General features: G+C 34.7%; 1 protein-coding gene and 1 long non-coding RNA gene across 2 annotated transcripts; one reads left to right on the forward strand and one right to left on the reverse strand.

The window, feature by feature from the left end:
* Positions 1–24,452: 24,452 nt before the first annotated feature.
* Positions 24,453–110,908, forward strand: ANXA10 (annexin A10). Its single transcript, XM_087866571.1, has 12 exons — positions 24,453–24,605; positions 57,834–57,915; positions 63,286–63,380; positions 87,957–88,070; positions 89,557–89,647; positions 90,665–90,744; positions 100,930–100,983; positions 101,080–101,173; positions 101,868–101,963; positions 104,515–104,573; positions 108,323–108,445; positions 110,432–110,908. Exons 1-12 carry the CDS (start codon positions 24,588–24,590, stop codon positions 110,498–110,500), a joined length of 975 nt encoding a protein of 324 aa, XP_087722697.1. The 5' UTR covers positions 24,453–24,587; the 3' UTR covers positions 110,501–110,908.
* A 4,117-nt stretch (positions 110,909–115,025) lies between these two features.
* On the reverse strand, positions 115,026–119,032 carry LOC148109095 (uncharacterized). Its single transcript, XR_015726518.1, has 3 exons — positions 118,898–119,032; positions 116,376–116,509; positions 115,026–115,038 (listed from the first exon to the last, which is right to left on the reverse strand). It is a non-coding gene; the product is annotated as an uncharacterized LOC148109095 (long non-coding RNA).
* Between the last annotated feature and the right edge of the window lie 25,147 nt (positions 119,033–144,179).

The raw sequence follows: 144,179 nt of genomic DNA on the forward strand, positions 1-144,179 counted from the left end.
AGGAAATTATCAAATCTGAAACTAATCTTGTGGACAACATATGTTCTCTCTAACTTCACAATGGTGTGTATAAGTAATTGTAGGAATATAAATGGTATTTATAAGAGATATAAAATATAACAGGTAAACACAAGGTGAGGATGTGTTATTTACCTAACGGAATCAAAGTTGAGTTTCCCAGAAGAGACGAAAGCTAATTAGAAATTTGGTGAACAATGGAAAGGTCATTTCAAGCATATGGAATAGTATGCTAATAGACAATGGCAAGAAGGTGAGAAACAGTGTGTTTTGAAAAATGGACAGTAGCATATCACACATGCTAATAATCTGCTCATTTTTACATGAATATAATTATAAGTGGCTATATGTCTCAGTCTAGTGATATTAATTTTAGACTTCTAGCTTCCAGAACTGTGAGGGAATAAATTTCTGTTGTTTTAAGCCTTCGAGTCTGTAGTAATTGTTACAGTCACAGGAAATGATTAAAGAGTCTAAGAAACATATACAAGTCCTTGTCTGAAAACTGAACTGCACTGCATGAATGAAAATTCACAAGGTCAAGCAAAGAAAAGCTGTACACAAGCTATCAGCTGAAAAATTCCTAGAGGTCAGACAGGGACAGGAGATGATCAATTTCCAACCTGCCAAAGTAGAGAGAACTGGGTGAACATCTGGGTCATTTAGTAGATTCCTAATAGACTTACTCCCAGGATTGTCAAATTTGGCAAATAAAAATACAGGATACCCAGTCAATTTGAATTTCAGATAAAAAACATTTTTTATATAAATATGTCTCAAATATTGAAATTGAAGTTTCAGTTTATTTCATTTATAGTATTGCACAGGAATACTTATCCTGAAAAAAATGATTTATTGATTATCTGGATTTCAAATTGACTGGGTTTCCTACTTCCTAATCTGACAATTCTTCAGACCCATCTTAATAAGCTTAAGAAAAAGTCAGAAACAAACAGTTAAAATGCCTGCCAAATCAAGGCCCAAAATTCTCAGAGAAAAAGAAAATATGGATAGTCAACAAAATAATAAATACAATGCCAGTACCTAATGAAAAATTGTCATGTAATCCTTCTTGCCCCCCAAAAAATATATACAAACAAAATGTGATCTATAAACTGGATAAAAATCAGTTAATAAAAACAGACCAAAAAATGATAGAAATATTAGAATTAGCAGTCAAGTTCCTTAAAAAAGTTATTGCAAAAATATCCAGGAACTTAAAACTAGTAATAAAAAGGAAAAAGGTAGGGAAAAATATAAAACATATATACACAAACATACAGAAAAACAAACCTAAAAATTATGAAATAAAAAATTCACTGTTTGAGATGAAAAGCAAATTAAACACTGTAGAAAGAAATATCAGTGAACTTGAGGATGTAGTAATATCAACTATACAAATTGAAGCACACAAAGAAAAAATGGCAGTTAAAAATTAAAGTCTGAGTAGTTTATGGGATATCAACCCAACGGACATGTAATTAAAGTTTGAGAAAAGAGAAGGAAAAAGTCAAGAACTAGAAAAAATATTTGAAGAAAAGTGGCCAAAATTTTTCCAAATAACATAAAAATTACAAACCTACAGATTTAAAAAGTTCAACAAACCCTGAGCAAAATAAATATAAAGAAAGCATCAAGGCATCATCAAGTTGTTATGTCAGTAATAGCATATTACATAAAAACATTGCAAATACAATATTTACTATGTTTTTAAATATTTCAGACATATGACAGTTAAAAATGAAAGAAATCTAAAAGTCTATCTACAAGAAAAATTAAATACAAATTATGTATGAATAAAATTTTTCCCTACTGATGAAAGCATACCATAAATCAAGTGCTTTTCTTCATTATTTGTCCTTTTCTATTTATTTTAGGATAAGTAGTGATCAATCAACAACAAGAATGTCTTTTCCAGTTTGCAAAGTCAGTCTATAGCAATTGCAAATCATCAATTTATAATATCACAATAATATCACAAATTTCAGTCTGGGAAATATTCAACATTCAGAGTAATTGAGAAGCAACATGAGAGATTTTCATGCAGAGTGTGTGTAGAAAAGTAAACTACATTTTATCAAAATTGTGTTCTTGTTTTATTGATGTGTCCATTTAATTTCAACCAAATTAGTAAACAGTAAATGTTTTCCACATTTTCTCCAAAGTTCTGAATTTAATGTGATTGAAAGGACCATTTTTTACATTTTAAGTCTATATTTTAATAAATGAAGATGATTTAATAAATAATGAGGGAAAATATTAAATGTATACTTCAATAATGGAAATTCATTTTCCTAAGGAATTCCCAGAACAAAGGCTAAACCAAGGAGTAAATTAATAAGCAAAAAGTCAATTCAGGTTGATTACAATTCAAAGTGGCAGCCACATTATTTTCATGCAGAGAAAGATTGTTATTTTATTTCTTCCCTCAAATCAAAAAAAAATAGAATCCAAATTACACAACAGCCTCTTTTGTTTTCTTAAAAATGGCTACCCTTTATTTAATAGTAATAATAATTTTAAAACCCATGAGTTTATCTTCAGCGCAACCACATAGAGTGACTATGACAAGGCAGCTGCCAGCATGAAGTTGTCCCTGTGTTTATATCAGTGCAATTTTCATACAGATGCCTCTTAGTTTAACATACTCTTGCTCCATGGCCCAATGAAGAAAAACACATGGGAAAATGCTTTGCATGTAATAAGGTGCTATATGAAAACACATGTGGTAATAAAAAATGTTATATTAAAATCTAGCTTTATTTTCTAAATTCGCTCTACAATTTATGAAAGACTAAATAACACTATATGATTATTTAAATAAAACTAAAGAGCCCACAATAAATCAGCTAGACTGATGTTCAATAATACACCATAAAAAGATAACTAAATTGAGAGTTGTTATATTACTTGGATAACAGTGTGCCACCAGTAAGTGACTGGAATCATATAGGCCTCAGTGACAGGACTCTGATGAATAATAGTCTTGCTATTGATCACATCAAAGCCCTTCATGAAATGGCTGGGATGTCTGGGTGAAACTGCAAATCATATGAGTAATGTAAACCTCCTGTGATCCATTTGCCCCCTTTCCACAGGTCTCGGCCTGAGAGCAGAGGCAACTTTGTGAAAGCATAGCCAACTTCAAGCCTTCACTCTATTTTTTTCCTTTTCAGTTTTATTAAGACATAATTGACATATAAAATTATAAGATACTCAAAGTGTATATTGTGGTGATTTGATATTTCTATACATTGTGAAAGGATATACCCCATTTAATTAACACATATCACTTCACATATTTACCTTTTTTTTTTTTAAGATTTTATTTATTTATTTGACAGAGATAGAGACAGCCAGCGAGAGAGGGAACACAAGCAGGGGGAGTGGGAGAGGAAGAAGCAGGCTCACAGCAGAGGAGCCTGACGTGGGGCTCGATCCCACAACGCCGGGATCACGCCCTGAGCCGAAGGCAGATGCCCAACCGCTGTGCCACCCAGGCGCCCCCACATATTTACCTTTGTGTATGTGTGAATACTTACATTCTACTCTCTTAGAAATTTTCAGTGATAAAATACAGTGTTATAAACTAAAGTCAACATGTTATACATTAGATTCTCAGACCTTATTCATTTTATAGCTGAAAGTTTGTACATTTTGCAGAACTCTCCCTATTTTCCCTTACTCCTAGGTCCTGGCAACCACTTTTCTCCATTTCTGTGAGTTTGACTTATTTATTTCTTTTTTATCTTTTCCACATGTAAATGGTACATGCAGTATTTGTCTTTCTCTGTCTGCTTTATTTCACTTAGCATAATGCCCACAAGGTCCATCCACATTGTCTTCTCATGGCTGAATAATATTCCATTGTTTATATACCACACATCTTTATTCATTTACCCATTGGCAGACACTTAGATTGTTTCCGTATCTTGTCTATTTTCAATAATTTGCAATGAACATGCGAGTGCAGATATCTCTTTGAGATCTTCAGAGTTTTCTTTGTATATATGCATAGAAGTGAAATTGCTGAATCGTATGGTACTTCTATTTTTAATTTTTGGGGAAACCTTTATACTGTTTTCCATAGTGACTGAACCTATTTACATTCCCCAAACAGTGTACAAGGATTATCTTTTCTCCACATCTTCACCACATTTTTTATTCTCCACTCTTAGTTTATAATACTACACCTATCCCTCTTCACTCACCCCAAAACAAATTTGTCTTTGGCCCAACCTCTAGTTCTCAAAGTCAAAACACAACTTTGGTACCACCCTGTTATGACCAAGTTAAGCATGAGAAGAAGGCTATTAGGAAAGATTTGACATTTGGAGAATAGTAGAAATTGGAAACAAAGAGCGGATTCACTCAAATTATAAATCCTACTCCTTGACAATTTATGGGAAGAATAATCATCCTTTAAAGCTGTGATCTCTCAAACTAGTATTTATCAGAATATTTGCTTAAAACAGATTGCAGGTTTCTTCCTCAGAACTTCTGATTCAGTAGGTCTGGGGTAGGACCAAAAAATTTGTATTTCTTACAGTTTTCTGAGTGAAATATCCCTGCTGGTCTAACAACCACTTTGGGAGAACCATTGCTTTAACGTGATATTTACTTGTTAGTAATTTGTGTGCCTATGATGCATTTTTTAACAATTTAAATGTGCACTGGGCTAGAAATAAATGCATTATTCTTACCCTTGTGTGGCTGCTGTACATGTCCTACATTTTCTTATGAAGATAGCTTCCAACAGACTTAGAAATTATTGAGGAAATATATTTGACCATATATTCATATTAATAAAACTATTAATATTGTCCCTGTTGATCTACCTTAAGATAGCTTAATATCTTGACATCATTGGCCTTGTTTCATATTTTTATTTTTTTAAAGATTTTATTTATTTATTTGATAGAGAGAGAGAGAGCACAAGCAGGGAGAGCAGCAGGTGGAGGGAGAAGCAGGCTTCCTGCTGAGCAAGGATCCTGATGGGGGACTCAATCCCAGGACCCTGGGATCATGACCTGAGCTGAAGGCAGGGGCTTAATTGACTGAACCATCCAGGCACCCTTCATTGGCCTTGTTTTAAAAACATAAAGAACAATGGGGTGCTTAGTGGCTCAGTTGGTTAAACATCTGACTGATGGTTTTGGCTCAGGTCATGATATCAGGGTCATGAGATCAAGCCCCGTGTCAGGCTCTGTGCTGGGTGTGGGGCCTGCTGAAGACTCTCTCTCTCTCTGCCCCTCCAGCCCCACCCCCTGCTTGCAGTCTCTCTCTCAGAAAGAAAGAAAGAAAGAAAGAAAGAAAGAAAGAAAGAAAGAAAGAAAGAAAGAAAGAGAAAGAAAGAGCATTGCATTAAGCAAAACTTGCATAATAATGGATATAACCTCAAGAAGTTAATCAAATTATAGCAATTAACAATCATACATTTATATATCATCATATCAAAATAAATATATGAGAAAGTAATAATTTTATTGGGGAATAGAAGACAAAAATATTTTTTATTTTAACAATTTACATAAACTTGTAGTTAGTGACTGGACTATGTCTATACACGAGTGAAAGTAAAATGTAGTTAATAGGAGAGCTTTACATAAAATAAAAAACATGTCTAAAATCGAGAAATAATTGAGGTCTGGCTTATTGGGAGACTTGAACTGTCTAAGCCATTTTTCTGTGAATCCCTTTGAAGCACAGACAGCTACTTGCTGCTTCTGATGTACTGTACCCTGAAAGCAGTTGCAGGTAATGGTTCTAAGTGATCTACTTCAAGTAGCAGGTAGCTTCACTATGTCCTGTGCTGGGATTAACCCATAAACCTGGTTAAAAGTTAAACAACAGCACAGATCAATGGAGGTTTGCAAGACCCCACATCTTCCTTACTCCTCTTTCCTGTGAGTTCATTGAAAGCTGAAATCCCAATTCATTGTTTTAGAGCCTCTATACAACATTAAATCTCATTAATATACTTTTAAAAATTAAATAATCATTTACAGCAATTCAATTATTTACTAGTAGCTGTTGCTTTTGACGATTTTTGTCTTCCAACACTCTAAATGACTCTATAGTAATTACAAAATACTACAGAAATGTTTCCAAAGACTTAGGGCTTAGTGTAGGCCTGCTGAGCCAGGATGCTTGAGTTCAAATTCTTGTTCTATCCCCTATTAACTGAGTAAACTTTGGCCAGGCCTCCTGTGCCTCAGTAGGCTTGAGTAAAGGAGTTACGTTACAGCTGAAACAAGAACCTCTATGCTTATCTTTGGGGTCAACTGGAAGTCTGGAACTGACTCTTGATCAAAATAAGGGAAGCAAGTGTTATAACTAATAATGTATAACGTATTATTTAAAGTTCAAAAGTTCCTCCCTGGTAGCACCAAACTGGTGAAGTTATTTAGGGCTTACACTGGTATTTCCAGTTAGACACCTTTGATTAATTAAGTGATTAGGAGCATTAAAAATCCCACTGGAAACTTTTAGGGATGTCTCTCAAAACTAAGGTTTATCACACATATTATGATGGTTCAACCTGGACATGAAGCGTGTTCTGTGCAAATGAGAAAAGAGTTTGAGAAGCAGCACCTGGAAATCTCTCCTGGATTTTGGCACTTCCCCACACTCTTTCTACTGTTCTACTGCCTTTATTAAAACCTTTCAGGTGTATGTTCTATGGAATCTTTGGAGTCCTTTCAATTATGTGACCCATTGCAATCTGTGCAGATGGCATGGTTTATAATTTAAGTAATATTGAAACCTCTATTTGAGCAAATTAAAAAATAAAGAAGGGAAGGAAGACAGGAACCATTGTTACCAGATGACTTCCTACCCATTCCTGGCATGAGGTTGCACAAATGTTGCAATAATTTTTATGAGGAATGCCTGCCAATGGATGTTGGAGAAATGGATCCCTGGCTAGGGCAAAAAGCTAAATAAATTTATAGAAGAAATTCAAAAGGAGGGCAAGTCAACCAAGCACATTGTACCTTGGTTGCTTTTGTCTTTTCTAAAGAAAAGTATAGGAACAGAAACAGCTGGTGGCTTCTAGGGTCACAGAATTGCTGCATGTGATTCAGCCAATGATGCCCAATGAGAGTTTGGAAGGTGACATTTTTGTCAAAATACAGTCCCTATATGAACAAAAATCACTAAAAGTTTACAAATGTGGGAGAAAATCAAGAGACTACAGAAACACAGACATATTCAGTTCAATCATTAAGCTACTTCGTAGACTATTCCACACTCATTTCTGAACTTCTACTGAAATCAACCATTGTGCTTGGGAAATCAAAGAGCTATCTCCCTTGTATCAGATACTATTAAATGGACAAGCATGTTAGTTCTTACTCAGGACCCTCACTTACTGAAGCTTTTGCATAAATATAGGTGAGGGCAAACACCTAATTTGTTAAGCTCAATGAAGGTGAAAGTAAATAATACTTAAAAAGAATTGTCCAAACCTATCCTTAAATATTAAAGCACACTTCTTCTGAGGCCACTGAGATGTAGAGAGTATAAGTAAATTTGATTAGTTTTAATAATTCTAAAATTTCTCCTAACTCTGCACTTTTGGTCAAGACATCGTTCATGCTTTGATAGAGGAGGGGGGGCTCCAGCTGCTTGAACTCCCGACTAAATTGTTGTAGGGGCAAGATGAAATGAGGGGGACTATGGGGGAACCCCTTGCCCAGTTACTGTAAATCGAAACTAATGATGGAAAAATAATTATAGTTATTCAAAAGAAAGAAAATAAGAATAAAAGGAGTTTAAAAGAAACTCAAAAAGATTAAACTGAATGTTAAGTATTCAGAAGATTGATTTAAAATAGCACTAAAAAGAAGACAATAGAAGGTATAACTCTGAAATTTTAATGAATCACTATATAAAGATTAGGTGATCTGACTGCCCCACCAACTATTCAAACTATGAAAAGACTGTGACAGATTTGCTCAATTTGCCCTAGCCTTAATATTTTTTGAAAACTCTGATTACTATAAAATAATGAATTTATAATCCTTGAGTCAATGGCAATTAAAATTGAGTGGAACAAAAGTGGAGAATATGACTCTGGGTGACAAGAGGGCCAAAGTCACTTAGCTCAACACCTTAGCAAGGGATGCAAAGCTGTTAACATTAACTTGAGTAAAATACCCTGAGGGTGGTGAAGAAGCTTTAGATTGCTGGACACTGTTGCCCAATATAATGTAATACTAAAACCTGGTAAGGAAAAGTTAACAGGCAATATAAAACATCTGGGGAGATGTAATGAGCAACTGTAGAAGATACAGGTAAAATTATGGCTTAAAATATAGGAATTTATTAACAAATTTTTGTATGGTTGTCTTACCCTGACAGAACATATTATGGGAACAGATGTAATGTTCAAATGGAAGACTCTTACTTTACTCAAATTATTAGAGAAAAAAGTTGTCTCAAAAATCTGTGTTCATTCTCTTCTAATGGCACATCGTAGATGGAAACATTTAATATTATCTAAGCCCAGTCAAGTGGCTAATTTAAAACAATTAGAATGGACTAGGGTTGGATACCTGAGGTGCATAAAGAAATTTTGATTTAATTAAAGTTCTTTTAGATGCAGGTATATCAATACCCACAAATTCCTTATTTAATGACCTGTGAGAAAAGCTGATGAATCCTGGAGAGATTCACTGTATATTATAGAAATCTTAATAAATTACACTCCCATGCCATAAGTAGTACACAATATGATATTACATATTCAAACTGTGCAATAAGCTAAGGGAAACTCTAATTTTGTGATCAATTTAGCTAATGCTTTCTTTTCTATTTCTACTCATAAAGAAATTCAAGGCCAATTCGCATTCATGTGGCATGGATGGAAAAATATGCTTTTACTTGTGTTTTCAGAAAAATATTTAAATTCTTCTGCTATTCCTATACCTAATAAGATAAAAACTTTTTTTTCTGTACACTAAATCCCCAAAACTGACTCATCATATTGGAAATGTAAACCCTTTGACCAACATCTTTGCAGTTCCCCTACCTTACCCCAGCCCTAGTAATCACCATTTTACTCTCCGTTTCTATGACTTCAGCATAGAAGTCATATAAGTGAGATCATACAAGACAGTGTATTTGTTTTCCTCTGACTTATTTCACTGAGCATAATGCCCATAAGGGCCATTCAAATTGCCACAAATGGCACAATTTCCTTTTTTCTCATGGCTGAAAAATACTCCATTGTACATATAAAACACATCTTCTGTACCCATTAATACGCTGACAGACACTTATGTTGTTTCCATACTTTGGCAATTGTGAATAATCCTACAGTGAATATGGGAGTGCAGATAACTCTTCAATATCTTGTTTTCAATATCTTTCCCATGGGGCACCTGGGTGGTGCAGTTGTTAAGCGTCTGCCTTCAGCTCAGGGTGTGATCCCGGCGTTCCCGGATTGAGCCCCACATCAGGCTCCTCCGCTATGAGCCTGCTTCTTCCTCTCCCACTCCCCCTGCTGGTGTTCCCTCTCTTGCTGGCTGTCTCTATCTCTGTCAAATAAATAAATAAAATCTGTAAAAAAATATATCTTTCCCAGAAGTGGAATTGCTAGATAATATGGTAGCTCCATTTTTAGTTTTTTGAGGAAACTGCATATTGTTTTCTATACTGGCTGCACCAATTTACATTCCCACCAACAGCGAAGAATTCCCTTTCTCTACACCCTTCCCAAAAATTGTTATCGCCTGACTTTTTGATGAAAGCCATTCCAACAGGTTAGGTGATATCTCATGGTTTTGGTTTGCATTTCCCTGATGAATAGTGATATTGAGTACCTTTTCATGTACCTTGTGGTCATTTGTATAATAAATTTTCTTTGGAAAAATGTCTATTCTGTTCCAATACCCATTTTTAACTGGATTGTTTTATTTACTATTGAGTTGTATGTGTTCTTTATATATTGTGGGTATTAGAGATAAACTTGGACTTGATTCAATTGGAAAGTACAGTTACTTATTATACTAATGATATATTATTTATATATCAATCTGAACCTTAAGCTAAAACTTAATTATAAATGCTTATTAGTCATATGACCCCAGAGGATGGCTGATTAATCCAACTAAAGTACACAGTTCAACAAAAATGGTAAAATGCTTTGACATCTCTTGGACAGGGGTGACTAGGGCAGTCATCAGACAACCAAAAATAAGTTATTATTCCTGTCAATTCCAAAATCAAAGCAAAAGGTACTAAAATCGATTAAGTTATTCAGTTTCTATAGAAATCACATATAATCACCTGAAAAATTTCTTAGCCCCTATTCATAAAATTATAGGAAAGAAAGAAAGAAAGAAAGAAAGAAAGAAAGAAAGAAAGAAAGAAAGAAAGAAAGAAAGAAAGAAAAAAGAAAAGAAAGAAGGAAGGAAGGAAGGAAGGAAGGAAGGAAGGAAGGAAGGAAGGAAGGAAGGAGAAAGGAAGCAAGCAGGCTCTAAATTTGAGAAGGGCTTTGAGAAAAAGTAGGGTTGTTTTTTTTTTTTTTTCTTTCTTTGAGGTCTAAAAAACAGCACAATCAATCCCTTTATAAACTTATTACCCCACACTCATCTTAAAACTACCTTCTCTCCCCCCACACTCACTCAAATTATTTGGGAAATGTTCCTTAAAGGTCCATTATTGCCACCCAGAGGTAACTGTTGGTATTTTGGACTACAAAGTAACCTGCGGCAACTCAATGGGGGAATGGGATAGACTGGTGATGGGTAGTAAGGAGGGCACATATTGCATGGTGCACTGGGTGCTATACGCAACTAATGAATTATCGAACTTTACATCAAAAAAAATGCAATATGATCCAGAATGTGAGCCCAAGATAACCGGAAAAAGAAGGAACACCAGTGCTCTGTATTACAGAATTTGTCATTGAATCAGATGTGGGTGTCAAAATGCAGCATTTCTAAAATAACCCCCATATAACTCCCAGAATAACCTCAATAACTGTTATTACTGGTTAGTCAACCAGGCTTAGCTACATATACAGAGGGATGTTAAAGATCCCACCAGAAACTTTCAGCAAGTTCTTACAAAGCAAGATACATTGCACAACTGTTGGCTCAATATGGAGATGGACTATAACCTTGCAAACAAGAAGGACCTTGATAAGCAGGCTCCTACTCCTTGCCCGAACTCCTTTCTTCCTGCCATATTATGTCCTTACTTTTATTAAAAACCTACACAAAGATGCCATGTGGCATTAACTGAATCTAATTTTCAATCTATTCAATCCCCATCTATATTATGGAGCAATAACGCTTACTTCATAGGATTGTTTAGAGGAATAAATAAAATCATTTAAAGTGTTTACAACAAAGCTATAACAGTAGGTGCTTAAAAATATTCTTTTATCACTGGAACAATGGCATCATTAGCATACTTAAATAATAATCTCCCACGGTGAGGGCCATACATACTTGGATATATGAATTCTAATGTTTATTTTTTAATTATCTCATAGTCACACATCATAATAGAATCTGTTATTTTACCAAAAACATATTTATTTCAATGGATAAGATTAGCATATGCATATGTTGGAAACAGAATATTTTCATACTATGATATGAGTTTTATTTTCTACTTCAAGAAAAGTTAAATCAAGTTTAAGGCTCAACTTTGGCCACGTTTGCTCTATAAGAACATATGTTTCTCCCTATTACCAGGTTAAACATGTCAAAGATGAATAAGATGCATCATATGTTTTATTTCAAAACAAAAGAAAAAGCATTTATAAACTAAAAGCTAAGTATCATCCAGAAATATTTGATACTGCTTTTTAATATACTTTGCTTTAAATAATAATTTCAGATGAGACCAATTTAGCAGCACAAATATTTCTTCTTCATTAATGATAATGATTCTCTGACTTCTAATCTCTGTGAAATATATAAGAATTATTATTCCAGGAATATGAACTTTGTTTCAAATTAATATACATGACTAATGTGCTAGAATCTAATTTTCAAAGTGATGAAAATAATTTTATAGTATGTTACTTTTTTCCTCAACTTTTAATTAAATTTCTTCTATAAGGATTTGGAAATCTGATTTGAAAAATAATTAAAAATGGGTTATTTTTATTCATGAATTCTATTGCTATAAAATGGAAAGGGTCAGTGCAAATTTCCAATTAGAGTGAAATTTAAATGACTTTAGAATATCAGAATACGTCCAAAGTGCAGAGATAAAGGTAATTTTTAAAATCACATTTTGTTCACTTATCCATGACATGGATATATGTTATTAATTATATGTGAATTTGCTTGAAAAATTGTTTTAAATTTCAAAATCAATTACTTTGATCAATTTATAAAAATTGACATGGCATTTTGAGTATGACACGTATGGTATACTAAATAAAAATCTATTGTTAGAAGTGATAAGCAATATAATTCAGGAAAGATAATTTTTGCTATTTTGCATCAGAAAGAACCTTGAAGTAAATAAAAAGTGAGGCTATAGAGATTATTAGCTAAGATGACCAATAATCCTATTTTTGAAGTTCTAGGACAAATTTTTTTTTAAATAGTACATGGATTTGGGTGACACATGATTTTGGTATTTAAGCTAACAGATAATTTATATGTGTGTTAGAGATTAAGAGAACTGTCATAGAGGATGGCCACCAGGGAAAGTCTAATGGCCCCACCAACATGATTAATGATATTGCCCTCAGCTCTAAATTTTGAGAAAATCAAATTCATTCATTCAAAAACTATTTTTGGCATACTTTTTATATTTTATACACTTTTTATGTACTTTGTGTATGGTAGTAAGACCAAGAAATTGTCCTCATAGAGCTTAATTAGTGACAGAGCCATATTTTTTTTTAAATAAAGAGAAAAATGTCATTTTCATTACAGAGGAGATGAAGAAAGAAAACAAAGGTAGAAATAGTGTTGTAAGTGGAAGGATCTATTAAAAACATGTCAAGAAAGATATTTCTATGGAGGCAATATTTAAGCAAAGGTCTAGATAAGAGAAAGAGCCACTCTTGCCAAAACATGGAGACAGGGATCTGCATAAATGAAAAGGAAGTTAAATGTCAGTTGCTAAGGTTTTGAGTATGAGCCAAGCCTGGTGTCTGCAAGACATCATGAAGATGGCATTCAGTCAGTAGCAGAATGAGCCATTGGAGAAGAGGTTGGAGAAGAGGGCAGAAAGATAATCAGGGTTAGATCATGGAAGATCTTGTATGACTTGGGAAGATGTATGGATTTTACTTGAAGGGTTTCAGAAGTCACTGAAGGATTTTGAAAAGATGAGTAATATATCTAATTTACTCCGTTTCCTGTGTGGAGAATGGACTCTATATAGAAAAGCAAGTTGTCAAAGAAGCTCTGTGAGGACGATTTTGCAGTAGTCTCATCTTAGATTAAGACAGTTATGTTGGAAGGGATGAAAGTGAATGACCATATTCAAGATATATGATAAAGATAGCATCAATGCTGATGCTTCAGGATAGACAAAGGTAGTAAAAGATGAGACCTAGATTTTTGGCTTAAGCAACTCAGTGGATGGTAGTAGCGTTGAATCAATATTTTGGAGCTCAGAGACAAGACATGAAATTGATTCATAAATATATGGATGGTTTTAAGGTTCAGGGATTAAATTTGATAATAAAGGGCAAGTGTTTACATAAAAACAGAAAAAATATCAAAGACCATCCCTAGAAATTTTCTAAATGTGGAAATTGGTAAGAGGAATTTACAGCAAAGGAGATTGAGAAATTGCAACCAATGAAGTCAAAGTAAAACCAGAAGAGAGTGGTGTTCCAAAAGCCAAGTAAACAACATGTATCAAAAAGGAGAGATAAGACAACTATTCTAAATAAGATGAAAACAGAGAATAAGCCACTAGACTTACAAAGATTACCATCATTCAGGGCAAAAGCACTTTTAGGGGAGTAGGGGAAAACTTAACTGAAATGATATGAAGCATGAATTGTTAAAGTAGAAAGAGGAAGTATATGTAACTGCGTGAAGGACCTTTCCCTATGCAGAGAAAAAGAAAAACGGAGTTGTAGCTAGTGGAGAATAGAGTCAAAAGAATTTGTTCTCTGGTTAGTTGGTTGCTTGTTTTTTAAAATGACAGTTGCTATGACATAGTTGGGGGCTAATGGAAATATTAAAAAATAAAATGATGATAATGAGAATAAATGGGATGATTTCAAGCTTAAATACCTTGTATAAGTTAAGAGAGAATGCGTAAGTCAAGTGCTTGGACACAGATAGGAAAAGAGCCTAAGTTAGGAGCAATAACCATTATTACAAGATGTGAGGAAGAACATATTTGTACAGATGTGCATGATGGATGAAAATGTCATGACATATTAATGCATATTTCCTCAATGAAACAATAAAAGAGGCATCTACTATAAATTAGAAGTGTGGAAGAGTGTGGGGATTTGAGGTTTGGTGAAAATTAATATGTGAAATATTAATATGTGAAAAAGACCTTCAAGAGAGTGGAAAAGATGAGCAGGATTTTCAGATGCGGTTATCACAATGCTTGATATTTTCTGTCATATATTTAAGTTGTACTCAATCTAGTGTTTTTACTGTGGATATGTTCTCCTAATTCATTGTGATGTGACCATATATATATATACACCTCTACTTTCATAAACATTTTCACCACATACTTATTAGATTTAGATCGACCAACATAACACAAACATGAATTTTATAGTAAACAACTGACTTAGCAAGAATTATTAGTGTAATTTGTAAGCCCTGCACTTTTTAATGGTCCAATAGTTACTCACTTCATTAGTGTTAATGTCTGCAAAGTACACAAAATGCATTCTAAAAAGAACATCAACTTAACTATCGAATTAGGACAAAATATCCTTCACTCCAGTCCAGGACATAGGACTTTGGAAAATCATCATAATTTAAAATGAGAGTAATTACTTTTTCTCATATGTTTATTGCTGTTCTAACTCTGTTGAAGTCAAAAATATAGACTTAATTATTTTCAAACATGATATGAAATTATTAGTATATGTTCTGTCCATTTGCCAAGTCTTCTCAAGGGACCTAAAGATAATTAAACAATAAGAAAAAAATTAAACATTAGCATAAATATATTGGTCTTTGTTACCAGGTAAGAGAAAGTTTGACCAAAAATTTTCCTATTTATAGAGTTGCTCTTTCTCAGTTATGTTTAATTTTAACTATGACAACAAGATGTATCTAAGAAAAGAGTAAGAGCAAAATCAATAGTCATTTAAGAGGTCTTGCTTTTTGGTGTATTTAGTAGACATTGAAATGAATGACTATTATGACTGAATAGCAAATCCTTCTGAACCAAATATATTGGTCAACTAATAAACTGATAAATATTTTGATAATAAATTATAATGTTCAAATCACTCAGAGACTTACAGAACTGAGTTACATTTTTTTTAAGATTTGTTTATTTTAGAGAGACAAAGCACACAGAGGGGGAGAAGCAGAGTGAGAGGGAGAGAGAGAATCTCAGGCAGACTCCCCGCTGAGCACAGAGCCCAATGTGGGGCTGGATCTCTCAACCCTGAGATCATGACCGAATAAAAAATCAAGAGTTGGACGCCTAACAACTGAGCAACCCAGGTGCCCTGAGTTACCTTTTTTTTTTTTAGTTTTTGATGTAGTATTCAATGATTCATTAGTTGCATGTAATACCCAGTGCTCATCACATCATGTGCCCACCTTAATGCCCATCACCCAGTTACCCCATCCCCCTACCTACCTCCACTTCCACAGCCCTCAGTTTGTTTCCCAGAGTCAAGAGTCTGTCATGGTTTGTCTCCCTCTCTGATTTCTTTCCATTCAGTTTTCCCTCCCTTTCCCCATGATCCTCTGTGCTATTTCTTATGTTCCACATGTGAAGGAAACCTTATGATAATTGTCTTTCTCTGATTTACTTATTTCACTTACAATAATATCCTCCAGTTCCATCCATGTCAATGTAAACAGTAGGTATTCCAAGTTACATTCTTGTAGTGGTGGTGGTGGTTTTTTTGTTTTTGTTTTTGTTTTTAAGATTTTATATATTCATTTGACAGAGAGAGATAGGGAGAGGGAAAAGTAGGCTCTCTGCTGAGCAGGGAACCCAATGTGGGCCTTGATCCCAGGACCCTGGGATCATGACCTGAGCAGAAGGCAGATAGGCAGATGCTTACCCGACTGAGCCATGCAGGTGCCCCCAAGTTACATTCTTATAACAAAACTACCATTCCCATAAAGTACATATCTGAATACACTTCTCAGAGTTCACACCTATTAAAAAAGTAAAACTAGAATGTGTGTTATACTCTCTCTTATTCTGGCTGTCAGTAACATCCATCCCTGGATACATGTACTCATTGAGAAAGTAATTTATCCATTTCATTATATTATAATATATGTTAAAGACAGTTATGTTTTTAGCAAAATGCGCATCATTACTCTGAGGAAATCTATCAAGAAGAAACAGTTTTAACACTTGGAGCCTTATGTTCACAGGATTTTTTAAGATTTATTTATTTATTTTAGAGAGAGGGCACATAAGCGGGGGGGGGGGCAGAAGGAGACGGAGAGAATTCCAAGCAGGCTTCAACTCTCCATTGAGTACAGAGCCTGATTCAGGGCTCAACCTCACCACCTAAGATCATCACCTGAGCCGAAATCAAGAGTTGGCCACTTAACCGACTGAGCCACCTAGGTGCCCCAAATGTTCACAGGATTTTTTAAAATTAAATTTCAATGTATTAAGTAAGAACTTCCAGTAATGGTGTCCAAGTGAAGTAGTTGTGTATACTCAACCACTTTAGATAGATAATAATTATAATAAATGACAGTTATAACAACTGTATAAAATAAAAAGTCAACAATGTAAAGTCACTAGAAGTTGTCCAATATCAGACAGAAGCCATAGAAAATTTTACTCTCAAAAATCAGTTCTTAAAACAATAATAAATTTAAGTTTGAGACTTTGGGGCCTGAGTTTCTGGTTTTGGGATTACTAGTCCTCTCAAACCCCACAGCTACAATGATACAAACAGGCAGGAAAAAAACGATAGTCCTACATGGTCAGAGTACCAGAAGTGAGTTTAGGATTGCAAGAGGAGCTGACAACTTAAAGCAAAAATATTAGACATTCAAAGAAACAACCAAGTGTGACACATATCTAGTAGATTTTCAGTAGAAACTAATTCTAAGTGAGCCCACACATGGATTTAGGAGAAGACCTCAAAGCCCCTATCATAAATGTTTGAACATAAGAAGAAATGGAAATTTGAGTAGCTATCAACATTAAATCCATAATAGGAATAAACTTTACCAAGAAGAACTCCAGACAAGTTTGGCTTCACTAGTGAAACCAATCAAATGCTACAGAAAGAAATAATATTAATATTACACAAATCCTTTTAAAACTAAATGAAAAAGAAACACTTCATAACTAATTTTATGAGGTCACGATTCCTCTGATAACAAAACTAGACAAACCTATTATGAAAAAGAAAATACCAATACCATATCCTTTATGAATATTAGATGTAATTTTTAAAGAAAATATTAGCAAACCAAATTCAACAATATATTAAAAATATAATACATAATGGTCAAGCAATTTTTTCCAGGAATACAGGTTAACTTAACATTCAAAATAAATTAATATAACTCAACATATTGATAGAATAAAGGAAATAGTTCATTTAATTATCTTAACAGTTCCAGAAAAAGAAACTTTAAAAATCTAATCATTCATGATGAAAAAAAGAACCTCTTAGTAAACTACGAATAGAAGATGTCCTCAAACTGAAATATATCTTTTAAGGACCCATAATTAATAATGTAATAATTTAATGATGAAAAATTGAATACTCCCCTCTAAGATTTGTAAAAGGCTAGGATGCCTGCTCTCCCATTTATTCAAAATTACACCAAATTCCTAGCCAAGAAAATAAAGAAAAATACATTTTAAAAAATACAGATTGGAAAGTAAGGGGTAAAACTACCTTTTTTCTTCAAACTGGCTTATTTATGTGGAATATCCTAAAGATTTACAAAAGAGCTGCAAAAACTAACAAGTTAACTTAGCAAGGTCACAGAATACAATGTAAACATATACAAATCAATGCCATACCCATTTATTAGTATTAAATAACTATAATATAATAAAATAGCAAATACAATATGAATTTCAACGGAATCAGAAAATGTGAGGTATTTCAGATAAAATTTAACTCACTGAAAACAACAAAATATTCATGAAAAAAGTAGACTTCAATAAATTGAAAAATATACTATGTTTATAAATCATGAGATTAAATATTATATAGAGATCATTTCTTCTCAAAATGAACCTATAAATTTGGTACAATCCCAATTAAAAGAAATTGGAAAACTGTTTCAAAACTCAAAAAATAATGGAAATAACTCACTGGAGACAAAGAAATTAAAAAAGGAGGAGGTGGAGAAAGAGGAGCAGGAGCAGAAGGAAGAGAACATCAAGTCTGACAATTCACATTACTTGATTTTCACACTTATTATAAAGCTACAGTTATTAATTAAGACAGTGTAATATTGGGGCCCCTGGGTGGCTCAGTTGTTAAGCGTCTGCCTTCAGCTCAGGTCATGATCCTTGCATTCTGGGACCGAGCCCCGCATCAGGCTCCCTGCTCAGCAGGAAGCCTGCTTCTCTCTCTCCCACTTCCCCTGCTTGTGTTCCCTCTCTTGCTGCCTCTCTCTGTCAAATAAATAAATAAATAATCTTAAAAAAAATAAAAGTGTAATATTGGCAAAAGGAAAGACATTCAGATCAATGAAGTATAATGTACAGTCCACTAATAGACCCATACACATATGATACAATAATTTTTGACTCAAGTGCCAGGAGAAATTAATGGAGAAAAGAAAATCTTTTAAACAAATGGTGCTGTAAAATTGAGTTTTCCTATGGGGAAAAAAAATAAAGCACGACTCTTACTTTATACCATGTAAAATATGAGTATTGACCATATATCTTATAAAAGATGTAACTATAAACTTCTAAAAGAAACATTATGACAATGGAGCAGGCAAAAAGCTTTTAAAACACAAAGAGTAGGAAGCTAAAAATTATTAAGTGGACTTTGTCCAATTATCAATTAAAAATAAACAAAGAGGGGCGCCTGGGTGGCACAGCGGTTAAGCGTCTGCCTTCAGTTCAGGGCGTGATCCCAGCGTTATGGGATCGAGCCCCACATCAGGCTCCTCCGCTATGAGCCTGCTTCTTCCTCTCCCACTCCCCCTGCTTGTGTTCCCTCTCTGGATGGCTATTTCTATCTCTGTTGAATAAATAAATAAAATCTTTAAAAAAAATAAAAATAAAAATAAACAAAGAAAAGTTTCCCATTCATAAGACACCATTTCAAAAATGAAAAGACAAGGCACACACTGAAAGCATGCATTTGTGAATCAAAGATGATAAAGAATATGTGTCTAGAATGTACAAAGATCTCTTACAACTCAGTACTAAAACCATCAACTCAGTTGGAAAATGGATAAAAGACTTGAACAATTTATATAAGAAGATGTAAAAATGGCCGTTTAGTATATGAAAAGTTACTCTGTATTCTTAGTCATGAGGGAATTACAAATTAGAAGCATAATGTGATATAACCACAGTTATAAAACTAAAATTTTAAGAGGTGATAATGTCAAGGGTTGGCATAAAAGCATCCTTGCAACAACCAGGTGATCAACAGGTAAATGAATAAATAATATGTAATATATCCATACAATGGAATATTACTCAGCAATAAAAGGAATGAACTCTTGATACACACATGAATCAATCTCAAAAATATTCTACTAAAAAAATCCAGATAAAAAGAATACGTATCACATGATTCCATTTATATGAAATTCTAGATAAAGCAAACTAATTTTTAGTTGCAAAAAACAGATCAGTGGTTGCCTACGGCAAGACATGGATGGTGGGAGAAACTACAAAGGGATATGGGAACACCTTTGTGGGTGATGGAAATGTTTTGAATCTTAATTGTGTTTTCAGTTCACAGATGTATATACCTTCAAAAATCAGCAAATAATACACTTTAAATAGATTCCGTTAATTGTAGACAATTTAAAGTTGTTTATAAAAATAAGAAAGATAAGTGGAAAAGAACTAGTAGCTTACAGATTTCAATGACAACCTTTACAGGCAAGCTTAGAGAAAAAAATGTATACACATAATTTAACAAGATGACCTCTACAAAAGATATACAAATATAAATTACCTCATGATAAACATCTAAAAGGGAGGTAGAATGGAAATAGTAGTTTAGAGAGGCAGAGGAAGGACATAGAATAGTCAACTGTTAAATAAGAGCTTAGTATGTTTTTTAGATGATAGTGGGAATAGAATTGCTATGGTATTTGGATCTCAGTGGATGCTTTTAGAAGAGTAAAAAGATAAATTGCAACTATCTAATCTTGAATAAAAATATTTATGTGACACCTTTAAAAAGGATGAGGAGGTACATATTTCTTCAAAATTCATTAGGGAAGGGGTACTTGGCTGGCTCAGTCAGTTAACTGTCTGCCTTCGGCTTAGGTCAAGATCTCAGTGTCCTGGGATCCAGCCCCGCCTCAAGCTGGCCTTGAGTACCCACCCCTCTTGGGCTCCCTGTTCAGCAGGGAGTCTGTTTCTCCCTCTTGCTCTGCCCCTGCCCCTGCTCGTGCTCTCTCTTTCTCTCTCAAATAAATAAATAAGAATTTAAAAAAATATTCAGTAAGGAATACTGAGACAAAACCACTGTCTAACTGGAAATAAATTTGTTCTATTTATAGCTACTTTCTTACAATTATTGTTTTTAGGTATTTTGCAGAGCTCAAGGAAACAGTGTTATTATACAAGTATATAAAAATTTATATTAAACTTACATTAATACATTTTTGGAATCATGTATAAAATTAAAACTCCAAATTATTAATTAATAAATATAAGCACCACAAGACAGGAATCTTTGTCTTGTTCAGTGAAGTACCTTAAACCCCCAGCACATTTCCAGGCACATATTAGCTGCCTAATAAATATTTGCTAATAAATCGAATGTATAATAGAAAATTTGACTCCTAGGAGGATTAAATGTTTGTTTGGTATGGCATACTATACAGGAATTCAAATCTTACCTAGAAGATTGCCTGGTGAATAGTTTAAAAAAAAAAATCAGAAGGTTAATGTTGAATGGCTTCCAGCCAATAGCATGATAAATACTGCCCAAATTGGGATTGCCTTAGTTAGCTACTACAAATTTAAGAGGTTGTGGATTTCCTATGGCCTTCTTCCACTGGATTCTCATTTAAGCCTCTACCATTCTATCTTAGAATGGTGCCAGAGAGCAGAAGCAACAGAAAAGAGCAGCAGAAAATCTCCATGTATCTAAAAGCCTGTGCTCTGATATAACCTGGTCATATTCCATTGGTTATTAACCTGGTCATATTCCACTGGTTTAAGCAAGTCACATGACTAAACCCAAAATCAAAGGTACATAAAAGTATATACATATAACAGAAATGAAGAAAGTGAATCATCATGAACAATTACATAACCTACACCATGCCTGGTATTCAGGTCAATGAACCTCTAACTTAAACAATTATTAGTGGGTACTACCAATATTTGCCACATTTTTCTATGCTTTACTAACTAATCCACCCTCCTTTGGATTTATCCACATTTTTTTAAATTATTAACTTTGACAGGTTACAAACATGTCTTCTTGGCCTAGAAGTCATTCTGTCTTTTCCGACTATTTTAGCATATCTCCTCTCTTATCCAGTATGTGCTGATTTTATGTCAAGGGGATGATATTAATTCCAAGATACTGAATGCTGCTAATATTTCTCCTTTGTACCTATAATGTTGAATTTTTATTCAAATAAATGAAGCAGAAAAAATTTTATATAGGCCATATATAACTATTCAAAGTCAAATTTAGAATTAATACAATTTAAAGTACATACTTCAGACCTCCCACCTCCCTCCTCTATCCCTGAGTGTTTGTTTCTTGGTTTCTCTACTGGAAGACTCTTTCTGTACTTCCAAGCCACATTTCAAATGCTACTTCTTTCTTTATTTGCAGCCTATAGTAATTTGCTGCTTATGAAATTGTCCATAATATATTCTGTAACTTGCTTATGGTACTTACCATTCCTCATCTTGTATTCTACGAATTTTACCTACCTACCAAAATATAAATACCTTTGAATCAAGAAATATGCCTTTAATTTTAATCTATATCTTTGTTATCTTGTTTTATTTCTTAACAAAATACCTGCATAGCATAGAGACTGAGATTATAAGTTCTGATGTGGCCTACCTAGGCTCAAAGTTCCACTGAAGCACTTCTTAGGGTATGATTTTAGGAAGTTTTCTATGTATTACCTCAATATTCTCCTCATGAAAATATGGGTAATAGTACCTAGCCTATAGAGTTGTAAGAATTAAATTCACTTATGTGGGTAAATTTGCTTGAAACAGCTCCTAATATAGAGTAAAAGCTCAACTATTGTTAATATAGAGTAAACATTCAACTATACTTTCCATATATTAGATACTCAAATAATATTTAAATGAGTAAATAAGTTAAACTTTAAAAATTATTATGAAAATCTTCAAATACAAACAAAAATAGAATTATCTAATGGATTGCCATCTCTTCAACAACTTTCAAGATTTTGCCATACTGGATTAATATGTCCCACATCTTTTTTTCATGAAGTGTATAAAGCAAATCCCAGACATCATAGTTTTAATTGAGTCCATTTTTTAAAAAGCTAAGTTATAAAGTAATGATGAGTAAAAATAATCATTGTCTGGAAGGAAATAAGGAAATTTTTACCAAATCTCTTTTCTCTCAATTATCTGATAATATTAGAGAAAATATGTTTGCCTCAAATATTTTGAAAATTTTAATTTCACATTAACATACTCAGTCTATAATTAGAGCCACAAATCATACACCTTTTGAAAACAATCATAAGAAAGAAAATGGGAGAACCTGCGTGGATCAGTCAGTTAAGTGGCCGACTCTGGATTTCAGCTCAGGTCGTGATCCCAGGGGGTCCTGGGATTGAGCCCTGTGTCAGGCTCCATGCTCAGTGCAGAGTCTGCTTGAGGATTCTCTCCCTCTTCCCGTGCCCCTCCCCCTGCTAGTGCTCTCTCTCTCTCTAAAATAAATCTTTTTAAAAAAGAAAGAAAATGATACTTTTAGTTGAAAAACTCATTTTCCTTTGTTTTTAATTTTGAATCCTATACATACAAGTATACAGTTATTTAGTAATTACTATATGCTCTTTAAATATACACAAAGAAAACATTAGACAAATTCAGACACAAATACAGACACAGGCACAAATATACATACATACATGTGTATGCACATGTATGTAGAATGATTTACTGATTATAACTTCTTCAAAAGCAGTCGACTATAATGCTTCTTTACATGTTACATGGTACCAAGTATATATTAAGTTGATCAGCATCTTATGAATTGAATGTAGCACACATCAGATATTTTTCTGCTCAGTGTACACATTATATTAAGATATCCTGCTTAATGATTTTTATCCATATTTTAACATCAGATTGATTTTGGGCAAAGTAGTTATGGATGCTGATCCATTGATACTTATTGTAATTTTACGTTCTTTCAACCAAAAGTTATTTATCTGTAATTCATTTTCAAAATCATTTAAAATTTTTATAGACTAAATGAACACTGTGTTGTTCACCAATGGCAGTAAAATGATATAATACACATTTATTTTGTGATATCTGGAACAATGTATGAAATTTATGGGGACAGGTATTTCCTAACAATTTATTAGAATTTAAAGGTATTTTTTAAAATACTTCCTTAAAATGTAATAAAATTAAATATTAAAATGAAAATATATATGAAGTGTGAAAATGATAGTGAATATATATGGTTTCTGCAAAGACTTATTGTTGGGTATTCAATTCTGACTTAAATACTTTATTTTTAAATTTATGACCAGATACACAGTAGTTAAAAATACTACTGAATAGTATAGATGCACAAACAACTTAGCAATTTGAAACATGAAGCTAGGGGCCAGAGCACCTGAAAGAGTATCTAAAAATGATAAAGCAGAAAATAAATCATTAACTTTGTGGTTAATCAACTTACCTTTCCATAAGTCATCTGCTTTTTCTAAAGATTACACTTCTTTCATTGGTTGGCTAATGTATGTTTCTTAAATCAACACAGGACCAGCAGTTCTATTTATTTTATGCAATAATTCTACCTACGCACCTATGACTGATAGCTCAGTGTAAATACTGTATCTTGAGACATGCTGTATCCAGAATTGACCCTACGCTTTCTTTCCTGAGAAACTGAGGTGAACAGTAGACATATAAATTTGATTGAACAGTGAACTTCTATTCTTTCTAGCTATATAGGAAAACAAGCCTATGCAACTGATCACTTACTAAAACTCTTTCGTTGTACTCTGAAGTTAACCACTACCATCAAAATGTTCTGCGGAGACTATGTAAGTATAATGGCTATTTTTATAAAACTCTTCCAGTCTTTTGAGATTTGAACCTTATTTATAAAATTTCATGTGTGGTGCTTGACCTTTTCATCAGGAAATATTGATGTTTTAATTTATTTTCATTAAATTTTTAAGTAATAGATATTCAACGTAACAATCAAAGTTATATTATTAAATCTCAAACTTATGCTAATTTTGAATTTATTATTCCATAAAGGTAATTTAGATGCCATTACTTTCATAAGTAACCTGACTTTGAATTTTCACTAAAGTTATAAGATTTTTCCCCATATGTATTTCTATAAGAAACCAAAAATAGGGGCACCTGGGTGAATCAGTTGGTTGGGCATATGCCTTCAGCTCAAGCCCCACATTGGGCTCTCCACTCAGCGGGGAGCCTGCTTTTCCCTCTCCCTCTGCCTGCCGCTCTGCCTACTTGTGGCTCTCTCTTTCTGTCAAATAAATAAAATCTTAAAAAAAAAAAACTAACTAAAAATAAATGTGATTGTTAATTTTAATTTTGAATCTATGATCTCTTCAGAAAATAGTTTATTTTTGAGGGGCACCTGGGTGGCACAGCGGTTAAGCATTTGCCTTCGGCTCAGGGTGTGATCCCAGCGTTATGGGATCGAGCCCCACATCAGGCTCCTCTGCTGTGAGCCTGCTTCTTCCTCTCCCACTCCCTCTGCTTGTGTTCCCTCTCTCGCTGGCTGTCTCTATCTCTGTCGAATAAATAAATAAAATCTTTAAAAAAAAAAAGAAAATAGTTTATTTTTGAATGATTATTTGTTGAATTTAAGCAATATATAACTCAATTTAGTATTTTGTTTTCTTATCTGAATCATTTCAATCCAACTGCTCTAATAATAGTCCACAAACTTTTGAAGAGCTGACATAGACACTGAGTTATTTAAATATACATTTAAAAAAAGATATCCATTTCACAAGGTCTTAGAAATTATATGTAATTGTGTTCTGTGTTGATGACAATTTTTTGAATCTATATAATAAAAAATGCTTTCAGGAAGCTTTTTATTTTTACTGCAATTTTTTATGCAAAAAAAAATCACAACAATTATTTGGTTAACCTTTGGCACAAAAATATTATTATTTACTCATTTAAAAAGTATTAATTTCCAAGAAAATTTTATTTATTTTGTTTTTCAAATTAAATATCGAATGATGATCAGAAAAGGGGCCAATTTTCATCACTATTACCTTAAGAAGCTTAATTTCATCTTGGGATTCTAGGATCTCATTGGCAGTTGAAACTTATTACTGTTTTATTAATTGTGCAGCAGTTACATTTCACTACAGAGAAATGAGTCATGAGGTAATTCAGACCAGCTTGGTAAATGATTTAATTTGTAAAAAGCTACTGTTTTCTCCCTTCCTATTAATTCAAGTATAATTATTTGGAAATAATATTATATTCTATATGCTGTGTATGCCAATTTATCAAAGGAACATTCAGAAAATATTTAAGTTATATTTCAGGGAATATTAAAAATTATGATGATGACAAGATTTTTAAAAAATTGCAATGATTGGCTATGGTTCCAGAACTGATAAAGAATATTAGAGACTAAAAAATTGAATTTGAGCATGCTTAAATATTCATTTTAAGTATTTTTTATAATTTAAGAGATGTTAGGTTTGACATATTATCTCAGCACATTTTGATGATAAAATGGTTTTATATAATCAATGTCATTATATTTTAAGGCAATTATTTGTTATCTTGAAATATATGGCCCGAGTGATTAGAATTTGGTATTAAAAAGACCAACAGTTGAGGTTAAGTTCATCTGTTTAATCTCCATTTTGAGTCTGGTGTTCTCAAGCAAAAGACAAGCTCTTCCATAGGAAATAAAGCAGAAGTTCTCATATTAGGGTGTGGGTGATTATTGACTGGGTTGCTTCTTAAAAATATACTCATAGGTCCTCTACCGAGCAGTTTCTATTCAATATATGACATCTGAACTTATATGCTTGATATAAATATGTGACCATTTTTGAGAGCTGCTGAGGTAATTCATTAGTATCAATTAAAAAATAGAGAAAATTAAAATATAAGTCAAGCAAGAAGCAAGAGTCATAGAAAAGTTGTTGCATTTCTGCAAGAAATAATCATATGTAATCCTTTAAAATTACTTTCTATAATTTTGGAGGTAGATAGCCCTTAATGATTAAAGTAGTTTAAGTGGGTTAGTTACATTGAGAAGGTAAATTTATTTTTAAGGCAATAAGTGTATTTTACTTATGTGCTTGACCATAAGACTGTCTATCGAAAGCAAGATTTAATTAAATGATTACGGCAAGCCTGGAATTGTTTTATTAATTAGTCAGATATAAATCACCTTTTAGGAAGATGTTATTATAACATCCCTCCTAGACTAAGGGAAATTGCACTGTAGAATGTTAAATATATAAAAATATATATGTTTTCTGTAATGTATAAGTTATTAAATTTATTAATAGTATCAATCATACTTATAATTATTTAATTATATTTATATGATTAATTCTATATTAATAAATGTATTTATTTTGTTATTAAATACATAAATTATATGTGTGTGTGTGTATACATATATGTATACACACACACACACACACACACACACACACACACACATATTTGCCAAAGCCAGGATCCAAATCCAGTCATCCCTATGTTATTATAATTTGAGCTCTTACCACTATAATATACCGCCTCATCCAAATATATTGGCCTGATTCTTCTAGCGAAATTGTTAGCTGTTTTTGTCCTGTTTTGTCATTAACTGATCCCCTTTTTTTATATAGTAGCATTTTATTTACTATGGATTGATTTATTTGATTATACTCTTCCTTTCCGACTCAAAGTGAACGTTAATCCTCTTCTTTTTGCAATCCTTTTGACAACTTTATTTCTACCAATTTATTGATGGATAGAAAAATATTAATTGTAGGAGTATTACAAGCAACATAACATACTGATTTCATAGTCCATATCTGAATTAACATTATATATTATACCTGAAGTAAAGATACAATTATTAAAATTATCTGAATCTCTACTATATATTAGGAGCTTTGCACATTTTGTCTAATTTCACTGTCACAACAAATCTTTTCACAAAAATACCATTTAACAGGCAAAAGTTTTAAAACTCCTTTTGGAAACACCAGATATTCTGTTCAGTGGTTCTATAATATATTATTTGTAGTATTCAAACCTTCAAGGAAAGTATTCCCATTTTCCACAAGAATATACTGAGGCTTAGAGAAGGTCAGTACTTTCCTCCAAGTGAAAGACCAGGAAGTGGTGATGCAGGATCCTGTCTAACTCCAAAACCATTTCTAACACACAAAAAAGGTAAAAATACCTAAGTATGATAATCCTACATAATTACTGACTTCATGTTACAAAGCAAAAATAGGTCCTTTGGGAACCCAATTAAGAGGCAGAAAATTAGCTACATAACTTTACAAAGATGCTTTTACTCATAAATGTGTCCCTAGAATGGCTCCCCAAAGAGCACCAAAGCCAAACAACAGCAATTTAGGCAATGTCTAGTGTGGGCAACATGATGGCTTGCATTTTAGCCCAACTAATATGGAGTAAATGCATTGGTACTTATCAGTGAATTACATGTAATGAAGGAAGAGCACTCAGAAAACAGAAACAAATTCAGAGCATTTTATCCAAGAGTGATTGCAAGCTGAGAAGAACTCCCATGGGAGCAGAAGCTGTTGATTAGGCAAGATTATTTTTAAAGCAGACTTTTCCTATTGAAGGGTATTCCTGAGGGAAAAACTTCCATCCAAGAAATCTGACTTTGATTATTTATCTGCAATATGACTTACTGAACAAATATTAATAAAAGGTTATTCATACTTTAGATTGCTTTCTACTATCACAAGACTACATTGTCTGAACTTTACACACTTTGATTCAACAAAAGTTATGAATCATGCTGGTTATGCTTCAACTTTTACTGAAGCCTCTGTTGAATTGGACTAGAAAAATTAAATGTAGTAACTTTTTCTTTAAAGCGAATTATAAGCATACTGTTAACTTTTTTAAGCCCTTTATAATAGCTATAGATTGCTTTTAAATGTAAAGGCTGAGCAAATACAACTGTGGAATAGTATGAAACATAAAGTCAGAGCCAGCTTTACCCTATAAGATCCATAAGACTGAGAACAATTTACTTAATCTTTCTGCATCTCACTTTTCCTATCTGTGAAATGGATGTGATAATAGCACCTATGTCATAAGAACCTCTTAAGAATTAAGCGGCAGATAAAGCACTAAGAAGATGAAGCATAAACAGTACTCCAAACAGGTATGCTAGTATTTGTGTTTATTTAGTGGAGTTCCCACGCTTTAACCCTACTCTAACTTAAAAGCTCTGACCTTCAGGAACCCAGTGCACTACTTCTAGAGATGAAGTTAAGTGTGTTACCAAGTTTAAGTTTACATAGACACACATATATGTGTTCAATCATTCACATACATATATACACACAAACACACATATACACATATACAAACACACATACATGTATGCAACTATTCATAAAATTTATTAATAAATTTGAATAACATCAGAAGTTTCATGAATGGAAATATAGTCTCTTAAACTCATCATAATCTTTATTTGTCAATAGCTTCTACCATGCTAAAATTTTCATAATCCCACTCCCCTTCCTCCCCAGTTACTATGAGAATCTCCTTTTTATGGCAAAATTCCTCAAAAGTGTATTGCATTCATTATATTCAATTCCTCTCCTCCAATTCTCTGAATCCATTTTAACTCCGTTTTCACCCAAACCCACTTCACCTAAACTGTCCTTATGAAAATAAGCAGTGACCTCCATGTGCCTGAATCCCATGCCCAGGTCTCATTCTTCATTTTATATGTGAGTGTTGTTTGACGCAGTCTCCTTTGCCAAGAATGTTCCAGTTTTCAATTCTTGAAACTTTTCTTTTTCCTATTTTTAGCCACTCCTTTTGTCATTATATCCAATATAATGGTTTAACTGCAATGTATATACAGTCTTTCCTGAATTTGTATCTCAACCCAGCATCTATGCTTCAATCTCGGAGTCATATAACCAGTGCCTACTCAGTGAGTGGAAACTACATCATCTTAACAGCTCAAACCAAAAAAAAAAAAAAAAAAAAAAGTGAAAAAAATTGAAGTTATCTCTGACTCCTCTCTTTCTCTCATACCTTAAAAACAGCCTATTTATCAAAATCTTTTGGCTCTACGTTCACAATATATTCATTATCTGACCACCTCTCACCACTTCCACTACAACTACCCTGGTCCAAGCTAACACTATCATCACTTAACAACTTTATGAAATAGCTTCCTGCCTGGTCTCCCTACTTCCATTATCTGCACTCAATTCTAGGAACTAGGGATAGAACAGTGAACATGATTGTGAAAACCTCTGCATTATTGAAATCCGCATTCCACTGACGTATAGGAACCATCATTATTCCAGAATTAAACAAAGTCATGAAGTAGGAAGTAAAAACATTAAAGAGGAGATTGTGAGAAAGATTTTGGTCCTGGTTTACAATTTCTTAGAGCATTCACCATAATAGCAAGAACAATAATAAAACTTAAATTTGTAGAATCGTTTCCATTTTCAAAAGTGCTTTCAGTATACAGAACATAAGGCCTGTAGAAGATATGATACCACTTTTTCCTCGCTAGATCTGTTGATTTCTCTTAACTGCCAGAGTGTCTAGATGATTTAAAGTTATTCAGAAAGTTATTTTGACATTATATTTCTACTATTAACATTAATACTGTACACTCACTTAAATAAACATTAGGTTAAACCCAAACCCTCTTTAAGTATAAACAACACTGGAAGCTGTAAAAGCCACAACAGAAAAAATATGACTAACTATATTTTTATTTTTTCTAATTAATCAACCTATTCAACAAACAGCACAGGAAATAAGTCATCAGATTATCACAAATCACTTTTAAAAATTGTACTTCTCTTGTTAAATCACATGATTAAAGTCTTGAGAAATTATGTTTGAGCAAGAAGACTCAATAGTTATTTTAATAAGTCATATATTTCTGGGACTAAGTGGAATGGAGAAAGCAAACAGAAAGACACTATTTAGAGGGCATTACTTACTGATTTTTCCTTTTGTATTACCACCTCCCAGACCTACACCCAGCCCTCTATCTACCATAGATTTCTTCTATCAGCAGAAACTCCTTGTAATCAGGAAAAGCCTAGCTTGATTCACCAAAAAAGAATGGATTGGAGATTTTTTTAGAAAGTATTTCAGAGTTCATGCTATCAATCTCCCTGACTCAGCCTCTTTTGAATAGTCTCCAAAGATTCTTAAAACTCTGCTTATAATTTGTGGACATGCTTTTCTTTCAGGCATTTAAAAAACTGCCTCTTAAGACCAGTTTTCTTTGCCAACATCCCACCTTATCACAACACATAATTACAAATATATTCTTTCTAGATTTCCCTTCTATTTAGGTCCTTCAGACATTCTGGTAATTATGCTAGAAGGAACCAGAAAAAAAGTGATGTTAACAGTATGATAAGTATCAAGTATAAAACATAAAAATAATTATAGGCTATTTATACATAAGATGTGTTTCATGAACTATTATGGATAAAATGGAAATCAACTTTACTCAGAAGCTGCTTTGGATGGACTTTTCCTCTTTATTTTGGGGAAATTTATAATAAAGCAACAGGATGTCTTAATGTACTTTATCACCCTATTTCTTAATCACAACATTTGTGCTATTTTATTTTTAAATAAGCCAGAATTGAAAGCATTGTAGAAATATTTTTTCAAGTTAAAATAAAAGACACTTTAACCCCAGTAGACACACTGTTCTATGTAATGTGTATTAGTAATGGTTTAAAAAATATGTGAACCATTATATTTTATAGTTGGATGATTCTTGTGTTGATGCCATCACTACAACAGTAATCTTCTTGAATTACTGTTCAATTCTTTAGAGATGTTGAATATATATATATACATTCTTCTAGGCTGTTATTTAGCTGTCAGTCTCAAAATGTCAGTGTTTTAAAAGATAAATAAGAAAACAGACAAATGTGCTGCAAGATAGAGGCATTGGTGCCTGGAGGTACAAACACCCTCTGTATACTTTTCATCACCTGTTGTACTGACTGCTGTGTGTTTAATCATCTAGCTCGTATATAAAAAAGTAAATATTCATAGTGGGTGTAGTAGTCCCTTCAAAGCAAAAAAAAAGGTCAAATTTATGAACCCTCAAGATAGGTGAATTATTGGCTTTGAAATGAGGATTTTTTTGTGCAACCAAGTTCACAGCTGAACTTATTACAACTTAATGTCCACTAGAAACTCTTTGAGATCTCACTCCCCTACAGTTCTCATTTTGTTTCAGCCCAAATATTGTGAATACTAGGATGATTGTGTATGGATATGACACTTCTTCCTTCAAGATACTGTCTTCTAATTTTACAATTTGGTGGACTTGGTCTTTTTCTTATGTATAATACAGATTTGGGCTAATTTGAATGCTTCAGAGATGGAAATGGTTTTAGAAAATGTTATTTAACCTATTTAGAAGAGGGAAGTAAATGTTAAATAATATCTCTTCTCAGAATCACAGGGTTATATATAATTTGTCTGCCAATAGCAACCAAGAAACAGGTGAGTCAGCCTCCCTCTCAAATATTATGCTTCATCCCCTCTCCTAAAAAAAGTTGCAGGAGTGCAGCTTTATGATCTAGGTTTATTTCCTTTTATGTCCTTTTTTAATTATCTTTGTATATTTAGAAAGTATTCAAAAGCAAATACATGTAATCTTAAATTTGACATAGGAACTAATTGTTAGAATAAGTATAATGTGCGCTACTGTTTTAAATGGTCTACTGTACTTTTCCCTGCCCCAGCCTGGAATTAACCACTTCTCCAAGGAGCCCCAATTCCCTTAGTTGAATAATAATATTTCAAAACTAAGATCCGGATGCTGGGTGTGCTCATTTCTACTTCGGAATCACTGTTTATAAGCTCTTTAAAATGACAGGGCAATGAAATATGTGAAAATACTAACCCATATATCTGCACACATCTGTATTTATTTCTGTACATATGTATATATCTATCTACCTTTGCACCTATCTACCTATCTATCTGTCTATCCATCTACCTACTACCTATCTTTCTGTCTGTCTCTCTCTGGCTATTATCTATCTGCATACCGATAACTTCAATCTAACTCTGCACCAAAATTTTATCCTCCTCTGTTATCTATAACTTCTCACACAGTAAAGATCATGACTATCAATACCTAAAACGTGCTTATTTGTTCAACACTAGCATAAATACAGTTTAAAATGTGCTAAGCCACAGCCCTGTGAGAAACAATTTTGCCAAAAACAGGACATCGTTTGGGTTCTTTTCATCTTTAGCTTTACAATATCCAGTTAAACGCTATTTGCCAAAGTTAGGACATGTTCCTTCTCCCAACGCACTTTACTGTGGTTATCAGATTCATTTGTAATTTAGCTTTGTTTACTACAATCTGCATTCCTTGTTGGATTCCCTCTACATTATAGCTGATTGTGTTAAATTTAAATTTATGTGTGACAGAATATGTTCTTTGTGGTATGCAGATGAACGAGTTTTGAGTCATATATCCAATACTGCATTTCCTTATAGGAGACCTTCATCATCCAAAAATCCTTCCACAGTTTCCATTTATAGTCAACCACGTCCCCAAACCCTCAGATCTGGGCAAATACTCATCTGTTTTCCATTCCTTTAGTTCTACCTTTTCAAAGTGTCATATAAATAGAATCAAAGACTATGAAATCTTATGAATATAGCTTCTTTCACTTAGTAGAATGCATTTAACACTTACCCAAGTTTTGCCTGAATCAGTAGTTCTTTTTAATGCTGAATAGCAGTCTGTTGTACGAAGGTACCACAATTTGTTTATTCATTCAGTTTGAAGGACATCTGGGTTATTTCCAACCTTTACCAATTACAAATGAAGTTTTTATGGAAACTCAAGGTTTTTGTGTGAAGATAAATTTCCATTTCTCTTAGATAATTATCTAGGAGTGGGATTGCCAGGTTATATGGTAAGAGTATGTTTAACTTTATAAGAAACTGCTACATTGTTTCTCCAAAGTGGTTATACAATTTTGCATTCCAGCAACAATGTGTTGTAGTAGTACCTCATTGCAGTTTTACTTTGCATTTCTTTATGTATAATGGTATTAGTTTTTCATATGCTTATTTACCATACCTTCACTGGGAATATGTCTGCTTATAATGCGTACCTTTTTTTTAATTCAGTTTTTTTTATTTCTTATTGTCCTTTATATATTTTGAATAAAAGGTCTTCATGAGAAATGTGATTTACAAATATTTTCTCTGATTCTGTCACTTTTCTTATTCTTTTGACAGTGTTTTTCATAGATTAAAAGTTTTCAATTTTTACAAAGCCCAGTTTATTTTTTCTTTACAGATTATATTTATTATTATGTCTAAAAATTCCTTTACTAACCCAAAGTCATGCAGATTTTCTCCTATATTTTCTTCCAGATATTTTATACAATTACATTTCTATTTAGGGCTATGATCAATTTTAGGTTAATTTTTGTGTAAGTTGTGAGCTATAGTTCAAGCTTAATTTTTTTTTCATAGGGACATCCAGCTTTAAAGCTCCGTTTCTTGGAAAAACTATTCTTTTTCCATTGAATTGCTTTACAACTTTGTCAAAACCTATTTGTCTAGATTTATGCAGTTCTATTGCCAGATTCTCTATTCTATTCCATTGATCTATTTTGCTAGAACATTAATCAATAGCACACTATCATTATTATTGTCATTTCATAACAATTCTTAAAATCAGTTAGCATTATTCTTACAATTTTTTTTTTCAAATCTGTTTCAGTTGTTCTAGGTCCTTTGCATTTCCATGGGTATTTCAGAATTAAATTGTTCAAATCTACATAAAATGCTGCTGGGATTGTGTTAAATCCACAGATCAATTTGGGGAGAACTGACATCTTAAAAATATTAAGTTTTTCAGCCACAAAAATGGTATATATACCTCCATTAAGTTATGTCTTCTTTAATTATTGTTGACAGTGTTTTGTTTCTTCTCTTCCAATATATATGCCTTTTTAAATAATATTTTGATTCCATGGGGTGCCAGTCAAACACCTGATCTGATATTCATTCAGGTCATGATCTCAGGGTCCTGAGATTGAGCCCGTGATGGTTTCCCCACTCAGTGGAGTGTCTACTTCCCCTCTCCCTCTCCCCCTCTGCCCCTTCCCACCACTCATGCATTTTCTCTCTCTCTAAACTAAATAAATCTTGAAAAAATATTTTGACTTCAGTGTAGTTAACATAGTGTGTTACATTAGATTCAGGTGTACAATATGGTGATTTAACGATTCCATATATTACTCAGTGTTCATCAAGACAAGTGTACACTTAATCCGTTTACATATTTCACCAGTCCCTTCACCCACCTCCCCACTGGTAACCATCAGTTTGTTCCCTATAGTTAAAAGTTTGGTTTTTGGTTTGTCTTTTTTTTTTTCTTTTCTTGTGTTCATTTATTTTGTTTCTTAAATTCCAGATGTGAATGAAACCATATGGTATTTGTCTTTCTCTGGCTTATTTTGCTTAGCATTATATTCTCTAAATCCAACCATGTTGTTGAAAATAGCAAAATTTCATTCTTTTTTATGGCTGAATAATCATATGCCGCATCTTCTTTATCCATTTGTCTATTGATGGATATTTGAGCTGTTTCCATAATTTGGCTACTGTAAATAATGCTGCAATAAATATAGGGGGTGCTTATATCCCTTTGAATTAGTGTTTTTGTATTCTTTGGGTAAATATCCAATAGTTTTATTGCTGGATCATAGGGTAGTTCTATTTTTAATTTTCAAAGGAACCTTCATACTGTCTTCCACAGTAGCTGCACCAGTTTGCATCCCCACCAACATTTCATGAGGGTTCCTTTTTCTCCACATCCTGACCAACACTTGTTTCTTGTGTTACTGATTTAAGCAATCTGACAGGTGTGAGGTGATATCTCATATGGTTTTGATTTGTATTTTCCTGATGATGAGTGATGTTAAGTATCTTTTCATGTGTCTGCTGTTCACCTGGACATGTTCTTTGGTGAAATGTCTGTTCATGTCTTCTGCCCATTTTTTAACTGGATTATTTGCATTTTTTTTGGTGTTGACTTGTATAAGTTCTTTATATATTTTATATTCTAACCTTTTATTGGATACATCATTTGCAAATATCTTCTTTCATTCAGTAGGTTGTCTTTTGGTTTTGTTGACTGTTTCCTTTGCTGTGCAGAAGCTTTTTATTTTTTTGTAGCCGCAATACTTTATTTTTGCTTTTGTTTCCCTTGTCTCAGGAGACATATCTAAAAAGATACTGTTACAGCTGATGTCAGAGAAATTACTGCCTGTGCACTCTTCTGGAATTTTTATGGTTTCATTTCTCACATTTAGGTATTTTACCATTTTGAGTTTATTTGTGTGTATGGTTTCAAGAAGTGGTCCAGTTTCATTCTTTTGCATGTAGCTGTTCAGTTTTCCCAACACTATTTGTTAAAGAGACTTTTTCTCATTGCATATTCTTGCTTCCCTTGTCAAAGATTAACTTACTATAAAATCATGGGTTTATATCTGGGCTTTCTATTCTGTTCTCCTGATCTATGTGTCTATTTTTGTGCCAGTATCATACCGTTTTGATTACTCTATGCTTTGCAATATAACTTGAAATCTGGACTTGTGGTACCTCCAGTTTTGTTTTTCTTCCTTAAGATCGCTTTGACTATTTGGAGTCTTTCGTGGTTCCATACACATTTTAGGATTGTTCGTTCTATTTCTGTGATATATGCTGTTGGTATTTTGACAGGGATTGCATTAAATGTATAGATTGCTTTGGGTCATATGGACATTTTAATATTTGTTCCTCTAATGTATGAGCATGGGATATCTTTCCATTTGTTTGAGTTGTCTTCAATTTCTCTCATCGGTGTTTTATAGTTTTCACAGCTAATGATGAAAATTGAGTTTTTCCATTAAGGTCAGGAATAAGACAAGGATGTCCACTCTCACCACTTTTATTCAACATAGTACTGGAAGTCCTAGCCACAGCAATCAGACAAGAAAAAAGAAAGAAGGCATCCAAATTGATAAGAAGTAAAACTTTTACTGTTTGCAGATGACATGATAATATATATAGAAAACTCTAAAGACTCTACCAAAAAACTACTAGAACTAATAAATGAATTCAGTAAGGTTGCAGAATGCAAAATCAATGTACCAAAATCCAATGCATTTCTATACACTAATAATGAAGCAGCAGAAGGAGAAATTAAAATAATAATTTTAATAATAAAACCTAGGAATAAATTCAACCAAAGTGGTAAAAGACCTGTATAATATACATGCCTTTAATTTTTATGTTTTTAATTTTCTTATTGCACTGATTTTCAGTAGGATGTTGAAGAAGTGAAGAGAAAAGACATCCTTGCTTTGTTTCCAACATGGTCAGGGCAGTGATGGGGGCAAGTGGGTGAAGTACATTCGTATTTCACCATTAACTATAATGTTAGTTTACAAAGCTTTTGTAGATGTCTCTAATCAGATTAAAGAAGTTGCCTTCTAAAAAATACTAATAAAATAAATAAAAATAAATAAATTTAAAAAAATAAGTTGCTTTCTCTTTCAAGTCCGCTGAGATTTTTTAAACATGAATGAATGTTATACTTGAGTTTTTTACAGCATATTTTGATGATCATATGAGTTTTCTTCTTGGTTAACTAATATGATGAAATAAACTGATTAACTTTTAATGTAAAATCAGCTTTGCATACTTGGAATAAATCTCACTTAGTCATGCTACATTATTCTTTTTATATATTTTTGCACTGGATTTCCTTATATTAGGTTGTTTGTTTTTGCATCTTTGTCCATAAGGATTACTGTTCTATAAGTTTTGTTTCTTGTAATGTTGGTTTTGTTTTGGTATTAGCGTAATTATGGCTCCATAAAATGAGTTAGAATGTGTTATCTTCTATTTCTATAAGAGATTTGGTAACACTGGTTATTATTTATTCCTTGAATGGTTGGTAGACATCTCCAGTGAAACTATGTCCTTGAAGTTCTCTTTGTTGTCTATGAATTCAATGTCCTCAACAGATATTAAGCATTTCATGTTATTTGTTTTTCTTGAGTGAGTTTTGATAGTTTTTGTCTGTTAAGGAATTCAAATTGTCATATTTATGGACACAGAATTGTTCATAGCATTCCTTTTGGTAGTGATGTCCTCAGCTATTTTCATATTTACATTCTGTATTTTCTCTGTTTTCTTTGTTAGTCTGGCTAGAGTTTCATCAATTTTATAGTTGTTGAAAGAATAGGCTTATGATTTCATTTATTTTCTTTGTTTTTCTTTTTTCGGTTTTTTTTTTTACTCTTGTCTTTGTTACTTCCTACTTTCTGCCTGTTTTGAGTATAATTTTCTATTATTTTTCTAATTTCTTATGATAAAAACTTAAAATTTTTATTTGAAAACTTTCTTTTGTTTTAACATATGCATTTATGTTATAAATTTTTCTTTAAGTACTATAGACACCAAATTTGCATGATAAATGTAGATGGCTGACTTTGTTTCTCTTGTCTGTTTTTGATCACAAAAAGTCCATATAGTCTTAAAAGCTGCTAGGATCTGTAATCAACTTCTTAATGTTGCACAGTATAAACAATTTTAGATCAATATTTTAAATCATTTATTATGAATTTACAAATTTCTAAGATACATAAGAAATGGGAAAATATAAATATATATGTGGGTATCTAAAGGACTGCAAGCTTTAATTTTATAACTCAATTATTATTTCTAATTTTGTATCTAAATGATTTTTGAAAATGATATTGTCCCATGAAACTCTCATAAGAACAATTAAAATCTAAGTGGGATTATAAATTGAAGCTAATGATAATAAGGAAGAGGAAGAGGAGGAATAGGATTAATGAAAACTACTACCATCTGGAATATATATCCCATTAATCTCTAACAACCCAAGTGTACAAAGTATCTATGACTATAACTCCACAAAAGGTGCATCAGGAGAGTTTAGGTAAATTGCTACATTGTCCCACAAGGGATAATGATTATTTGAAACCAACCCAGGCTTATTCTAGTGAGATATATGTGTTTATCAAGGGAAATGAGAGAAGGCCCTAACTTTTACTGGCTACCTTTATTTTTTTACAATATCCAGAAAAGGTAATTATCAGATGTTTCCCAGCCATATGCTATATGATATTTGCTTTACTTTTTCTCTTATTTGAGAGATGCATGTTTCTCTTCATACCCTGCCTCCTCTACTCAGAAATATGATAAACCATAGAAAGTAAAGATGCATTAGATATAGAGATGGAGGTATTTAAATCAGTGGCATAAAGCATTGACAACTTCATGCAGTTCCTAGTATAGTTAACACTCCACATTAGGTGGGGTTTCTCGGAGAGTCATCAAAAGACCAAAATATACCATGAAATAATTGCCATATCAGTATACTTTTCACATGGACCCCACTGGCAATGGTATAAGCAGACCAATCAAAAAAAGACAGTGTGGATTTACTTGATTACAAATCAAAGATTGAATAATTCAATTTAAAATAAAAACAGGAAGGACAAAACTTTGTAATTTGTAGTCAAAATGGCTATTAATTGGTTCCACTTCTCACTGTTAAATATTTCTTTAGGAATGAAATAAATATAGACTGAGAAAGTCAATTAAGGGGGGTAATGGAGTGAAGCAGAACAAAGAATTTCAGTGAAAAATACAGAGCAATTTAAGCTTTAGAATTTTTTAAAATGAGTATCTCTGACACACTGTTAATTTAACCTTCTGATTACATAAATTAATGCACTATTACATTATTTATCTTTTATTTAACAGGTATTTTTGGAAAACAGCAAAATAATTTTTCAGGTAGTTAAGTTGGGGCTATTAATTAAAAACAAAAATATATGTGGCTTTTTTTGAATCTTACACTGTCCATTTAAACTCTATAGGGCTAGTTTCCAAGAGGTCCTGTCTTAGTCACCCCAGGTTGCTATTAGAAAATATAATAAATTGGGTAGCTTAACCAACAGACATTTATTTCTCACATTCTAAAGACTAGGAAGTTGAAGATGAAGGTGATAGTAGATTCAGTTTCTGGTGAGAGCCCTTCTTCCTGGTTTGAAGAAGGCTTTCTTCTCACTGGGTCTTGACATGGCAGAGACTCTGTTCTAGTCTGATCTTCTTACGAGGATACAAGGATATTAATCCTGTCATGGGGGATCCACACTTATTACCTTATCTAAATCTAATTACCTTTCAAAGCCTCCACCTCCAAATACCATTACATTTGGGAATTAGGGCTTCATTATATGAAATTGGGAGATACAAACATTCAGTTCTTTAGAGATATCATGACTTGATTACGCTTACTTAATTAAATATTAATAAGTCACTTCCACTCACAAAAATTTATAGAAGTTTAAAAATGTTTATGTTTGTGGAGGTAAAAATTTTGAACATTTCTTTTCAATTAAAGCTTCTCTCCCTCATCTGTTCCTGCCAGCTTCAGGCCAAACTCTTACGTTAGTAAAGAGGGCAAGATTGACTTTTTTAATCCTTCTTTGGGTCAGTCCTTCACACCTGAAAGCAGTCTGACAGGTTTTCAATACCTCCAGGATTAGGAAAGGGTGAGTATGTGGGGAAATGTTCAGGAATGATTTTGGTCTTATTTAATGGGTATTTTAGTCACATAGCACTGATGCTTTCTGGCCAAAGATGTTTGGAACCACAGATTTTGGGGGTACCTCTCATTGCCAGGAATCTTCTCAAGTTTATCAGTCTGTTCCTAGAGTTCCTATCAGTCCTTCTGAAAGAAGATTTGGAGCCAGATTCTTCAAAATGACTTATGACTATCTCTTCCTATTTTGTGGCTCTCAGTTGGCCTATGATAAACACTCAAGACATCCTATGTTCCAAAAATCCTAGGAGTGTGAGAAACTCTATATGTACATAAATTCTTGGGAGTTCAGTAACTCATTGTGAAGCCACCTCTCTTCACGTAAAGCAGCTAGTTATCCATGCAGTCTCACCTTTAGCCTTTCCCACTGTGAATCCACTGTGTTCCCCAAACTCCATGAACATGTATCAGGTTCTCTATGGGTCTCCTTGATGATGATGTTACCATCCTTCGGCTTTCACCTCACTCACCACAGCGCAGCAGAAAGGTCTCACAGAACACTAACATTTCTACCAAAATAAATCCCATTTATAGTTTTAAATAGAGCCTCTTCAATCCTCTAGGTTGGTAAGTGGCTAAGAGTTAGAAAACTGGTTTCTAGAATTTTCTTTGCAAGCCCCACCCAGATGGTTTGTCCTTCACTTTGGAATGTGGATGCACTTGGCAGCTACTGTTCTGCCAGCAGGTTAGAGCCTCAGTGAAAACTGAATTTGAAAGGGAGGAAAGTTGAAGTCCTGTTATAGTATTATATAAATGTGTTGACTTTTTGCCCTTTTTTTCTGGTGTCTGTCTATCAAATGAATATTTCTTTCAAACCTCATTTTCCACAAAGGAGATTAATGTATGTCTTATGTGGAGCAACCCATAACTGATTTCTATTCAACACACCATATTTATCTGGCAGAGATTTTCCCTTTAATGTAAGATACCATATGAACATTGATAAATTTTAGCATATGTTCTCAATTTTTGTAAATTATCTAAATACTAGTACTGCTTTAGATCTTACATTTAACTATTACATTTTTAAATAAAGAAAAGGAATGTAAAACATTCCAAATGCAATTTAGAGCAGAAAATGTAATAGAACTTTAATACATGTTAGAAAAATGTTAGGGTCATTACCAATGCTTTGAAGTATAAAAATAACCAATTGAGTATTATTTTTAAAAATAAAATAACAAGATTGTATTCCCCCTTTATGTGGATGACTATCATTTCCTGAATCGATCCTGGTATCATTGTGTGGCTTAGCAAATGGTTAACAGATTACTTCAAAAATTAAAAAAAAAAAAAAGTTGGGGGGCACCTTACCATATAATTTAGTGATCATCAATATTTCCCAAATCATCTTTTACTTCCTAAACATTTGATGACTTCTGAAATATATACTTCACAATGAAATCACTTACTGCTATTTATCAAAATATTGATGAACGTTTACAAGGAAAAGCATAATAAAATTTAAGTCCAATGTCCTTATAAAACCAGGTACCCTTGAGAAATTCAAAATTACATTCAAATACTTTTTAAAGAATTTTAGCTATTAATAAAATTAAGGTATCTCACTTATCTTAGATTCTTTACTATAATGCCATCAATGCATTTCGTTAAAGAAGTAGAAAGCCACGAACCAATTGACATAAAACCAATCCAGATATAATGTGCTCCTTTTGTCTCCTTCATCCCCAGAATAAATTATGGATAGATGTACAACTAATGTCTATAAAGAAAACTTCTAGTAATGAATGCTTTCCCCCTTTATTGTGGTACCTTTTTTTCTTCATTTTTCCTTTCTCTCTTTTTTCTTTCTTTCTTTCTTTCTTTTTTTTTTTTTTTATATTTGTACATCTTCACTCACCAAACATAATAAAATGCTATGTAGGACATTTATTTAAAACAGTTCAAAGCAAGTAAGTCAAGCAGAGAAAGACAATTATCATATGGTTTCACTCATATGTGGAACATAAGGAATAGCACAGAGGACCATAGCGGAAAGAAGGGAAACTAAAGAGGGAGAAATCAGAGAGGGAGACAAACTGAGAGACTCTGAACTCAGCGAAACAAACTAAGGGTTGCAGAGGGGAGGGGGGTGGGGGATAGGGTAACCGGGTGATGGGTATTAAGGAGGGCACGTGATGTGATGAGCACTGGCTGTTATATGCAACTAATGAATCATTGAACACTATGTCAAAAACTAATGATGTACTATATGTTGGCTAAGCAAACACAAAAAATAATAAAAGAAAAGAGAAAAAAGCAAATATTACCCTAAACAACTGACCATTACTTTAATTCTGCAATATATATTAGTCATATATGTATCAAGATTAATTCCAAAGTTCTAAAACTTGTTTGGGTTAAATTTTCTTTAACACAAAAATATTAAAGTTTCTTATTATATAAAAGTTCCTTATTATATAGGTAACCACCTTATTTATGGATTACCTAGCCAAGATTTTATTTAGCTGCAAACTGGCTTTTCTTTAAAATCATATTCTCTTGCTTTAGTTAATATCAACTCAGAGAAAGGAAAAAATGTTAAACCAGCTAAAAAAAGAATTATTATAAAGGTAAAATTGGGTGGAAATAGAACACCACATTTTCCATAGTTGTCTTACAGCGTCCTAAAAGGAAGTAAAATGGTAGGCAAAAGAGGCCATTCTTTTCTCATTACCATTTCAAAAACACACAGTTCAACAGAAAACAGTATCTTTGGTTTCTGTATTAAAAGCTAAAGAAATTTTCATTTTAGGAGACTGATTCTATTTATGAAATAGATCACTGTGCTTTTAGAGTACAGGTTACCAACCTCCCTAAAAATATCAAATTAGAGGAAAGTTGCTGAAATTTTAGAATCACTATTCATCTAAGAGTTGCAACATCATTTGATAGAAATTGTTTTAACAAATCTGTTAAACTCAATTCTTCACACATTAAATCTCAGCATAATCTCTGTCTTAAGTGGGAAATCCAAGACTGCATGTGTTCCATTAGCATGAGCCATCACTTAGAGCATATACTGAATGTGCTTCTCATTTAACCTTCCACAAATTTTAAGTTACTATATGTTTAACGCCCTCTGGGTTACATTATATGCATCAGAAAATTTAACCACTTTATCAGACATAAGCAAATATGAAAGCATCATTAATGTTTTGAAATATAAGAATAATAATCAACAAAGAATAAAAAATGAGTAGCATTGAAAGATAAGATATATTGGAAAAGCACTGGGTTTAAAGTCAGAACTCTATTATTCTGAGTTGCCAATTATGAAACCAATGGGTTTGTATCAATACTGAGTCATTTTTATACGTAATATAGAAATAAAAACACTTGCCAGATACAGCCTTGTCAATAACTTCAAATTAAATAAAGAAGATAAAAGTATTGTTTAATTTACAAAGTAACTATACAAATAATAAGAAGCAAAATGTCTCACCTCTAGAATGCTATGGTTTGCAAAAAACATTTACACATTATTTTATTTTGGGGGATGGATATGGACATTAGACTTAAATGTTATTTTAGTTCTTCTTAAATAATACATTATTAATGAAATTAAAAGAGTGTTATAAGAACTTAGTATTAATTAGACCATTCATAAGAAAGATTAAGTAGTATTTTAGATCTGCTCCATGATATTTTTATCTCCAAAGATAAAAAAAATCGCAGAATACACTTTAATACCTATGGAGTGGTACAAAATGAAAAGAAAAGACGGATTAGCACATGATATGTAACATATGATTCCATTTGGGAAAATGTAGCTATATGTAAAGATATGAAAAACATAAGAAGAGTATTTAGCAGATGTTTCTATTTATTACAACTATTAAAATATTTAACAATAATTTGTAGACAATAAGATCACAAACTATTTTTAGCCTTTTTTGGTCAGAGTTCCTTATTTGCTAAATCTATTATATTGAGTGTATGTTAATTATTTAATGATAAATATTTTCCATTTGTATTTCTTCTATATATGGAGTCTAGTCTAGCAATTAAGAACACAGTCTTTAAAATCAAACAGATCTGAAAACTATTATTTACTAACCATGTAACCTAGGAACAGAAATTAACCTCTCAAAATCTGTTTCTTTATCTGTGGCAATAGCATCAACCTCACTTGTTTGCATGTTTGTTTGTTTAATTCCTACGAGTTAAATAAGGTAATATAAATTATTTTACCACAATTCTTGGTATATATTGAAAATTCAATGAGAGTTGACAATTTTTGAATTGTGGTAGTAATATTATTAAACTACTTCTTTGTTCACTTACTGTGTTACATTGATTCAGATTTCACTGGATTAGAATCATTCTTGAGTATTATAAGGACATTTAGGACATTTATGGCCTACCCAGGTAATCCAGGATAATCTCTCTATCTCAAAATCATTAAACAAATTACACCCTCAAAGTCCCTTTTGCCAAATAAAGTAACATTCACAAGCACCAGGGATTAGGAATTAATTCCTAATCTTGAGCCTTAAAGAGTAAATAGTCATTCAATGCTATCAATTTTACTCTAATTAGGTTAACTTTAGTAGACTTCTATTATATATTATTAGGATAAAGTTAATACTATCTGTTACTAAGATAAGTTATTTTCAATCATATCTTCCTAGAAAATTGGTTTATAAAAAGTAAAGTCATGTTAATGAAGAAACTCTCAGATCTTAGTTACAAGAGGCTGTGTGGGTAAATTCAATTCTCTCTTTCTTAAACTCCTTGACATCTATTCACTAAATTGTTCAGACTTTACAATGACTAATTTAGTAAATGGCTCATATTTATAAATACTTCTGCATCAATTTGAAAAAATAATGTAACTAGGACTATTTCTTAATCTCACTATCTGTGTTAGTCATCTGATCAAGTTTTTGATTATATAATATCTACATATTTTCTTTGCAAGCATAACCCAGATGTAAACTGAAGTCATACTGTTCTTTAAGATTTGACTTAAAGACAGAGTCTTTAATAAATAAAGTACTGTGTAAATGTTTTTTGCAAACCATAGCATTCTAGAGGTGAAAGAGACATTTTGCTTCTTATTATTTGTATAGTCACTTTGTAATTTAAACAATACTTTTATTTTCTGTCTTCCTAAAAACGCTTGTCTGAGGCTAGAGGAATACAGTGAATAAAGATTAACAGGTCTCTCACTTCAAGCTGTGTTTCTATTTCTTTTTAATCTAGCCCATGCATGCTATCCCCTCTCTGTGGTTGGTAATCCAATCATGGACACAACCATAATTCATTCACTCTTTCACAAATACCATCAACAAAAAGCCATCCCAACCAACCTTTATTAAGGATTCATGATAACAGAGGGGTTATTATCGGGACTCTGCAAATACCTTGAAGTTAAATATTAGAAATTCTGTTCTTAAATACATTTTCGTGATCCAGCCAATGGGAATCTATTTTTGGCTTTTTCATATTCTCTCAATCCCTCCTAACACACACACACACACACACACACACACACACCTTTCTTTTTCTCTTAGAACTGACTTCAGAGTAAGAGCTTATGCTTTTAGAGTTTTGTTTTTACCTGCAAGATCCTTTGCAAATGGATTTTTTTTTCTTGCAAAGATGAAAAAAAAAAGGCCTCAATAGTACATGCTATTTTATTTTACATCAATTACAGCTATAATGGAAAGGGCACTAGCTATGAAGTTAAATTTGGATTTGAGTGTTGGATTCATGACACACTACCTGTATGGCTTTAAACAACTTACTCAGCCTCATAGTCTCATCATCTGTGAAATAAGATTAGTATTATCAGTCTCACAAGACTGCTGAGGTGATTACCAAGGAAGTGAAAGTGAAAATACATAGAGCGTAGCCTGCTTATATGAATAATGAATTTTAAAAACTACTGGGTAAACTAAAGATGTCACTGTGGTACATGTATTTTTATATTTTGTAAACATTCCAAGAGCCTATATTATATCTAAGGCACTGGCCTAAATGCTTTGCAAAGCAAGAAAAAAAAAAAAGGATACCTGTCCTCCAGAAGTTTAAAATTTAGAGGAAAAGATAAATGCAAAAACTGCAAGGCCATGTATAATAGAGATGTAAAGCAAATAATAAATAATACTTGATACAATCTGAAAAGACTTCACATAACAGGCAGAATTTGAGGTGACTCTAGTGTTTGGGTGGGATATAATCCATGTAGATGGAGCAAGTGGAGAACTTCGTGTTTTAAATCTAAGTCTAAGAAATATGTGGTCAATGAATATTAAACAGTCTACTGACAAGTATGAATGAAACCTAAAGACTGAGATTAGAGGTTGACTGGCTTGGAGATTTTGCACAAAATCATTATTCCAGTTTTCTTTCCTTTCATCTATCCCTCTGAGTACAAATTATATTTTCAGTTTCCCTCCAAGCCAATTATATTACACATGGTAAAAGGTCAGTGACCATTTACTTCAAAAAAGGAAGTTGTATGTTTACCACTACCTTCTCTAATACCAGAATAATAGAGCGAAAATAGAATTAGTATCTTCAGATACCCAAAAATAAAAGAAATAAAATAACTTTCTGTAACTAAAGATCAGATATGTCTGGGAGTAACTATAAATGAATAAAAGGAACTATTTTTACATTTCATATGTTTATTATATAGAGAAAAATTTATTGATTTGCAACTATAAGATATTCTAATAACTAAGAATATTTTTACATTTCATATGTTTATTATATAGAGAAAAATTTATTGATTTGCAACTATAAGATATTCTAATAACTAAGAAAAGATTCTATTACGATAAAATGGTAGTGTTAGAAATTTGTGTCATTCCTCCTAGAGGATGACTACTGACCAGGGCTCAGTAAGGCAAATATTTTTCCAGAATTTGGGATAGGTTTAAGCCAAATCTGTTCACATGTTTTAATCCATTCTTTTTGTGACCTATTAGCTAAGTGAAATTTTGTTTGTTGAAGCATAGGGTAATGAAACACTATGCAACTTATTATCAAAATTTTATTTTTTAATTTAATTTTAATAATTGCCTCCAGGTTCACTAATTTCACAGTGTATTTTTCACCAAAGGGAAAAAATGGGAAATTACCCAGCTATATTACTTTTCATATCATTAGTCCTGCCTTCAGCTAATTACAAACATCAAATCCATCATTAACTGATAAATATTCAAATAGCTCTAAAAGCAATACTGCAATAGTTGCCCCCATAAGCATATTTGAACAACTGTAATAACAGTGTGTACTCCAAAACAGCTTCTTTTAAAAACGTACCAGACTATTAAATAATAAATATATGTTGTATTCTTTCAGTTTGTAGCAGGAATAAATCATATCACTGCAGGTTTCTTGTAATCTTTGTCTTACCAGCTAAGTACTAAGCTTCTGGTGAACAAGGAACTCACCTACATGTAGCTCTGCCATTGTATTAAGGGTTGGGGAGTGTTGTAAAGCTGTAAAAGAAAAGGGGAAAATGCACATTTAGCCTTATTAGCATGGGACATTAAACAACAGAGCTTTCAAAAAGATCATAAAAAAACACAAGTTCCTCTCTTTCAGCTGAAATAGTTATGTAGAGTACCATCTGATGATCAGTTTCGCAGTGGTCCCAGCGATGTGTTTCTATTTTGGGGAGGAAGCTATTGTAACCCTGCAGATTCTTCTTATTCACTTTGATTTATGCTGTGCTCTCAGGTCCTGAAAAATCCTTTAGACCAAACTGAGGGTAAAGTGATTGTAATGTGATTGCTCTCTCAGAGCAGGAGGGATTTCATGACGGTACCGGTATTCTGTCTTTTCTAATAAGTCATACTAATGAGTGGGGAGTTGTTGCGTAAATTATTCAGAATCCTTCTGGTGTTTCACTCAGAGAAAGATATTAAGCCTTACAGATCATACTCTGATATAGAGAATTTCTCCCCCAAAACCATTTCATGATGTGGAAGGAGGTTTTCAGAGATTTGCTTAAAAGAAAGCAAGAAAACATGTATTAGGTGAGAAGAAAACAATTCTGACGATATTGTTGAAGTGCATAATGATACCTTAATGGTATATTCTATTATTTATTTAAAGAAAGAGATAATATCAAGAAATAAAAATGATTATTCATTTTTTTGTAATTCTCTAAATTTCATACTATTAATTCTAACTATCTGGCTAATACAGAATATTTGTGCAAACAATCAAAGATAAAAACTCTACTTAGTTGAATACGTTTGGTATCTATAATGTTTGTTTTTATATTTAATTATGAATACCTTTATTTTTACCTAATATTTTCCTTAGAAACATTATATATAATATAAATATATGGTAAGATGTATATTTTTTCCCTGATGTGTAAGAATATCTCATATGTCTTTTGTTCTTAGTTTCAAGCATTTAATATTGTTTATAATTGTGATGAGAAAATTAGACTAGAAATAATATGAAATAGCAAAAAATGAACAATGTCAGCCCATAAAACTATCTAAGGAAATGATGTATAACCTCATGAAAAAACATGAGACTTCCAAACAACACATTTCCACTTGTCAAAATCTAATCAAACATGAGATTTTTGCCTCAAAATTTCTTCAAAACTTCCCTTTATACTCTTCCCTATTTTCATAGATTATCTCTTTCCTCCAAATTCTATGGTATTTTATTAGATTTTTATGATATAAGTTATCATCTGCCTTGAATCTGTTGTATATATGCATTTCATTTACAGTAGTAAAACAAATGATAATATGTAGCACAATCTATTACACACGTTGTTTATTTTAACTTTCTTCAAACTAAGTAAATTCACAGGGGATATGATAAGCTATTACATGTAAAGCTAAAATAAATTAGTATTTAAAGTACCTTTAATTATGTAGTAAATAGCTGCATAAAAATAAATTATTTTACCTATGAACACAAAATAACTTATCAAATTATTCAATATATGACCTAGAATAAATTTTTAAGACTACAAGTATGAGCTACAATTATGTATACCAATATACACATTTCTTCAAGCTGTCTCATTCTATCTTATGATAATATCAAAGTTAACTCTAAAATTTGATTAAAAACACATTACTGATAAACTAAATACTTACAGTTAAAATTTGAGAATATTTGCTGTGCTACTCAACTAAATTCCAGGTTTAAGTCCTTTAGGATATTAAAGTTCACATTCTTATATTCTAGAGTATACACTAAAAATATTTTTATTTCCCATATAATTTCAATTTTCCCCTGGAATATGTTTTTTATACAGATTCATTCCCTTTTAGTTGCTCAACTTTTTTATCCTCCATTTTCACCCTCTGCTAATAAGACCCATTCTCTAAAGTCCATGTTAATTGCAGTCTCTTTGGATAAGTGACCTCTTAACCTTGTCTCCAAGCCTCCTAATCTCATTAGAAACAGAAAGGTAATAAGAGGAGGGAGAGGGTGCTTCTGACTGAGATAAGGTGATTAGCAAATAATTACCTTTTTAGTGGATTGCCTAGTAATTTTTTTCAAGTTTTATTTGTTTATTTTAGAGAGAGAGAGCAAGCAGGGAGGAGGAGGGAGAGAATCTAAAGCAGACTCCCCACTGAGCATAAAGCCCAATGAGGGGCTCAATCTCATGACCTTGAGATCATGACCTGAGCCAAAATCAAGACTCAGATGCTTAACTGCCTGAGCCACCCAGGAACCCTGCCTAGTAAGCAATTTAACTGGGAATTTGCACATAAACTTGAAGTCCGGTCCATCACATTACATAGTGTAGAACTAAATTCCAGTTGTGAATTTTAAATGCTGAAAGGCAACACTTAGAACTGATGTGAGTTATATCATATTTAGCCAAATTTTAAGTCAATTTGGTGAAATAAAAATTCTTACTCTATTGAAAACTTTGAAAAAGCTAAATCAGCAATGACATAAATCATATATTGTACCTCTAATAAAATAACATCATACAATCTATGTTTTGGGGGACTTAAAAGTCTTGAAAGAGCAGGAAGACACATAAGCCAGAGTCTGGGGGTGCCTGAGTGGCTCGGTCGTTAAGCGTCTGCCTCTGGCTCAGGGCGTGATCCCAGAGTCCTGGGATCAAGCCCCACATCAGGCTCCCTGCTCTTCTGGGAAGCCTGCTTCTTCCTCTCCCACCCACCCTGTTTGTGTTCCCTCTCTCACTGGCTGTCTCTCTCTCTCTGCCAAATAAATAAATAAAAATCTTTAAGAAAAAAAAAAAAAAAAGCCAGAGTCCGTGTGGAGGGTGTACACATGAGACTGCCTTAAATACTCTGATTATGTGACGTAAAGTCTAAAGACTTCACTAGGCTTCAAATTTTTAGCATCTTATGTTGTCAAGATTTTTTTTATATGAACCTGTACAGCAACACATTTCTTTTTACCCAGACTGAACCCAAATAACTCTCTTTTTCCCTAGTCTGAAAAAAAATCCATATACAATATCTTTTAACAAATATTAATGAAAATTTGTGAATATCAGGGAGAAATCAAAGAAAGTAATTCTGTCTCACTATCCGTTCCTATTATTTATCATATCTCTTCCCAAATTGTTTCCTGGAAATCCAAATATTCTTCCTTTATTCATGAGAACAGTTCAATCTCCAAATTTGCACATTCACATTAAGGTTCATTCTCAACAAAACAAAGGAAGTCCAGTTAATTTGACTTATTATTCTTAGAAACCTGGTAAAATTAGAAATGAATATTTTCTGCTGATATACTACTGGTGCTCTAACAGGATATACTACAGCTCTGGCATAGGATAAATTGTAGGCACCAGGGAAAGAGCAGGCAATTCTACTAGAAGCATCAGGAAGGGATCCCTGTGAAAGATAACACTGGAGCTAATGCTTGAAAGTTAAATCTTGAACAGATGTTTACCAGAATCATAAGATGGAGTCAAGAGATGAGTGTGTGTGTTGTGGGATGAAGGGGGAATATTCCACACATATAGAACAGAACAAACAATGATACAGATGTCCCTTTTAGCTGGAGTGTGTAGCTGTGTGTGTATGGTATGAAAGTTGAGAGGTTCAGGAGAGGGAAAATAAAACATCAACCCACACAGATAGTGAAGGACCAGTTCATAAAGAACGTTGTTTATTCTTTTAAAATATTTGAATTGAATCCCACAAGTCATCTATTCTTAGTCATAGAAATGAGGTGCAGTAAGCACTGAAAATAAATATTGCCATTAATACTAATAAGCCAAAGTATGAATGTATTTTTCTATTCCTTACAATTCATGTTTTGCCCTATGAGAGTCTCATTCAGCAGTACAATATACTCTGTTGAGTAGGCAAAACTAAAATGTCATTAAGGCTAGCATACTGGTATGTGTTCATAACCCTAGATGTTGCCAGGGATGTTTTTTTCATGTGAAAATCATCCATTCTGTGACCACAGTAGAAAACAAATATTGAGAAGCAATGCTTTGTGTATTAAGAATTTTAAGCATGGAAAGACAAATGATGTGTTTGATCTTTTAGTAACATATGGAAATAAACCCAAAAGAAAAGTGGTAAAGGCTAAGGTAGTAGTAACAGAAATTTTAAAAAGGGGAAACACACGAAAGCTATTGTGAGGTTAGGGCTGACAGGACTGGACTGAAGGGCAGATTAGTCAAGAAAGGGTAAGAGAGAGGAATAATATGTTTGTTAACCCATCTTTCAGTGTTGTGTTTAAAGTGACTGAAACCCCATCAGCACAACTCTTGTGAGATATGAGTCAGAGATTATGTGGGCTGAAGATCTTCAGGAGAGTTTAAGGCATTTGGGACTGAGCCAGTGGGGATCCAAGGACCAATGCCCCAAAGATGAATAAATGCCTGGTTCAAGGAAAGTGCTCTATGGAAAGGGAATCATAAGATTTCTGTAGATTTTCCTTTCACAGACCCAAAAATACTAAATATCACTGGAGATCTAGTCATCTCAACCATACCAGAACAAAGGTATTTCAATGACGCTGAATTATCCATTGAAACATGTACTCTGGGACACCTGGGTGGTTCAGTCAGTTAAGCATCTGCCTTTGGCTCAGGTCATGATCCCAGGGTCCTGGTACCCAGTCCCCATCCGGCTCCTTGCTCAGTGGGGAGGTCTGCTTCTCCCTCTGCCTTCTGTTCCCTCTGCTTGTGTTCTCTCTTTTTCTCTCTCTGACAAATAGATAAATAAAATCTTTTTTAAAAAAGAAAAAAGAAAAAAACCTGTACTCTAACAAACATCCAGTCAGTAAAACTGTCAACCTGCACGGCTAATATTTCAAAGTCTAAAAGTCTTGAGGCATTCAGATTCTCAATATGAGTATAACTCAAAAGCCACATGAGAAAAAGGATTAAAATGTGGGTAGCTTATGAGTGTCGACTTTGGAGGGATATGGTTTTATGGACCCTAGCCCCTGGATTATCTGTGAATAAATGAAATATGATAATCTTACTGATATACCTATTGATATGAGATGCTGTAAATAATTCTATCAACTTCATGAGCAAACTATATGTGGATTTTTTTTTCAGTTTGGTTTCAGTTCCAGAAAATAATTCAAAAATTTTTCTGTCAGTTAAAGAAATCTATTCATTATTTATTCAGGGTAGATTCTAGAACCAATTTTAAATCTACAAATTACTCATGCTCTTCTGCTTAGTGAGTTTATGAAGCAGTTTATTCTGTCTTTTAAAAAGGGAGTATTTGTATTCCTCTGTCAAAACCTAAATTCACAAATGACTAGAAGCAAAGATTATATTTTGATTACCTTGTGGTAAGAATTTAAATTGAAATGACAAGCATTAGAATTTATTTTGCCTTAGACAAGTGATACTATTTCTAAGTCTGTCAATTTTCAGAGCAAGAAAAATAAAATAATTTTACCATATGCACATTCTTTTTCATGTCACACCGGAAAGTGTCCCATTTTTCAAAATTTCCAATTTGCTCTAAGATGTGAAAAATTAGGAACATGTATATAAAAAAATAACATTGCTTTGAAAGATATATATGCTCAAAAACACCTGAAACAAAAGTCTCTGACTCTTTCAAAAGATTTAACTATTATTACTGTGTTAAGTTAAAATAAATCTTAAAAATTAGTAAGTTAAATAACATTCAGTTAACTAAGCAATTTATATTAAGAACATGTTATTTGTCTCAGTCCAGGGGTGCACTGAGTTTCAACTGGGTTTCCAAGTTAGCTACCTCTGCCACCTATATGACTTCTTTTTGTTTTATCCTTCACATTGCTATAGAGTGTTACTACTGGGACTCAAATCAAGATTACTTTACTCCTGAAGGAGAGTCTTGAGATACCGTGCTCCCATTTCCCAGATCACTTACTTGCTCATACATATGGCTGGGAAAAATTTTGCCCATCAAACTAGGAACATCTCCCTCCCCTGCACACTCTTGTCCAGGGTAATTCTTATGTGTCTGTCTCATTTATTTGTCTCTGCTCAGTTTCCCTAATACAAAGCAACAAATATGATAAATATAATGAATAAAAGAATCCACTTAATTCATGTATATTCTGTATTTGTAAAAAAAAAAAAAAAAAAAAGCTTTTTTATTGGGTATAAAGCCAGGTCATTCAGCCAAAAAAATCTCAATTTTTCAAAGAAATCATTTAACTTAAGTGATATCACCAGTAGATGAAAACATTCTAAAAAGAAGTCTCACTACATAGAAAATCATGGTATAGATTTGATATACCATAGTCAAGGGACATAAAATATAATTAGAGAGACAAGAAATGTAGCCAAAGAATAACTACCTGGTACAGCACTATGTTATAAAAACAACATGCACTATGGGGGGCCTGGGAGGCTCAGTCAGTTAGGCGGCTGCCTTCATCCCAGGGTTCTGGGATGGCATCCCGAATTGAATCCTGCTTCTCCCTTTGCCCCTCACCCTACTCATGCTCACTCATTCTCTCTCTCTCAAATAAATAAATAAAATCTTCATTAAAAAAAAAAACATGTACTATGTATTACATAGCGAAATTCCCAGTTTTAAGAATAGGTAGCAAATGGGAACACACAACGTACTGATTTTAAATAAAAATGCAGTAAGTTCTAGGGAATTAGTAAAAGAAGTGGTCAGAATAGATTCATTTTATCAGGGAGACTGGTGTTGGATATTAAGGAATGCATAGAGTATGGTTAAGCACAAATTTTGGTAAAAATATCCAAAGGAAAGATCAAATTACCTTAAAATAGATGAATATATACCTATAGGTATATCATAGTCATTTGAAAAAGTTTTATGCCCCAAAACCATCAATCAATCTTTTTTTTTTTCAAATAACTGTTTAATTCAGGGGACAAAATTAAAAACTGATAATTGACTGTTTCAATAAACTTAACTGATCAGTTTAGTCAAAATGATCATTAAAAGATTGATGATTGCCAGGGACTGGCAGGAGTGTGTGTGTGTGTGGTGGTGCAGGGGGATTGAGAGATGTTAGTAACAGAGTACAAACTTCTGGTTATAAGGAAAATAAGTTTGGGGATCTAATGTACAGCATGGTGATTTTAGTTAACAATACTACATTGTATACTTGAAAGTTTCTAAGAGTAGCTCTTAAATGTTTTCATCAGAAAAAAAAAGGCAACTGTGAGGTGATAGATGTGTTAATCAAACTTACTGTGGTAATCATTTCATAATATATACATACATTAAATCACGTTATACAACTTAAACTTACACAATGTTATATATCAATTACCTCTTAATAAAGCTGGAAAAATATTATCATTAAAAGACAAAATCAATATTCCAATGACAAAATAAGTAAAAGGAACATTAAGTATGCACCTTACATGCAATAATGTTGCTGACCTGAGCTTAAATGAAACATAATAATTGGCATAAAAATAAATATAATGGTTTACTATATAAATGAGCATAAATGACAAATGCTTACTAGAAAAATTGTTTTGTGAATTACTAAACATTTATAATTTTCTGTACTTTGTCTTGAAATTTTTTTCCAAAACATTTTTAGTGTATTATTTTAATGCCAGTTGATAAGGAAATAAGGATTGAAATGGCCAAGATGAGAAAAAAAGTAATTTTTACATTACATTACAAAAAATTTTGCACTAGTAATCTGTACAAGGACTAACCACAAAAACTCCAAAGGAAAAACTGGACTTTTTCCTTTCACCCACAGATTGTGTCTAATAAATCCCTATAAACATTTACAACCTCCTTTATCTATAACTTTTAGAGCTTTTTCTTCTTCCCTATAAAGGTATATGCTTTTATTTTATAGCACTTACTCCAATAGAAATTCTGGAAAATCCTAGTCTAGACAATAATGAAATGTTTTGTGGTAAACATCTGCATACCTGTGTTTTAAAACTGCCTAGATAACTTACACATATTTAACAATATGTCTTGTTATTTTTCAAAAACATTTTCTCTTTTATAGTTTATTTCTTTAAAGATTTTATTTATCTGAGAGAGAGAGAGAGAGAGGAGAACAGAGAGCACAATGTGGGGTTCCATCCCAGGACCCCAAGATCATGACCTGAGCTAAAGGGAAATGGTTACCCGACTGAACCACCTAGGCACCCCTCTTTTATAGCTTAAAACAGCCTTTTGGCTGATAGCATGACTGCTATCAAAATTAAGGTCACCAGGCAGAAAATGCTATTATCCACACAAGATTTGTCCAAACAAATCTTCCAAGTCCTAAAATAGGGGAAATAAAGTGTCTCTTTTTCCATGCCTCATAAAAAACTTTATTTTCCCAATGGGGGAAAAAATTGAGAAAGAGCTATGTAGACAAAAAGGCAGTGACAAATAGCAGAAAACAATTTTCACATTCAATATATGGTTGTCCTTTCAAAAGTTTAAAGCATTCATTTTTCTAGAAAAACAAGATTCAAAGGAAAGTGCTTCAGGTGAGGAGACCTCAACCTAGGAATTTACATTAGAACCTGCTATCTAAACTTAATTTAATAAATAAAAGAAGAACCAAAATGTATCTTCTTAATAGAGTCCCAGTGGAATAGGTTAGTGGATAAAGGAGATAACACTCATATTGTCTCCTAATATATAGCTCGCAGAATTGAGGATTGGTTCAAGAGAACTTAGTCTCTAGATCTTTTCCAAGAAACTTGAATATTATAAGCAAACTGCATGCACTTTAGCAATGTAAGATGCAGACCATATTCTTATTTTAATTACATACCTCTATCCACATAAGCATTTAAAAAGAATGTTTTATTAACATAGCTATACTTAAGAAAATTTGGCCATATCACAATTATTATATGGTTTCCAGTCTACTTCAAATAGACAACTTCATCATCGTTAATATTGATCAAATGAAATCCATACCAATTTTTTTAAATTTTAACTGAACAGTGTTCTTCGTCCCCCTAAACCTTTTCATAAATATTTTGGTATTCGTATACATGTATTTCTTGGACTAGATATTATGGTGCAATCTTCTTCTCATTAATCAATTTTCTACTGTTAGAAAATGGGCACTAGAAAATTTCATCTTCCACTAAGATACTATTTTTATAGAAGAGCTTGGTGAAAGTCTGTGTTCTCTAGGCCTAGTAGACCCATTTGCTATGGCAAGGCATTTTTTCCCAATGTTTCTGGGCACCCTGACAACAAAGAGGGGAGAGGTTCCATTCTTTATAAATTTTGATTGATCGTCCTCTTGTGCTGAGTATGATGATATGGTGCCTCATCCCGGCTGGCTCTGAAATAACAGACCATGTGGATTCAAAGCCTAACATAAATGTTCTGCCATTTTATTATTAGCAAGAAAGAAAATTTAAATGGAATGTCAGTCAGGTTTTTATGATTTCCTCTGTAGCTGCAAGCTTCAGCTAAAAAATCTCTGCCTTATCTATATCACCTAGATTTTTATGAATCTCATAATCCAAATTCAAATATTTCAATTTTCTCTAGTATGATTTTAGTGCCCCTGATGTGTAAAAAAGCTATGGTGGCAAGTGCCACTTCTGATCCATATAAATGTCATGAATTCCCCCAATTAAGTTCTCCTTTCGGTTTCTTTAAATAGTCACCAATTTCCAAGAAAATGTTTATGTTTTATTACAAATTTAAATATTTATTTGATTCTCCCATTTTCTACTATTGGTTCTAGTATCTCAAATTCCTAGATGAATAATAGAGCCAACATAATAGAGGCCACTGGATTAAAAAAAAAATTCAGCCAAATTTGCTCCATACAATTAACATACAATCAATACATTTGTTTAGTAGACTTATATGTATGTCTTAGAGTAGTTTAAACATATAGAATGTTTTTGTTTCCATTTATCTGAAAAAAAATTGTTGAAATCTTTCTTATAAAATACTGCAATCTCTTTCTCATTGACTATTCCTACCAGGTGCAAGGAACCATCTTCCCAGCTCCAAATTTCAATCCCATAATGGATGCCCAAATGCTAGGGGGAGCACTCCAAGGATTTGGTAAGCCTGATCATTTCTATCATCTTTTATTGTAATTTTTTTCACTGTAGCTTGTTTTAAGATTGTAATATGGGTATAAATAACTGATGTTTAGCAGAAGACAAGCACAGATTAAAACAAAAAGCTGGTCAAAGAGCTAGAATAAGATGAAAAATAATAGAAAAGGGCAATAATGGGGAACCAATTTGCTCTCTCAATCGCAAATCTGATCTTGACATGCTTTTGCCTTAAATCCTTAAATGTCTCATCACTAACTACATTAAATGAAAACCCAAACCAAAAATCATCCTAGGAAAAAACATCCTTCTTTGCCTTTGTTTGTTTACTAGTTTTTTTTGTTTGTTTTCTTTGTTTTTTTTTTTTCTACTTCCATTTCCAGCCAAATCAAACTTTCTGCTATTCCCCAAATTGAATCTGCTTTTCCGCATCTCTATAAACTAGTCCAATTATCCCCTGCCTGGAATGCTATTGTCTTGTCCTGTTATTTTGCATCCAAATTCTTTTCAAGATTCTCTTCAAATAATTCTTCCTCTTTGAATCATACTTTGGGCACTCCAAACTCAATCAGCCATGCAAACCCCCAGGGCACCCTCTTCTGCATTCCTGTGTCACTGATCTCATTTCCACTGTGCTTGCCTTTTGTGTCACTGCGGACTTCAGAGAGCTCCCAGAGAGTGGAGCCTGGCCCTCAGGTGCTTAATAAATGGATGTTCAATGAATGAAACCAGAGTTTAGAAAAGGAATGTAGAGATAAAGGAGGAAAACTGTTAAATACTTTTAAAAAAAAGATTTAATCTTTAAGAAATGAAATGGAGCTGGTAAACATCCATTTTCCTTACCTAAAACCTGTTTTAAGACTCCTGATGAGCATGAAGATAAACACTGAAATTTTGCATAAAACATAAAAAGCCTCTCTTAAGAAAGCAAGCTCTTAACTTTAAAGACAAGGTCGCCTTTATGAGAACTACGCTATGTGTGTGTGTGTGTGTGTGTGTGTGTGTGTGTGTGTGTGTGTGTGTGTGCGCGCGCGCGCGCGCATGTGTATGCGTACGTGAGCACGAACACATGCATGCATGCTCATTTTTGTGTTTTATTCACTAGCAGAATCTCACAGGAAAACAATAAAGGGCTTTAAATATGCTCTCTAAAGCCGACTTCAGGCGTTTGTGATGCTTTCATGCCTTTTAAAATATCAGTCACCACTAGAAAAATAGAGACAAGTTAACAAAAAGTGATGGATTAACTTTGTCTTCAGGAGAGTAATTTTTGCTTTAAAACTATAGATCAATCTATTCACTGAAAAAAAATTTCTTTGCTCCAGTTTCAATTCTTCTGTCATAGCAACTTTAGGGTCAGAATGTGGATTCATTTGGACCATTGTAATTTTTTGCTTGTCAGTGTTTTTGACTGAAGAATTCCAGGAGGTTTAGGGTTTGATTGCATACTGTCCACTCCAGCATGCCAGAGCAAGAACACATCTCAAAATGCTTTAAAGTTTATCCATTTAATTCAAATGGCAAAGTGTAATTTAAAAAGTGTAATTTAAAAAGGTAATTGTTAATGTTTTCCTCGGCTACTATGGGTTTTTTTTTCCAGTTTTCCTGAGATATAATGGATATCTAACATTGTATAAGTTTAAGATGTACAATGTGATGATCTGACAGGTGTGTGTGTGTGTGTGTGTGTGTGTGTGTGTGTATATATATGCCTATATATATACCTATATATATACGCCTATATATATACCTATATATATATAATATATATATTAATATATATATTATTAAAACAATAAGGCTAGTAACCTCTCTTTGCCTGACAAAATGATAATTGTTGTTATGGTGAGAACATTTAAGATTTATTCTCTTAGCAACACAGAATTGTTAACTATAGTCATGGTCATTAACAGACGCATGCAGAGAGGTGTAAACTTTTGAGTCACCAGACTGCATATTCCAGCTGAGATCAGACAAGATGATGCTTTGTCTTCTTGTTTTAGCTCTTATACTACTGACAAGTGTGCTTTTTGTGGTCTATTTAATGCTACCTCTTTTTTTGCATCTTTATGCTTTTTGTTGGTGATTGTGTTCTTTAAAATGCCCCCCAAATGTTGTCCTGAATGCTGTCAAGTGTTCCCAAGCACAAGAAGAAATATTAGGGAGAAATTACGTGTATCACATAAGCTTCATTCAGACATGAGTTCTAATGCTGTTGGCCATGAGATTAATGTTAATAAATCACTAATATAGTACATCCAGAAAAAAAGATAAAATTCACTGATCTATGCATGAAGCTTTCCAGAAAGACGCTAAAGTAACATCCGTCCTATGTTATAAAGCTATGGAAAAGCAGCTGAATTTGTGAGTTCTTGAGATAACAACTGATAATATAAGAAGTGTAGTGATCAGCTTTCTCTAGAAAGTAGTGATAGATGCCTTGCATGTTTCAAAAGATGATACAGCATAAAAACTGTCAAACTTTCAGTTGAACAAGTTTTGTAATCAGTAGGCTGTAGAAGAATACCTCCTTAAGATATTTTTTAAAAATACCTCCTAGGGGCGCCTGGGTGGCTCAGTCGTTAAGCGTCTGCCTTCGGATCAGGGCGTGATCCCGGGGTCCTGGGATGGAGCCCCACACTGGGCTCCACCACTGGGAGCCTGCTTCTTCCTTTCCCACTCCCCCTGCTTGTGTTCCCTCTCCCACTGGCTGTCTCTCTCTCTGTCAAATAAATAAATAAAATCTTAAAAAAAAAAAAAAAACTCCTAAATTTTACACAGGAAAGCATAGGGGGAAAGGAAGGATTTCAATGCTGATGAGACAGGCTTGTTTTTATAAGGACATTGGCAAACAAACATGTATGTTGTAAATGGCATTTCTGTTGACAAAAATACTGTGGGGGTTGTAGAACTCTAACGGTATGTTTCCCCTCAGAGCAATAGTTCAGCGTCTATTAATTCAGTGTTCATAACAACTTTGTAGAAAACTACCGTAAATACCAAGAATCAATTGTATATCATAGAAGCCTATAAAATTCCTGTGGTTTGTTATGCCAGGCTTTTCTGTTAAACCAGGAAATAAGAATTACCTAGAAATTCTTGTCAGAATGCAATAGGATAAGAAAGAAAAACTGAAAATAATTGTAAAGAAGAAATCAAAATTCTTATTATGTGTAGAGTATATTATTTGTATCTCAAAATCTAAGCTAATCAACTAAAAAGTTATTAAAATTATGAGAATTCAATAATATTTATGAATACAAGGTAATTTTATGTTTATAAATTTCAATATGTATTTAATTAAGCAATTATGTGTTAAGAAACAAATTAAAAACAAAGTAACTTTAAATGTCAACATAAATGCAAATATGAATATTTTTAAACAAAATAAAGTCTCTTGCCATTTACAAAACTCCACAAACCTTTATTAAGTCTTTTAGAAAAGAAAAATACCAAAATAATTTAGCAGATACAGTGACAAAAAGACAACTTTTCAAAATTGATTCCTAAATTTATAGTTATTTTAATTAAAAAATTTTAGTAGTTTTGAGATCCATATAAAATTAATCTGAAATATCCTGATAGAATAAATGAGCAAGAATTGTTGTGAACATTTTGAAAAATGGAGATTTAGTCACAGAGGTAGGTTGTAATCTCAACAGAACAACACAAAAGACAGAAGACTATAATAATTATATAAATGTGAAGACAGTAAAAATAACAATGGATATAACTCAAAAATCTTCTATTTAAAATTTGTTCCTTTTGGAATTCCCATCATGAAGTTAACAGACTCCTACAGAACTACTTAGTGTCCTTTGAGTCCAGGGCATTAACCAGCTAGCCCCAGGGCAATATGTTGCTCTATGCCTCTCACAAACCATAAATTTCAGGGTTTGGAGCAGATTCTATGCCTCTCTCCTTCCATTTTACACCTTCAGATCATTTCTCTCACCTGCATAAAACATCCTGCTCTTCCTATTGTTTCACAGGGCATAGTAATCTATGTAAATCCCAGTCACTAGCCTTTAATCACTGGATATTTCAGCACCTGACTCAGCTTTCCTAAGAACCGAAGGGCATCCAGGATGGCTTTAATTTCCGAATAGATGATCTATTTAACATCCTAGACTTTCAATTCCTTTTTCTCCTCTTCTCCATTAAATATCTACTTTCGTCAAAGAAAAACTGTACAACACAGAATTAAACAGGCAAGGAAGACTTTATTCAAGACTATTGCAACAGAAATCAAGACTTTAACAATAGAGGAAATAACTCAATTCCTCTGAAACAAATGGCAAGAGAGTTTTTAAGCACAGGGGGAGGTGGGGGACTAGTTGAAAAGTACTAGAGGACACTGAGAGTTCGGGGTGTTTATCAATGCGATTAGACCATCTGTGTTTGCTAATTAGTTCTTAAGAAAGTTAGGTTCCTACCCTCCCGCAGATACTAGGAGATAGGGATTCTATCTTTCTTGATGATTATATTTCAAAGAGATGGCTCCCAATCTTTTGGGAAAGCATTTCTAGATTGTAAAACTGGCAAGTGATTGGCAGATTTATATTTCAAAAGAGCAAAGAAAAATTTACAATTGCAAGTTTTCCAAATTAATGCTCTTAGAAAAGGGGAATCAAGGGCATACAATCAGAAAGAACCCTGTCTAAATTTTAGTCAAGCTGAGGGAAATGCTAAGGCCTTCTTGGTCACTCTACTATGACTATAATTAGAGTTAAATTTGTCTAAACTAGTTATGCATTCGGGTGTTATACCAGTACAGTGAGTTGGCATATAAGGAAACAAAGGCCTCATACAGCCCAGAAACAGCCTTGGTTATAACAGGATAAAGAGGCCATATTCCATGACAACCATAAGAGGTTCACACAGTCCCTCAGAAGGTTACACAGCCCTTGTACTTTCATACATCCCTTCTCCATTACTCTCCCTTCTTGAGGTTTTGAACTGTAGCTGTTATTTTTGTCTTAATGTATGTTCATTATAAATTATATCTCCTTAACTGTAAAATGAGAAAGATGTTGTACCCATTTAAATACTAATTAGCTTGAAGGTCAAGGAAAACTTTTATGGTGGGTAGGAGAGCTGGCTGAAGAAAGAGCATATTTTTTATTCCTCTGTATTTTTTAATTGGATCTTTTTAAAGGAAAATCTGTAAGCATAGCACCAAACCGAAAGATAGGAAGAACCTAGCTTTCATCAAGTGTTGCTCTGTGATTTCCAATTTTAGTTAAAATTGCTCACTGCTTTAAAGTACCATCAGGGATAATGCCTGCACCATAGTTTTTGATCCTTAGATAATGGGTTCTTCCAAACTACAGAGTAGCAACTTTACTAATCTTCAAATATTATTCTTTTCCAGGCTGTGACAAAGACATGCTGATCGACATTCTAACTCAACGCTGTAATGCACAAAGGCTGATGATTGCGGAGGCATACCAGAGCATGTATGGCAGGGTAGGGCTCTTCATCTTGACCTGTTTCTAGGGCAAACTCACAACCCTTTCAGAAAACAGACACTGTTACTCTTTTCAGTTTCCCAGATTACAAAGATCTCAGACTCCACTGTATGTCAGAAACAGTCCCTATGCCTCTAACATGTTTCAAGGAATGTAAGAAAGACGTATCTATGTGTGAGGCATGTTCAAACTTACAGTGACTCCATCAGTCCTTTCTCAAAAATCATTCAGCTTCATAAAATGAAAATTCTGATAGTCTTGCACTGCCAGTTGGTCCAATTAGGCTAAAAATGTTGCGCTGGGAACACCCCTGTGTCAAGCTTTAGGGAAGGCATAGAAAGGGCTAATGATCACTAGGTCAAAAAAATAAGATTTTTCCTGCAATTCTCCACAGGTCTTCACCTAACTCTCAACCAAAGTGAATTCTGTACTAGCTTTTCTTCTCACAGCATGCAGTTATAGAGACCATTAAAAAAGAATGGCAGTTAAAAATAGTTTAAGGCAATAAAACTATCCATAGTGCTTTAAAGTAATCACATTCTAATTTCAAAGCAAGTACCATTAAAGATTCCTTTCTTTTGTTATGCATTTAAACCACAGATTCAGAACAAAAACTCTTCAGGCCAAAAGGGCCTGAAATAGCAATTACTTTGTCAACTGAGCATTATTGATGAAACACTATCATAATACTTTCTCTATGGAGTTAGCTCTTATAAATTCACTCCATCTCTAAACCTCAGTCTTTGAACAGCTATAATACACGAAATAAAGGATAGCCCTCTGTTGTAGAATAAATTAATAATCAAAGAAGCTACCACTACTAGTTATATTAGTTGAATTTAGCCATAGAAGGAAACCAGTTATGCTTTTTTTTTTTTATTTTCCAGGTAAAATAGCTATTGTAGCTTATGTTCCTATGATACCAGTGCTAGTTTTCTCTTGAAAAAGAACATAAAACTATAAAAGTTGTAGCATCACTAATCTAATATTGTTTTAATATGCATACTGTTATAAGAGTGGTCATTTTTCATTATTTTTTAACCCAAAGGTTTGCATACATCTTTGCATTTTATACATGAGGTTAATTTAGGTTGAAGGCATTACTTCATTATATTCTACAAAATGACACCAAAACAGATTAAAACATTAAGAAATAAGGTACTTACACTCAAGGAATGTAAAATCCATTAAACAGTTTATACTCCCAAAGGTCTCAAAGTTTGTTAAACTCTTACCTTCTGCTGAACAATCCATATTGCGTGGAAAAGTTTGGCTAATAACACAATCGCACCAATGGGAGACAGTGAGTCATGCTGGCCCCTTTCCTCCAAAATACTCTTGTCATAAATCAGTTATCAAGCCTTGAAAATTATTTTTCTTCTCACATTTCTTTTTCCCTCACTTACACAGTTTTGATTCATTTGGTACCCAGACTAATGTGAAACTCCTAACTGGTATCTGCTACCTTTGGGCCTTCCCACTCTGGTCTATCCCCCACACTGAAGCCAGAATGATTCCAAATCTAGAGTTCTGCTTTCCTCATTTTGTCCCTGAACGTTTGTTTTATTTCTGCCTTACAAATATCCACAGGTCCATGGAATAAACCAATACCTTCCCAGCACATACAAAGCCTTGCTTTACTGTTTCTGTTCTCCACTTTATTCCCTTTCCCCCTTCTTCACATCAACTGCAACTACTTGTACTTCTACAAATGAACTGTGCCTGCTCCCTCACCTTTAATCAGGGTATTTCATCTACTTCAATGGCCTGACTCCCCACCTCCACAAGATGCACACTTGCTCATCTTCCCAGACATTGCACACTTCCTCACACCACTAACCCTAAACAGAGTGGAACGGACTCATGCTGCTACTGCATTCTTTACATTCCCCCTCAGTACATATTGACACATTATGAGCTTGTTTATATGTGTGTCCCTTTACCAGAGTCTAAATCCTCAAAAGTTGGAATGCACTTCATCCAGAAAGTTTAGCACAAATGTCCATCTAACATGTCAAGATTGCCTAATTATGTTTGTTGAATTACAATGTGAAGGCATAGTTTTGGCTGCTCTTGTAAACCTTTCTTACCTGTCACACTCACCCTCTGCCCTGTGCTAGATGCTTCCTGCCGGGGTCCCAGAATTCCCTGTGCATACTGCTACCATGGCCTTGCCACACTGGGTTGCGTTGGTTTACTTTTTTCTCTTGATGACTAGACTATAATCCCCTAGAAAATCAGGGACCAGGTTATTTGCTGCTATCCCTCCAGAGCTCAGCCCAGGGTCTAACATAGAAGATGAATTTCATTTACAGAAAAAGGGCATCTAAGAAAGTATATTTTGCCTATTTACATTTTTGTTTAAAAAAGAGAAGGGGACATCCCTGTATTATCCACTTTATACTTTTGCTATCTTTTGCTATCTTTCCCTTTCTGTGGTGAGAGTGTATAGATTTCCTGTATATTAGTCTTCAGTATTTTTATTTTTTATTAATATGGATAATTAAGATTTGACAGAATTATTTTTTTTTAGCTGCTGAGCAAAGTGCAAGTCTAGGCATGCTCCATAAATACTTATTACTTGATATTTTACATTAGTGAAGAGCGCCTGAATTTCATCAACATCTTTTCCTCACCCAAAGCACACTAATCCCTACACTCAAATGAAAAGTCTTTTGGAATGCCTCTGATTGACACATATATCAACATAATTAAAGAGGTCCCTCCTGATCCTCCACACCAAAGTAAGTACAATGCTATAGCCAGTGCAGTGAAACCAAGGAAACAACGAAACACCTCTGGGGCTAGGCAGAGAAACTACACATATCTGATAAGTTTAGCAATTAGACAGCGATTCCTGAAAGGGGTTCAAATTACCTTGCAGTAATTTATTCTCTCAGTTTTCATCTGAACCAGGAATAATCAGCTCTGAAATATCCTAACATCTAGAATTCATTAAAATTGTGGTGTTGGTTATATAATTTAGTGCAGAGGCTAAGTTGCCCTGAGCCACACAAAGTTAGAACTTAAACCAAGGTTATCGGACTCTAAATCATGTCTTTCAAAGTTTCTCAGTAATGCCTGTTGTTCTTAACTGAATAAACACCAGATTTAACAAGAGCAGATACTATACTGTTAACTCCCTCATATTCTTCAAGGCTTTGCACAATGTCAGCTACTCAAGAAGGCCTGTTTAAAACCGTCACCCACCCCAAAGCCTATGCCAGCTCCCCAGATCCCTTTCACCTGTTCTTTTGCTTTTTTCTATAACACTCACTGCCTTCTAACATACTACATAATTTATTTATACATAATTATTATTTATTGTTTGCCACCTCTCCCTAATTTAAGCCCCACAAGGAGAAGAATCTTTGTTTTGTTCACTAATGTGACCAAAGCACTTATGACAGTGGCAGACATGTAGTTGGTGTTAGACTCAACTGCAGCCCCTCAAAATTTAAATGTTGAAGCCCTAATCTCCCAAAGTAACTGTATTTGAAAATAGGGCATTTAAGGAGATGATTAAGGTTAAATGAGGTCATAAGGGTGGGGCCCTAATCCTAAAGGACTGGTGTTCTTAAAAGAAGAGAAAGAGATATTGGCACTGCATGCACAAAAGAAAGACCATGTGAGGAAACAACAAGAAGGCAGCCATCTGTAAGCCCAAAAAAGATGCCTCACTAGAAACCAGCCCTGCCAGTACCTTGATCTGGGACTGCCAGACTTCAGACTGTAAGAAAATTTCTTTGTTTAAATCATCCAGTCTATGGTAAGCTGTTAGGGCAACCTGAGCAGACTAATGCAGTTGATACTCAATACAGAGATGTGGGGAGAAGTTAAGATGACAGAAGATTAGGGGTACCCTAAGCTTGCCTCATCCCTCAAACAAAGCTAGTTAAATATCAAATCATTTTGAACATCAAAGAAATTGATCTGAGGACTAAGAGGGCAAAACTACACAACTAGAGATAGAAAATCAGCCACATTGTGGAAGGCAGAATCACTGGTGCTAAGAAGGAGAGAGAGCCCTGATCACAGAGAAGTGAGAGAGAAAAAGAGAGAGAGAGAGAGAGAGAGAGAGAGAGAGAGATAAAGCATGCACAGGGGATTGTACAAGAAAAATTCTTCCCTAAAACCACTGACTGGAAAAAGGAGAGGGACTATCTACTGAAGGTTTTATAAACAGTGGAGCACAAAGTCTTAAGTTTTGGTGGTCCACACCATCACCAGGGTCATGCCTGGTGGGCTTGGCAGTGCTCTGGTGGGAAAGGAAGGTGGAGACCTAGGAATGGGCAGCATGGTCGGAGGATACCCTGGGCCACACAGGGAGAAACAGTTCCCCTGCTTTGAATGCATTTGGGAGTGGTGGCATAGCCTCTCTAGGAACCAAAGAACTGGTGGTGCCAACATGCTGCCCTGTTCCCTAGCATAGGAACAAAAACACCGGCTGGGGACAGCAAACCTTGGTGCCAGCTTTTTGGCTGTGCTTTACCATAAACTTAGAATGGTTGAGGGGTGCCTGGGTGGCTCAGTCAGTTAAGCATCTGCCTTTGGCTCAGGTCACGATCCCAGCGTCCTGGGATCGAGCCCCACCTCAGGCTCCCTGCTCAATGGGGATTCTGTTTCTCCCTGTCCCTCTGCCCCTCCCCACCCCCACTCATGCTTGCTCTCTCTCTTTCTCTCTCAAATAAACAAATATTAAAAAAAAAACTTTGAATGGTTGCTGGTTGCACAACTGATTTCTGGGATAAACCGGCACCAGCTACAGTGCAGGGAGACCCTCCCTGAGGATCAGTATGGGTCCTTACCCCACAGATCTCTAAAATTTGGAGTTGTGAAACTCAGCTGTGTGCCTGAGATAAAACACAGAAGTACTGTGCCACCTGGCAGATGGACAGCTCTGATATAGGCAGAGTGAAGGCAGGGATTTGACAGAAGCTAGGGACACAAGAGAGGTGCTTATTTGCTCTTCTGTGAGGGCCTCCTGAAGAGTGGCAGATGTGACCTCCCTGCTCTTGGATAAGAGAGTGAGAGCAGGGCAACATCATTTCCCACCATCCCCCCAGCACTGACTGATTTCAGTGAGTAAAACAGTGCCATCCAATGGAGGCTGGAGCCACTTACATAAGCCCCGCCCCTGGGTGCCCTTCAGGTGTATATCCACTAGAGCAAGTCCACTTGAGAATCAGCACAACAGGCCCCACCCCCAGAAGACTAGCACAAACCCCTTGCAAGCATCAAGTCTACTGATCATAGAGTGCTACAAAACTTCAGCTCTAGGGGAAATAGAATCTAGCTTCCATTTTGGGGGGAGGGGGTGGGATCTAGCTTCTTTTGATAAGCAGACCAAAACACACCTAGGATCTAGTGTTTTTTTTGTTTTTGTTTTTGTTTTTGTTTTTGGTGGACCTCTTCTTCTTCTTAATATAGCCATTACTCTCAGGAGCAGGTATACAACAGGCTTTCCTAACAATCACACACACACACACACACACACACACACACACACACACAAAACAGTGACCCAGACAAAATGACAAGATGGAGGAATTTACCCCAAAAGAAAGAATAGGAAGTCATGGCCAGGATTTAAGCAATACAAATACAAGTAAGATGTCTGAACCAGAATTTAAAACAATAATTATAAGGATACTAGCTGGGCTTGAAGAAAGCAAAGTAGACCCTAGAGAATCCCTTATTGAAAAGATAAGAGAACTAAAAACTAGTCAGGCCAAAATAGAAAATGTTATAACCAAGATGCAAAACTGAATGGATGCAATGATGAGGAAGGATGAACCAGAGGAATGAGTCAGTGATAAGGAAGATAAAATTATGAAAAATAATGAAGCTGGGAAAAAAGGAAAGAAAGGTATTGGATCACAAATGTAGACTTAGGGAACTCAGTGACTCCTTAAAGCATAATAACAATCATATCATAGGAGTCCCAGAAGAAGAAGAGAATAAAAAAGGAGCATAGGTTTATTTTAAGCAAATTATAGCTGAAAACTTCCCTAATCCTGGGAAGGAAATAGACATCAAAATCCAAGAAGCAAAGAGAACTCCCATTAAATTCAACAAAAGCCAGCCATCACCAAGACGTATTATAGTCCAATTCACAAAATTCACAGACAAGGAAAGAATCCTGAAAACAGCAAGGGAAAAAAAGTCCTCAATCTACAATGGAAAACAAATCAGGTTTGCAGCAGATCTGTCCAAAGAAACTTGCAGGCCAGAAGAAAGTGGCTTGGTATATTTAATGTGGTGAATGGGAAAAATATACAGCCAAGAATACTTTATGGAGCAAGGCTGTCATTCAGAATACAGGGAAAGATAAAGTGTTTTCTAGACAAACAAAAACTAACGGCGTTCATGACCACTAAATCAGCCCTGCAAAAAATATTAAAGTAGACTCTTTGGGTTGGGGGCAGGGGAAGAAACAAAGACTAGAAAGAAACAGAGAATATCACCACAAACACCAACTTTACAGTTAACACAGTGTCACCAAATTCATATCTTTCAATATCACTCTGAATGTAAATAGACTAAATGCTTGAATCAAAAGACATAGAGTATCAGAATGGATAAAAAAAAAAACAAGACCCATTTATATGCTGCCTAGAAGAGACTCATTTCAGCCTGAAGACATCTGCTGATTGAAAGTGAGGGAATGGAGAACCATCTGTCATGCTAGTGGACACCAAAAGGAAGCCAGAGTAGACATACTTATATCAGACAAACTAGATTTTAAACCAAAGATAACAAGAGATGAAGAAGAAAATTATATCATAATTAAGGGGTCTTTCCATCAAGGAGCTCTAACAACTGTAAATATTTATGCCCCCAACTTGGGAGCACCCAAATATATAAATCAATTAATAGCAAACATAAAGAAACTCATTGAAAACAATACAATAATATTAGGGGACTTTAATACCCCACTCACAGCAATGGACAGATCAGCTAAGCAGAAAATCAACAAAGAAATATGGCTTTGAATGACACACTGGACCAGATGGACTTAACAGATCTAATTCAGAACACTTCATCCTAAAGCAGCAGAATACACATTTTTTTTTTCAGTGCACATGGAACATTCTCCAGAACAGATCACATACTGGGTCACAAATCAGTCCTCAACAAGCCCTTAAAAAGACTGAGATCATACCATGCATATTTTCAGAACTCAACGTTATGAAACTTGAAGTCAACCACAAGAAAAAATTTGGAAGGTCTAAAAATACATGGAGAGTAAAAAATATCCTACTGAAGAATGAATGGGTTAACCAGAAAATGAAAGAAGAAATTTAAAAATACACTGAAGCAAATGAAAATGAAAACATGACAGTCTAAAACCCATGGGATACAGCAAAAGCAGTCTTAAGAGGGAAATATATTGTAATACAGGCCTACCTTGAGAAGCAAGAAAAGTCTCAAATATACAACCTAACCTTATTCTTTAAGGAGCTAGAAAAGGAAGAGCAAACAGAGCCTAAATCCAGCAGAAGAAAGGAAATAATAAAGACTAGAGAAGAAATAAATATATAGAAACAAACAAGCAAACAAACAAAACAGTAGAACAGATCAATAAAACTAAGAGCTGGTTCTCTGAAAGAATTAATAAAATTGATAAATCCTAGCCAGACTTATCAAAAAATGTGAGACAGGAAACTATCAAAATACTAGGAGAACAGAGGCAGCAGTCTCTTTGACCTTGGCCATAGCAGCTTCTTACTAGACCCATCGCTGGAAGCAAGGAAAACAAAAACAAAATAAACTATTAGGACTCCATGAAGATAAAAAGTCTCTGCACAGTGAAAGAAACAATCAACAAAACTAAAAGGCAGTCTATGGAATGGAAGATATTTGCAAATAATATCTAATAAAGAGTTAGTATCCAAAATCTATAAAGAACTTATCAAACCCAACACCCAAAATACAAATAATCCAATTAAGAAATGGACAAAAGACATGAATAAACATTTTGCCAAAGAAGACATCCAGATGGCTAACAAACCCATGAAAAGATGCTCAACGTCACTCATCATCAGGGAAATAGAAATCAAAACCACAATGAGATCCCACCTCTCACATGTCAGAATGGCTAAAATTAACAACACAGGAAACAACAGATGTTGGTAAGGATGCAGAGAAAGGGGAATACTCTTGCACTTTTGGTGGGAATGCAAACTGGTTCAGACACAATGAAAAAAGTATGGAGGTTCCTCAAAAAGTTAAAAAATAGAACTACCCTATGATCCAGCAATTGTAATAGTAGGTATTTACCCAAAGGATATAAAAATAGAGATTCAAAGGAGTACATGCATCCCGAAGTTCATAGCAGCATTATCAGCAATAGCCAAACTATGGAAAGAGCCCAAGTGTCCACTGAGTGATTAATGGATAAAGTAGATGTGGTGTATGTACACAATGGAATATTACTCAGCCATCAAAAAGACTGAACTCTTGCCATTTGCAATAACATGGATGGAACTAGAGTGTATTATGCTAAGTGAAATAAGTCACTCAGAGAAAGAAAAATGCCATATCATTTCACTCATATATGATAAACAAAAGGAAGGGGAAAAGAGAGAGACATGATAGAGATGTTAGAGAACAAACTGAGGGCTGATGGAGGTAGGTGGATGGGGGGGTGGGCTAAATGGGTGATGAGTATTAAGGAGGGCACTTGTTATGATGAGCACTGGGGTGTTATATGTAAGTGATGAATCACTAAATTCTATTCCTGAAATCAATTATTACATTGTGTGCTAACTAACTAGGATTTAAATAAAATTTTGGCAAAAAAAACAGACATGTGAACATGTGAGGAGTTCAAGTTCACTCTTCAGACCCATCTTGTTCTCATAACACTTTTTTTCTTATTGTGTCTCAGCTTCATGGTTAAATCTACGATCTTGAACTATCAACATACTTAGGAAGTAGCTGGCTAGAAATTACCTTAGCTACTTTAGAGGTAGTATTATCATGTCACTAGCACCAGCAATATGTGTGGCATCTTTTCCTCTATCCTAACTTTTACTTGGGAAGTGAGGGATGGATGTAGTTTTAGCCTCAAAAGCTTAAATTCATTACACAATTTATCATAGATCAATTTTTATAAGCATGAATTAGGTAATTTAAAATGTACAACTACCTTATCTTTCAAATATATAATGGATTAGATATACTCCTTTTGGTGAAACTTAACTACCAGGAAAATAATTTATAATTGCAAGAAAATTTTTGATAAAATCAATTAAAAATTTAGAAGTTTAGAAACACCTCTGTATATGCTTGTCACAACCTGAGCAACTATTTGTCTTTAAAATAACATACAGTCTCTGCCAGGGAGGGGTGGAGGAACAGAGCTGGAGGGAGGAAAGAAGTGAGGAAAGGAGGGAAGGTGGGAGGGAGGGAAGTAAGAAGAAAGAAGAAAGAAAATTAGATACTCCTAAAGCCAGATCTAATTAGGCTTCAAAACACTCTCTAAAACAATCCTGTAAATTTGCACTCCCACCTGCAATAAATATATAATGTTTCCCATTTCTCTTAAATCTTCATAAAACTTCTGAAGTTGTGACCAATTTTATGGATATAAATGGGATCTCATTATGGTTTTAACTTGCCATTTTCCCTGATTAAGTGTAATGTTGAATCTTTTCATGTTTTTTTAACCTCCTGCTTTCTTCCTTTTAACCTTCTTTAAATTAACTCTATATTCTCTTATTTTTTTTTCAGTAGCTTGTCAGTTATTGATTTGTAGTTATTTACATAATTTGGACATTAAGGTATTTCTTCTGATGTAGACTATAAATATTTTCTCCAAATATATGGATTAATTTCTAATTATGTTGTACAATCTTCTGTTAAAAACTGTGAAAGGTAATGAGACTCTGATATACAAGATAGCAGGCTAACCAGCCAAGATAACATAGATACTAGTAGAAGACAGGAGACTCCTGGGTTTAAGACAAAATACAGTTTATCACTCACAGTCATAGTGGTTGCCAAAGCATCAGAATTTTTGCACCAGTTCACTAAGCCTCAATCTCAAAAGTCAAGGCAAAGATTACCAAGTAACACCTGCACATGCAGTGAGTTGCACTGCAGAAGAGAAACCATGAGATTAGAACCTTAAATCAGAATGCATGACTGCCCATTGCTCATAAGGGAAACACCATCTCTATCTTACGATGCTATTCACTATACAAACATCCTTGGAAAGCTAGTCTAGAACAAAGGGCTGTCAGTGCCTCACTCTGTGTAATATTCAGAAACATGAGACCTACAGAAATTTGTCTTCCAACAACATCACACCTCAGTTCATTTTACTACATGCCATTTTCATTATTGGCTGTTTTTCCTATGAGCAAATCAATCCCCAAGCCACTCCTATCATTCTGACTAACAAAGGCTGAGACTAAATCCATCAATTTGTCTCATACAGCATTTAATTATCAAAGGATTCCAAGCAGCAAGGGGAGGTCAATTGGCAGTATTGATTCCAACCATGCCCCCATAGGGGCCTGGACCCAATGAACTCAACAAATTCCATAAATAATCAAGGCCTATCTTAAAAAGCTGAGTGGTTTGTTCTTAAGTTTTAGTAATGACCTTTCTACTTGGTTTGAAGTTTTCTTTTAGATAAAGGAAGATCTATTAGCAATGGCAGAGAATTCACCTTTGCCCACAAGAAGGAAGTCTAGAATAAGTCTATCATCCATAACAATTTTGCCAGTGAGTTGAGGTTGTCCTAAATACTTTCTAGAACCAAAGTGGTGTGAGCAGGTATTCCTTCCCCAGGTGCCAAGGTTGTTGTTCCTGATCCACCATTAGAAAATTGTCACTTTTCCAGTAGTTGTAACTTCATCATTTTTCTTATTTTTTCCAACTCACACCCAGAACTTTCTTTTAGAAGGGTCAGATGCAGGAGGGACAAAGGTGTTTTTATAAAACTTTTAAAAAGCCATTACATCACACAAACAATGTACTCAACTAAATATCATTATCCTTATGATCTAGGACTATGACAGTCCAGAGATAATCTGGTGGCTGAACTAGAATAGTTTGAAATCCTGAGCCCAATTTTGCTCACACTGCCACCCACAGAGTAGACCAACCAGTACACCCTGAAGTTGACAATGTTAGGAGAAAGAAAAGAATCATCATGCCTAGAAATGGTCAGGATAGAATCCCAAATTTTCAAAATAGATCTACATAAGTACAGGAAAACTCCTGTTTCTCTCTCCATAATTTAACACTTCACTTCTGACACCAAATGTGCAGATTATTTTTCTCAAACTAAACAATTCTCATACTACCCAGTGTTACCATAGACCCTACAAGTTAGAGGCTGTCTCACAAAATTGTCTCCCACTTCAGATGTCCTAGATTGTCACCTGTACGTCTGACTGACTGGCTGTAATTGGAGGCTCCCACATCTTCCTCCTTGAGTTCCATAATTTGCCAGAATGGCTCACAGAGCTCAGAAAAGTGCTGTACTTATTATTACTAGTTATTGTAAAGGATACAACTCAGGAACAGCAAAATGGCAGAGATGTGTAGGGCAAGGTATGTGGGATGGGATGTGGGATTTCCATGCCCTCTATGGCAGGTCACTTCCCCAGAACCTTGATGTGTTCACCAACCTGAAAGCACTTCAAACCTCTTTAGAGTTCTTATACAGGCTTCACTATATAAGCACAATTAATTGAATCACTGGTCACTGGTGAATAAGTCAATCTCCAGCCCTTCTCTCTTCCCTAGAGATCAGTAGGGCTGAGGATTCCAACCCAATCCTCTGGCAATCAGCCCCCTTCCTCTAAGATCACCTTATTAGCATGAACTCAGAAATGACTGAAAGGGGGTTATTATGAAAAACAAAAGATTATCCTCTCACTCCTATCGGAAAAGTACAAGATTTTAGGAGCTCTGTGCCAGGCACGGGGGATGGAGGCCAAATACATTATATATATATATATATATATATATATATATAAATTTATATATATAAAATCAAGCAGTATATATATATATATATATATATATCTCAAAAGAGAGATCAAATATATATTTTTTATTATATCAAAATATCACGATAACCCTCTTCTCCACTTCATTATGATTATTATCCAGGAGGGAAAACTGCATTCAGTGATTAACTGCCCTACTAAGCTGTGTACATCAGAAAGAGGTATAGAAAACAGAGTCAGAAATTTTATTGAGTTAATCAATTATCACCAATTCCAGAAGCCTATGGATGGTAGGGACTATGCAAGATCCATCAAGTAGCTTAACTATCAGTCTATTGTTGAGTGACTTTTGTAATAAATACTGTACCATGGGGAAGACCCAAATTCAACCAACAGGTCCACATAGAATGCTGACTTGGCAGCTGTATCCAACACATTCATAAAAAAATTGAGTTCTTCCATTCCAAAGTCCCCCAGCATACTCAGACATTACGAATGTTTTAGTCCACAATGGGACAGGAAGACTTTGGTCCCACTCCTAATTATTTCTCTTCTGAAAGCAGTAGAGGCTGGGGTAGAAGGGAGGGAAGAAAGGGCACATGAGGAAATAAAGAGGATCTGCCTCAGTAAGCAAAATATTTATTTTCTGTGTGTCACCTGTGCTCACTTCAATCAAATGAACTTCAATGTCTTGGGCCCACACAAAATTCTACATCAAGTGGCAAATTCATCACGTCTGACACCATATTTCAACTTTGTGAGTTCTTGACTCAGTAGTCAGAGCCACATTTTGTTCTGGCCATAGGCAGTGTTTGGTCCTTTTGACTGATTTGGAGTTGGCTAACATTTGAGAAGGTTTTTAATGAGTTCATCTTTGAAATGGATTCTGTAGCAATGCTGCTGTGTCCTTGTGATAATACCTCGTGTTTGACCTAGTGCTGACATAAGAGCTAGGGAACTTTTCCAGGCAGGATACTATTATTGTTGAATGCTTTTATTCTACCTTGTTTTATACTACCCCAAATTAATCATTATTATGCTTTTGATAAGTTAATGCTTCTTAAGTTTTATTCATAATTTTCTATGTCTTTGTTCATTTTTCTTCTAATATCCAACTCCATGTTTCTGGTCTCAGTGCCATTTTTCCAAAGGACATTTCTTAGCATTTTTTCCAGAAATAACAAATGATTGTTAAATTACTTCAGTCTTCTCCTTAAGAATACTTTTATCTTTTTTTCTTCATTGTTGAATATTAGTTTAGAAGGCTATAGCATTCTTGGGGCTCCTGGGTGGCTCAGTCGTTAAGCGTCTGCCTTCGGCTCAGGGCGTGATCCCGGCGTTCTGGGATCGAGTCCCACATCAGGCTTCTCTGCTGGGAGCCTGCTTCTTCCTCTCCCACTCCCCCTGCCCGTGTTCCCTCTATCGCTGGCTGTCTCTCTCTGTCAAATAAATAAATAAAATCTTAAAAAAAAAGAAGAAGAAGAAGAAGAAGAAGGCTATAGCATTCTTGGCTGAATCCCAATTACTTTTCCTTAGGTCTTTGTAGATATAATTTTAATTTTTTTCTGGTCTTCATTGATAACTTTTGAGAAATCCCTTCTCTCATTTAGAGTTTTCCTTTATAGATTACCTTTTAGTCTCTGTTTGCTTTTAAGATTTTTTTTATCTTTGGTATTCTGCAGTTTCACAGGATAAGTCAATAGGTTTGTGTATTTTTATCTAAATAACTGAGGATTCACATACTATATACTATTTGAAATAGCATCTCCTTGGTATTGTCTACATTTTCTTCTGCTGTATATCCTATCCAACAAAAGTTTGTTCTTGCCATTCAGTTTTCCAAGTCTCTTAACCTTACATTCATATCATCTATTTCTGGTCTGTTTCTGTGAAACTTCTTATAATTTTTTTCAGGTAGTTTTCCAATTTATTAATTCCAATTCAGTTATTTATTAGCTACTCTTTAAAAGTATATATTGTGTTTTTAAATTTTAGAAGTTTTTCATTTCTAGAATTTTATTTGCTTTTTAAGTGTCATTTTTTTCATAGTGTTCTTTCCTATTTACATCAACTGTCTCAAAATGAGATTTTAATTCTGCTGTTTATAGAGTCTGGTGTCTATCCTCCAGGAAAAATTGGTTCTAAGTATATACCATATTTTTATTGTGAGCACTTTTAAAGTGATGCTCATTTTTTTTTTCAGTGAGATTTTTTTTTCCCCCTGGAGAGTCAGGGAATCTCTCTAGATTTGTTTGGCATTTGCTTCTTCCTGGTATCCCAGGAGAATCACCAGCCCTGGATCAATTTTCATGATGATTTCTCTTCATAGAGGTCTCAGTTCATGTGGGTAGAGTAGAATAAATTTAAAAGTCATGCCCAAGGGAGACACAGCTCTACTATTCTGAATTCTCAAGGAAAATATCCTTCTACTTAAAACCCAGACAATGAAAGGTGAGCTTTCTGCTCATCTCCAATGCTGAATGGTAGTTTTTTTTTTTTTTTTTCTAGTTCATACTTTTACTGAGGGTATAATCCTTTGAGGTTCCCAACCTCACAGAGGTTTCAGACTTAGTTCCTTATATTACACTGGCCCCATAAATGCTCTCTTGTCCTCATATAATGTCCCACACTGAGCATTGAAACCCAAAACAAATAGTTATCAAAACCAACCCCTACTCTCCCCAGTCACCTGCAAGGTCATCTCCAAGGTCAGCTCATTTGCTTATCCTCTGGCTTTCATTTATCCCCTGGTTTTTACACCCAAGGGTTTCTCTTTATTCTGAGATTAAATATATTTTTAAAAGACTGTTATTGTTACTGTAATGTATGGGGGGGGGGGGACTTTAGCTTTCATATACTATGTTTCTCCAGAAGACCAAAGTATTATCATCACTACCAGACAAAAATTAGCTCAAATTTCTACTGAAAACTGAATCATTAAGTAAACTGTGAAAACATCTATAAAGTGGAGCTGTTCAAAAGAATATTCCCTTACCACTGTGAGATGACAATGCAACTTGCACACATGTTTTTATGACAGAATATAAAATCATGTGAGTATTTATACAATGAATATTGGGGTAGGTACAATTAAGAGAAATTCTAAGGCACACTTTATATGGGCCTACATCATTGAGTGTTTAAAGAGCAAGTATCATTTTTTATGATAATAGGAAAAGTCATATAAGTTAAGAGTAGATAAAAATGTTCCCCTGAGCATATTCAGACAAGCATGTTAGTCATATGTTTACTTCTTGCCCCTGATTACACATAATTATATAAAGGTAAGAGGAACAAGGAAGATTTTACTTTCAGTTTAAACAAGGAAGATTTTACTTTCAGTTTAAATGGAGTGGTCAGAAGAGCTGCACCATGGGTAATCTACAGTTTCATCAGCAGCATAGAATAGCTCAATTTGAAAAGCAAGTACTCATTAGCTTAATGCAAGGCCAAGCTGTGATTCCCACAGAGTCCCTTTAGGGCAAATCTTTGACAAACAAGAAAGCAGAGGCAGTCAGGCTGGGGAAAGTAACACTCTAAAGGTTGCATCCACAAAGTTATTTATATAACTCCAAGTGAAAATTAAAGGCTTTAATTAGAGCACCTATTTGAAGGCTCCTCTTTGAACATGCAGAGTTCAGCTATTTAAACATATTATTCAATATTTATCCTCCCCACAGAAAGTAATATCTCCTTCCAGATGTCCTGATAATATCATACTATTTCTACTATGATAGCACTTAGCACATTTTGCATTGCAAGGTAATTATAATTCCTGTGTTTCTGCCCCCTCCACTAAATAAAACTGCTTGAGGATACAGACCTTCACTTGTTCATCTTTGAATAGCCAAGAATGACTCCAAACAAATAATTGTTGAATTATAAGTAGTCTTCATTCATTTATTTATTGTATATCAATTTTCTAAGGGCTCACTAGGTAGCAGGCACAGTCCTATGGGCTGGTGAAATGGCCATGAATAAAACAGACCAAAAACCCTGCCATGATGGAGCTTACATTCTACCTGGGTGAGGCAGATAAAAAAAAAAATTAGTAAAATGTGTCATGTTAGAAAGTAACAGTACTATGGAAAAAAAGACAAAGCCTGGTGAGAAACATAACGAGTATTAGGAAACCAGGTATAATTTAAAATAGTGTGACAAAGGCAAGCTTTATTAAGAAGACAGTGAGGGGTGATGCATGTGGATATCTAGAGAAAGAACACTCACAGAAGAGTGAAAGGCAAAAGCAAAGGCCCTGAGGTGGAAATACGTCTGCTATTCCAGGATCAATAAGAAGCTGGCTGTAGGTGGAATAGAGAAATCAGGAGCATGGAGAAGAATAGTAGGAGAGGAGGGCAGAGAAGTGACCAAGAACATATTGTGTAACTTGTGAGTCACTTTAAAGACATTGGCATTTGCATGAAATAAAACACCTGGTATGATTGCTTAATCTCGGATCAACTACACCAAAGCAGTTGTAGTTTATCCTGGAGTGTAGAGTGGGAAAGGACATTTCCAGCAGAGGAGTGACTGATCTGATTTTTATATCTACAGGATTGCACTGTCAGGGTGTGTTGAGGGGAGACTGTAAGGTGCAAAGACAGAAGGAAAACTCATTTGGAGGCTATTACATTAACATAGGGGAGTAATGATGATGCCTGGATGAGGGTTGTAGCAGAGAAAGTGGAAAGAAATCCTCAGTTTCTGGATATATTTCTAAGTTAGAGACAACAGAATATACCGACAATTGGATAGCATAAAAGTTGTGAGAAATACAATTTAATAGACAAAATTCTGATATGGAGAGATAGAGGAGAGAGAGGGAGACAGTCTTTTATTAGCCATTTTTGATCTGCAGCAAATTATTTAGTAGTTTTTGAGGAAAATAAAAAGACATTTTTGAGTACCTAATATGTGCCAGAAAATATTTTAAAAATTTCACTTGAGTTAAATATTTTTATACTTAGATCAACCAGTGAAGTAGATGTGCTGTTACGTTCACTTTACAGATAGAAAAGCAGATACAAAGAGGTTAAGTAACCTGCTTGAAATCACAGCTGCCACTTTACAGTCAGGATTCAAACCTAAATACTTTACCTCCAGAACCTGTACACTCTAATGGCATTAGCTGATATCTGATACTGCTTCTTTCACAGAAATTACATAATTTCATTGACATCTTTTATAAAATCCGTTTACCAAAGCCGTGTATACGCACACGCACGCACGTACACCTGAGTTACAAAACAAAGATATACCAGCGCCATCTAGTGGCATAGGAATCTCAGTGTGCAGTGGAATACATAGCTCTGTGTTCGGTATTACCATACATAGGACGGCATAATATGCAGAGTAACTGAAGATGTTGTTATAAACATTTGAGAGGAATGGTCATCACAGATATGTTAACTAAAGATAAATAAACGACTTACAATGTCAGCTTAAACACTGACTTTATCCTTTACATATAATCAGTAAAACAGGGTTTTTCTCGAAATGAATGAACATTCATTCAGTTGTTCTTGCGCTTATTTATATATTCATTTACAAATTATATATACTATATACTCTGCACATTCCATACTCAGCACTGTGCTAGAGATCAATGATGGATTTAGTAAAATTTATATGAAAGTCTGTGTCCTGACAGACTTTTGGGGGAAATAAATGCATATAATATAGTCATGAAAAATCTAGTATAATAAATGCAAAGATAGAGTAATAATGGCAAAGAAATAATCAACTTCACTTAGAGTTAGAGGAAGGCTCATAAGAAATGATAATTCTAATGTTTCTACCTTTCATCAACTGCCAGCTACCATTATCTTGTCCCAATAAAAGTATATTACATCGATCCATCTGCATTTAAACCTTCAGTGCACTGCCACTAGATTTAAAAGTTCATAAATACTACATTTGCCACATATATGTTATGTTCATCACCTTGCTGATATATCATGAGTGGCTTTCTATGGCATACATAACATGGAAAAAGAGACAAGAAGGTCAGAATCCCAGCTCCATCACTTACTTGGTTATTTACATGGAACTTGCTACTTAAGCTCTACGTGCCACAATTTTCTCACCTATATCATGGAATGTTTATAGTTCTGAGTTGTAATGAACTATTATGGTTATTCTAATATTCAGAATCCTGTCTAACATACAGTAAACATTAAATCTTAGTGGTTAATATAATCATCAAGCTCTTCTGCTTAAATCTCCACTATTAGGACCTTATCTCTCTGAACAAGAAAGGACATTGGAATTCAAACATTCAGCTTTCAAAACATTCAGAATTCCAAATCAATTCAATGTTTATTTAGAACTAGAGTTAACTGCGTATGTCCTGTTTTTCTCCATTTCAGTAAAGTTCAGTTGGAATGAAAGAACAAGCATACTACCTCCAAACAGGATATTATATTACTCATCTGAATAACTTTACAAACTCTTCCTCTCACCTAAGTTTCTCATATGCCCCACCCCACCCAGCCCAATTAAAGAATCATTGCTTTATGGCACCAGTGTATAATTCTAGTTTGGAAAAAAATGCTAAAAACTACTAAATTAGATGATAATTTGAAACTGGGTGTTAACTAGTACAGCACATAAATATGGTAAAGTAACTCTATTTGGAAGAGTTAAATAAATTGAAGCTTTAGAAAATATTCACTTTGTAGACGCCAAAATAACATGTTAAAATAAAACTTAAAATCCACAATATTGAGGTATAATTTATATAAAACATTCATTTCAGTACAACTTGATGAGTTTTCACAAATATGATAGTTCCAAACGATCCACATCCTTGCCAGTACCTGATATTATCAGTCTTTGCAATTTCAGCCACTCAAAAGAATATGTAGTGTTATCTCATTGTGGCCTTAATTCCTATTACTCTAGTGACTAATGTTAAGCATTTTGTGGGCTTATTTCCCATTTGCTTATTTTCTCAGGTTAACTTTCAGTTCAAATCCCTTGTCTGTATTTTTATCAGGTTGTTGTCTGATTATTGAGTTTTAAGAAATTTTTATATCTTCTGGGCACAAGTGTTTTGTCAGATATGTGAAATGACACCTGTGGTTTTCTTAGAAGAACTGAAGTTTTAATTTTGATAAAGTCAAATTCCTCATGTTTTTTTTTTTTTTCATTTATGGATTGTTACTTTTATGTACTATCCAAGAATTCTGTGCTACACTCAAAGATTTGTTCCTATGCTTTCTCCTACAAAATTTACAGTTTTGGCTTTTCTTTTTAGGTGTATACTTCTCACATAATGGTAAATACAAATAGTAAGAGCGATATCTTTGCCTTGTTCCCAATCTTAGGGCATGAATATTCACTTTTCACTACTAGGTATCAACTCAACTCTAAAGTTTTTATAAATGCCCTCTATCAACGTGAAGGAAATTCCTTCTATTCATTCTTTCCTAAGAGTTTTTACTATGTGTTAAGCTTTTTTAAATGCTTTTGCTATCTCTATTGATATCATGCAGCTTTTCTCCTTTACTGCTAAAATGAGGAATTGTATTTATTGATATTTCAAGTGTAAATTGACCCTGCGTTCCTGGTCATTACATGTCATTGTTTTGACATATATCCTATATTGATGGCTTTGATTTATAAATATTTGGACACACATTTTTTTGCATCTGCATTCATAAGGAATATCAACGTGCAATTTTCTTTGCATGTGAAGTTCTTTTGATTTTGTTATTAGGGCAATACTAGCCACATAAAATAGATTGAGAAGTCCTCTTTCATCTACAGTTTTCTACAAGATTTTGTATAGAGTTGATTTTATTTCTACCCTAAATGTTTGATGTTATCAATGATTTCACTGGGGTTTAGAGATTGGCAAGGTGGGGTTAATTATGAATTCAATTTCTTTAATTAATATAGGGCAATCCACATTGAGTGTAAAATTCTGCTTGAATTTTCTTCAATAATTTGTATCTTTCAACAAATTGGCCCATTTCAACTAAATTTTTAAAATTCAGTGGCATTAATGTGTTCATAATATTTTTTTCCTTTAATGTCTGTAGTATTTCTACATGCCACTCTTACATTTCCAATATTGATATTTTGTATTTTCTTTTTTCTTGATCAATCTAATTAGAATTTTATTAACATTACTGATCTTTTTAGAGAATCAGATTTTTACTTTATTGAAAGTTTCTAGTATTTATCAATTTTCTGTTTTATTTGTTTCTGATCCTGTTATTATTTTCTTCCTTCTTATCCTGAATTTAATTTAACTTCTAGTTTTTTTGATGTGGAACCTTAGGTCATTTATTTCATGTGTTTTTCTTTTAAATATTTAAAGTTAAAAATTTATCTTCAAACACTGTTTTAGCTGCATCCCACAAATTTTAACATGTTGTATTTTCACCTTCAGTAATTTGAAAGTATTTTCTGACTTCCTTATGACTTATTATTTGATCCTTGGATCATGCAGAAATACATTTTTTAACTTCCAACTACTTGGGATTCTCCACATATATTTTTAACTTCAGTTTTGAAGTTGATTGTATTATAGTAAGAAAGCAAATTTACAAAGAGCCACATTACAAGCCATATTGAAGGAAACATCTCAAACATGTGTTAGCCCAACTATGCTAGGACCTCACTACTGGGAAGGAGCTATACAGGTGGGCATGGGAGAGAGTGAATGGGCAGATGATTGAGAAAGCAAAGAAAGCCCAGTCAGGACAGCATAGCTGGGGAGTTAAGTCCTCTATTTACATGTCTAGGACACAAAGCATGATCCTAAGGGGAAAGCTGAAGTTTGAGTGTAGGTTGTCAAGAGTTAACCACCACACCTACTTGACTTCACCCTCAAAACACCTATGCAAGGTAGAATTGACTTAAAGATGAGGAAGAGTAAGGGTGATTAAAATTACTTTGTAATTTTTAAATAAAATGTAGTTATTAGGTCTATTGCAGACTCTGTTAGATTCCCTACATGAATATGTGATTCCTTTTAAAAAAGCATTTTCTTAAAATTTTATCTGGGAGAGACCATTAGGAAAAGAAGTCAGTATTGTATCCTAGATGTTTAAAACAACTTAATAATGGGAAAGTTTTTGTGGAAATAATTTCAAGGGCACAGGTTTGTTTGTTTTTACATAAAAGATATTACATTTTAAATTTTAAATAGTAGAAATTAAAGTTAAAGTAGCTAATATTAATCAAGATTCGTATCTCTTGCTAATGCATATTGAGAAAACAAATAATTATTTTGGGGGCGCCTCTGTGGTTCAGTCAGCTAAGCGTCTGCCTTCACCTCAGGTCATAATCGCAGGGTCCTGGGACGGAGTCCCACATCAGGCTCCTTGCTCAACAGGGAGCCTGTTTCTCCCTCTCTCTCTGCCCCTCCCCTCTGCTCATGCACACTCTCTCTCTCTTTCTCAAATAATTCAAAGCTTTTTTTAAAAAATCATCATTTTAAGTAGCATAATTATTCGGTGAATTAACGGAACACAGGCTTAGAGTTCCTTTGTCACCAAAAACCGCCCTGGTTCCTGAGTTCCCACAGGAGCAAAGATGCAATTATCACATAATCCTGTGCTGTAAGTCTAATTTAATACTCATCTTCTCCTCAAGTGGATCTTTCGGTCCCTTCAGATTGACTTATTCACACCGCATATGAAAACACACATACGCAGACCCAGGGATAACCCCCGGCTGCGCACTTCTCTTTTGCTGACTGACTTACCTTTTCGAACGGGCATTAGTCAGGGTTCTCCAGAGAAACAGAACCAACGTAATATGCATGTATGTGCACATTTGCTTGATAGGTGGTGTGAGCCAGACTCCTTACGGACAAGCCTGGCAAGACGGTCTCTGCACTTGTGGCACCCAAGTGTCTCTCACCACAGGAATCCCCTGAGGGCGCTGGGCTCCCGTGGAGGAGCTCCGAGATCCCGTGGAGGAGCTCCGAGATCCCGCGAGACCGAGACCGGGCTGCCTCTGGGGGGAGTGGTTCACCCGCGCAGGCCGCAGGCCTGGTTCAGCGGTCCTCTGAGCCACCTCTGACTCTCAGCACATCCCAGCCCATCCTGGCCTTGCCCCGCCATCCAGACCCACACCTCCTCCTCCTACGTATCAAATGAAAGAAAAAAAAAATCTCTCCCTCAAGCCCTCTCCCTCACTCGCTCTCTCCCTGTCCAAATCACGGAGGATCTTATAGCAAGGATATTATAAGGAGCTCAAAATTTCTTGTAAGAGCAATGGAAAGCAGTTCAAGGAGAGTGACATGTTCTATCCCTGTCCGTCTAGCTAGAGAGAGAGATTTTAAGGAGTTAGCTCACATGGTCGTGGTAACCGGCAAGCTCAAAACCCATAGGTAGGCCTGCGAACTGGAGACTCCCCAGGGAAGAGCAGCAGTTCAATTCCAAGGGTGGTCTGTTGGTAGAATTCTCGCTTCCTCAGGGAAGGTTAGCCTTTTCCTATTAAAGCTGTTAACTGGGTGAGGGCCACCCATATTTTGGAGAATAATGCTTTACTCAAAGCTTACTGATTCAAATGGTTACTGTGACCCAACCAAGTTGACACATAAATTTAATCATATTAATGGCTTCTCCATCTCCTGTCACAGTGCTACTTGTCCTTCCTGGTCTAAAAGCGACCTGTTTCCCTAATCCTATAAATCCATTATGATCTTTTATCTGAATTCTTCTAACCGTTTATTACTACTGCTTTAGGATCTTATGCTGTGAAAAATGATACTGAAAGCCTTAGAAAGTGTGTTAGCTCACATTTTTACTTATGTTATCTCTGGGTTTGTGGAATGTGAATCTCCTTGAAAACGGAGATTCTATTGCATTTCTCCGGCACCTACCACTAAGTCTTGGAAACAGTATTAAATCAAATAGTATTGAATGACTGTGATCTTTCATTCAAAAAAAAAAAATTGAGCTCCTATTTCACAAGCTTATATGTTTATATATGTATATAACACACACACACACACACACACACACACACACATATATATGTTTTAATCATTGATGTAGCCCCAGTACCTAGAAGAGTGTCTGGCTCATATCACCTGAACAACTATTTGGTAAAGAAATTAGAAATAGGGGCACCTGGGTGGCTCAGTCGTTAAGCGTCTGCCTTTGGCTCAGGGCGTGATCCTGGCGTTCTGGGATCGAGCCCCACATCAGGCTTCTCCGATGGGAGCCTGCTTCTTCCTCTCCCACTCCCCCTGCTTGTGTTCCCTCTCTCGCTGGCCGTCTCTATGTCTGTCAAATAAATAAATAAATAAATCTTTAAAAAAAAAAAGAAATTAGAAATAATCAATGCTGCATAGGAGGGAATTAAATAGAATATAAGTTCTATGGAAGAGGGGATCTTATGCTTCTTTTATCTACTCCAAGCACCTGACACAACTCTAGACATGTATTAATTGTTCATTAAATGAATTGCACTGACCCTAGCAAAAATTCAACAGATTCTCCATATTACCAGTTACCACCTTATGGAAAAATACTTTTGTTTGCCAAAAAGAAAATCCACAATACAGGAATGGTATTGTCAGATTATACTAAATAAAATAGAAATTATGACTATTTTATATTTATTATAATAAAGCTTATTGTGCCTCATTGGCATCTTTCACTTGAATTCTATTATTGAATCACCTCAGAACTAAAATATTGCATATTTTTAAAGTAAAACTAAATATACCATATATATTTTAACAAGAAATGTTGTTTTAAACATCTTTCAGGTATCTTTGTAACCTTACAAAAATACATCTAACCTATATTTTTTTAAGATTTTATTTATATATTTGAGAGAGAGAAAGCACAAGCAGGGAGGAGGTGGAGAGTGAGGGAGAAGTAGACCTCCCCACTGAGCAGGGAGCCCCACTCTAGGCTGGATCCCAGGTTCCATCCCAGGACCCCAGGATCATGACCTGAGCCGAAGGCAGATGCTTAACATTAAAATGATCAATTTCATATTTTTGTAATATGTATTCCAAGGACAAACATTCAGCATGCTGGTTTTTCTCCATAATTGTTTAACTTTCAAAATTAAAAAAAAAAAAGTTAAAGTGGCTATTTGATGAAAGTTCTTAGATTAGTCAATTCATTTACACAAGCTTTTTAGCAATAGTATAACCAGAAACTCCTGCTAAACAGACACTGTTGCAATTATAGAATAAAATGCATATTTTAGTTAAGGGTTAATGTTTCATTAATTCCACACAAGAAAACTAAGAACTCCCAACCACAATGTTTTTAGGTTTCAGTATTTAGTTATTTTCATAATGAGATCAACAGAGAATTTGGTGTTGGGATTAGGGAAAGAAAATCATTTTATATTTACACAACTAGAATGTCCATGTAGATGACGTCTAATGCAGAGATGTGGTTACATCAGTCATTTTCAAACCCTCAAGTCCATCATTCCTATAATCCATATATATAATATACATATATTTATATATATATATATCTCAAAGCCAGGCTTTTTACTACATGAAGTGACATAGAAAAGGAAATCCTAATAGAAGACTTTCTGTAATTATCCCATTTCTCTTGTAAAATTGGTAACTAATATAATAAAAGTATTTACTTTTTCATCCATAGGACTTAATTGGTGACCTGAAGGAGAAGCTTTCAGATCACTTCAAAGACGTCATGGTTGGCCTCATGTACCTACCACCATCTTACGATGCTCACGAACTCTGGCATGCCATGAAGGTAGAGGTCTGACACAAAAATCTACTGTAATGAGCACAAGGCAATATTTCAGTAGAGGGGGAACTGCCCTGTGATGTTGCTGTATGGGATGAGGGGTAGGGGAAGGAATATCTGAGCAAAAATAAAAGAATGAAAATGCTGTGTTTAGGAGAAGTGACCTTTTTAGGAAGAGGGGCCTCTAGACCCCAGTAGCTGGGATCAGCCTGTTCTTTTGCTGTACAAACTCAGATCCACTGCCCCAGCTCTATGCCAAACTACCAAAAGAAAGAACTAAATAACCTTCCAGGGCTGTTCATATTCGTCTCTCCCTAGTATGTACTCATATATTAAGCAAAAATGTTCTAAGTCATGTGAACCTTTTTGAATTATTTGTAAAAATTGGACTAAGTAAAAATAGGGTACTGAGTCAGAGACAAAATATAGATGACATCTTTGTTTATTTTTGTGACCTTAAGTTACTCCTTTACAAAAGCTATTGCTCAAATGTATAAAAATTTTACTTCTGAAGAATTAAAATAATTCTTCCTTACAGGAAAGTCATTTCCATAAAATAAATTGACTACAGATTTGTTAGAGACTCTGTTGGCTACGGAGGGGGTACAAAAGACTTTTTACATCTTTCCAAATACTGATACTAAACACCTGCAGAACTGTTGCAATCATTCCAAGACGATGCCTGCCAATGACCAGATTACTCAATCTGTGAACAATGTGTGACAGGAAAGAGGAAAGGGGAACCAATTAAGGGAACCTGGATTTTGGCCATCATATTTGCAGATGAGAATAGACATTGTATAAAATTTATATGTATTTCAACCAATCGCTTTTTTTTTAAGTTGCCTATGGCAATACCTACATCTTGCAAAATGATGTGACTAAAAACTATAAGAAGGAAGTCTTAGGCTACTGTTTAGATAAACTATTATATTTTTTCAGTATTACATGGAATGGTAAGGATTTATGAAACTTTCTGGAAGATGTGTTGTCTTTATAATCACTAGCACAGAAAAATAGATGCAGATAGCTATAGGAGACCATAGAAAGTACCCAGTCCAATGCTTAGACAAATGGCACAAAAATCCACATTTAGGGAAAGGCAGGGAGCAAGCCCTGAAACATCTTTAGGAAACTAGGGGACCCAGGTTCTAATTTCAGCTTTCCAAAGAACTGATATTCTAGCAGCAAAAAAAAATCAGTGTCATGAGCCTTATTCAAACATCTTTTTCCACATTATTTAGAAATGTCCAGGTTGTTTTATTCTAAATGAAGGAACAAGGTTTCAGAAAATAGTATCTTCCCAGGGTCAAGTGGCTAGTAAATAGCAGAGCCAGAACTGAATTGGGCCTATCTTTATCCAAAACACACTTTCTTTCTCCACTGCCACCTCTCAGAATACCAGGAATGTTGTAAATACTTACTATACATAAGATGCACTATTATTCCCAATACAAATGCCTTTATATTTCTCCCTTTCTCTGTATTACAGGGAGTAGGCACTGAAGAAAATTGCCTTATTGATATTTTAGCTTCAAGAACAAATGGAGAAATTTTCCAGATGCGAGAAGCCTACTGTTTGCGTAAGGAAATATACATATGTACATATATTTTACACACATATAAACTTTGTATTTTTCAAATAACACACAAAATATTCCAGTTTATGTGTTTTTAAAAATTTTCTAAGACATGTTTTTTTCAAAATATCACTCACTCAAGACCAATTAACTCACTAAGTAAAACTGATGATTAGGTTATCAAAACTGAACCGATTCTCTAGACAATCAAGTTAAGTAAAGTTTCCAGGAAAATAATTACGAGTTTCTATGAGGTGAGTGTTTCCATTATTGCAGGCAAGCGCCCAGCATCGAGCTTCAGGAGCATTTTATTTCTTGCCCAGGAGAGACCAGGTGTATAGACAAAATAGAGCCAATTAGCAAATTGTACAAATATGGTAACTACTTCATTTTACGTAAATCTCAAAATCACTCTGATCTGTCTCAAAATCAGATTTTTCCACATTTTTAAAATTAGAAAAGTAAACTATTTTCATTTTCAAAAAACTTTAATGCCTTAAGTTGCATTGCATCATGTATTACCTCTCACTGAATGTCAAGAAACTATTCTAGACAGTCAGCTCTGTTACATTTGAACAAGAACAATGGAAATTTCCCAAAGGGAATGAAGTAGGAACCTCACTTAAAATATTAAAAGGAGACAAAGCACTTGGAAAAAGTGCTGGGCTGGGTAGCAGTGTACGGAAATAGAATGCAGAATTCCGAATTTTGAGAATTAGAGAATGTGAAAGGACTCTCGGTGTTGTTTCTCGATTTTGGAATAAAGATAATAGCATTTTAAGAAAACAGACTTGTGCCTATGTTACTGTTAGGTGTCCACATTTCTTTGGTGGACTCTTTAGGAGATTGACTTCATCTGAGTAGAAGGCCATAGAAGACAAAGAAATGTCAACAGATTGATTATATTTACTGTACTTTCCACTCGAACTGGGGAAATAACATTAACTTATTCAAAGTATGTTGACATGTGGTTCTATAATAAATCACACCTTTTTTTAACATGGAATTTTTTTTTTCTAGAATACAGCAGCAACCTTCAAGAAGATATTTACTCAGAGACCTCAGGACACTTCAGAGATACACTCATGAACTTGGTCCAGGTATGAAATCCAAAAATTCACACCATTTTGCACTAGTAAAAAATATATATGTTTCGTTTTCAAAAACTAGGACAGAAAACTCCAGTTTAACAGTTAGTTCTGTATAATAATTTTACTGAATACCAGCTACATTCAAAGCACTATAATAGAAACATGGCTTGGATATAGGAACAAACAGATATTAATAATATACCATTTTTATTCTTAAAAAAATCTATATATGATTATGATTATAGACATATACATAAATAATTATATATTATGAGGAAGTTAAAAGATTAAATTCTTTTAAAAGATTAGAAATTAGGATTCTAATTCTATTTTTTAAAACTACTAAACAGGTTGGGTGCATACTAGCTTCTGAGATCCTAGTATGGCCTAGTACCGTGGGAGGAGAGAAGCATGTTTCTCACTTAAGAAAATACTGTAATATAAATATTCTTATAAGCATTAAAAAAAAAAAAGAGAGAGAGAGAGTTGGGGCACCTGGGTGGCTCAGTTGGTTAACTGTCTGCCTTCAGTTCAGGTCATGATGCCAGGGTCCTCGGATTGAGTCCTGCATCGGGCTGCATGGGGAGCCTGCTTCTCCCTCTCCCTCTGCCAGCTGCTCCCCTGTTTGTGCTCTCTCTTTCTCTCAAATAAATAAATAAATGAAATCTTCAAAACAAAACAAAACAAAAAAATGGGATGCTTGGGTGACTCAGTTGGTTAAGCGTCTGCCTTCAGCTCAGGTCATGATCCCAGAGTCCTGGGATAGAGTCCCATATTGGCCTCCCTGCTCAGCAGGGAGTCTGCTTCTCCCTCTCCCTCTGTCCTTCCCCCTGCTTGTGCACTCTCTCACTCTCTCTCTCAAATAAATAATTAAAATCTTAAAAAGAGAGAGAGATAGAATCAAAACTATTAGGTTCTAGCTCTCTGTCTAAAGAGCTAATAAGTAGAAATCCAGAATTTGAGTTGAATCCTATAGACTCCCAAGTGCCAGCATATGATCCTCGGCGCTGCCTCTGAAAATTCTGTGGTACCATACATCACCACAAAAGAACACTACTTTAAATTAAAATTTGACACTTGTTTTGTTTTTCTACACTGACAACCTGGTACGTAATTATTTCTATCCAATTAGTATTTCTTGAAAACATCCCACGTATTATCATTGTAATAATATTTTTAGATACAATTAACCTTTGTTTTATGAATATTCTTAAATATGCCTGTCATCCAATTCAGCAAAGGCATTCAGGAATGTAAAGAGAATCACTGTTCAGGTCTTTACTATCAAAAGAAAGTCTAGAAGTCAATAGCTGGGAAAAACGTCTTAGGAACCAGTATTTTGGTTTGGTTTTATGTTGTATGAGTGAGTGTGTGTGTGTGTGTGTGTGTGTGTGTGTGTGTGTGCATTTCTAAATCCCCCAAATTTGGGATGCCTGGGTGGCTCAGTCCGTTAAGCATCTGCCTTCGGCTCAGGTCATGGTCCCAGGGTTCTGGGATCGAGCCCCGTGTCAGGCTCTCTGCTCAGCGGGAAGTCTGCTTCTCCCTCTGCCTGCTGTTCCCCCTACTTGTGCTCTCTGTCTCTCTCCGATAAATAAAATCTTTTAAAAAAATAAATAGAAATCCCCCACACTTTTCTCTTTATGTCAAGAACATAACGAAGTAGTTGGTAGTTAGCACAAAATTTCACTAAGAACCTTAAGTAAGTAGAATTTTATACAGGGGAATGTAAAATTAAGAAAAGACTTCATTGCCTTTAAAGAAAAAAGAACAAATGATAGCCCTTTTAGAGAATAAAGGTGGAACAGTGATACCTAGAAAGGCAAAGAAAGACCAAGAAGGAGGGGACTAGAATGAGAATGCTGCCTGAGGACCTGGGGAGCCCAGGGTCCCACATGTTCAGGTGGGGAGTCCGAATCACCAGATGAAAACATGGAATGTTCTTTTTCCTTTTCTCTGAGCCACTCCTATACCAATTTCCTCAATGAGTTGCTGGATTTTTTTAGCCTAAACATTTCTATGGCCACTATTGCCAAACTCTGAGATGTTCTTGCTTGTCCTTTAACCTCTTCCAGTTTATCTAAAGTGGTACTGTGGAGTATATCCTCTGCGAGGGTGGTATCTCTTTCACAGCTTGATTTGGGCAAATTTAGAGATCTAGCAGTTTGTTTGCAGCTTGAGTAACCCACTTTTCTTTAATTTGGATTCATGATGTCCTTGAAAATATAAATACTTAGGAAACTTAGAAGAATTCTAATGTAATTGCTTCCAGGGAATACCATATACCACTTAGCCATACCCAAACTTCTCTTCTAGACATATTTCTTTGCATCCTTTCACTCTCCCCGACCATACCTCTTGTTTTTCACAACATAAAGCCAGTTCCTGTAAGTCCTCTCAGATAATAAATTTAGTCAGATACTTGCTGCAGGGGTGAGTATTAAAAAGTGTTTGCTTTTCAAATCTTCTTCAAGTCCCAGCTCACATTGCCTGGAATCAGCGGTTTCCCCTTTAAACTGTTAGAGACACTAAATATCTGGACTTGCTCTCTACTCTCTTTTATTTCTGCTTGCACACCAGCCAATTACTTACTGAGCTCATCTCTTTCTTGTAATACATGGCCAAAAAAAAAAAGTAAAAGTAAATGCCATTTCTCAAGCTCACATGGAGACCAGAAGAGGTGCTACTCATCAGATTGCAGCTTTCCTCCAAGAAGTGATTCAGAGACTCAGCCTCTTTCCATCTAGTGGCTAATCTATCTTTACACCTTCCCTCTAACTTCATCGTGCCTGTCCTCAATCTACAGAAGCAGAAAGACACTGGAGGATGGTTCGTGGGAATTTTTATGGGCCTCGCTGTGATGTCTATCACTTTTGGTCACATTTCATTGGCTAGACCTCCATCAGATAACTCCCCTTAATATCAAGGGTGGCTGTAAAATATAGTCCAGTTGTTTGTCCTCAAAGAAGATAAAACAAGTTTGGAGATCAGCTATCAATGTGAAAACAAGACTTGAAAAGCTGCAACCAAAACCGGCCAGTGAGCAACAGAAGGAAGAATGAAGACATTTATGGCAATAAGCAGGAAATCTATGAGGATGACTATTTTGGGCACAAAATAGAGAATGTCCCAAAAGATAGCAATGTATAAACGAAGAAAAAAATAAAATGTCCCGCATTATTTCTTAAAAATACTTTAAAATGTCTCTGCATTTTTATCCATGCTTTATGTTTTTGACATATCCTTATTGTGTCACCATTTTTAATAATCTTTAAAAGATGACTATATGAAAGTTGCTTGGCCCTACTTCTAATTTTACCTGTAGAATGATGATGTTCATCATGCTATATACTATACATATAATATACAATTTTAATCTGAATATATTAACTATATTTTAAATTTCTATACAACAAATCCTATCATGAATAATTAATTCATATGAGATGAACAAAAATCCAACTCCATTTTAATCTTTTATTTCTTCTGTTTTGGTTTTGGCCTTAATAAACTATGTATGTGTAAAAAAAATCAGTCCAACATTTACCTGTATTTGATTGATTGATTGCTGAGTTGTTCCAACAAGCACGTTTCAAAAATGCTAGTATGAAAGCCAGTATGGGAGTAATCAGCTCCCATCAGGCCTCTGATTGAACCGACACTTCAAAGCCTCCTTCGGCTCCATAGAAATTGCCCTCGTCCAAGCCTGTCTTACGTATCTCTATTCTACCTTACCATATAATGTGGGATGTGTTTACACATCTCCCAGTAGCTTCAGTTTCCCAATCATGAGAACTATGTCCTATCCAACTTTATAGTCTTAGAACAAGGGTCTATGTATAATACATGGAAAGCAAGTCAGATTTTTTGGAAATAAATGCTGCAAAGAACAAATTCTTAGAAAGTCTGAGTGAATAAAGTTCAGTGCTTGCTGAAGTCAGAGGCTTCATATACGATGGGTTTATACCAAGGTTCTGGAAAATGAGCATCATTTGCACACCTGGAGAGGAGGAGGGAAGGTGGTACAGGGTGAGTGGAAAGGTCCTGCACAAGCGTGCTGGCCGGCTCGAAGGACCCCTGCTGAAAAGAAAAATCTGTCTGATTAAATTGCTGGCTGAGATGCCAGGCTGACAAGGTTCCTGTAAGCAGTAGAGAACGACAGCGACATTTTTTGGCAGCATGTGAGATGACTGGGAAGATTTTACCTATTATCATCTCTGTGTAAGCAGGAAAAAAATTAAGTTGCACATGTCATGATAATTTACCACAACAAATAGAAAGAAACTTAGAGTGAGTGCCTCACTTGTGACTTAATTTAAGAGAATCTGACTTATTAAAAATAAAAACTAGTATCCCCTTCTTATCATCTTTAATTCTTAATTCCATTCTCTTTGAGTTCGTATTGATCAAATCAATCAGATGTACCCTGAATATATGCTGAAGTGAGACAAGAAACAATGAGAAGACTCAGCAGGAGGCAAGGGACATGTATTTAGGCAAGAAAAAGCTATTAACAATTCCTCTCTTTTGTTACTGGGATTGTCTTACTGGCCATCTTCCAGCAGGGAGAACAGTTAGAATTCTTGATGTTCCAGCTAAGACTAAAGAATAAAAGGAAACAAGGAAACATTCAGTTTAGGGAAAAAAATACAGCTATTCAGGAAAATAGACCCATAGCCATATGCTGATGTTTTTTCCCAAAATTACAAATGGAAATATTTACCTTATAGATATTTCTATTTTTTTTAATTCTACAAAGCTCTGTTTTTTAAAAAAACAAAGTTTTTTCAACATTTCTGAAGTTAAAGTATTGTATTACTAGACACAAGAAAGATAAAAATTAAGAATTGTTTCTACCTTGTCTAGAACCAGTCTGTATACAAAAATAAAGTGAGAGCATGACTATTATTAATGAATTTTTCCTCTAAGATATCAATGGCACTGAATTACTACTTCAATTTCCTTCTTTTCTTATTATGTTATTTTGCTGTCTTCCTCATTCCTGGTGGATTAACATGTCCAATCAAACACAGGTGGTACAGTTTCCCTTAATACATGTTTGTTGCGATTAAAAACCTCATGTTGTACTTCACACATATTTTGTATGATTGAATTCAAGAATTAATAAATATATTAGATCGGAACACTAACTCTCCATTCGTTGCCAGACAACACCGATTTTAATTCTTTTTTATCCTTTCTGTGCAGTATGGGGGTGTGTGCCCAAGTTATTCTCAGTTTTGAATTAGGAATAAAAATTTCTAAGGAAATCATTGCTGAGGAAGCCAAGTATTAACCGCACCAGATTAAGGAGAGATTGGTAATTTGGACTGATTGGATTTCTTCAAATTATTAACTTGAAAAAGGTGGTATAGTACTAAGCAAATCCACAGACTTTTCAGTTAAATTAAAAATTTTCAAAGGCTCCTGGAGGGCTCACTCGGTTAAGTGTTTGCCTTCAGCTTGGGTCATGGTCCCAGAGCCCTTGCGATGAGCACCCAATGTCTTATGGAAGAGTTAAATCATTGTGCTGTGTACCTGAAACTAATTTTATACTGTATATTAACTAACTGGAATTTAAGCAAAAACTTAAAAAAAATTCTCTCAATTTAAAAAGGCCATAACTTTTTAATTTTCAACTAATGATGCTACAAAATATAAATTAAAACAACAGTTTTGCTGTCAGAAATTCATATTGGCATAGGCAGTGCCCCTAATAAAGGAAAGCCAACAGTCCCGTTGTAAATACATGAGTTGCATCCAAATATCAAACAAGTCGTTATTTTCTTAATATCCAAATAGAAATTTATTTCAATTTATTGATGAAAAATATACATTCTCTGGTAGGAAATAAAATGTATTTTATTAGGATAACTTTGTATTCCATTAAAGCTATATCACAGTCCAGCTTCTGCTGCCAAATCCTGCTTCCTTCCTCTCCCTTCCATAAGTGTTTCTCCCAAGCACACTCCATAATAAACAAGACACGTGCTGATCTCCATCTCAGAGTCAGCTTTCCAAAGAACCCAAAGGCTCTATCCCATCCTTGTAGAGACAAGGAAACCCAGGCTTAGAGGGATTACCATTACACATCTACTGAACGAGAGGGACAATATGAAAACAGGCCTAAGTACACTATCATCCCATTGTTTAAATCTAATTTCTCTTACCTTCAATCCCATTTGACTCCACTCCCATTCTATTTGGTAAAATATCAACGGCCAATATTCAAATAACCTCTTAAAATCTCTGTACCTCTTGAATGGTTGAGCTATAAATCACTTAAAAGTACCAACATCTCAAAATCAGGATTGCAGTGGATTTATTTAAAGCAAAGATTCTTATATTCCAGAAAAAAGGAAAAAAAAAAACACACGGTTCTGAAAATTAAGCATGACAGAAAATAAGTCATGGGGGGGAATAATCAGTGAACAATGTTTTCTCAGGGTAATAGGGCAATCAATCTCATTCTTAATTGCAGTTCCTTTTCTGTGAAATTAAACAATAATGCTTTATTATTGATAAAGAGTATATGTGAGAGAATATTTGTATATATAGTAATATTATCTATATAGACATACATATTTTAAAACAACACACTAATTTGTGTCATCATGAGGTTTTACCTAATTTGGATTATGACTTTATAGTATAAGGTATTATTTATTAATTTTAATTTCTAGAGTTGGATCATTAAATTGTGTTTGTTTAACTTTGAAATAGCTTTTCAATGTAGTAAAGTTTTCCTTCCAATAGAGAATATCAAAAAGTGAGGGTGAATAGAGACATAGATTTTATAAGAAGCCAAGGAAAATGAATACAGTTTACTTGAAGATTCAATACTTATGAAGCTTCACAGTACATTTCTCTTAAAATGTAAAACACACTTTACAAGTACAAAATAATATGCATTTCATAGAAATTACCTAAATTACAACAGAAAATGGAAGTAAAAAAGAGGTATTTTAGTATAATCTCCTTTAATAATAGTCTTTTTGAAGATCATGTAATTCATACTGCTTATGTATAAATAATTATGTATAATTAAATGTATAATTTTTCTTAGATTTTTTAATATTTTGGAGATTTCCCATTGATTCCCAACTTCTACATTAGTGGCTTTTTGGTTTGGAGCTTCTGATTTACCATTTGGATTAGTAAATCTAGAAGGTTGGAAAAGATAAAAAGTGAATTAGGGAACTGAAAAGTTCATCACTTCCTCTGACCACCATCTGTGGTGTATACCACTTCAGAGAGAATCTCTCCAGACGTTCTACCAAAAGGAAATGGAATTCCTTCCTAAAGGTTGTGCACTTTAGACTGACGAGTTCTAACCAGATACCCGAGGGCTACTTCAGTGTAAACAGATTTCTTCTACCCTAAAGTTGGGATCACTGTTCTCTCTCTCAATCTCTCTCTGGCTCTCTCTCTCTGTCTGTCTGTCTCTGTCTTTCTCTCTCTTTCTCAATCTCCCTTTCTCTCTGTAGATAGATAGATAGATAGATAGATAGATAGATAGATAGATAGATAATAGATACATACACTCTGTGTAAAACCAGGTATATATCTATATCTTTTCCTCTTAGCCATATTATAAGTCAGTTGTATGTCCTTATATTTATTATCTTCTTGAGATTCAGATTAGAGAGATTTACTTTGTAAATCAAGGAATGTGAACCCATTCTTCTCTCAATTGCCTCCCAATACAAATATTCTAAAATTCAATTATTGTAATTACATCCACTACTTCCCTCTGCATTTTATTTGATTTTCAGAATCAAAGTAAAGACTGTCTGTAACTTTCATCTTTTTAACATCATGAAAATCAGGCACACCTCTTTTGTGAATTAATAGAGATTGAGGGAATTGGAGCATAGAAGCCTTAAGATATTCATGAAATGGAAAGTGGTGAAAATTATTGTCATATTTTCTGGGAGAGAAGATTTTTTACTTAATCTTTAAAGTATTTTACAAAAGGGATATTTCTACTAAGGAAATAACTCAGCCAGAACACCTTCTCCTTGAAAAGTAATGCCAATCATCAAATGGGCTTACAACACTTCATGCATGCTTTTATTTTTTTTTTAAGATTTTATTTATTTATTTGACAGAGACAGAGACAGCCAGCGAGAGAGGGAACACAAGCAGGGGGAGTGGGAGAGGAAGAAGCAGGCTCCCAGCGGAGGAGCCTGATGTGGGGCTCGATCCCATAATGCCGGGATCACGCCCTGAGCCGAAGGCAGACGCTTAACCGCTATGCCACCCAGGCGCCACTCGTGCATGCTTTTATTAACTAGATTTACAGGAGATCTAATTATCTGTCAAATAATAAAAAATTAATCACTTGGAGATTAATTAACCAGTATGTGCAAATCACACTGGAGATGATAAATGTTTTCACGGAAGGATTGGAAACAACCCATTTGGATGCTTACTCCTCATCTTAGCTGTTAGGCTTTTCCTTACAATGGTTTCTCAAACTTGTACAGTGAGACATGTTTGTTGTCCATTCTGGGGGTGTTATTGCCATCAGATTTCAGGGATCATCTGTAGTCAACTTACCTGTTCCAAATATTTTCAGCTAGATTTTTATTCCCTTAATTTCTTCTTTTTACAGTTTTATTTTGCCCCAACCCAAATCCTGTACTAATTTATGCCATTTAATCCATACAGTATTTTGAATAGTCAGTGTGAGTACATGTTCAATAGCATTTACACAGTTATTGAGTTAAATACTCCACTCTCAGATTTCTGGTGCTCCCCTCTCCTTCTTACCAAGAGAACACTTGGTGGAGAGACATTTGTGTGTGGTTTAGGAGATAGCTTTATGAGAGTGATAGTGCCTCAGATCATGAAGATATTTTCTGCATCCTTGTTTATATTGGCTATGGAATGGTAGTTCTGGCCAACTCTGCACATGCAGCTGATGAGATATAGATGTGCGGGGTATAGAATTTCTCAATAGCAGCTTCCAAATCATGCAGCTGGTTAATTTATGACCCTTTTTCTGTCTCAATCTGGTCAGAGCCAAGTAACCTTCTCTGATGGTTTAGCCTCATCTTTACTCTCACTGGAGCTGAAGAATCCCCCTAAGTTCTAGGTCCCACACGGTTTACCGGTGTGGTCTACTTTATAGCTCTTGGCTACTAGAACAATCTGTCCCTGCTATGGTCATAAACATCTCCATCTGTCAAGCTCCCCAGCCAGGTTCTCAGCTGGCATGCAAGTTACTCCACCAGGAGCAGATAAGAAATTTGGGAACCATTAATGCTACTTAGGGATTGAGATCAAGAGAGTTGTATTTAGGACCTTCCTCTGCCTGATCTTGCTATATCACTGAGTTCCTTGCAATGTGGCTATTTCCACAATCCAAAAAGATGATAGGAGCAGAAACCACTGTATTCTCAATGTTCTCTCAGCATAGTTAATAAGGAAGGAAGGAAGGAAGGAAGGAAGGAAGGAAGGAAGGAAGGAAGGAAGGAAGGAAGGAAGGAAGGGAGGGAGGAGAAAAAAAGCCTTTCTTCCAGATCTCAACCCAAAGGAAACATTAAATGAACTGTCTGATCTCATGTCTCTCCTAACTCTTTCCCTCACCCCTTTTAGTCATAATCCTTGCAGACCAGAAGCTCCTGCACTGGCTAGCCCTCCTTCCCTCCTGTTTGCAATGGACATCTCTGATCAACTTGGCCATGTCTGTTCTTTATGTGATAAATGGCGGGGGGGGGGGAGTGGTGGGCATGATACAAATTTGTAAAATACTCTTACTCCACAAAATCTGGATTTCATTATTTTATTGTTGCATGTATCCTATTTGGCAAGTTAGGAACTGAATATTAACTCATTCTTTCTCTCAGCCTCTTCACTCTAACAATGTTTAATCCTTCTGTACTGCCCACTGCCATGCTCTGGATGTTCAGTTGGGTGGAAAGAAGATACTGCCAGAAAGTCAGAAGAGTGAAAAACATTTCAACGTCTTTGAAAGATTACCACTGGTCCAAAGAAAAGATAAAACCCACATTTTTGAAAAGGACCTATGTTTCCTATAGTATTCAACAAATGTAGACTAACTCCAAATAATGATAGAATTTTCTTAGGAATTATCAATGTATTTGGTGCTTCAAAGATTTTGTCCCAATAATCCTATATGGGTTGTTAATTTTAAAAATTTATGAAGGAAAACCGGTGTTTATTTTACAGGGAACCAGAGAGGAAGGATATACAGACCCTGCTATGGCTGCTCAGGATGCAATGGTAACTAGAACCAGATCTCAAAGTGACTATGAAAAACCTTTGTTAAAATGGTCTAGGGTGATTATGGGGCTACTTCCTAGCTGTATGATGTTTCAGGTCCTGTGGGAAGCCTGTCAGCAGAAGACAGGGGAACACAAAACCATGCTGCAAATGATCCTGTGCAACAAAAGCTATCAACAACTGTGGCTGGGTAATTATTAATCAAGTTTCTTTTCAGCTACATAACAGATAGCATAATGGAAAGCAAGTAGTTAACTGGAAGAGGAAAAAAGGGAAATGTTGCATATAGAGGAAATTACAGCCAGCTATTACAAAGGTACTTATTTTGAATTACATTTACACAGACAAGTCTCATCTAATGACATTACTAAGGGATAAAATTTTCTTATAATTTTATTTTTTCCAAAAACTGAATTATATAACCTTTAAATACTGTATCTTTTAGAATCATCTCTGTTTCTGATGGAGAACTTATTCAAATAAATCAGCTGTTTTCTGTTAGGCATATTATATGTTTTCTTGAAAAGAATGTAGTAAACATGGTTTAATTAGTCCATTACAAGTCAAGGAAATTATTATTAACGTTACGATCTGTGTGAAGCTGCCATGTTTGTCTTAGAGGTGCACTCACATTAGCTTGCACATTGTTTGGCTTTTATACTTTTCTGTTTCTTTTAGTTAAAAAAAATGTTTTACGTTTTTTCTACATATATAAAACGCTATAAAAATTTATAAAAGACAGCCGACTCCAGTTCAACCTGTACCCCTATACTTTATTTACTTTCACTATTTATAGCAATCTAATCAATATTTATATTTTAAATTTATATTTTAAATTTATAATATGTACAAAATCTCCTTTGAATTATATCAATTTGTTGAAGTTTTCCAGGAATTTCAAAATATTTCTGGGCAAGACATAGTAGATGCCATTAATGAATGCTATGATGGATACTTTCAAGAGTTGCTAGTTGCAATTGGTAAGTAATACTTTATTTGGTGTACAGCAGACCTTTCATTCCACAATAAACGCTGATTAGCTCTGATTGAATTAAAGATGCATGACTTTGCTCTTCACTGAATCACTTTCCCCTGAATTTAATTATTTAGGAAGGATGTTAACTCTACAGAGGAAAAGTACATTAGCTACTGACTGATACAGTGCACTAAACTGGCAACTTGATAACTTTAATGAACTAATACCCTTCTCTAACAGCTGGTTCAACTTTCATACTGGGAAACATTAATTCTCAGATACTCTCTCAGGTAATGGGATCTCATACCTTTAAATTCATTTTATAGGGGCACCTGGGTGGCTCAGTCGGTTAAGCGGCTGCCTTTGGCTCAGGTCATGATCCCAGGGTCCTGGGACTGAGCCCCGTGTCTGGCTGGCTCCCTGCTCACCAGAAGTCTGTTTCTCCCTCTCCCTCTGCCATTCCCCCACTTGTGCTCTCTCTCTCTCACTCTACTCTCTCTCTCAAACAAAAATATTTTAAAAAAACAAATTCATTTTATATGTACTGATTTCCATTCCCTTATTAAAAAGCAGATAAGTGCTAGAAATATGGCTTCTTTTTCTCCAAGAGGAAGAGGTTTTTTTGTCATCATCTTTAATATTTTGCCTTTAGGGGTAAGTTCTACCATAAACAAAAATTCACCAAGTTGTTACTCGGTAGTGATTTCTGCAGGCTTTTGTGAGAGACATACCTACATCTCTTTCCTAAGAAAAGATATCTTCCCATAAAGAGGAAAACAGTGGTAGCTATCCGTAACAACTACTATTAAACTACCCATGCTGTACCTTGTGTTGTGCTAGGACTTGACAGCATACACTGTAGGAACGACAAATGAAGGGTCTTTGTGAAATGTCCCCATAGAGAACACACATCAAGTAATCACTTGTATTTGTTGAATAAATGTATATTATGATTTTCCAGTCCTAGAATAGCACAAACATACATGGGCATTAGAGATGGTAGGGAACAGAATTTTCATAGCTTAGCTTATAAAGGAGTTTTAAGCTAGGATTCCATTAAAAAGGTTTGGTGGGTTCTTTGAACTCCTTAAAATAGTATACAATATATGAACAAGCATGTGTTTTTCTGAGAATATGGTGCATTTATTTTGGCTAATTCTCAACCTAATTTAATAACCATGTATTACATCACAACTCATTTAACAAACAAGGCCCAAGAAGGTTGACTACTTCAAAGTCTATCAACTAATGAGCAACAAAGTTATGACTAGAACTCATGTCATCTGAATTTCAAGATAACTGTCTTTCCACTATAGACCATACCACAAACAAAGCAGTGGGTGAGAGGAAATAGTAGACATGAGAAATACCAGAAAACAATTTAACTGATTCATTCATTTATTCAAGAAACATTTATTGAGTCATCTACTATTCTGGCCATTGACTTAGGCCCTGCAAATGGAACAGTAAAACAACAACAAAAGCTTCTTCTCCTCAAAGTGTCCACATTCTAGCAATGACTCAAGAGTGCTATGAGGTTTACAGTTATAAATAAAAATAAAAGATGAAGGCATCATCTTACAACCTAAAATTATCATTGGAACTATAGAGAAAACACTGTTGTAATGACTTTATTTCTCCCAAAAGTTATAGCCTCACATATGTTACTCATTTATTAATTTATTTACTTATTCAAATACACATTATTGAATGTCAATCATTCAACTGATCTCCATCAAGGACAACTGTTCACTAGGCTGTAGGTGGTTCTAATGCCATAATGGTTTTGATTAAATGACTCCTAACACTGGTCCAGGCCCCTTATTGCCCATCCAGTTTTTTTGTTTTTTTGTTTTAAAGAGACTTCAGATTTGGGGTGGTTGGGTTGCTCAATCGGTTGAGCATCTGACTCTTGGTTTCAGCTCAGGTCATGATCTCAGGGTCATGAGATCCAGCCCCATGTGGCAGGCTCCATGATCAGTGGGGAGTCTGCTTGAGACTCTCTCTGTCCCTCCCCCCCACCTACTCTCTGTTTCTGTCTCTCTCTTTCTCTCTCAAATAAATTTAAAAATATTTAAAAAGAAAAGAAAAAGGCCTCAGATCTATTCACAAGTCTACGAGGGATTAAATATAGTGTTTGGGAAAATGAATCAATTGCATATTGAGTTCTATAATAATAAAAATCTATAATAGTGGTGATAACCTGGGTCTCTTTAAAGCTTTATTTAATTTTCAGATAAAAGGGGCACATTTTTCTTCACCAGATGCTGTGAAGGAACTAAGAAATCTCCAAAGATAGAGACAGACTAAATGAAAATCTGAATGAGTCATAATTGTTGCTTTACATTTTTCTGTAGGTTATGGCTTTACCACTATTCTACCCATTGAAATTTTACTACAATGTACAATGAGGGATTCCACATAGGACTCAAAAAGTTTCACTCTCCCAGGATTTTAACAGAAAAAAAAAAAAGTGTTTTCGTTGTTTCCCAAATTCTGAAGAAAATATATATTGTCACTCTCAAACTTTCTTTTTTTCCTCTGATTTTTCCTAGTTCTCTGTGTTCGAGACAAACCAGGCTATTTTGCTTATAGACTATATAGTGCAATCCATGTAAGTATGGCCCACATTTTTTTAAATTTTTCCAGAAAATCATGTCTACTTTCTCAAAGCACTGGGTTTACTTTTTTTATTTAAACATTTTTGAACTTGTATGCAAATATATTCATTTCAAACAAAATATGCTCAAGTGAAAAAAATGTATTATACACCAAAATGAGAACGACCAAATAAATAATGCTCTGCTTTCTACATCAAATTGAGTTACCTGAGAAGTATGACTCCATGGGTCCTATCTCCCCCATGTGCTTTAGTTCTTCTTAGCATACGAAGAAACTGGCAAATCCAAAAGCTTTTGGACCCTTACTTCATACTTAATTCAAGTACAAAACATATAGTATCAAGCAGGAAATGTCAAAACACTGTAAGTCCTTAGTAAGAAATTGCTACATATCTGAAATTTAAAAACATGAAATAATGCAGTGGTTATTTTTAAACCTAAAGTATTTTTTTTTAGTACTTTAAAAAGAGATGGCTAGACAACAATAAACTCTACATCTATTTTATGAGAATGTTGATCATAGTTTAGTGTGATAGTCAATCACACATCCTTTGGTGCATTTATTTTTAAAGAAACAAACACTTAAATGCATGAGACAATACACGTTTTATCCATTATATGGATTAACACATTTTTAGGAAAATTTAACACATTAACACATTTTTAGGAAAAGAAAAGTTCTGATACAAATCATTATACATATTACCATAGCTTCAAAAACTCAGAGGAAATTATTTTTTTTAAGTCAGTAATACAGCAGTTTTAAGAGTCAGAGTTTTATCCTCAAAGTAATTTTTACAGACCAACTTATTAAAAGTAGCTAGCATGCTGGGATAATATGATAATAGTTGAGAATATTTCTATTATATATCTTGTGTAGAGTATTTTTTATTTATGTACAAGAACCAACCTATGTATCCTCAGATCACATATCCTATGCTCACAGCCTTCTGCTTCTATTTTATTCTATTTCCAAGCAGAAAAAGTTGACTTGATTTAAAATTTTTTTAAATAATGTATTGGGCAATGCTATGGAATGATTTCAACAGTGTCCTTCTCCAAAAATGGAATGAAGTTTCACTTGTGAATGACCATGGGGAGATAAGCATAATTAGTCTGATTCCAAATCTGTCCAAGTTGAGGGCTACTTATTCTAATAATAAATAAAAATTCTATTCCTTCTGTGTGTGTTTCAATGCAAAAATGAAGATACATGTACTCACAACTGGCTTGGAGATAAGAGGAGGATTGTATATTCAAATAATTGAATTTTTAATATATGATGACCTCAAATGTAAAATATTGGTCAAAGCTGTTACACTACCCCTAACCGAAGTAAACTACAGGTATTTTTCTCTAGTGCACTCTAAGTGAATGATGTACAACTTAAATATGGAAACTTGGGTAAATCATTTAACTTAATCACCCCAAATTATGAAAAGATTGCTTAGAGGTCTATACCCAAAACATTCAGATATCAAAAATTTTATTATGTGTTTTATATATATATATAATATATAAATATATATAAATATATAATATATATAAAAATATGTATTTATATATCACATATATATATCACATATATACACACACACATATATATACATATACACACGTATATATATACACACACACACGTGTAAAATATATACGTATATATATTATGCTCACTGGCCACTGGATGTCCCCATTACTCCACTTGAAAAGACAAATGGAACTTGGTTTATAAAGCAATATTCTTTCTGGAGCTAGTATACAGAAATTGATTTTTGTATTTTTCAGTATTTGAGTTTAAATCCAAAAATATTTCAAATACCTGGAATTTTTATTTTTACAATTTTTAGAAATAGACTGTAAAATAAAAATGTAATTGTTGTCTCACTCAGACATATCAATGTTCATCTAACATTATCCCAACCCACCTCCCTCCCTGGCCTAGAAAGAGCACATGATCAGATCTGCATTATAATGCAGTGTGAGGGGCGCCTGGGTGGCTCTGTCGTTAAGCATCTTCCTTGGGCCCAGGGTGTGAATCCCAGAGTCCTGGGATCGAGTCCACCTCAGGCTCCCTGCTCTGCTGGGAGCCTGCTTCTTCCTCTCCCCCTCCCGCTGCTTGTGTTCCCTCTCTCGCTGGCTGTGTCTCTGTCAAATAAATAAATAAAATCTTTATAATGCAGTGTGAGGGAGACAGTGTGAAGGCGGGCTAGGCTGAAAGGAAGGAACTATTACAGAATCAGGAAGGAGACAGCGCGAAGGTTGGCCAAGGGGTGAAAGGAAGGAACTACTGCAGAATCAGGGTGAAATGATAAGGGCCAGCATCAAGGCAGTGACACTGGAAATAGATATTATGGGACATTTAAGAAGTAAAACAGAAAGGGGGCCCAAATGCTGATGTAGGAAGACCCTGAACCCGCCTCTTCCCCCCGACATACCAAATCTACACGTACATAAAGAGCAATTTCTCCTGAACAACTGAAGGCTGAACAGCTTCTGCACAACAAATAATGAAGGGTCCACATAGAGAAGGTAGGAGAGTTGGAGACATAATAACCTCTACACGAAGACCTATAGTAGGGAGGGATATCACTGAGGCACCCATGTGCAGACTCACCTGCCCTGGGCACAGTGAAGAAACAGCAGTTTAAAAGACAACTAGACTATAAGTAAAGGAAATTTACTCATTAACCTTAAGACATCCACCAAATGGGTGAGGAACTGTCGGAAGTCTCTATCCCTTACACCTGCCAGACTAGTTATTATCAAAAAGACAAAAAATTACATGTGTTGGCAAAAAATGTGGAGAAAAGAGAATCCTCATACACTATTGGTGTGAATGTAAACTGGTGCAGCCAATATGAAAAACAGTATTGAGTTTCCCGAAAAACTTAAAAATAGAACTACCATAAAATCCAGCAATTCCAGTTCTGAGTATTTATTCAAAGAAAACAAAAACACCAATTTGAAGAGATATAAGTACCTCTATGTTTATTGTAGTATTATGTACAATAGCCAAGAAATAACCTATGTGTCCATCAATAAAGAATGTGTCACACACACACACACACACACACACACACTGGACTATTAGCCATTAAAAAGAATGAAATCTTGCCATTTGCAACATGGATGGACCTAGAGGGTATTATGCTAACTTAAATAACTCAAAGGAAGACAAATACCATATTATTTCATTTATGTGTAGAATTTAAGAAACAAAGCAAATGAATAAACAAAACAGACTCACAGTTGCAGGAAACAGTTGGTCACTGAGGGAGAGGGGTTGGGGAACAGGCAAAAGAGCTAAAGGGGATTCTGAGGTACAAACTTCCAGTTATAAGATAAATAAATCATTGTGATGTAACATTAGGGAATGTAGTCGATAATATTGTAATAACTGTATGGTAAAAAAGAGACTGATGGGGATCATTTTGTAATGTATAAAAAGACTGAATCACCGTGACGTACATCTGGAACTAATATGCAATAGTATGTCAATTATACTTCAACAAAATAAATAAATAAAGCAAAAGAAAGAAGTCAAATAGGTAGAATACTTCACCGCCTGTACCCTGTATGAGAGAGTCTCAGAGGAGACTGGGAGTCTGACTTGGACACACCCCAATCGCCATGCCAGTGTTTGAGGAGTACAGGAGAAATAAAGAATATGAGTCTATATTAGATAGATTACCTTTAAGGTACTGTTTTCGAATTTTTTTCACTCCTCTTCTGTATCTTTTAGGACTTCGGTTTCCATAATAAAACCATCATCAGGATTCTAATCGCCAGAAGTGAAATAGATCTGATGACCATCAGGAAGCGATACAAAGAGAGATACGGAAAATCCCTGTTTCATGACATCAAGGTAAATCTCCTACACATATTTATTTTGACCCAGATTTTATCCTTTTTGAAACTGAAATAAGAGCTTTAAGTACCTTCGCGTTAGAATCTAAAAAGTTAACTATTCTGACAAAGATGATCTACTTTAGTTCATCAGACAGTCTTTAGAGCATCAACAGGTGCTAAATTAGGAAATTCCTTCACCTCAGTAACAGAATTTGTTTCTCTTTGGTGTGTTTCAAACAAAAATTGTTGATGGAATCATGTAAAATATTCATTCCCTAATTGTGTAATGGTGCCATGTGAGTTAAATTTTGAAGAATGATCAGTATCAGGAAAAATACATTTTGCAATAAGGCCACACTACTTATGAAGAGGCTTCTTAGATCAGTTCAGCTCCTATTGTCATAGAAGGTTGGGCACCCAGTCGAATCCCATAAACTGGTAACTTGGAGGAATTTAACATTGATAGTTATGTAAAATTCTATGCAGCCCTAGCCCTTTAGCCCTTGAAGGGCAAAGCAGCAATGATTCAGAAGTAAACCAATTTCTTCATTCTAATATGTCTAAACTTTAGTCGGGATTTTGATAAAGCCTAGCAAAGAATTATTAGAATATACAGGGCTACGTATGTAATTTTTGGTACCCAATCTAAAATTAAAATATTTGACCTCTCGTTCAAAAAATTATAAAGAATTTCGGGGTGGTATTAGCAGAGCATTAAACCAAGCACAGGGCCCTGAGAATGTATCTTACCTTATACTCTGCACATAGCTAAGTGCTGTTACCTGTTCACATTGCTTTCCACTGAAATTTTCAATTGCATAAACAAGCTTTTTAGTTTATTAAAAGTGATCCAGACGCAACTTGACAACCTAAGGACCAAAAGACCATAAAAAAAACAGAAGACCCTATAAGCCTTTGCATAGCCAAAGTGGTTTCCAAAAAAGGCATTGCAGCAGTTAAGAGAAATTTTATTCGTTTTGCTAAAACTGTCCTCCACCTACCTTCAAAACCCTAAACTTTAAGTGGCAATAAACATTTTTCATTGAGAAATACATGTCATAACTTATTTTCTAAATGAATAAATGAATTCTAACATATATACTGCAATTAACCAAGCCACCTCAAAGTCTGCATGTAATTCATGTAACTTACTATATGCATTTAAAACAATGAATTATAATTGCATGACTTTGTGTAAGAAAACATTATGGTAGTTGATTTTTAACATAATTAAACATGATTTTTATAATTCCATATATATCTTACTATTATTGTTTGAAAAACTTAGAAACTATAGAAGACCTTAAGATAAAAATTGCCCTTATTCTCCACCACAGACATTCAGTAATGCAATGTTGTTGTAGGTGCTATGTTTTTAAAAATATATATAAACATTAGTATGTTTTACTACATAAAGGAATACTTTTATTGAATCATGGTATTCCACTGTGTAAGTTATAAAATACATAGACTACCCTACATTATTAAATATTGCTTTTTACTTTTTCACTATTATACATAATGTCTATATTTTTTAGTGTAAATTTTTGTGCTCACCAATAATTGATCATTATTTCCTTAGGATATATTTCTTGAAGAAGAATTATTGCATTAGTGAGTATAAACATTTTTAAGTCTTTGGAGGTATATTGTCCATTTGCCCTCCAGATTCTAAATTGATTTATAACAATAATATTAGGACACCTCTCTTAAAGTTGAGGAGATTTAATTCTACCGTGAGTTATTCTTTTCATAAATACACATTAGGGTTCAATCAACTTTATATAAACCCTATTCTATTGACTATGACCATGGTATTATTTTTCAAAAACTTCCACTGGGAATAGTTCTCAGGACATATTAAATCTTTAGATGAAAAGAGTCAACAATTTTAGAAACGCTAATGGCCCATGGATCTTTCTCACTGTAATTCAGAGGAATCATGCTGCTTCTCAGAAATACTGTGACATTTTATTTCAAATGCATTGTTTGTTTGTTTCAGAATTGTGCTTCAGGGCATTATGAGAAAGCTCTGCTTGCCATCTGTGCTGGTGACGCTGAAGACTACTAAGTCAAAAGAAGCATTTGGAAGACACTGCATTCCTATTTACAGACAGGTCAAAACACAGAGTTTGTGAGAAGTTTGCATTATTAGAAACATGAGAGCAAAATTATAGAATCATATTTGCTCTTGTATCTTTAAAATCATTCTAAGCCAAAGAAAAATCTATTGATAAAAGTATATGAGACTGGATTTATACTTATCATCCAAATCAGCAATTTACTACATGGAATAGTAAAATAATGGAATAAAAATGATTTCATTGAAATATATTTTATTTAAATGTGAATTGTCAATTCCCTACAGCAAGAAATCTGTTTATAGCTGTCTTTAGCATGCTTGGGGAGAGGGAAACATGGTGTGTGGCCAACCCCCTTCGAGAAATTTTCTAGATTTTTGTACAAATGCAATAAAGCCAAAGTGAACATCTAAAGCTGCCTTTATTTAAAAGAAAATGAAGATATAAAACAGCGAAGGGCAGCCATACAGATATTTGTCAGGCTTCAGTATGTAAGAGACCTGGATGTAAAAATGGGTGTGTGTGTGTGTGTGTGTGTGTGTGTGTGTGTGTGTGTGTGTGCGCGCGCGCGCGCGCAGATGTGGGGGGTGGGAAGGGTGTAACCATTCTGGTCAAGGCAGTTTATCCTTAGCTAATTTTATTTTTTTAATGTGAGTGCCTAACCAACCCCGTATTTACCCATGCAATGACAGAAAAATCATTGCTCATTGTTTTTGTCTTCCCTTCTTAACATCACCATCAAAGCCATTTGGAAGTTATTACGAACTTTGTACCATCGGTAAAGACTGGCCCCTTGCGGGTCTGACGATTCAGTAAATTAAGAGCAGCAAAGGAAAAATACTGAGGTCAGATTTGGGAAAGAATCTAGATTGATGCCACAAACTAGCCTAGAATGAAAGCAGAAAGAGAGATGGTGAGTCCACAACAGAGGGCTCCCAATATATGCAAAGGAAAAGACAAAACCCAAGATCACAGGAAGCGGCAGTTAATGAAGTCAAGCAAGGAAAATGAGGGCACATGCAGCCAATCTAGAGGACCTGGTGAAGGAGTGCTCTGTTCCAAGAGCAACACATGGAATGTTTGGGGGCTTTTTTTTTGTTTGTTTTTCCCAATAACCTGTAGCCCAGTCCCTGTAGATCTGTCGTCACCAGTCTCAGGAGAAGAAAACTGTATTTAGAACCTGTTTTCTTATAGGCGAAATGATACAGGACATTTAGAACACAGTGATTGGGCACAACATGAAACATTTAAGAATAATTAGACTTCTGAAATCACTTTCAAGATGTCAACTTACTGCTATGTTGTATGATGTTACATCATTTTAAATTGACTTTGATTTTTATCTTTAAAAATGTATCTTTAAGATTTCAGTCTCAATTATTTGAGATATTTAGCATAGCTCTTCTTCCAGATAATTTTTTTTAGATAAGAGTTTTAATACAAGAAAAATGTTAGAATTCCTACTGAGAATTTAGATATTTAAATAAAAATTTTCCTTGCTAGGACATTTTTGTGTAAGTAGTTCAATAAATTTTGAAATTTATACTTTTGCTGGGTAATACCTCTTATTTCTTTGGTAAGGCATGGTGTTGTCAAATCAAAAACGAATTCGGACTTCTATAGGGAGGGGTTTTATTTGAAAAGACTACTGCAATTAAGTGGGGAGAGGGGCTGCAATAGGGAAAGAGGGGCTACTGCAACAAAGAGAATGTTCTGACTGTGAGATTTACAGGGGTCTCAAGGGTCAGCCAGAAAAGGATTTTTAATTTATAGGGATGAATAAACAAGGCTAGGAAGAATCAGGTGTGGGGAATGGGATGAATCTGTGGTGTGATCGGACAATTCATCTGGAAAAGTCTTTGGTTAACATTGCCAGTAATTGATCGAGATTGGACAGTTGATCTGGGACAGTTGATCTGGGAATGCCTCCAGTCAGTTTTCAGCAGGAGCTAAAGGGTGGATTAAAGTGCAGGGACCTCTGGGGAAGGAAGAAACCTGAGTAAAATTTAGTCAGGTTAGCATGTACTTTGTCCAGATCGGTCAGGAGGGGAAAACAATTCAGCTAATCATTTTGAGGCAAAGAACAGGAATTTGAAGGATGTATTGGGGATTGTTATTGGTAAGCAGGGGGTCATCTGAAGTCTTATCTGAGTCATATAAGAAAGAATGGTTCTATGTTATAAGCCATTTTCTGAAACACAAAATGGTGGGAAAATTTCTTAATCATCTCTGTTTTCCAGGATCACAGTGCTTGGGTAAAGATTAACATTGTCAATGTCTTTTTTTTCCCAAAGTTTTGTCTTGAATGCTTCACTTAATTGTTTAAATGCCAATACAACATTATCATCTTTACCATCACATAATTCACTTAGTGAAGTCCTGTGAAAAATTAAGTGTCTAAATTGTTATCGTTGTTATTTGTGTTTAATGATATTTAGCTATTTATATCATCTTCAAATGTTTACTAGACCTGATGGACTGAATAACAAGTGAAATATCTCTGATTAAATTAGAGATCTCCCATATTTAACCTATAGGAAAAAAAAAAACATTTAAAGGAATAAATCTGCTTTTGGTGTGTTGCCAATCTACAGTAAAGGAAAATAAATTACTACTGAATTGCTAGCCATTCCAGAGACAAAATAAAATCAGATATGGAAACACTGCAGAGAGGTGTTTGTCCATTACATTCAGTATTTTATTATGCTCAGTTTAGCCCTAAGTAGGTTAAACTTGTAAAAAGGCTAAAAATTTAGCTAAGAAAATATGACTTTTAGTGTTCTTATATAATAGCATGTAATTATTACCAAAGTTAAATATTTCACGTATGCTAAAAACAGTGCCAAATATGTGATGTCACTGAAAATGGCAGAGTAGGTTGCTGTAAGGGCCCATCCTTCCACAGAAGCATAAAAATAATCATGCAAAAACTGTCAGAATTAACTTTTTCAGAACTCTGGAAAAGAGTAATTAACTCTAAATCAAGAAAAAAGTTACAGAAAGTAGAAAAAGCTTGTGACATTTTTATTTGTTCTTTCCCCATCCTCCTCCCAGCTCAGTGACAGTCTTGAAGACAGCAGCCTGTCCCCAAGGTGGACCTCTGGTTCCTTGTTCTAGAAGGAGCAGACCTGGCTTATTATCAAAGAATATGTTTATCTGTCTGTTCTGTCTGGGAACTCCCTAAAGGACCAAGGTGAGGCACTTGTCTTTGTTTTGTCAACTCAGAACTCACCTGAGGAGGAAAAATCATAAGACAAATGAACCACTTGCAGCTGTCTAGGGCAAAAGATTACAGTTGAAGCAGTACCACTAAGCAATGAAAGCCTGTGAAGAAAATTTGGGAAATCTATATATTCCCCATATAGAGGGTGATTTAGAAAGCCGTGTACATGCCTAAGGCAGGACACACGGCTAAAAACACTTGAGAAGATCCTAAGCTTTCAACTGACTGGTCTCTAGGATTAGTCCAAACGGAAAGTGAAGGGAAAGGCAGAGTTGTAAATGGTCTAAGTGTTGAAAGGGGTATCCCAGCACAGAGCCAATCTATAAAATATGGAAGAAAATTTCTTCTTAATTCCTCCTCCTCCTCTTCTCTCTTTCTTGTTCATTCCTGTGCTCAAAGAAATCTGTCAAAACAGTAGCTGAATACAAGCTAAAGAAACAAGGACTTCAGAGACCACATATGATGAAGAGTATAGACATTATAAAAATTGTTTAGAAAAGTCACTAAACAAAACTACAGCTACAATGAACAGCTAGAAACAAAAACAAATGGTAAGAAAAAAAATTCTAGAATTACATTATAATATTCAAAGCATACAGTTCTCACATTGGAGAGTTGACAAATACATGGAAATTAAACAGCAACCTGAATATAACCTACAAAAGAATAGTATTCAGCTAGAAAAAGGAGTGCAGTACTAATAATGCTATAACAGTTATGAACCCTGAAATATTATAGTGAAAGAAGGCAGACACAAAAGGTTACCTATATTGTATGATTCCATTCATATTAAATATCCAGAGTAGGTCAATCCATACAGACAGAGAACAGATTGGTAGTTTCCAGAGGTTGCAGGAATGAAGGAATGAGAGAATGGGAGTTATTGCTTAATGGGTACAAACTTTCCCCTTGGGTCAATGAAAATGTTCAGTAACTAGATAGACTTGGTAGTTGCACAACATTATGAATGTACCAAATGTTGTTAAATGGTTCTCTTCAGAGGGCTTTATTTTATGTTATGTAAACTTCAGCACAATAATAATAGTAAATCGTATTTTAAAAATAGTCCAAAATAATTTGGATCTTAATGACCTCTTTAATTATTGCATCTTAAAATTATTCTGTCATAATGTCATAGCACATTAAACATAAATTATGCAAATATGTCTATAAAGAACATTAAAATAGAAAAGGTCATACCAATTATCCTCAGTCAGAGCTAACATGGAACCATGTTAGAAGTCCAATAAGTAAGCATTCAGTGGACACACTATTTACATGCTCATCAACTGTTTGTAATATGGCCTGTGGATATGCAGAAATTTAAGCTTGGTTAGCATTTTTCTTTTGAGATATACCTTAATCTATAAAATTAGCTTATTGTGGTTCATTACATATAGAAAACTAAAACAATAACCCAATACATTTTAATGAAAGATTGTCAAATACACCATGTATTAAGATGCTCCAAACTTTAAATGACCAAATAAAATCAGTAAAAACGCCAATACTTAAAATATTAAAACTATTTTTGAAATCACAGAAAATGTGTCTCTAATTCATTCAAAATTTGAAGCTACATAGTTACTTTTCTAACCTCAGAAATATACTATATTTTTAATCCATTTTTTTAAAAAGATTTTATTTATTTATTTGACAGAGAGAGACAATGAGAGAGGGAACACAAGCAAGGGGAGTGGGAGAGGGAGAAGCAGGCTTCCCGCCGAGCAGGGAGCCCGATGCGGGGCTCCATCCCAGGACCCTGGGATCACAACCTGAGCCAAAGGCAGACGCTTAATGGCTGAACCACCCAGGAGCCCCTTAATCCATTTTTCTTGAAAAAGTATTTGTGAGCCCACAAACTTATGTTGGTATCAGATACACATAACAGTAATAGTGCTTGTTTTTCCCCTATCCATACACACCTATTTTTTCTTAAACTCTTTTTCAGGATATAATCGTCTGATTATGGCAAATGATATGAGTACAGTCATTAGAATTTATTTCCTATCAATGTGCTATGGATACACTGTCAGGAGTCCAGCGAGGGGGGGGCATTGTCATTACTCCCAATCATGTGGGGCAATAAACAAAGTGTTTCTTATGTTAGTTTAAAAAATTAAAGTATTTTATATGTGTTTATTGAGTTTCTACTCTGTACCATACACCATTTTTAGGTGAAAGGATCGTAAACAAGCACAAACTGCCCTCAAAGACTTACAGCAGGGCTTCTCAAATGTTTGTGCATTTTGGACTCACTAGTTTTGAGGTGGCTCCCAAGACTCATCATTTCTAGCAGGTGACACTGATGTTGTTGGTCTTTGGTTCACACCTGGAGTGGCAAGGGCTTATGGTGTAGTAATTTACACAGCAAGATATAATTCATACGTGATGATTAATTGAGAAACTAACATTCTTTTCTTTATCTATATCAATTCTTTTTGCTCTAAAACTACTCAAATAGTTTAAAAAAAATTTTTTTTCCACTTCAGTACAAAGTACTATTATTCTGGAATAAGACTAAGATGGCTTTGTTATACTAGACACTTTGCTAGTATTACAATGACATAAAAATTATTTCCCTTAAATGCATACACGGGATGAAATAAAGCTACGCACCAAAATTCGCATACATCACCTACCACATTCATATCAAATAAATCTTGATCACTTATATTGGGCAGGCAAGCAAACGGGAAGATGGCTGTTCTATTTTCAGTCCCAGGCAGCAAATGAAAAACCAGTTCAGAGTCTTCACATTCTTTACCAAAGAAGTCTAATGAGAAATTAATTAGAAAAGCAAATAAATGAATTGAAAACAGTTCTATTAAACACAAATTATTTAAAACAAGTTATACTTTTTATGCTACTATTACTAGGCAAATTATTTTTACAAAATGGAAAATATTTAAGATAAAATTTTGAGAGTTATATTGCTGGATCATCACTGGGAAAACTTTTTTCCTCCACTAAACTCATTCTGGCATGTGCTAGTGGCATTATTTGTAGTCATCAGCTGGTGCAGTTGGATAATTCCATATCTATCCACTCAGAAATTAGATAGACACCATTTGCAATGTAAGAAACATGCTTCATTGGATACTACTGGATCTCAGGATCTCAGGTCAAGAACCAGCACCATCCACTTGTCCTTTAAAATATGTTTCATTGTCAGCTAATTCTTCTCAAGATGCTTTGAAGCTACAAAAACTGCAAATTTTCTCATAATAGAGTTAAAACTGACATAATTACCTGCTTTCTTATGGTCACTCTCATATTCTAACAGAAGGGAAGAAATTCCTGCTAGTCACCAGGAGGCAAAAGCAATAGAGGAACATTTCTAGCTCTTGTCAAACTCACTCCTGTCACCCCAGGCCCGAGTGGTGAGTTTGGGAGAAGGAGCTATTGTCATTTGATTCAAATCATCCTCTCTCTGTGTCTTCCCCCTCTCTTCCTTCCCCCAGTTCCTCCTTCCTTTCTCTTCTCTGACTTCTTTCTCTGACAATAACACACTTGGCTCTGTGTGTTTCATCGTTTCTCTTTGAATGACCCACTGCCTCTCTTCTGTTGCACTCTCTACCTCTTTGTCATGGCTGTCCTCTTCACTGGTCTACTTTGTACTGTGTCTTTTTTCTGTCTCATTCTCTTTATATTTCTCTGTTAATCTCTATGTCTGGCTCACTCTGTCTTTTTGCCCATATATTCGTCTCTATTTCTATTTCTGTCCATCTCTCTTTGCCTTTCTGTGTTTGTGTCTCATTTCTTTCTTTTTTTTTTTTTTTAAAGATTTTATTTATTTATTTGTCAGAGTGGGGAGGGTGCAAGCAGAGGGAGCAGCAGGCAGAGGGAGAAGCGGGCTCTCCACCGAGCGGGGAGCCTGATGCAGGAGTTGACTTGAGCCTATGGCAGAAGGCGTCCTACTGTGTCTCATTTCTTTATCTCTCCCTACTTCTCTTCTCTGATTGTCTGTCTCTGTGTCTGTCTTTCTCTCTCTCTCCATATGTAGCTCTACCTTTCCTACCACAGTTCCTTGTGTCTTCCTCTGTCAACAGTCTTTCTGTCTGTCCCTATCTCTTTGTCTTTCTATTTCAGACCCACCTCCTACTATGAAGATACGCGCTTGTATTCTCCCTATTATGTAGTAAAGTAAAGACAGAATCTAAGGAGGGGGCCACTGCTGTTTTATTTAGGAGACAGATAACTGCAGTTTCACTCAGGGCTATGCTTTATAAGCCACATTTGACTGAGAAAGAAAATAATGCTAATTCAGCTTCATCCATATCACTTCCAGGTTAATTGTTCTGTCAATCCCAACTTTAGAGGAGAAACACAAGGGTTTAATGTTTGACCCTTAAGCCCCCAAAATTAAATGCATGACTTGGATTTATTAATAAGAAACCCTAAATTTTTAACAGTCACAATCATCTGATCCTGTTAACCAGCTGGAATTAAAAGAAAAACTTCAAAAAAAACCCCCAAAAACTGAACTAATCGTCTGATTGTTTTTGTTTTAATTAGAAGTGGTGGTCACACAACATTTTTACCATATCAAATGCCCACAGAATTATATACTTTAAAATGATTAATTGTATTTTATATGAATTTTACCTCAATTAAAAGAAACTTAAGAAAAAATATTGCCTATTATTTGTCACTCTTTTTTATTTACTTGTCCATTTTCCTGGAAGTTGTATTAGTTTCCTAATGCTGATGTAACAAATTACCAAAAACTTTTGGCTTAACATAATCTAAATTTGTTATGGAAGTTCTGGACCAGAGTGTAGTCGGGCCTGTGTTGGTTCCTCCCAGAGGCCAGTGGGGAGAATTTATTGCCTTACCTTTCCCAGCATCTACAGGCTGCGGCACAGTCCTTGAACCTTCCCACTTCCAAGCCAGCAAGGATCAGTTAAATCTTCACCATATCACAACTCTCTGACTCTGACTTTCCTGCCCCTCTCTTTCACTTATAAGGACCCTTGTGATCACACTGGATCAATCCAGAAAATCCAGTCTGCAATGTCAGTTCCCTCTTTGCTACATAACATATTCACAGATTCCCAAGATTAGGATCCAGACATTTTTTTTTTTAGGGGAGGGGGATTATTTTGCCTACCACAGAAATCATCCCAGAGGAAAACACAGAGGGAAAAATAATTATACTCACCCCTCTAAGTCCCAAATGCAGGCAACTGCCCTGGAACGCTCAAGTTCTTTTCCATGAAGTTGAGTCATTATTAGTTAATTTCTTATTCCATGGTTGAATAAACTGACCACTTTCTCTTGTCCTTCACAAGCCTCTACATACCAGCATAATAATCTGAATAAACCAAATGTCAGAAATAAATTCAGAAATATGAATAAACCAAAGCAGCCCTTACTGTTTCATTTATTTTCTCCTTGCTTCTGGAAGTGAGGGAAGGGAAATTCTGCCACCTTTCCATTTTCTCTGAGCACTCCTCTCCTTTTCATCTTGGGGGGCTTAGTATATCCTCTACTTCTAACAGATCCCATAACGCCGGGATCACGCCCTGAGCTGAAGGCAGACGCTTAACCGCTGTGCCACCCAGGCGCCCCTTATATTAAAAGATTTCTAAGAGAAAAGAGTAGAGAATAAAATCAGTGGCAAAGCAAGAACCCCAATACAATATGTTTAATATAATTGATCTATTTGATGATGTAGCTACCATTTTATATTGTGCTTTCTATTTGTGTTGTAAATCTTTTTGTCTGCTTTCTTGACTGCTTGTTGATTAAGATGTTTCTCATGCTATTTATTTTTCCTCTTCAGTTTGGATATTATACACTCAAATTCTGTTCTCTCGGTGGGTACTGACAAATTTACATAATCTGAATTTATCTCATAAAAGTCCAAAACTGGGATGCCTTGGTGGCTCAGTCAGTTAAGCACCCCAGTCTTGGTTTCAGCTCAGGTCGTGATCTCATAGGTCATGGCACTGAGCCCCGAGTCAGGCTCTGCGCTCAGCCTGGAGTCTGCTCGAGTTTCTCTCTCCCTCTCCCTCTCCCTCTGTTCCTTCCCTCCTCCCCACTCCCTCTCTGAAAGAAAGAAATGAATCTTTAAAATAAAAAAGTCCAAAATTGATCAATAATTTTATCCTCCCTTTGGAACATTACCTCAAACAACTCCCATTTCTGAAACATACACTATTGTAACATATTTTATCTCTTTATCTATTTTAAGACACTATTTAAAACTTTTTTATTTAGATAATAGTTTTAATTTACCCCCATTTACCATTTTCTAGAATCTTTCTTTTGTCTATGTTTGACCACCTTTTATTTTCCTGAAATCATCTTTATTTTGTCTGAATTGTTTATAGAGTTTCATTTTGGTGATCAGGTGAGATGATGAACTCTCTCAGTTTTTATTAGTCCAAAATTTTCCACTTGCCCTCATTCTTGAAGGATAGCTTTACTGTGCATAAAAATCTAAGTGGACAATTATTTTCTCCCAGTTATTACAGGTAAATTTTTACTTATATCTGGATTTATTTTTCTTTTCAGGAAGTCAGATGGCACTCTGTTCCAGTAATCTTTCCATTTTTCTTGGGGGAGCTTTCAGTGTGTTTTGTCCTTAAGGCTATATTCTTATACAATATAGTTTATGTTAAAACATATAAACTAAAACTGGCAGAACTACAAAAAGAAATAGGAAAAGTTACATTAAGATTGAGAGATTTTAACACTTTCTATTCTCAATAATCCCACTCTCAGTAATTGATAGAAGACCAAAAGACAATCATAACTAATACAGATTTAAATTAAGAGCCCTGACAGGACACTACATCCAGTCCCTGTAGAAAACATCTTTTAATTTGTGTGTGGAACACATTTCTAAATAAACTCTATTTTTAGAACCTTTTTAGATGTACAAAGATAGCATAGAGTTCCTAAATACTCTGCATCCAGTTTCCCCTATTACTAACATTTTAAATTTGTACTTACATTTGTTACAATTAATGAAAAAAAAATTGGATTATTAACTAAAGGTCATACTTTTTTCAGATTTTCTTAGTTTTTACCTAATGTTCTTTTCCTGGATCCATCCAGGGTATCACTTTACTAGTAGACATGTGTCACTAGGCTCTTCTCAACTGTAAGTTTCTCAGACTTGCCTTAAAAAAAAAAAATCAGGTCCCTTTGGAAAAAAGTCTGGGACAAGAAATATACAAGTGAGCCTGCAACATCTTATTTTGCTGGAAAGTAAGAAAGTGTTCAACAACAATGACAACAACAACACACAACAATGGAAGCATGCCAAAGGAATGCAGGAAGCAAGTGAAATGGTCAAAACTGGAAGAATTTGCGCAATAAATAAAAGTAAAGTAGCACTGAACTATAATCCAAAACTTAAAATAAATACCCATGTGTCCATACTGATATAAATAAATGTTGCATACATAAATAAATGGAGGAGAAAAGATATCATCTGTACAAAAGAATTTCAAATAATCTATATAGATACTCCAACTATAAAGAGGTGACACTACCTACTCCTTAAGTGTGGGCTACACAGAATGACTTCCTTTCAAAGAAGACAGTAATGAAAGCAGGAATAAAAAGTAACTGTAGAGTGGAAAAATATAGTGGAAAAATATAACAAATACTATCTTTGCCAGGTGCCCAAAATTAACATCAATAGTGGTAAGTCATGTCAGTAGTCTGATCCTTGATTTGATATGGTAAGAGTGGGACACTACCTCTGTGCTCTTCCTTCAAGAAATACATAGCCCTAGGCTAATCATGAGAAAAATACCAGAGAAATTCCAGTTGAGGCATGTTCTACAGAACACCTAGCCAGTAATCCTTAAAACCACCAAAATTATCAAGAATGAGGCAAATCTGAGAAAGTATTGCAACCAAGAGGCACTAAAGGGATCCAACAACCAAATGTAATGTGGTATCCTGGACAGGATCTTGGAACTTTCGGACAAAAGACATTAGGGGGGAAGAACTGAGGAAAGCTGAATACAGAATGGATTTTAGTTAATCATAATTTACCTGTATTAATTCATTAATTGTAATTAATGTATCCACACTAATGTAAGATATTTATAATATGGGAAATTGGGTGTGTGATATATGGGGTACTCTCTGTACTATATATACAACTCCACATTTTAACCATAATACTCTAAATTTGTCAAGGTGAAGTAAACAGAGTCATTCTGGAAAGACATTTGGCAAAATATTCTCAGAGACTTACAATTACTTTTGGCCTCTGGAACTGTTACTTTACTTTGCAGAATCAATTGATTTCCAAGTCAAAAATCAGAAATGCTGATATATGTTTATAGGCAAAAAGTTTCAACATTAGCAGAATGTTTAAGTAAATTATATATGTGTATATTTTGATGCAGTCCTAAAATGTTAATTATGTCATGCCAATTAATAATATTCTTAAATATTTACTATTAGGCAACTAGACAGGATACCAAAGTGCATACACATTATATATTAACCATGTACAAATGCATTTAAAAGATTTGAATAAAATATGCTAAAATATGCTAAAAATATGCTAGCAGAGCAGAGTGGAAGGATTGTGAAGACGATACATGGGGTGACTTTCCTCTAAGCCATCAGGGTACATTTCTTCCCTCTACTTAGTCCAAAGGAATGAAGGCAGTGCTTTTAGGAAAATGATCAACAAACTTTACCAACCTTGATGTGCCTCAGTCTGAAAAGCATCTCTATGAATTGTTTTTATTTATATTCCATTGATCTATGATGCTATCCAATGTCCCACTGTAACAGACAAGGCACTTTATAGCATTGTCTTATTCCTTTCAGTCTGTGTGAGATCTTCCTTAAAGTCTGAAATACCCAGAGTTCACAATATCAAATTAAAGCATTTATTCTTCAACTTAACAATTGTGTCATATGTTAGGGATGGGGTAATTGGGTGATGGGCATTAAAGAGGTCACTTGAAGCAATGGGCATGGGTGTTGGATGCAACTGATGAATCACTAAATTCTATCTCTGAAACTAATAATACAGTATATGTTAATTAAATTGAATTTAAATTTAAAAAAAATTTTAAATAACGTTTAGAAATCAGTGCAGAGTTAGACACACTTCTAAAAAGAGTAATTGTGTTTTAGGCTAGAAACCAAAGCTTATTTAACCTGTAAAATATCTGATACATGGTATTTAAGTAGAACAGTTCCACAGTACCCAACGTTCAAGCTTGAAACCTGATGCCGATGAATGGACACAGATACAAAAAGGGAAGATGATATGAAGATAGAGAAAAAAGGACAGCCATCTACAAGCCAGGAAAAGAGACTTCGAATAGATTCTTCTTTCACAACTCTCAGAAACCACCGACCCTGCTGACACCTTCATCTCAGAATTCTACCCTCCAAAACTATGAGAAGATAAATTTCTGTTGTTGAAGCCCTCGGTCTTTGTTACAAGTGTTAGCAAACCAAATGTATACCCATTTCTTTTCTCTTACCTGATTATCCACACTGCACAGTCAGTTTAAGTACAGTCTAGAGAAATTTCATAATGCTTCTTAAGATTTTCTTCATATCCTTTATTTCATCTATCCTGAAATTATTCTTTGAATTCAAGCAGTTGAAACTGATTTTAAGAACTGAATATAAAATTATGTTCAGAAAAATTAGTAAATATATGGATTATAACATGTTCCTTTATTTTTTAACTTTAAGGTTATGCCTATGTACCCCAGGTCAAAAGAATGCCAGGCAATTCAAGCCCAAAACATAACTGCCCCTATTAAAGAATATTCATCAGGTGTTATCTATGTTGTCTGTTTATCAGCTTACCATTTAATTAATTTGCATTAATTTGCATTAATATATATTTAACAAGAAATTTTAAAACCTCTGCACCGCTCTCACTTCTCATACCTACCAAATTTTTATTTATTTCCTATATCCAGTGGAATCTAATTTTTAACATTAAATTTGATGAAAATTTTTTATTTTCCTAACAATTACATACAAGTTCAAGTGCTTTATAGCTGGAAAAGTATAGAAAAATTTTTTCTTCCAGAATGTCTTCTTTCTAACATACACTGGAACTGATTTTCTGTAGGTGCCAAAATTAGCCTTGAAATATGTTGGGGTATTCCTCAATCAATAATTCATTGTTTGGGTGGAATGATGTAGAGAGGAAGGGAGAAGAGCCTTCTGGGTCATTAGAACAGGACTGTATCAGCCATCCTGTAAGAGATCAACTGGCCTTTGGGCCACTGAAACCTCGGTGCACAGATGTGTACAATCTCACTCTTTCCAGACTAAAGTCTATTCTGTATAAACATCCCCATCTCAGAAATACACCCAAAACAGTCAGAAGAGAATAATTTATTTATGGTCATTTCTTTCAACAGTAGGTAAGGACAAATACCAGGAAAGAATCATGAATGAGGGTGGGTATTTACATCTATTACCATAAATAATTTTATGTCCCAGATAAATTTATACATTAGAATGAAAGCAGAATTTCTTTACACATTTGCGTATTTTACATTAAATAATTTCTTTACACATTTGCATATTTTACATTAAGACATTACAATAAAAAACTAAGAATATATTTCTTGAAAGTTATACTAAAAGGCAAATATGTTAGATAACTTGCTGTAACTAGATGTTTGATATTTTAATGGCGATCCTTTTTATAAGTGGGTATAAACATTCGTACATTATTTTACACAAAGTTGCAAACTTGAAATTTGTCAAAAAGCAAATTTGTAGTTGGCACTTCTAAGAAAAAAAAAGGAAGGAAGCTAATATAATGAAGAAAATTATTGTAAAACATTTTATAATTATTAAAATAACCAATAATCCTTTCTTGCATGTCCCCCACAAGTGAAGTAGAATTAAACTCACCTGATTTGTCATGAAAGGAGAAAAGCCACGTCATCATACCATATAAACAAGTTTGAATTAGTAAAGGAGCTAAAAGGGAAAAGTTACGATGGTGAAGGGGGAGGGGGACCCTAAGTTTGTCTCATCCCTCGAATACAACTAGGTAGTTATCAAATCATTCTGAACACCGGGAAATCAACCAGAGGTCTGAGAAAACAAATGCTGCCAAGTCTGCCAGTAGTAATGCAACTGCTGTTCGGAAGGTAGGAGGTGTGGAGACTTGAATCAGTGTAACATGGCTGAGGATGTGGCTGTGGGGAGGGAGCCTGCTTAAGGAGGCTACCACAAAGTATTATAGGCAGCGGAGTGCAAAATCGGAACTTTTAGAAGTCTGCTACAGTGGGGATGTGCCTGTCTTGCAAGTGCTCAGGTGGCGAAGCAGGGTGGAATCCCAGGTGTGACAACATGGTCTGAGGCTCCCTGGGGTCGCAAGAAGAATGGGTGGCACCTAACTGGGGCACAGTTCCCAGACATAGGAGCATGGAAGCTGGCAGAGAACAGCAAGTCTAGGTGCTGGCTTTCTGCTCTGTGTTGCCATAAACTGCACACCACTGTGTGGTTGTGAGACCACATTCCTGGGACAGGTCCAACAAAAGCCAGAAGTGTGGTGAGAGCCTCCCCAGGAGAAACAAAGTGGGTCTGTGCTACGGGAGTCACTAAAATTTGAAGTTTTGAAACTCAGCCATGTACCTGAGGTAAAAACACGTAGACACAGGCCAGGTGAACACAGAGTTCTGGCAGAAATTGGGGAGATAAGAGTGATTGATTGCTCTCTGTGAGGGCTCACTGAAGTTAGGGCTAGAGAGAGGGTGCTGCCATATTCATTTCACCCATCGGTGCTGAAAGCCTTCAGGGAGCAAAAGCGCACCATCTCATGGAGCCCAGAGCTGCTTAAACTGAGCCTTGCCTCCCTGTGCCCTGGAGGTGCCTTTCCACCAGTGCAAGTCCACCTGAGAATAAATGCAACAGGCCTCTCCCCCAGAAGAACAGCACAACAACTCACTCACACTGAGTTTACTGACCATAGAGGGCTACAAAGCTTCAGCTCTCAGGGAAAACAGTATATAGAATTCTTTGTATTTTCATTCTTTAGTCTTTTATTTTTTTTTTCAGTTATTTTATTTTTCCAATTATTTTATTCTTTTTAAATTTTTATATATCCTTTATATATGTATATTTATTTCCTTTCATTTTCATTTTATTTTATATATATATATACATATATGTCTGTCTGTCTGTCTTTCTTTCTTTCCTTCCTTTTCTTATTTTGGGATCTAGTTTCTTGTAACAAGCAGACCAAAACACACCCAGGATCTAGGTTTTGTTGTTGCTGTTGTTGTTGTGTTCTTTCTTCTTTTCTTTTTTGGACAAAATGACAAGACAGAGAAATCACCCCAAAAGAAAGAACAGGAGATAGTACTCACAGTCAGGAATTTAATCAATATAGATATAAGCAAGATGTCTGAACTAGAATTTAAAACAGTGCTATACAGATATTACTGGGCTTGAAAAGACACTAGAGACTGTAAAGACAAAAGAAATAAAATCTAGTCAGGACAAAATTAAAAATGCTATAACTGCAATGTAGTCCCAAGTGGAGACCATAAAAATGAGGATGAATGAAGCAGAAGAGCAAAATCAGTGATATGGAAGATAAAATTATGGAAAGTAATGAATTTGAAAAGAAGAGGAAAAGAAAAATATTATATCATGAAGGTAGACTTAAGGATCTCAGCGATTTCATGAAGTGAAATAATATGTGTATTATAGGAGTCCTAGAAGAAGAAGGGGGGGGAAAGGGACAGAAGGTTTATTTGAACCAATTACAGCTGAGAAAGTCCCTCATCTGGAAAAGAAAACAGGCATTCAAGTCCAAAATGCACAAAGAACTCCCCCCAAAATCAACAAAAATAAGTCAACACCATGACATATTATAGTGAAACATGCAAATTACAAAGATAAAATAAAATCCTGAAAGCAACTAGGGACAAGAGTTCCTTAACTTACAAGGGTGGACATATAAGGCTGGCAGCAGATCTGTCTACAGAGACCTGGCAGGCCAGAAAGACAGGTATGATATGTTCAATGTGCTAAATGGGAAAAATATGCAGCCAAGAATACATTCTCCAGAAAGGCTGTCATTCAGAGTAGAAGACGAGATAAAGAGTTTCCAAGAAAAACAAAATAAAGGAATTCATGAACACTAAACCAACCCTGCAAGAGATATTAAAGGGGACCCTTTGAGAGTAACTAGAGACCAAAAGTAACAAAGACCAGAAAGGAATGGAGACAATTACAGGAACAACGACTTTACAGGTAATACAATGGCACTAAATTCATATCTTTCAATAATTACTCTGAATGTAAATGGACTAAATGCTATCAAAAACAGAGGGTATCAGAATGGATTAAAACAAACAAAAAACTAGGCCCATTGATAATGCTGCTTATAAGAAACTCATTCTAGACCCAAAGACACCTCCAGATTGAAACTGAGGGAGTCAAGAACCATTTTATCACACTATTGGGCATCAAAACAAAGCTGGAATAGCCGTCTTTATATTAGACAAACCAGATTTTAAACTAAAGACTGTAATAAAAGATGGAGAAGGACATTTTATCATAATAAAGGGGTCTATCCAAAAGAAGATCTAACTATGGTAAGTACTTATACCCCTAACTTGGGAACAGCCAAATATATAAATCAATTAAAAACAAACTTAAAGAAACTCATTGATAATAATAAAGTAATAGTAGGGGACTTTAATACCCCACTCACAGCAATGGTCAGATCATCTAAACAGAAGATAAACAAGAAAACAAGGGCTTTGAATGACACACTGGACCAGATGGACTTAACAGATATATTCAGAGCATTTCATCCTAAAGCAGCAGAATACACATTCTTTTCAAGTGCACATGGTACATTCTCCAGAATAGATCACATACTTGGTCACAAATCAGCCCTCAACAAGTATAAAAAGATTGAGATCATACCATGCATATTTTCAGACCATGATGCTATGAAATTTGAAGTTAATCACAAGAAAAAATTTGGAAGGACCAAAAATACACAGAGGTTAAAGAACATCCGACTAAAGAATGAATGGGTCAAATAGGAAATTAAAGAAGAATTTAAAAAATACATGGAACAAATGTAAATGAAAACATGACAGTTCAAAACCTTTGGGGTACAACCACGGCAGTACTAAGAGGGAAGTATATAACAATACAAGCCTTCCTCAAGAAACAAGAAGTCTCAAATACACAACCTAACCTTACACCTAAAGGAGGGGGAAAAATAACAGCAAATAAAGCCTAAACCCAGCAGAAGAAAGGAAATAATAAAGATGAGAGCAAAGGGATGCCTGGGTGGCTCAGCATCTGCTTTCGGCTCAGGTCATGATCTCAGGGTCCTGGGATCGAATCCCACATCAGGCTCCTTGCTCATTGGGGAGCCTGCTTCTCCCTCTGCTGTCTCCCTCTCTCCCTTTCTCTCTCTCTCTCTCTCTGGCAAATAAACAAAATATTTTTTAAAAAGATGAGAGAAATAAATGATACAGAAATTTAAAAAACACACAGTAGAACAGATCAATGAAACTAGGAGCTGGTTCTCTGAAGGAATAAAAAGTTTGATAAACCCCTAGCCAGACTTATCAAAAAGAAAAGAGAAAGGACCCAAATAAATAAAATCATGAATGAAAGAGGAAGCATCACAACCAATATCAAAGAAATACAAATAATTATAAGAGAATATTAGGAGCAACTCTATGCCAACAAATTAGGCAATCTGGAAGAAATGGATAAATTCCTAGAAACATGTAAACTACCAAAACTGAAACGGGAAGAAATAGAAAACCTAAACAGACCCATAACCAGCAAAGAAATTGAATCAGTAATCAAAAATCTCTCAACAAACAAGAGTCCAGGGCCAGAAGGCTTCCTAGGGCAATTCTACCAAACATTTAAAGAAGTGATACCTTTTCTTCTGAAACTGTTCCAAAAAAGGAAATGGAAGGAAGACTTGCAAACTTATTCTTATGAGGCCAGCATTACCTTGATCTCGAAACCAAAGACGTGACTAAAAAGAAGAATTACAGACCAATATCCTTGTGACCATGAATGCAAAAAAGCTCACCAAGATACTAGCTAATAGGATCCAAGAGCACATTAAAAAGATCTCTCACCACAACCAAGTGGGATTTATTCCTGGACTTCAGGGGTGGCTCAATATCCACCAATTAACCATCATGATGCACCACATTAATAAAAGAAAGGATAAGAACCATACTATCCTCTCAATAGATGCAGAAAACGCATTTGACAAAATACAGCAACCTTTCTTGTTATAAACCCTCCACAGTGTAGGGATAGAAGGAACATACTTCAACATCATAAAGGCCGTATACAAAAGACTCACAGCAAATATCATCCTCAACAGGGAAAAACCGAGAGCTTTTCCCCTAAGGTCAGGAACATGACAGTGATGTCCACTCTCACCACTGTTGTTCAACACAGTACTGGAAGTCTTTTTTTTTTTAATGATACTACTGCTCAATATCTTGAGGAAAAAAATAGATGTGCATTTATCAGCGGTCAGTTTATTCTACAGGTAAAACAGAGCAGAAAGAGATTTATGTGAAAACTGCCAGTACGTGTGAAAAATACCAGCAGAATTTCCTGAAATTTACAGCAATCCTTTAGAATATGTATCTCGCCCTTCAGGGGTGTGAGAGAAATTCTCTAAAAACAAAAAGAAAAGCAGTTCTGCTTCTGTTACAGCTGAATGAGTTCCCACCGTCCTGCAGGTACAACGGTAACCTCTGAGAAAAATACAAAACGGTAACCCGAAGTCACTGAAGAGTGAACAAAGCAGACAGGTTCTGGAGGAGAGCTTACAGGAAAAGAAGACAGCAGAAGCAGAAAACCCCAGTTCCACGGCTTTTAGCCTGGGAACATGTAGAGAAGCCAAAATGTTGATAAACTCTCCCACACGTACATCCCACAATCTTTTTGTCTGAAGAAAGAGAAAACAGAGCTCAGAACAATAGCCATTAAGAAGTGAGGGGAGAACCCCGGAAAGGAAAGAACTAAAAAAGGAAATCCCTAATATCTGTGAATAATGTAAGCTCAAATTTATCTAATTACTGACCCACACCCCTGCAAGGGAAAGTCTAAGCATATCGACTAAGGATGAAAGGATGAAGATTTTAGCTGTTCCTCAGAAAAGAGGGTTTGTAATTTGAGTTTAACTGCCTCATAAAAAAATAAAGTAAAATAAAATAATAAAATAAAAGTACTCTTCAGAGGACGATTACAGAATACAGAATTCCCACAACATAACATTCACAATGCTCAGAAGACAACCCCAAAATAACTAACCTGTAAGAAGGGAAATATTACCCCTTCTCAAGAGGAAAGAAAATAAACACAGTTCCAGTACAATGATTGCAAGAATCTGATGAGGATTTAGAAACAGAACAATAATCCCAGAATAAGAAGCCCTGAAAAATATAAATAAGTAGATTCAGGGCCAAAAGAACAGAATGAGGAGGGACATGGGTAAGAAAATGAACTAGAAAAGTGGGGGGGGGGGATGCAAAAAAGGAAAAAAGAAAAAGAAAAAAAAATTGAAGAATGGGGCCTACAATGAAAGTTCTTCTTGAACATAGTAAAACTACACTTTCTGAAGGAATTACCTTCCACGAACCACAGAATAACAAAGGATCATTATAGATGCCGATGCAAGAAAAAAGGTTAATAAGGCTAATACGAAAGTATGTCAACTTGGACTTGTTAAATATTTGTTGATACCTAATTCATAATTGGAAAGCGTATTGACATCCCCATCATGTAAAATTGTAATATTAGGCAAAGCCATATCAAACCACAAAGTAATGATATAACTAAAAAAGCAAATGATTAAAGGATTAACTAGTAAAATGACTAGAAAAAGATAACATTTATAACAAACTTCCAATTAAAATTAATGAATTCAAAAGACAAATACCATATGATTTCACTCTTGTAGAATTTAAGAAACAAAACAGATGAACGTATGGGAGCAGGAACAAGAGAGAGAGGCAAGCAAACCATAAGAGACCCTTAATGATAGAAAACAAACTGAGGGTTGATGGAGGGTGGTGAGTGCGGGATGGACTAAATGTGTGATGGGTATTAAGGAGGGCACTTGTGATGATGAGCACTGGGTGTTACATGTAAGTAATGAATCACTAAATTCTACTCCTGAAATCAATATTGCACTGTTAGGCTAACTAACTGGAATCTAAATAAAAATTTGGAAAAAATGAATTTTGAATGAAAATTATATAGTGAAAGAAAAAGTTGTCCACATAAATCTTGATTGAAAACACAATTTTTTTAGATTTATTTATTTATTGGGGGGGGGGAGGAGGGACAGGGGAGGGGCAAAGAGAGGAGGAGAGGGAATCTCAAGCAGACTTCGCACTGAGTCCAGAGCCTGACTTGGGACTCAAACTCATGACCCTGAGATCACGACCTGAGCTGAAACCAAGAGTCAGACACTCAACCAACTGCACCACTCAGGTGCCCCAATGAAAACACAATTTAGTTTACTATACCATGACTCGTGATATCAGAGGATACCTCGTAAAAAATAAAAATAAGAGACAATTTTATTCATTTATTCATTCAACCAATGCCCTATACATATCCTATTGGTCCATAAATCATATTCTTAACAGAATGTCTAAAATTAAAAAAATTAAAAAATGAAGACTTAAAACCAAAATTTTAGGTGAAAAGAATGTAAAATGACCAGACAAAAATTATTAGACAAGATACAATAGATAAGAAGAGGATTTTCAAGTTATGAATGGCAGTTTATTGCCATGAGACATGTCATAAGCTCAAAAGGAAGGAAATTTCAGGTTAGTGTCTGCTGGAGAGGGTACTGAATGGCACTAATTGGAGCCTAGAAGTTTGTCACCTCCTAAGAGATAGCAAGTCAGGAGAAGTAAGCAAAATTAGGTTTGATCTAGGCTGACATCTATATGTCCCAATGTATTAAATGTCAGATAATGGCAATATTGAAGCAAAGATTCTCAACCCTAACTGTACACTAAAATTTCATAGAACATTGTTTTAAAATTCCAGTACCCTGGGCCCATGCAAGGCCAAACAAACCAGAATTTTTAAAAATGAGACCAAGCTCCCAGGTGATTTTAATAAGCAGCTAGTGTTGCAAATGTCTATTTAATATAATAATTCTTGACTTTAGGTGGCAGATCAGGTACTCTGCCAAAGTCAGTGTGCAATTAAAATTTAAAAAGAAAAAAAGGGTTGCTTCCCACAAGGAATGAGGAGATGGGGACTAGAAATGGATTGAAATACTTCTTTCATTACCTGAGATCATGCTGATCAAAAAATGATTACATCTTAACCATGATATAGGGTCTCAAGTGGTCAGAATTATTTGATTTTTATTACTTGCTGACATATATGAATGAGTTTATCCATATTCTTCTCCTTCTAGTAGTCCAGTCAATTAGCCCTGGGTAACTTCAGACATGTGCCACTGCTCATGCCATTAAAATATTGCAGTACCCATTTTCAAAAAGTGAAGTATCATTGGGATTTTTTATTAACAGAATATAGTAAAGTCAAAGAATAGAACCCGAAGTAAGATAAATAGCATACTTCTTAAAAACTCCTCCTATCCATCCAGTTTGTTGATTACAGAGAGAAACTGGGCATTCACCTTTCCAAATAAGTAGACAAAAGGTCTTCGTTGGGGAAATATTGGAGAAAAAATCAGGGTAATGACTTACTGGTATCAGAAATCAGAGAAGTCCTACCTTCTGTGAAAAGCAATAGCCCAACTTGAGTTTTATTGTCTGAAACTCAGATTCAAAAAGGATACGGTACCAGCATGTATGCGTCGTCCAAGGTAGGGCATAAGTAATAATCTTTTGCATTTTTCCACCACCAGCTAACTAAATTTAAGGTAGAAAAACAAAGCATGGTAATGAGATATCCACCTTCAAATCCACAGGAGCTTTATGAGTGATTCTCCTGAACCTAAATGAAGAAGTCAGACTCATATTAATCTTCCATTTAAATAAATTCTAAATGGTTTTAACTACACTGTTTGGGTCCAGCGGTATCCAATGAATCATTCCCTTTTTCAGTTCCTCTTCATATTTCCTCACATCTGCCCCCTTGATGGCTACTTTATTTTTGAAGCAGCTGAATTCTTCGGGTTCCAACTCGTTGAAAATAAAGAACCACAAATGCCAAGGAAAATGAAGTCATCATTCTTTCTAAAGTTTTCCATTTATACCACTATGAAGTAAATCTCTCAAGCAGTCAATACCCACCCATATTCAGTTAGAGTTAACTGCATGTAGGCTAACAGGTCTGTTCTCTATGTAATGGTTACATGTTATTCTCTTTTCAGAAGAACCTACCAACACAAAAATCTTTTTTAATATTGCAGTTAGCTTTAGAGATAAAAGAAATTAAAATTCCTAAAATTCTCATTTTAAAACTAAATATGGCAGGGCACCATTGTAATCACTTAACAAATAACAACTCAGTTCATCTTCATAATAACTCTATAAAGGAGATATTACCCTTTTTTGGCAGGGAAAAATGCATTTAAGGAAATATAACTAATTTGCTCAGTTCTAGAGTTTATACTCTTAACAATGAAATATGCTGCTCTTATCTAATCCAGAATAAATACCATTTGTAAATATGCTCGTTTCTGATGGACTATCATAGGCAAAGAACTAGAAACGTCAGCCACAGAATATATATACACACACACCTGCATTCTTGGCCATTCTGGTCAAATGTGTACCACAGCACCATCAATCAGTATGCTTTCCCAAGGAGGAAATCCAAGGTCTAAAGGCATTCCACGTTTCTCTACCTAAAAACCATAAAATGCAAAATCATTAATTTTATATCCCATATGCAGATTTTTAACAATCTTGATACTTACTCCAAAGTGGCTTATACTTACATGATTGACTGTAAGTGCGCACATGGGTGATAGCGTTCAATGAAAAGGTTGCTATCTTTTAGGGAACACGGGTACTTTTCTAGATTGTTGCATCACTCTTTGTAACATACTGTAAATACAGGATTGAAATGATCGCTAAGACCTATTTGCTTTCAAAACAATGATGTAATTACGTTACAATTACAATGAGCCCATTGTTAGTAAAACCCTAGAACCGTTTTTTGTGCAGTGGGAAAAACTCGGTAGAGGATTCTAAAGAGAGCACAGAGGTGGGTCAGTAGGTTGAGGGTCAGCCTTCAGCTCAGGTGAGGATCCCAGGGTGCTGGGCTCCAGCCCTGCATCTGGCTCTCTGCTCACCAGGGAGTCTGCTTCTCCCTCTCCCTTCCCCCCCCCATTCATACTTATGCGCTCTTGCTCTCTCTCTGAAATAATAAATAAATAAATAAATAAATAAATAAATAAATAAATAGATAGATAGATAGATAGATAAATAAATAAATAAATAAATTACTTTAAAAAAAGAAAGAGGGTTCAATGACCTCTACTTTACTTTTCCTCCTGGTCTTAATCTTCACTTACAATCTATCTTTTTTTTTTTTTTTTCAGTTCCTGGTATTTAATTATGAGTTTCTAATTTATTTCTCTATGTATTCTTGTAAAGCATGCCTTTGTGTAATGTAATTCATATATAGTCATACAATCATTTAATTAAGAACAGTAGGTGTTACTATTACTATTAATGTTATATCATCCCCCATCTTTGAGAATACTATTACTAGGTCACAGAAAGAATATGTGTCTTCTTTCATCCCTTGTCCATTTTTTAAAATCTAAGACAGTGATATTCCATATGTCTCTATTAATATAACACTTGACTTTTTTCAAGCACTTATCACTACCTAACATGCTATTTTTTTTAATTTACGTGGTTTTTGTTTGTTTTTTACTTATTATTTATCTTGCTTTAATCTCTATGTTCTTAAAATTTAAGCTCCATGAAAACAAAGAGTTTGTTTCCTATTCTATCTCTAAGGACTAGAATGGGGCTTGCACATGTTAGGCACTTTAATATTTGTTAAGTAAAAGCACGAATGTTACAGGGATCTGCAGCTTTTGGTTGGAAAATAGCCAGAAAAGTATGCTTTTATACTACTTTAGAGAACCCTCATGAAAATAAATAGTCATAAGTGTATGAAATATAGCCGTATTCATTAATTCAGTAGTAAAATATTTGGAGTACATATAAAATATAGGATACCATGATATAGATAAAAACAAATATATATACTTAATATATTATATAAATAATATTGTCTATTTAATACATATTTTTTAAATGTCTAGCATTTTTCAAAGAAAATAAAGCATATGAAAATACAACAGGCAGTAGAAAATGTCATAATGCAGGGCATACTATGGCACTTGAACTGAAAGAATCAAGGTAGTATTTGAGCTGTGCCTCTAGACAATATTTTTTAAATAATGAATAGATAGGATTTGCTCAAGTGTGGAGGAAAAGTCGTTCCAGATAAAGGAATTGAAAAGCAAGGCAAGATTTAGAGGAACAATGAATAATCCAGGTATCAAGAAAATTCATGAAAAAGATTCCTGTGGTATGAAACAGAAATGACAGCATAGCACCAGACCACAAGTGAAGTAAGGTATTTCAAAGCAATTATTTTTCTGCAAGCCCAAACTGCCCTCCAGATATGTTTTCTACTTTGGTTTTGTTCTTATAAAATAAGGTGTAAAACACCCTTGCTACATTATCCTTAGTCACACTAAATTTTGCAGGAAATCACATTATTTTTAAATAGGTAATCTTTGGGAAAGAGTTTCATCTTCAAGTTTAACAGGTTTACCATTAACTGTGTGGACTTCACCATGTTACTTAATCTCTTAGAGCTAAGTTTCTTTTTTTATTCCCTCTGTAAATTAAAATAAAATTTATTTCTTTTCAGAATTAAGGACCAAATTATTTTAAATGTATAAGAGACCCTAATCTGTCACAAGCACATAAGAGTGTGCTCAGTAATTCTGAGCTCCCCTTGTCCTCGGTTAAGATAGTCACGCCCAGGCTAACTCTGTACAATGGCTTTTCTATTCTTTTTCTTCATTGTTTCTTTGAGCCTTTTTGTCATGAACCAGAATTTTCCAATGTACTCTCAAGATGTTGCCAGGACCTTTTAGTTCATACCAACCATCTAGTTTTAACAAAAAAAGAAAGGTATTATTGTCACAGAAAAACAATTCTGTAGTATCATTTGTTTTCTAATAAAAATCATTAAAAAGTGATAGTAAAATAGTTTTTTTTCAAGTAGGCTTCACACCCAATATGGGGCTTGAACTCATGAACCCAAGATCAAGAATACCACACTCTACTGAGCCAGCCCCTAGAAAGTGACATTTATTTATTTATTTATTTATTTATTTATTTATTTATTTTAAGATTTTTATTTATTTATTTGACAGAGAGAGAGACAGCCAGCAAGAGAGGGAGTACCAGCAGGGGGAGTGGGAAAGGAAGAAGCAGGCTCCTAGCAGAGAAGCCTGATGCAGGGCTCGATCCCAAGACTCTGGGATCACGCCCTGAGCCAAAGGCAGATGCTTAATGACTGAGGCACCCAGGCACCCCTAGAAAGTGACTTTTAAAACAATAAAAATCTTCTCTAATTTTGAACACATTAAAAACTATATTTATGGGGTGCCTGGGTGGCTCAGTCGTTAAGCATCTGCCTTCGGCTCAGGGCATGATCCCAAAGTCCTGGGATCGAGCCCCGCATCAGGCTCCCTGCTCCACTGGGAGCCTGCTTCTTCCTCTCCCACTCCCCCTGCTTGTGTTCCCTCTCTCGTTGGCTGTCGCTCCCTCTGTCAAAAAAATAAAAACAAAAACAATAAAACCTATATTTATGTTCACAAAGTTTAGTCAGTTGTTACTTTTTATACCAAGAACTAATGCTTTGAATTTCCTCAAGATATGCATTGACTAAATATATTGGCCATATCCATTTCCACTATACATGTCCCATTTTGAAAATATTTTGTGGTGTTTTGCATAGGAAAATAGTATGCAAAGTGTATTGGAAGGGTAGTTCTAAACTAAGTCCCTTCTGCTGCTCTCTGAGAATCTAAACATCAAGCTGTAAACAGGAAAATTAGACACTCTCATACAAAGTTCTTAAGGGATCAGGTAAGTATCTAAATCACATCTAATCAAAGGATGAGAGAAAATGCTTTCTAGTTAAATGCAACTAAATTCAAAGAAAACAAGTCTTGAAGAGAGGTTTGCTTTTGTTTTGTTTTAGAGGTTATTTTAAATAATCCATGACCGGATAGAATTAGCTATCTACTAACTGTGACAATAATGAATGTAAAACTCAGGCTTAGTCAGATGTTCAGGATTACTGACACTAGCAGTAGGTGTCAGGAAGGGACACCAAATCATAACAAGAAGATGTTCCCAAACTTCTACTCCAATTTCTGCCCCCAGACAGTGAACCTGGCAATGTGGTTAAATAGACTCAATATAAAATCAGTTACAATTTTTTCCAAAAATCCTAATTCATTATACTACCAGAACTTATTATTCCTTTCTCTCTCCACATTCAGTAATTCACTCATCCACTGACAAAGTTGGTCAAAGACTACAACATGATTTTGAGAAGAATAAAAGTGGATTTGAGACTTTACCAATATATCCTGAAAAATGACTTGCTTTACCATGCATTACAACAGCTTAACAATAATAAAGATCACTACATGCCATGGTAATAACACATAAATAAGAACAAATGAACAACCCCTTCCCTCACAAAACACACATTTTGTAACTTTTATTTACAAATGAAATTTTGGTTAAATTATAGACTTTCATGAAAAGAAAATACATGAAAAACTCTACATAATAAAATATTTACTCATGTGCCACAATCCCACCACTGAAATACAGACCAAAATGTGTATAAAATCAATCTGAAATCAATTAGCTACTCCAGGCCTTAGTCTGTAAATGTACATAGAGCATTTATTCTATACCAGTTAGAAATCTAGAGAAAGTTTGAGTCCTGTGACTGTAAATGGAGGCAAGATAAATGCAATGATTCGTTATAACTTTGCCATAGTGATGTGTGCAATTAGAGAAGGAGACAAACCATGAGAGACTCTTGACTCTGGAAAATAAACTGAGGGTTGAAGAAAGGCAGGTGGTTTGGGGGGATAGGGTAAATGGGTGATGGGCATTAAGGAAGGCATGTGATGTGATGAGCACTGGGTGTTATACCCAACTAATGAATCATTGAACACTATGTTTGAAACTAATGATGTACTATATGCTGGCTAACTGAATTTAAAATAAATAAATAATAAATAAACAAACAAGCGATTAATAATAACATATGAGAGCAGGAACAACTTTATGACACTTGATATTTTAAAATTTTTTTCTAGTTATTTATTTATTTGACAGAGTGAGTGCACAAGCAGGGAAAACAGTAGGCAGAGGGAGAGGGAGAAGCAGGCTCCCCATTGAGCAAGGAGCCCAATGTAGGGCTCGATCCCAGCACCCTGGGATGATGACCTGAGCCAACAGCAGACACTAAACTGATTGAGCCACCCTGGCACCCCTTAAAAAAGTTCTATATAATTCTCAACTAATAAAGAAATTTTATTTAGTAAAATTAGATCCTTGTATATATTATGTCTTGTATCTAATAGAATAAGAAAAAGAGAAAGAAAAAAAACCCCAAATAATTCAGTTTCAAAAGTCCTATGTGCATGCTTTATTTCTGATTTTTACCATAACATTTATCCTTTAAAAGTCACTGTGAAACAGGCACCGTGAAGAAGTAAAGAGAAGGTTTCAAAGGACTTTTCTTCAAAACAGGAAGAAAAAAGGAAAAGAAAAGTGTGTAAAAGACATAAAAATATCTTGATAACAAGATCATTTTAATAGAATTCGGCAATTATGAGTGTGCATTTGCTGTGCCAAAGAGTGATAATCAGAGATGAATATAGAAGTTATAATGATGAAGTGAGAACTGGGTAAGAATCACTCGCTAGTATTTTAATCAAAGATGTAAATGGTAAGATTTAAAATAACATAAACATTTTGTAGCTTTCAAATTCAGTGTTATGTTTGAGTACACTTAATCTCCTCTTTTTACATGCAGAGACAACTCTATATTTCTGTGCTGCAATGTGACATAGCAAGTACAAAAATGGAAGAAGGCTGTCTGCATTCTAACCCTGCCTCTGCCACTTAACATTGTGTGAATCTGGGGAAGTTAATTTCTCTTTGGCTCAATTCAGTAGCTATAATAATAGTACTCACCTCACAGGGTTTTTCTGAAGAGTAAATGGCTTTATAGCTGGAAATTGTTTAGAAAAACTGCGCATAATAAACATTAAAATAATAATAGATATTATTTTATGTATAGTAATATCTGCACTATAATTATTCACATCTAAGATTGATATCAATCTCATACTCTTTTTATCTTTTTTTTACAGCCAAATATAACATTCAACAAACTGTATAAAATATACACTCTCATATTAACAAAGCAACATTCAGATTATCACAGTAAACATTCCCATAAATCAAGATAAATGTTCCCAATACCTCAGAAATCCACATTATAATAGCCCCCTTCTTTGAAAGTTATGTTGCTTCTAAAAAAAAATTATGATTCCTTTTTCATTATACTTCTCTCTATATACATGTATGTGTGTATTCATAAACAGTACAAGTTGATTTTGCCAGTTCAGTAGGTTTTTATAAGTGGAATTAGAATTACATAGCATGTCTTCTTCTGTGTCTAGTTTCCTTTGTTCAATTTTATATTACAATTATTCTGTGTTGTATTAATTTGTCTTACTTTACTGTGTTATTTTTGAAGATCTTAAATCTTGTTTTTCTACTGCTAAGGTATATAATTAGAACTATAATTCCTTGCCCATAAACTGCTGTCATTTTCATTAGATTTTGTCAAAACAATTTCCAAAGTAGCACCTACCAGCAGTATCAGAAATCAGGTCTCAACCGGCACCAAAAGACTGGGATCATTCCCTGCATATTTTCAGACCACAATGATTTCAAACTGGAACTCAACTGCAAGAGGAAATTTGGAAAGAATTCAAATACATGGAGGCTAAAGAACATCCTACTAAAGAATGAATGAGTCAACCAGGAAATTAAAGAAGAATTCTAAAAATTCATGGAAACAAATGAAAATGAAAACACGACTGTTCAAAATCTTTGGGATGCAGCAAAGGTGGTCCTAAGAGGGAGGTATATAGCACTACAAGCCTTTCTCAAGAAACAAGAAAGGTCTCTAATATACAACCTAACCCTACACCTAAAGGAGCTGGAGAAAAAACAGCAAATAAAGCCTAAACCCACCAGAAGAAGAGAACTATTAAAGATTAGAGCAGAAATCAATGAAGTAGAAACCAGAAGAACAGTAGAACAGATCAACAAAACTAGGAGCTGGTTCTTTGAAAGAATGAATAAGATCGATAAACCCCTGGCCAGACTTATGAAAAAAGAAAAGAGAAAGGGCCTAAATAAGTAAAATCATGAATGAAAGAGGAGAAATCACAACCAACACCGAAGAAATACAAACAATTATAAGAACATATTATGAGCAACTATATGGCAACAAATCAGACAACCTGGAAGAAATGGATGCATTCCTAGAGACTCGTATAAACTACCAAAACTGAACCAGGAAGAAATAGAAACCTGAACAGACCCATAACCAGCAAAGGAAATTGAAGCAGCAATAAAAAATCTCCCAACAAAGAGCCCAGGGCCAGATGGCTTCCCAGGGGAATTCTATCAAACATTTAAAGAAGAATTATCTATTCTTAAAGAAAATATCTATTCTTTCTGAAACTGTTCCAAAAAATAGAAATGGAAGGAAAACTTCCAAACTCATTTTAGGACGCTGGCATTACCTTGATCCCAAAACCAGAAAAAGACCCACCAAAAGAATTACAGACCAATATCCCTGATAAACATGGATGCAAAAATTCTCACCAAAATACTAGCCAATAGGATCTAACAGTAAATTAAAAGGATTATTCACCACAACCAAGTGGGATTGATTCCTGGAGGCAAGGTTGGTTTAACATCTGCAAATCCATCAATGTGACACACTACATTAGTATAGCATCCTTTCTTGATTAAAACTCTCCACAGTGTAGGGATATAGGGCACATACCTCAATGTCACAAAAGCCATCTATGAAAATCCCACAGTGAATATCATTCTCAATGGGGAAAAACTGAGAGCTTTTCCCCTAAAGTCAGGAACATGGCACAGATACCCACTATCACCACTGCTGTTCAACATAGTATTAGAAGTCCTAGCCTCAGCAATCACAACACAAAGAAATAAAAGGCATCTGAATTGACAAGGAAAAAGTCAAACTCTCACTCTTTGCAGATGATATGATACTTTATGTGGAAAACCCAAGAGACTCCACCCCAAAACGGCTAGAATTCATACAGGAATTCAGTGAAGTGGCAGAATATAAAATCAATGCACAGAAATCAGTTGCATTTCTATACACCAATGAGACAGAAGAAAGAGAAATTAAGGAACCGATTCTTTTTTACAAAAAATTTAAAATTTAAAATTGTAAAATTTAAATTTTAAATTTAAAAAAATTGTAAATTTTACAATTTACAATTGCACCCCAAATCATAAGATACTTAGGAATAAATCTAACCAAAGAGGCAAATGAATACTCATGAAATAGAATACTCATGAAAGAAACTGATGAAGACATAAAGAAATGGAAAAACGTTCCATGCTCATGGATTGGAAGAACAAATATTGTGAAAATGTCTATGCTACCCAGAGCAATCTACACATTCAATGCAATCCCTATCAAAATACCATCAACCTTTTTCACAGAACTGGAACAAATAATCCTAAAATTTGTATGGAACCAGAAAAGACCTGGAATAGCCAGAGTAATGTTGAAAAAGAAAAGCAAAGCTGGTGGCATCACAATTCTGGACTTCATGGTCTATTACAAAGCTGCAATCATCAAGACAGTATGGTATTGGCACAAAAACAGACACATAGATCAATGGAACAGAATAGAAAAACCAGAAATAGACCCACGACTATGTGACAACTAATCCTCAACAATGCAAGAAAGAATACCCAATGGAAAAAAGACAGTCTCTTCAACAAATGGTACTGGGGAAAATGGACAGCAACATGCAAAAGAAATAAACTGGGTTACTTTCTTACACTATACACAAAAAAATAAATTCAAAATGGATGAAAGACCTAAATGTGAGACAGGAATCTTGGGGAGGGTATGTGTTGTGGTGAGCACTGTGTATTGTGTAAGACTGATGAATCACAGACATGTACCCCCAAAACAAATAATACATTATATGTTAATTTAAAAAAAGATAGTTCAGTAGGATAAAAGTTCTTTAGCTGAAAGAAAAAAAAATCTATTTGCTTAATAGTCATTGGTGTGTCCAGTGATCTCTGGGATCCCTTTTTTCTGCTCTTGTCAATCTTTTTTGTTTTAAGATTCATTGCTTTATGTGAGAGAGAGAGAGAGAGAGAGAGAGAGCGCACAGTGGAAGGGGTAGGAGGAGAGGGAGAGAAAATCCCAAACAAACTCCACACTCAGCGTGGAGCTGGATGCAGGGCTTATGTCATGACTCTAAGGTAAAGACTTGAGCCAAAATCACTAGTAAGACACCTAACGGACTGTGCCACCCAGGCACCCCTCTGCTCCTGTCATTCTTAATCTAGAATTTTCTCCTTCAGCTAGATGGCTGATGGGTATTAAGGAAGACACTTGTTGTGCTGACCACTGGGTGTTATACATAGGTGATGAATCACTGAATTCTACTCCTGAAACCAATACTGCACTGTAAGTTAACTAACTAGAATTTAAATAAAGCGTTGAAGAAAATTTTTTTAAAATTAAATTTAAAAAATAGAGAAACACTGACTTGATTTTGAAAAAAAGATCAAGCTTTGACTTTTAAACATTAATAAAATATTCTAGACGGCACAGTATGAGCATATTGACATTTCCATTAAAACGACAATCTCATTTGTGGAAAAATGAAATGAATTTGTGTAACAGGTGTATACTGTGGTTCATACATTCAAAAGGAGTTAAGCTTATTTCATTAAAAAATATTCTCTCACATAAAACATTGGGAATATGAAATCATTACAGTTTGAAACTATCACCACTGAAGGAAGTTACTTACTCATGTTAAAATGGCAGATAAGGAAAGCATTCTACTTTGTATAGAAAATCTAATTATCTGAAAGTTGACCAAACTATTAAATAAGAAAAATTATATAAATAATCCATTCAAATGTATTTGTCAGGGTAATTGTGAATTGAATTTATCCTCACATTAAAACCTTCAAGTGCATAATGGAGTGCCATCATATATGTTAATACACATTATGTGTGTATGTCTTCAAAGGACCTGACCATTCAAGATGTCATGACAGTAATCTCCTGTAAAAACCACACACCACTAGCCCTTTTGGCAGTGCTTTGGTAAATAAATTGCAGACAGTTCCTACCAGTTGACTAAAAAGAACCTTAAATCATAAAAGACATAATCTGCTATTCAGTAATTATTGACTAGACTGCAAAAAATTGTTTAAAGTAAACCAATGTCTGGAACAATTTACATGCAGAAAAGTGCAGTACTAATTTTATACAACTCTTTCTTAATAAAAGAATTACAGCTGACCTTTGAACCAACATAGGTTTGAACTGTGTAGGTTCACGTCTATGCAGATTTTTTGGGGGATAAATACAGTACAGTACTGTAAATGTATTATCTTTTCCTTATGAATTTCTTAATAACATTTTTTCTCCAGCTTACTTTATTATGAGAATACCTTTTTTAGTAAATTTAACATACAAAATATGTGTTAATCAATTGTTTATGTTATTAGTAAGGCTTCCAGTCAACGGTAGGCTATTAGCAGTTAAGGTTTGGGGGAGTCAAAACTTATATTCAGATTTTTGACTGTGACAGTGCCCCTAACCCCTGGGTTCAAGGGTCAACTGTACTTTGTCCCTAAATGGCTCCTGCTGGTTGCATTTTAAAGTTCTTCCTGATGTATAATATATCACACAATGTTTATTGATGTGACAGCTAGAACCTATAAACAACAATCTATGCCACATAAATGTGATATATATCTGTAGTGAAATCAGATGATTTTTTTTAAATTATATTATGTTAGTCACCACACAGTACATCATTAGTTTTTGGTGTAGTGTTCCATGATTCATTGTTTGCATATAACACCCAGTGCTCCATGCAATACATGCCCTCCTTACTACCCATCACCACACTAATCCACCCCCCCCACCCTCCCCTCAAACTCTCAGTGTGTTTCCCAGAGTCCATAGTCTCTCATGGTTTGTCTCCCTCTCTGATTTCCCGCCCTTCATTTTTCCCTTCCTTCTCCTAATGTCCTCCATGCTATTCCTTATGT

The sequence above is a fragment of the Ursus americanus genome, chromosome 13, assembly GCF_024610735.1.
Source record: "Ursus americanus isolate L20-20 chromosome 13, mUrsAme1.1.p, whole genome shotgun sequence".
Classification (NCBI taxonomy): domain Eukaryota; kingdom Metazoa; phylum Chordata; class Mammalia; order Carnivora; family Ursidae; genus Ursus; species Ursus americanus.

Excerpts from the sequence above, each read along its gene's own strand:
- ANXA10 (XM_087866571.1), top strand. Across the intron at positions 90,745-100,929 it reads CACTCATGAACTTGGTCCAG|GGAACCAGAGAGGAAGGATA; the intron begins GTATGAAATCCA and ends TTTATTTTACAG. Across the intron at positions 101,964-104,514 it reads AGAGTTGCTAGTTGCAATTG|TTCTCTGTGTTCGAGACAAA; the intron begins GTAAGTAATACT and ends GATTTTTCCTAG.